Source organism: Zophobas morio, unplaced genomic scaffold (assembly GCF_036711695.1).
Source record: "Zophobas morio isolate AGI-343-1 ecotype UQ-CSIRO unplaced genomic scaffold, CSIRO_AGI_Zmor_V1 ptg000005l, whole genome shotgun sequence".
In the NCBI taxonomy this organism is placed as follows: domain Eukaryota; kingdom Metazoa; phylum Arthropoda; class Insecta; order Coleoptera; family Tenebrionidae; genus Zophobas; species Zophobas morio.
In genome coordinates this window covers 13,944,835-14,089,013 of record NW_026972110.1, presented here as the reverse complement: position 1 = coordinate 14,089,013, position 144,179 = coordinate 13,944,835, and the positions used below count along the sequence as shown (strand labels likewise).

At 32.0% G+C, this 144,179-nt stretch overlaps 1 protein-coding gene across 2 annotated transcripts; it reads left to right on the top strand.

Moving 5' to 3' along the window:
• Nucleotides 1-46,010: 46,010 nt before the first annotated feature.
• LOC135122831 (transcription factor Sox-19a) lies at nucleotides 46,011-130,060 on the top strand. 2 transcript variants are annotated; one of them, XM_064047278.1, is made up of 6 exons: nucleotides 46,011-46,234; nucleotides 58,211-58,452; nucleotides 75,781-75,975; nucleotides 84,205-84,228; nucleotides 107,702-107,856; nucleotides 128,201-130,060. In XM_064047278.1, exons 2-6 carry the CDS (start codon nucleotides 58,224-58,226, stop codon nucleotides 128,759-128,761), a joined length of 1,164 nt encoding a protein of 387 aa, XP_063903348.1. In that variant the 5' UTR covers nucleotides 46,011-46,234; nucleotides 58,211-58,223; the 3' UTR covers nucleotides 128,762-130,060. The 2 variants fall into 2 exon arrangements, with proteins under 2 accessions (XP_063903348.1, XP_063903349.1); XM_064047279.1 differs by lacking the exon at nucleotides 84,205-84,228.
• The last annotated feature ends 14,119 nt before the right edge of the window (nucleotides 130,061-144,179 follow it).

Here is a 144,179-nt window from a genome sequence, read left to right as displayed (position 1 = left end):
CTTTAAAACGTATTTGTGTACACACAAGTGTGCATTCCTAAAAATAAATGACGTTTAAATCACAAGTTATTAAAAAAGATTGATAGAATCTCAAGATCATAGGCTACAACAATCAAAATAAGGCTAATTTCAAACAAAAATCCTACATGATATGTTATATGAATAAGATCGTTTTTAGCAGTTCACTGTGCTTTTATGCTTGAAAGCTTCGTTAGATTAAATTTAACGTGGTTTTACGGTCGGTTTGGTTCAAGACTGCAGCTACCATTTTTTTTTTTTATAGATCCAAAATAATCAATGAAAATAACCTTTATATCTTCATATCCCAAGTGGGAAAAACTTAATTTAAGGATAATATCAATAATCTGCAACTTAAAATTTTTTAGAAGGGTTTTAAAAACAACGAGCCGAATAAGGACCGTCGCTAAGTTTTCTGCATGGAATTTTCAGAATGAAATATCTCCATTATGAACAAAACTTATGGTTGTGAAATTTTAAATATAAGCTGTCCATAACTTTCTTTATTCTATTTTAGAACCATAATCTTGTTTATAAGCGCCCAAATGCGGGCATAAATTGGCCTTTATGGCACAAATCAGTCAAACATTGCTAAGCAAAGATTAATCATTCATTTACATTAATTAGTTATTCAAACAAGCTTCTATATTCAACATTTTTATTAAAGTTGCGAAAATGATATTTCATCAAACCATTCCCTAGCCGACTTCAAATTCTTCTAAAATTTCTTTTGAATAAACGTTTTATAAGTTTGCATTTTAAAAATCGAATTATTTAAGAAATAAACACCGTGGTATCCATAACAACAGCAAAATACTAGCCAGCTTTATATTAAATTTAGAAACGAAAATAAAATAAAACTTTGTATGTACCACGGGCATAATTGTCGATTATGGCCCTCGGGAAGTTAAAATCCCTCCTTTTTAAACATTCCCTCGTGCCGTAATCTCCATAATTATGCCCTTAATACATAAATAACTATTATATAACGCAAGGGTAGTTTGTGATAATACTTTTTATTTAATTTTAATGAAATTTTTGCAGAGCGTATTTTTAAAAATCAATATCTCAATTATTTCAGGAAATTCCGGAACATAGTTTTCAACATGTTTTCAGCTGACAAAACTCCATAAATCGTGCCACTTTTTCGACTTTTTCTGTTAATAACTAGTACAGTAAAAAGAAGCTTGTGTCGTATAAGCTACTAAACGTTTAGTTTTACTAAGCATATCTCAGTTCCAACAAATAAAATCGAAAAGAGATCTGGTATATTTCTAAAGTTTTGCAAGCTGAAAACAGCTGTGAAAACCACGTTCCAAATTTTCCATAAATAACTGAAATATTTTTTTTTATATATTTTTTTAAATATATGATAAACTGTTTAAAAAACTACCCTCGGAATTTTATAGTGAAAGTTACATTTAAAATTCAATAACAATAAGTGTGTTTAATAATGGAGATATTACATTATGAAAATATATTGCCAATATCTGAGTATTTTTTCATTTTAAGGGTTCAGTTTCTATTCCACCAAGTTAAAAAAAAATCTCTAAAGACAAGTTTTTTCTTTTATAATTTTTTCTTAAATATTTCTTTTTTTATCTCAGATTAACCAAATCACCAAATTTTAAAAGCACCTATCTAAACTGTTGATGCTTCATAAACTGAACAGCCACTTAAAATATATTTCTGTACTTTGAATGGTTTCACAGAAAAAGCACTTAAACCCTGTTTGATTGTGAGAGCTTTATTAAGGCAAGACAATTTTTTCTAAATATTTTGCTTCGACGCAGGTTTAATTTAAAAAATATATATTTCTTCTTCGAAAAAATATGACATGATGACAACCCCAATAATTTAAAATAAAGATATGTAGTGATTGTTAAAGCACAGGTAAAGATGACAGACAGATGGTAACGAGCGATCTGTCTTTTTCATACTCTTGGGGTCATGAAACGTCGTAAAAACATGAAAGTAACCATTCTCCGGATAGACTCGTTTACAACATCTGCTTCCATAGCTTTTTATAGTCCATTTTATGTTAAAGTAAATATTTTAAACTCCGAAATTTTTTTATAAATAAAAGCAAGATTTAAAAATTCGGAATTAAAACAAATGATAACCCTAATAACTAAATAAGACGCCATTTCAATGGTTTATTATCTAGTGACCATTCGATAAATATGTACATTTTAAGGAAATTTGCATCCTGGGTGACTACCAGTCAATATATATTATCTTGTAAGTGATAAATTTTAAATTTCGAAAATGTTTAAAAAAAAGCCGTCCGCTTGAGAATGAAATGATGTTTATATCTTTTTAGGTATGGTAACAAGAAATATAATAAAAAATAAAATAAAAAAAGTAAAAATATATTGTCAAATAACTTAAAAAAAATATGTTCACATTATACTGTTAATTGTGTATTGCTTAGTTTTAAATGAAAAAAATTGGTTATTTCGACAGGACTTTTGTCGCCCCTGGAGGACAGTAAAACATATCCAGCTTTTTCGAAAAATTATAACCTTTGATTTTGCGAATTTTATTTTTTTATGGTAAGTTAAAATAAAGACATGTATATTGTTACGAAAGAAACCCATACGACGCCTATGGGTTCTAGTATGTACGGCGATGATGACCCATCGTCGGTGACGGCAGCCGGGCGGCATTCGCTAAAGAAAAGCCTGGAAGCAGAACTCACGAAGGGTAAGAAAGTATGGGTTTAAATAGAGGCCACCTTTGGGAACGAGAATTATTCAATCGAGTCGAGTCCAGCGAGTGTCGAGAAAATCCAGTCAAGTTGGGTGCGTATGTTTCAATTGAGCTTTTACATCACAAAATTTTATGATGACGGCATCAAAATTTTTGTGAGGACCCGTATATCAATTTAAATAGATGCAGATAATACCAATAATAACATTGTATTTCCAAAATTTCAGGAAACTGGAATAAATCGTTCTTGATTTAATCAATAAAATAAATTGCCTCATTCATTAATTTTTATTGTGATTAATTCTAAAAACTATCTACGAGTGCATTGATAAACCACAACGATAATAGAGTCATAATATTTTGCATATTTCAGATAGGATTTATTCGGCAAAATTTCGAGATGACGTCATTAATTTTTAATTCTGAGTAACGGCTTACCATGCTTACAATAACTAAAACCATTTGTTTAATTTCAGTTGGTCTGTTTAAATTGACGAAACTTATATCAATCAGGCGATTGGCTTGTCCTACGATGTTCTCTATCGGCGTCACCTGTAAACTTCATAGAAAAGTAGTTTGCCTAAATGGGTTCGTAATAAATCGAAACTTCATATTAACAAAAAAAGCGGCCCACAAGTCATTTAAAAGTTTCAATTTATAGTCGGAATATAATATTTTTGTGAATTTATGGGAAGATTGTAAGAGCTCAGTTTGCAAGGACGGAAAACTTTATTCTCGGAAAAATGTGGAAAATGATATTGTAACAGACAGTAAAAATTTTTGGAACTTTGTTAAAGAAGCTAAGAATGATAATTGATAACCATACCATTACTTGTTTCTCCTACCTTGAGGGTTCTCATGCTATTGATGGTCAAAGCATTGCGGATCTCTTTGCTAAATTTTTTCAGTCCAATTATTCTAATTTATTTGTAATCTCGGACCATATACAAGAAGCTAAAGAGAACATATAAGATGTTAACAACTTTGATATTTCAGTTAAAGACATTACAAGTAAAATACGCACTCTGAATGATAAAGCAACTGGTGGATCTAATAAGATTTTAGTAATTTTTTTAAAAGCATGTGTAGAATATTAAGCATATACCCTCTATATAATATTCAACAAATTTTTGCAACTAGCTAAACTTCCACAGCTCTGGAAACAGTTATATGTGGTTCGAATACAAAAGAATGGCTGTAAGTCTGATTTCAAAAATTATAAATCATCTATAAAAAATTCCAAAAAAGTAACAAAAAATTTTATAGTAGAGAAACAACATGGTTTCTGCAAGGGCAAATCGACTTGTTCCAATTTATTAAAATTTGTGAATTTCATTACAAATACTTTAGAAAATGGTCACGAGCTGGTAACAATCTACACAGACCTAACTAAAGCCTTTGACAGGGTTAATACCAACGTATTGTTACGTTGATCAATTAATAAAATCGGCGTAGGTAAAACTCTAATATTTCTCAGTAACTCAACTTTACACGTCGAATTACACAGCGATTATGTACAAAATAATTCCGGTGCAACTGGATTCTGAACATGCACTCGACTCGACTCGTTGATTGAATAATCGTTCCCGACGGTGGCCTCTATTTAAATCTATATGTTCCTCTTGATGGTTCTAGAACGCCGCTTCGAGGGTTTTCTGGGTTGCCCATCGCGATTGCCGCTTCCAGACTTTTCGTCAGTGAACGTCGCGCCTCCCGACCGATGAGTCATCACCGCCGTACATACCAGAATAAACACATACATACTAGAAGACCCATAGGCGTCGTACCGGGGCGGCGTATGGGTTTCTTTCCTAACAGTATTAATAATATTAATATCTAAACTGCATACAGCAGGAATCAGAGATCCTTTCTTATCTTGGTTGTGATAATGCCTGTCAGAACGAGAGTAAACAGTTTAACGAAAGGAATTTCTCTCTCAAAAAGTAACTTCAGGCGCACCACAAGTTTCACATCTTTAATATTTACCGAAACGTTCTTAAAGATTTTATGGATACGACTGTGTTCCTGTATACAGATAATTTAAAACTCTCTTAAATATTACAGAAAGACCTAGATGCATTTGTCGCTTGGTGTAAAATAAATGGGTTTGAAATTAATAAAAAAGGTGTAAAGCTTTGAAATGTTCCCGTAAAAAGCACTAGTACTATTTGATTACATCATCGCGGGTGGCAAATTAGAACATATCGAGGTTCTTTGTGTCTGCCTAATAAAAATCGTCGCAGACGACAGACAGACAGACAGACAGACAGACAGACAGACAGACAGACAGTGTGACTGGCATGTTTTCTCGACGTTTCATAACACCAAGAGTACGAAAAAAGAGGTCTTCCATTTCCTCCTCTCTGTCGTCTGTGCCTATTTTTATTAAACGTATAACCTCCGAAACTACCAAACCGATTGTTGTTAAATTTTATATGCAATTTGGGGGACCGTTTATTTGATGATGTCCCTTTATTATTTTGAGTGGTTATGGTTATATAAATGTTATGAAATAATAAACTCTTGTGCTCGAACGTTTTTTTTTCACTGGGACTTGTTTTATCTATATTTTTTTTACTGATAGGGGTTATCATGAAATAAATAAAATTTTATCATTTTTTAAAAAAACTGGATTTATTCGATTGCATTTAAGGGACGAAGGAAATTCTGTCTAAATAACAATCTTACATCCTTTTTTGTAAACTTTTTTCAACTGAAACGTTTCTGTGTTCTTTTGTGTAAAATAAGACACAAAAAGTCATAGGGATTACATACTTGAATTTTTCGTAAAGTACTAAAAAATAATATATATTTTTTATAAGATATAATATATGAATAAAAGTATTGAACTATTCAAAACCCGCCAGATACTTGGCTCCAAAATTCTTTTTATAAATGATACTACAACAATTTAGCTCAAATATTTTTAGAATAAAATTATTTTTGCCATATAATACTGTAATAATATTATTAAAATAAATTTTTTAAATATTGTATAAATGTACCAGGTTTTAGTAGCTCATTTTTATAAGTGAACTACTTAAAGAAAATTTTACACAAACTATACTAAATAATTATAATTTCTTGCAATTTTGAAAAATCTTGCAATTAAATTTATGACAACGAACAAGTAGTGACATTCCGTGCAATTAATTTTATTATAAAAATATATATTTTTTAAATTTTAGCCAAAAGCTTTAATTCTCGCACTTTGGAGAGTACAGCATTTCTGTTCTTGTCACATTCTTTATAAATACCTTTCGAGCGAAAAGTTAACCTCCAACGGTTATCACTGTCAGACTGTGGCTAGTTTTTAGTAACTTTATGTTTCTACAAAAACTAGTAGCGAACAGAATAAGTCGGTGGTGTTCTTCAGTGATTTTCGCACAAAATCCAACGGTCCTCTTGATTGTTTGGTACGTACTAGTGTAAAATAGTTCTACGGAAGCTGATGTAACAGTGAGATTACACGAACTAAACTGAATCGTACGTTAATTATTATATTACTATTTTATTAATTACGTTAATTATTATTATTATTATTATTACAATCCAAGAACTCTCATATCACAGACGTACGACCGCACAAGTGAAGGTTCAGTGCGAAAGGACCCAATGTTTCAAGATTATTTTAATCAAATTAAATATTTTCCAATATTTCAAATTAACCTGTCTTAACCTAAAAGAAACAATTTCTGCACCAAAAAATAAGTAGGGAATCAAAATAATATCAATTAATAAATGCATATTATGTTACTCGTGTAATCAAAACAGTATTTTTTTCTTCTTCTGGTAAAGGTTGTTTGACTTTTATTTTTTTGATAGTACTTGAATCGTTTTAAAATCGTTTAAAGTTAGTGCTTTCCTAATAGAAGAATTCTTAGGTTAAGTTATCTATGGCGTCGTTACTAATATACACTTTTAAAACGGAAATTTTTAAAATAAGTATACAAGTTTGAAGAACTCACGATTGATTAACTGAGCCTAATTATATTAAAGAGTAACTTTGTCTGTTGAATTGGTAGTGTACCTACTACAAGGTGGATAGCGTAAATCGAGTACCCCCTAATTTATTCCCATTTTCCACTTTCCCTTCAACGGGTTGTTTCGTTTCTGGACTCACGGAATAAAAAATTATTTAAGTAATCCGCGTATCTCTGGCAGGAATCAAAAGAGGGTCAAGCCGGGGGGAATTCGAGACAAGCAAACCGACAATGTGACCATTTTTTGCGCACCCCTCATCATCTTCAAATTGCTTATCAGATCGGGATAGAATGGTAACATAATCCGCAAAATCCTTGAGAGTCCTTTGACGTATAATCGAAAATAAATATCTCATTGATAATTGTGGGTATCGATATGCGGAAAGCTTTTTATTCTTTTTATATTGTGTTCGGCTAATAGGATTTTACACGCAATGGACAATTTCTTTCAGTGCCGGTTTGGAAAAATAACAGTTTGTCTGCAAACCTGGCGGCGGAAGTAACGAGCATATTGAAAGATTAGGAAATCTATTATGTGCGATTTTTAGAGGCTGTGCACGATTTAATGCAAAGAATTTGTTGCCGTGAAAAGAAATGTGGCTTATTATAAAGGCTGGTGTTAGTTATTAGCGTGAGGGACATTATTTTGTCTTTAACAAAAAAAAAACATCAATGAGTCAACTCAAAGTAGCTCATAACGTGTCTACTTAAAGAAAAAATTAAGCGTTACCTCTTGTTAGAGTGTTTCCCAAAATTGTTTTCAAGATGTAAAAATTAGTTTGTTGAACTGAAAACTGAATATTATGCAATAATGCAAAAACACGATGTATAGTGGCAGTCTTACAGTGGTGATTCTAAAAGAAAATGGAAGTCATTTTTGAAAGGCCAGTTGAACAAATTAAATTAAACACTGCCAAGTTATACAAAGCTCGTTATAACCCTTGTAAGAAATATATTACAAAAATGCATGCGACACTTCCGGTTTAACCACTACTACATTAAAAAAAAGTCGGTAAGGGACAGTTCCATTTAGAGACAAACGTATCTTTCTTCCAGTTAAACCGGAAGTGAATGATCAACTTTACAACGTTCCCGAATTACCTTTATAAAGAAATGTGTGACTCCAACGTTGTACTTCTTTAAAAATAAGAATTATGTATAGTCATTTAACCTACAAATAAAATGTGTTCACATATGTATAATGTAGCATAAATACACATTTAATATGCAATATGCTAAAAAATTGAATAGATTCATCGTCCGTTCGCTTTAAAGTTAACTTAAAAAATTCGAAAATATATGTTCTCAAACAAAAACAACGTTAAAATTTGCTGCAACCACAATTATTTGAATAGCATGGTGCCATTAGGAACAACATATTTCGTTAAAATGAAAAGGAGATTGTTTTCTTAAAAGTTGTTAATCTACAAGAAAGATAATTAAAAAAATTGGTCGAAAGTTATTCATTTATAAATATTACTCCTATTTTATATAAACTTTTGGCATTTTTATTTTCCGATGACCTATCGGTAAACTTAAAGCTATTGATGTAAATAATACTCCCCCAGCTTTCTTGACTTGAAATTTTCAATTCTTTAATTTTTCATTTTTTTTTTGTTTCTTCAGTTTCTCAACTTTCCAAATTTTGGATTTGGTTCAATTATTAGATTTTGCAATTTTTCGATTTAAATGTTTTCAGTTCTTCAAATTTTACACTTATTTGCAATTTGTCGTTTCGGTTTTCTATTTACCTTTTTTAATTTTTTTTAATTTTTCATTTCTTCAATTTTTCGATTTGCAATTTTCCAATTTTTCGTATTTTTGTCTCTTCAATTTTATGTTTTCATTTTAAAATTTTTCAATTTTTCGATTTTCTAAATTTTGGTTGTTTCAATTTTTAGATTTTGTAGTTTTTTTTAATTTCTCCATTCGTCAGTTTTTCATTTCTTCAATTCTTCGATTTGCAATTTTTCGTTTCGCATTCTAATTTTCTTTATTTTCTCAATTTTCAGTTTTTCAATGTTCCGATTTTATAATTTTTCTTTTTTCTCATGTGAAATTTTTGAATTTTTGAACTTTTCAAATTTTCTATATGAAATTTTTCGATTTTCAATTTTTCAGTTTTCCAATTTTCCAACTTCTGATTTTTTCAAATTTTAGATTTTGCGATTTTTCGACTTTTAATTGTTCAGTTTTTCAAATTTTATATTTGCAATTTCTTGTTTTGTTTTTTTTACCTTATTTTACAATTTTTTGGGTTTCCAATGTTCCGACTTTATAATTGTTTGTTTTTTCAATGTCTCATTTTTTTTTCTTTCTTCAATTTTACGATATGTAGATAACTTTTCGAGTTTTGATTTTAAAATTTTTCAGTTGTTCGATTTTCCAAAGTATGGATGTTTCAATTTTTAGATCTAGAATTTTTCAATTTGAAATTTCACGAATTTTCAATTTTTAATAAGTATTTTAATTTCTCGATTTTTCAGTTTTTCGTTTCTTCAATTTTTCGAATTGCAATTTTTCGTTTCGGTTTCTAGTTTTCTTTATTTTCTCAATTTTCGGTTTTTCAATGTTCAGATTTTATAATTTCTCTTTTTTTTCATCTGAAATTTTTCAATTTTTGAACTTTTCAAATTTTCAATTTGAAATTTTTCGGTTTTCAATTTTTCAGTTTTCCAATTTTCCATTTTATTCAAATTTTAGATTTTGCAATTTTTTGACTTTTAATTTTTCAGTTTTTCAAATTCTATATTTGCAATTTCTCGTTTTGTTCTTTTTGCCTTATTTTACAATTGTTTAGTTTTCGATGTTCGGACTTTATAATTGTTTGTTTTATCAATGTTTAATTTTTTTTTCTTCAGTTTTAAGATATGTACAGTTGCGATCCACCAAAAGTGCACGATAATTTTCTCTATTGTAAATGCATCTTCAAATCATGGGCGCTCGAATAACAAAATTTGTCAAATTTGACATTTTATTTATCCAGTTACAATTTTTCGTTCTGGTTTTTTATTTTCTTTATTTTACCAATTTTCGGTTTTTCAATATTCTGATATTACAATTTTTTTTCCACGTGAAATTTTTCAATTTTTCGATTTGAAATTTTTCGCTTTTTCAACTTTTAGATTTTCCAATTTTTCGTTTCTTCAATTTTTATTTTGCATTTTTTTTAGTTTTCATTTTAATAATTGTAATATAAAAAAGAATTCATTTTTGCAGTTTTACCATTTTAAAATTTATCCATTTTACAATTTTCGTATTTTAAAACTTTTTCATTTATTCAATTTTTCAATTTTTCGATTTTCAATTTTCGAATTTCTGGATATTTAGTTTTTCAATTATTTGATATTTCGATATTATTACAGTTTATCGACTTTTACAATTTTTAACGTTCTATAATTTTTCGATCTTACAGTTTTTGGGTTTTCCAATTTTTCGATGGATTAATATTTTTCGATTTTTAAGTTTCTCGAATTTTATTTTTTCAATATTTTAGTTTTTCGATTTGCAATTTCTTGTTTTTTCAGTTTTTCGAATTTTCAATATCTCCGAATTTTTAGTTTTTCGATTTTCCAACTTTCCGAATCAAGAAAACGAAAAAACGAAAAAGTACAAAAAGAAAAGTTTGAAAAATGTAAATGTTGTAAATAAAGAACTTGAAAAATTGAAGAAACGAAAAATTGAAAAATTGAATGATTATAACCGAGGTACTTAAAAATCGTAAAGGGTCAAAACTGAAAACACGAAATATTGTAAAATTGAAATATTAATAATTAAAGAAATTGGGAAATAGGAAAATCGGATAATTGCAAAATTTAAAAATTACAAAATTGAAAAATTCAAAACTGAAGGATTGAAGATTTGAAAAATTGAATAAAGAAAAATTATAAAATCGAAAGAAACATTGAAAACATAAAGGAAATGAAAAATGAAAAATTCTGATATAAAATCAAGAAAATGATACCTATTTAAAAAATCGTAAAAATGAAAAATAAAAATCGTGAACTTAAAAAATGGGGAAATGGAAAATTAAAATTTGAGAAACTGAAAAATCAAAAAATGAAAAACTGTAATATAAAAAATTGAGAAACTAAACATTGAAAAATGAAAAAATGTAATATTGAAAAATTGCAAAATTGAAAAATTCCAAGTCGAAAAATTTAAAATTTGGATGTGGAGAAAATGAAAAATTGACAACTTTAAAGTTGCAAAAAGGAAAAATTGTAAAATCTATACAATGAAACATGGAAAAATTGAAAAAATAAAGAAAACGAAAAAACGAAAAATTGTGATATCAAAAAATTTGTCAAAGGTAACTAAAACCAGATTTTTCGAATTTTATTTCTTTATGTTAATCCTTATAACTTAAAATAAATATATGTATTGTGGAAAATGGAGTGAGTCGTTTTTGATTTTATTCAGAACAATAAATTATCTCGTTTATTAATTTTTTTGAGTAAGTAATTCTAAAATCTATGAGTAACCACAATTATAATGTCGTAATATATATTTTGCATTGTTCGGCAAAATTTTAAGATGACGTCATTAATTTTTTAGAAGGGAGTAAACGAATAAATTCTGGTTAACAATATAGCATGATTGCGATATCCTTAAAACGTTTGCAAAATTTTGGAACATTTGGTTTTGCACTTTCAAAGTTAAATTGCAAATTCTTGTTATACAATGTTGACTTTTTTAAACCACATGTGAAGAATTGAATATATATTTTTTTAAAACTGAAATAATATTTACCAAAATAAATTTTGAAGATGATGTCATCCTATTGTTGCTGGGGATAAAATTTGACAACAATTGGTCCATTAGTTTCCGAGATTATCTGTCTAATAAAATTCGGGCAGACAGACAGACAGACAGACGGACGGACAGACAGACGGAAACGGGAAAGCTATTTTTTCATATTCTAGGGCTCATGAAATGTCGAGGAAACATAGTTTAGTCAGGAAGTAAAAAAAAAAAACAAGAATTGTGTATTATTCTAAATTTAGCTTCACTTTTATTTATTTAGATAAAATGCTCAAATTCGGGACTACTTTTTCATTTATTACCTTTTTTAAATTTCGAAGACAATTTTCACTCTAAAACACATTACTCATTATTTAACTCCAGAAACGGAACTAACCCTTTGAAAAGAAAATGGAAAACGGGAATAAATCGTAGGCCCTCCATCCAGCCCATGCTAATGTCGAGAATCGCTTTTCAAGGTAACTGAACTGTGTCGCCCATTCTCACTCAACAATGTGTCCCCACAAAGGGCCCATATTTTTTCTTATTGTCCTCATGTGCGGTCCTAACGCGATTTCGGCCTGCTCTAAGTTGACCACCTGGACAAAGCCGCCTTAATCACGGACGAATTTGCTCATCCACATTGAAATCAATCGAGCATCAAAATTTTGGAGCATTTTTAGCAAAGGAGGGCGGCGTTTTCGTTCAAAGCTCGCTATGCATGCAGATTTGACAAATCTGAGGATTTACCGTGCAATGGTCTGTTTCCTAGCAACGTGAGTCGATTGTTCTGGTGCAGGTGTCCAATCAATAGCACCTGGAGCACGGCTTGAAACGCCGTTTTGGGGAATACCGACGTTTCGGCCCAGACAACTTGTCGCCAATCGTTGAGCTGCTTGAATTTTTATTTGGCATGGTGGGAACTTTTGGTTTAGTGTCGCTAGATTCTCGGAAGGGCAAACAAACGCTTATTGACTTACAAAGAGAGAATAGTGTTAGTTTACTGCACGTTAAAATGGTTATTGGCTTTACTAGAAAATAATGAGACAGTAACGTATGGTTTAAAGAAAATTAGACAAGCTTTATTTTGCAAAGCTGTGATCTACCACGTATTTCGTTACGTCTTTTGCTTTGCATAATGTTTTCGTATTGTTTAATGGTGTTCTTGATTTCCAACACGCTGTCGTCACATTTTGGTTATAACTTTAAAAATTTTTATAATATAGTTAAGATTTTTGTGTGTCGTATCAAGCGACTATTTTTAAATGTAAAATCGTGCATCTGCATAACTTCCAAAGATTTAACGATAACATTCCAAGTGTAATATATTAATTTTATTAACTTAGCCAGTCAGTGTTACATCGCGAAGGATAGCGAAGGGAAGTACTATGCTAATTAAAATCTATTATTTACCGATTTCCTTCTTAAAATTAGTGACGTAACCTCACTATCTAACAGTGAATTTAAACAGTAAGTAAATATGCAACACAGTGTTCTTTTCCCATGGTTTAACACTTTACGTACATATTTAACGCTACGTACATCTACTATTTAAAGAAAAAATAGGCTTAAGCATCACTATTCGAGAGTTTTGAAAACGACTATTTTGTTGTTTTGAGCTTGGATCAATAAAAATTTCTGTAGTTCACACGTGAAAAACGTTAAAACAATAAAAACGGTAATGATAGATTGCAAATGACATTAATGACAAATGACAATTGTCAGAATGAAGAATAATTTCAGCGAAGCGGGATTTTTTGAAATCTATAGCCCCTAGAATCATTTATAAAAACCCTGTATAATAAAGCCGCGTTTCTCAATATCTCATTAATTATTATTATTACTACAAAAAAAATATAGAACAAATTTGTACGGATCTTTATAAATTGCAACAAAAAAAAAATCACCACAGCATTGCATACATTTGCTGTAATATTTTATGAGCACACAAGCAAAGATATTCATAACATTTTGTAATTTTTTGTACTGCTATTTGTCTTTTCCAGAACACTCTATGCATTTTATCACTACATCTTACTTTATTTTTTATTGACTCAAAATTTTGGTATCTTCTAAAAAAAATGGAATGAAGTATCAAGTAGTTGCCAAAAACACTAAACAAAAAAAAATACAGAGTGTATGGAAGAACTGAGACATGACAGTTTTTTTTAATACATTGTGTATTAAGGGTAAATTTTATTACCAGCTACAATAAGCGCATCATTTTGGTTATAAAATATTGCAACACATTTTTTTTGTACACCTCTGCGTCAAAAAATTTCAAACCGAAATTTCATAAAATAACATTGTTTACAAAAATTAAAAATAAAGGAAGAATTTAAGAAAGGAAGTTTTTTGTTTTGTTTCAAGAATAGAACACTCAAAATATTAAGAGCCATAAAACTTCCAACGTCCACGTTTTTTCCATTTCTAATAATTAATGAAATATTGAGAGGTGCGTTCATTGTCTCACTCTGTATAATATTAAGACACAATAAAAATAAAAAAATACGTTTATTTAAAGTTTCAATAAAAAACACATGCAATAGCAACTTATCATGCTACCTCAATTATTGGTTGGCTGTCTATCACGCAGTAACAGAACAATTCACGAAATTTCAAAACTAACTTGATGTTTTCTATAATCCCTTAAAATAATATAAAAACACACGTGGTAATACACTCAAATTTTGGAGTCACAACTCTCCAAATTCAAGTTGACGGTAAACACGACAACATGGAAAGGTTTTTGGTATGGATCTTTAATCTCGGTTATCCTCAGGTGGTGACTTTCAATATTTCTGTTTTCACACAAAGTTTATATAGGGAAAAAAATCGGAACTAAAATATTTTTTTTAAATTAATGTTAAATTTTCAAGATAGTTCATAGTTTGACGTATGTATTTAATGTTATTACATGTAAAAAATGTTTCGAAAGTTATTCCGACAGACCTTCCATCGCCCTTGAAGTGCAGTATAACAAATTCTGCTTTTTCGAAAATTTATAAGATTTGTACAATCTGTCTGTCTAGATTTTGCAACTTTTATTTTTTTTTTAAACCCTTATAATTTTAAATGAAGATATGCATGTAATGCTAAAGTAAAGGTAAAGGTAGCATGCTACGCTTTTGTTTCAAAAAGTTTTTTCATTACAAAATTTTGTTTCAACTTGGACAGATTCATACGAATAATAACAGTAGCGTATTTCTAAACTTTCGAGAAAATGGAGTGAGTCGTTTTTGATCTAATCAATAAAATAAATTCCTTCATTTATTAATTTTTTTGAGCCACCCTGTGTAAGTAATTAATTAATTATAAAAACTATAAGTGCACGGATAGACCATAAGCATAGAGATCACGTCATCCATTTTTGGGGGGATAAACGAATAAATTTTGATTAACGATTTACCATGATTTGCAGTTTTACTGGTTTTACAGTTCCAAAGTTAAATTGCAAAATGCTATTCAATTTTGTTTTTTTTTTCTTTAACACCTTGGATGTCAGGGACGAAAACTTAACACGAATTTATACACCCAAGTGCAGAGTACGGGTGGCTTCGAAAAAAATGTCAGAAACGCCTCTGTCAAATTTTATTAATTTTTCGTAGTTTGAAACGGTATTTTAGAATTTAGGTTAAAGAACTGCCACTTATGTGTCCGAAATGTCAGTTATGCCAGTGATGCAAATAACAGATACTGTTGTCAAATAGACAAGACAAATTAAATTTTCAATACACATTAGGTCAAATTTCATTTCCCGTTTTGAAGCCAACCATATCTTATTTTACAAAATTAAAAAAAAATACTGTTGTAAATTTTGGAGATGAGGTTATCCCATTGGTGGTGGGGATGATTAGCCAAGTTTTGGTTAGCGTTTTACCATCTAAATGATATTCGAAACATACGTACAAAATTTGACAACAATCGGTCCAGTAGTTTCGGAGATAATGTATCTGCTAAAAATCGACACAGACGACAAACAGAAAGACAGACAACAGACAGACGGAAACGCGGGACCTTTTTTTTCGTACTCTAATGCTCATCAAACATCCAGAAGACATAAAACTGGCCATTCATCCGATGAACCCTATTAGAATACTTAGGTCACGCTTGAGAAGTAAAAATGAGAATATACAAATATATTATTTCTATTTCGAAATAGTAAAAAACTTTCAATAAACAATATAGTAAATAAAATAGTAATTAGTTCTTTTCGAGTTTCAAACTGTTATTACACCAATAATCCTTATGGCTCTGTTTTCCCGATTTTATCGTAGCAATAGGCCTAAATTTAACTGGTAGCTAAACCATTAGAACATCTCCAAATTTATTGACCACAGGTCAATGTCTATAGCATTCTAAGTGCACTTTGTTCTATTTTAAACTGAGCCTTTATGACGATTAATTGAATTAACAATAAATTTTTAATTTTTAATTGATAAAATTTTTTAAAATTGGTTAGGGTTAACGCTGCACACACTATAATCAAAATATACATATACAGTCGAGGTCAGAAAATCTTGGACGTCGTTTTTCTGTAATTTTGAAAATGTTTATGTAGTCTATGCTTTGCCGACACTTTGACGTTTGAAGTTTAAAATATTTGTCACGTGGCATCTAGCATCACTATGTTTCGGTCGTCTCAAAAAAGTTGAATCTTGATGTCTTCAAAAAAAGATGTACGAATCCCTTATTTTAATGACGATCTTAAAAACCGTGCTTCTAAATTACTTTAAATTGTAGAAATATAGTTATTAGAATTATTGAATTGATAATAATAATATAACTAATAAGTATTTATACGTCACCACAAAAACTGCCGCAGTACGCAATTAAAAAAAAAGTGGTAAATAATCACTGGATTAATTTAAATCTTATGGATAAGAAAAATTGCTCAAAATTTTGGTGTAGCATTTCTACATTGTCCCACATCCGGCAAAACCACAATTCAAAAATTTTATACCAGATTTATATTTTATATATAATTTGATGAACGTAATACGACCTGTTATACCCGGGGCATAATGAGCGGGCATGAAGAATTATTATGTCGTCTCATTATGCCCTATTTTGCTAAACCGATTTTAAAAAACTAAATATTCTTTATTTACGAGTAATTCCATTCTAGAAATCGCAGGACTGGTTCGCTACACAAAACTGGAGATTTTATTGCCACATAACCTTTTGAGTTTTTTTAAAGATGTCAAATGACGATAATTAAAAATGTCTGAGTGGTCGTTTACTATTAAAGTTGCCTTGACCATCGAGTATTTTGACCATAAGGAACTGGATGAATACTTTTCTGACTGAAAATGAAGAACACAATTAAACAATTATTTTATAAATTAAATAACTTAGCAGTTCTTGGAAGTAAGCCATTATAACTGTGTCGCTGACTAGATTTACTGAATTTTCCATCTTCCAAATTTTTGTATTCTATTTTTATATGATCTTGTCCAGGTAACAATTTTTCATTGCTTTTTTGCGCTTTCTTAATAATGTGTCCTAGAATTTCACAATTTTCCTCCTTTATTTTCGCAGTCGAAAATATACGTGTTGAATCCACTTGAATAGACGCCATGTTTGCAATAAATAAATAGTCATAGAGTCTCCCTGATAACAGAATCAACGTCACATAAATTTTTATTTACGAATTAATTAATAATAAATTAATGTTCTTTTTAGATTTTCTAGTGAAAAATAAAAGTTTGTATGCACCACTGGCTTAATTTCGTTATGCCCTTGGTACATAAACAACGAATTAATGATTAAATTAAAATTATGCTGCCAAAAATGACAAGTCAATGTGATAAGTCAAAACCTTCTACGATGTAGAACATTTTAACCAACATAAAGTTTACTTTTTAAAGCACAAATTAACAATTTACTGCAAAAAGTGGTAGTGGAAATTAAAGTAGGACCAACCTTAAGGCTATTTCCACAAAAAGGCAAAAATGATCTCTGGATTTTCACCCTAATAAAAGTTAACATGGGGTTTAAAATTTAACACGGGAATCCCTATGGCCACAGATTCACTATATACTTTGAACACAATGGTAATAAAGAATGCGTCATTTTGTTTGAAGCTTTTGGTTTCAAAAGCTTTAAAACAGATACTGTTGAAGGCGATCACTTGAAACAATTCGTCAAATTAAAATTAACTTTAGACTGTCGAAAATTTATCACACATCAAAAATGCAATAAAGACGACATTGATGAAATACCAAAAGCAATGTCCTGCACGTTCCTTGTCGCAAAGGGTCGCAATAAAAATGAATAATAAAACAGCAGTAATCTGCAAGCACCCCTCACAACCACACACAGCACTCCAGTGGGGTGCATCGCTACCATTAGCATTAGCATGGCACCAATGCGGATTTAATAATTACCTTATAATGCGCATTGTGATGATAATTGTAACAATAACGTAATGATAATGTTAAATATGCGACACGCTTCGTCGATGGTGCCGAAGCAACAAAAGTCAGCCCGACCACGCACTAAAGCTAGAAAGAAACAGTTGCTGCCTTTGTCGGATGAAATATCGATAGTGTTAAATGATGCGATCTAATGGACGCGTGTAAGTAATATGTTTTGCTAATTTAATCGTTGTAGGAGAGGGATGCAGATATTATTTCGGAACAGAGGAGTAGAAATTTTTGTTGTTCTACTGGCAGCCGCTGACAATCCGTGTAATTTATTATAGGTTTTTAACGCAGAAGAACAGGGTCGGTCTGGCCCCCAAGGGGGCGATCGCCGGTTTGGTTCTACACGCAAAAATTGTTATTTTGATTACCAGTACTTCTTATGATGGACAACTTAAGGAAAATAGTCAAGAAGTTACATTTAATTTTTCTCCACCCTTTTTTTTTGTTGCTATATAAAGTCTCCAAATTATTAAACTTTTTATTGGTATGAAAGGTTGAAAATATTTGAGGTGAGTTTTTGTAAACCATCACAATGGATTTGTTGGTAACAGATTTTCGGTACGACGGTTGATTAAGCATATCAGAGTTTTACTTAAAAAATAAAAGACTACTTTTGTCTGTTCTTCTCTAAAAGCAGTAAAAAAACAAACGGTTTTCAACTGGAGACTCTACTACTCAGTCTCCATATTTTTAATATTGAGATCATGGTCAAAGTAAACTATAAATGATGTTTTAAGTAAAAACTAGACAAACAAAATATAAAGTTAATTTATAAAATTATTTAAAATGATAAGGCAGTAGAAATAGATAGAAAGCGTGTCCTTAAATTTAGTCAGAACTTATCTTTAAATTAACTATTTGTTTATTAACTTAAGCATAAACGTTTGATAGGTTTTCAACCCACACAGAATGATTATGGATTTACAGATTAATTAAAACATTATTATTTGCTATTCTTCAAGATTTTGTGGAGGTGTTGAGAGGTTTGAACTTTGCAATGCACATCTTAATTTTTTGCTATTTTTTATTGATGTAACACTAAGTTAATATTTTATAACATTTACTATCACCTTTAAATATACAGTTTGACTTTTAACTTTAAAAAATTCAAATCGGGTGTTACACTTTTAGTTGCATTTGTAGCAAATTCACTAGTATTTTTTTAAGATCTGGCAAAAGAATACAAGAAAAAGTTCGTATCTGTTAAATTCTAGAAGTTTCAGATAAATGTTACTGTTTAAAAAATCCAATCTGATTGATGAAATGCAATTGTTTTAACCATGCTATACATATTATTATCATACTCGTGGGGTACACTGGGTTCACGGCACGTTATGAGCTACTTAACTTCATATTCATGTGGTAATAATGCTTTTATACCAGTTATAAAGTAAATTACTACTATTCGTTAAGGTTTCAGTAAACTTTTGAGGGTAATTCTTAAAAATAAAATTTGATATCACACCGAAAATGTTTTCGTAAAGATTAGATAAATGAATTGAATGTTAAAGATTTCAAAATTGTTTCCAGGTCCAGAGGTTAGATCAGATTCTCGACCGACTTCCGTCATCTGCTGAAATTTTACAAACCATTGCCGAAGCCACAGCATAAAAACTTTGCAGTAAAGTATGCATCTGGAGAACAGTCCAACCATGCCACCACTCGAATGGGATATTTTAGGGTAACATTTCTGTACTCGTTGTCTTTCACTACTGAAAATTCAAAATTTATCTTATGTATCTTATGTATCTGCATCCTACTTGAATTTATTTAAATATTAAAATTTTTTGGAAGCTGTACTAACATACATAAATTATGTTAGGTATATACCGGGTGTCTGGAAAATGGCAGACTAACTCTCTGCTACGCTCTTAACAATCAACTGGTGAGTCTGGAAAAAATAGTAAAAAAATTCTTTTCACTTGCTGGTGGAGTTATGATGACAAAATAGGTTCTTTTGCTAAGTTTAACAACTAAGCAACACATTCATTATCACAATCAGCAAAAATCGAGTAAGCAGTTAAAAATGTTTGACGTATGAAAAATTGTTTTCACAACCCTGCATTAATTTTAGGTCCCCTGGTGTTTTATTTTGGATAAATTTAAACGAACCTGATGTTTTGTTGCTGGATAAAGTTGAAAAAATTTGTTGAGGTTTTAGTGTTTTATTTTTTATGAATTTGAAAAAGTTTTGAGGCCGCAGTGTTTTTTTTTAATTCGAGACACTCTTGTTTACCCATCGTGTATTATTTTGGAAGCTCATCGAGATTTTTTTTTGTAAAATATTTAAAACAATTTTGGGGGACTTTGGTGTTCTGTTTCTGGAAAATTCTAACCTGAAATGTTTTTGAGTTAATTTTGAGACCCCTTTTTTTGTTTGAAAAATTTAAAACAATCTTGAGGTCCTATATAGGTATTCCTATTTGGAAAGAATCTGAAAGTGCTTTGGAGCTTCTCTATTTTTAGACGCTATCTCATTCGCCAAAATCAATCTTATCGTAGCAGGTCCTAGCCCCGCCCACCCACCCTCTCTTTTCCTAGAGGCTATGTCAGTGCCAAAATCATTTTATCTTAGCAAGTAGTGATGACTTTTACAAAAAATGATCAAAATTTGGAAACATTACAAGCTTACTTATATGCACAAGGTAAGAATTTTGAACATCTTCTCTAGTGTTTAGTTGGTTATGCTTCAATGAATTTTTCTTTTGTTGGTTTTGTTTTTGTTTATAATTTATAAATATCTTATTAATTGTTTTTTTGGTTTAATTATTATTAATGGAAAATAACAGCTTGTTTTATTAATAACAATGCACAACGATTAATGACTTGTTGTGGTTATTGTCCTTAAAAAATAAAAGGGAAAAATATATTAAGCACACGGAAAAAATCATAGATTCGGCATGGCAAACGGAAAAGATTCTGGACGTTTGTGAAACAAATCAAGTCATTATTCCATTTCAGATAATGGTGATAGTGAAGATGATGATAATAGTGTTGATGATTAAGAGTTGTGTTAAAAATTAGCATCTAATTAAAGAACAAAAATTATAATTGTTCAATTAATTTTAAATTTCTGTAATTTGCGTTGATACCATAGCAAATTATCTGTAATATACAAGAAATCACATACTTTTGGTATTTAAAAAAACGTCACAGCGTTTTGAACAGAGATATTTCCACAAATTTACCTATATACTAGAAGGAATATCAGCAGTTTAACACAGTTATTAGTAGGTTTGACAGTATACTTCAGTTAAACACAGTATTATTTTGGTAGGTTTGGCGCCGTTGTTACCTTTTTGAAAAAGCAATCGTCAAATCACAAACCCAAAAAATCTAAAATATTATCTGGCAAGGAAGTTCTTATGTAAAGTTTCTGCAGGTATCAACTTACAATTATTAATGAGGAAAACGATTTTTTACCCATTTTTGATAGTTGGAAGATTAAAAAAAATTAAATTAATTTTAATAAAAAGATGTCGGTATTGGAAACAATTTTTATTTAGTCCATGTTAAAGTCTGAATGGGCTGGAAAACTTATAAGCCCGTCACTGTCGAAGGAAGCAATATAATATGGTGTCAATGTAAGGTCTCGTAAGTTATTGTATGTAAATACGTGATTATTACATAAATGAAAAAAGTCAAACGACTTTCCTTGCGAGCCCACGCGAATAATTTGTAAAACGTCTCGTTGCACGAGAGTGCATGAAATTTGATGGATGTCTACGTCTCCATTTTTTATTTGTGTTCAATTGAGTGGTTTTGAATGATAATGGCCCATTACCTGCACACACCTCCACATTGAGATTTCCCGAAAAACACGGTTTGGTTGCTTATTTCGTACTTCCTTCTCAACAAAAACACTGAATGGGTCCAACACTACTGAACAAAGGGACAAAACCTTTCGGCATTCGCAACGCGTGTATATTTTAGCAAGGCTTTTGTTGAAAATATTGAATAGAATAAAACTGTACAGCAGATTCAATACGTTGAATAGCTGATATAATACATTGTCATATGGTCTTTTCGTAGTGACAATACATTTGTGTGTGGCATTAGAGAATAGGGTATTACTCGGACAAAGCGCTGCCACCTTCCGATTTATGGGACCTTGTGACTACCTGGAATTAAGTCCAAATTCCGGTGCAGCGCCAGAGCTGGAATACTCGGAATTGGAATTCTTCACGTTGATTCGTCTTTTTTAATTTGCATTTCTCAAATTAAAATGTTTCCAACGACTAAGTCTGACGGCCAGATGTTTATGGGAGTAATGTGCGAAATGCACAGCTGATGGGCACTTTATTGCTAATATAAAATCTTATTGTCGCTGTAAATGGAAACTCGGGTTATAAAATTTTGAAATAAGCTGCAGATGAGAATAAAATATGCTGCACGTTTTCAATAACTTTCTTAGTATGGTGCTTTTACGTTTGCAATAGGTAGTGCTTCCTGTGTTTGCTGCTTGGGTTTAGCATACTGTGATGGGAACGAACGAACGAACAAAGATGTACTCACTTTAATTAGCATGCAAGAGAACGTAATTTCAACTATTTCCAAATGGTCAATCTGAATAACAAACTGGAGGAGTAAAATTATTAAAGAATAATTTACGATCATTATAATAAAGTAAACATAGTGCAATTCTAAATGTGTTTAAGTCGATTGATCTTTCGCTGAAAATTTAGAAAAATATACGAAAGACTAACTGACTGAAAAAGCTCTTATCATTGCTGAAATTTCATCAATTTTAAACCATAATTTTTGTTTTTACTAAGACATATTCCACATACGTTAGATGCTGTAAATACTTTACCACACCTTCAAATTTTTACTAGTTTACCGTTTGAAATGTGGACTAATTTTTTTTTTACACTTTACCGAACGAAATTTGTTTCAATACGCATCATATTACACGCACCGTATAAAGCAATTTAAATATGCTTTATAAATAAGACCTTATCAATCTACAAATCCGCAACTAACAAAATTTGTGACAATCTTATTGTTTGCTTTTCTTATTATGGAGTGTATCATTTCAATTATCATACCATTTACAATTGATCAAAGTTAGATATGACACTGTGTATTCCAACATAATAAGGAATAAATTTGAATAGAAGTCTTCCTTGATGTCACTGTGTATTACTAGTTGCCTATATTTTGTTCAAATAAAAAAAGTGCTCGCAGTTTACCTGTACGTTTTATATTTTCCGGTACACCTTTTTATTTTATGAAGTTTTTTGATACGTTAATAAATAATAATTATTTATACAAGCTGTTATATACAAAAAAGACAACAAAACTTTTAAGTATGATATAATTAAACGAGCCTCCAGTATAAAATCAACACCCTCTCCAAATTTCAAATTTCTATCATTAGTGGTTTGGGCTAGGCGTTGATAGGTCAGTCAATCGGGACTTTGACTATTTCGTTTTCTATTCAACAGAAAAATCTCTAAAAACTCGATGTTTAAAGAACTGGACGGAAGTTTTGGTGTCATCAAACGTCGCTTTTAAACTTGAAGATAACAGTATAAAATCAACTATATTCTTCTGATTGCCTTCTACATCCAAGCAATCTATTCCGCAACAACGCATTTATTGCATGCTTGAATTTTCTGAGGAAACGAGATACATCGACAGTACAAATCACTTCACCTGATTAGTGTTGACACTTAGTTATACCTATATTCGGGATTAACATCTTGATTACTTTATTATAATAGAAAAAATAGTTGTAATTTTTGTTTCCAATCCGGTATTTAAACAAAAATTGTTCAATTAATTTTTTTCAGCAACTCTGTCGGCAGGTATATTTTAATTTCCATGAACATGGGGAAGTTATTTAGGTAGGTGTGAAAACCTAATCATGAAAATGCAGTTTAGTATATTTTTTTAATCTTATTAAAAATACAAAGCCAATAATCTTGTGTTGTAATAAAAATATAGTAAAATCAGGTAAATACGTATCTTCATCTCGACTCTAGATCTTGTCTTTGGTTTACAAAATAAAATGACACCAAGTTATTTTGATTTATTTAGTAATGTCTTAATTGAATTAACATTCTCGAAATGAATATCTTTTTTGTAAATACATACTAGGATGTATCATGAGCATTGTTTGTTTATTTTATGAATCAGAGAAAAAATTGTAAACTTTAGCGGAACACAGAAAAAACAAATATTTGTCTTTTAAAGTTAGTACCTATAAGAAGTCAAGTCGGATAAATAAAACACTGAAATCGGATTTATGACCACAATCATGTTAGTAACCGATTTTTTTTTATTTTTCATTTGATAAATAAAACTTGAATAGTTATATTTCCGCACTTTTGGTTAACATTTTTATTTAGTAGGTTTAGATCCTATTATTTTCATTTTTCCTTTCTTCGATCTGCTTTTAACAAAATAATTATTCACTCTTAGTTTAAGGAAACTAGGTATAAATTTGAAAAAAATATATAGATACGTAATTTAACTACGCAATATTCTAATTTTAACAATAAGGAACTCCAAAACAACATGGAAAAGAAAGTGAAAACATTGAAGCGAAAACTGCAATAATTACAAATGGAAAGCCAAGTAATGGCTGTACAATAAGAAATACAATTGGAGCAGACGGTGAAAATTCAATGATTAAAAATGCAATGGTGGTGTAAAAATTAATTTGTTTTCTTATAAATAAAGCAAAAAAAGTAAAAACTAAGCAAAAACAAGATACCTAACATTTCTCACCACAACAGTCTGCGATCAGTAAAAATATAAATTTAAGAATCCAAAAAAAAACATCTAGTAGTGTCAGAACTATTGCAGTTTTCCAAGAAGACAAACACTGACTTGACAGTTGGTGTATAATCGTAGATAATTAGTAAGATTTTCAAAAATGCAATAAAAATGTTGTATAGAACTTTAAAACTGAAGGATCTTCTTATGTCAATACTAGAAAAAAAAGACGAATCAAATGACAAAAAATAAGAAAAATATTCTTTGTAGAAGAAACAAGAAAAATATTTTCAAAATGCAGTCATGTACAGTTGTTTGTACCCCATAAAATTTCATGGTTCATGATACTTTCACTACAATGAATGGAATATGAATAACATTTCGTATGCATTAGCCAACTGCAAAAAACCCTAGTGAGATATTTTTCAGCCTTAGCAATGAGAAAAAAAAAGAAGCTAAAAAACCTACTACATATTTAACATCTGATTAGGTAAAGTGTTTCCAAAGATATTTCGAAACCGAGCTAAATACTTTTGTTGCCCGTCTCAGCGAGGTATAAATGCCCCTACCATGAATGTTTCAAAGTCCGGAGTCACTGAAACTTGTAGGGCTTATTTTGTAAACGTATTACAATTAGCTTAAAAACAGTATTTAAAAAATTATATTTATATGTACATTTAAAAACTGACCAAAATTAAAACAAAATAAACTATTCATTTTCTTCTTCGTCGCTATTGTCATCTAAATATATGTATAACAATTTCACTAACTTGTCGTTTCCTGTATTCTTCTTCTAGTGAAACGATTTTTTTAACGCAATTGAACCACTAATTTTGGCCAACTGTTTGTACTTGATTCCTAATTACGTCAATGGTATTCGCACTAAATTTTGGATTGTTGTTATTTCGAATTACCGTGATTTAATAATTCAAGAAACATCGTTAAAGGCCCACATTAGAGATGTAATCAACAGATTTGTTCGAACTGGCAGTATCAACAAAGAGAAATCTCGTGGAAGACTTCATCTGAGGAAACTGTTCATGATTTGAGACGACTTGGGCAGAATTGAACAATTGAACAACGGACCCAAAGTATTGATGAAAGGATGTCAAGTTACCTTAGATCATATAATAAATAGATACCACCATGCCGTGTTCTTTCCCTAGGACAGCCTGTGACGACATCCTCCTGCCACACATCTCTCTCGTGCATGGAGGGATTACAATGAAGCTATCCTTGCCTGATCACTATTTGAATTTTGCGCGCCTAAATTTTAGGAAGTATGTCTGAACTAACTTCGGAAGAAAGATGTTGACAGCTTGATTTTATAAATAATTCACAGTAGATAACGAAAGGAATAGTAAATTATTGGGCAGCAATTGTGATCCTTTATGACTACATCACTTAAAATAGGATCTTTGTTCTAAATTCTAAAATTGTGTTTTGTACAACAACTCGAAAGAGAGGTTAGAAGAAACATCTGTCAAAAGCGATTTGTTGCGCTGGTGCGGTACAAGGATGGAAGTGAAATAGACATATACAGATGAAATGCATATAACAAAGATGAAGATGTGGTGATCACACAAGGATAGCATTATCCTACTCTCCTTGACGTAGAAAACGACAACAGATAGCTTCATGTCTAGTCACAGCTGTCAGTTTGAGTATTGGTATCTATTTATTATATGATCTAAGCAAGTTACAGAACATTTTTGAAATTAAAAAGAGAGTGAACATGTGCCTTGAACAAAATGATGAACATTTTCAACATTTACTGTGATGTTTAACCGCAATAAATTTGTTTTTTTTTATCGTAATGAATTCGTTTTATTTTTTTAAAACATGAAGCGTTTAGGCAACCAGTTATACACATGTGTATGGCCCATGTGTGATCTTTGTCATGCGTCCTTGGGCACTTAGTACGGATCTTCGTGCAGTTAAATCTGAGAGGCGGCACGCTTACATGACCTACTGCGACCCTATAATCATTTATAGAAACCCTGTATACATATGTATATGGCTCTGAAAACCAAACCCCCAAAAAGCAGATTACTGGGGTACTTTTATGGGTATTAAGTTTAATATCAGGCAGTTGAAGGTTGACCAGACACTAATGACTCTCATAAAGTGATTAACTCTGTTTCGAAATATCTTTAGAAATACTTTATTAGTGAAACAGACAAACTATACATACTTACACCTCATTCTTTGTAGAGTAACTGTTTATAACGACAGGCACTAAAGACTACTTTTAATGTCAATTAGCATAAAAAATTTAGTTGTGCATATTTATACCTACTTATTTTTGGTAAAGTCGTGGAATGATCCCAAGTCAAACTTTTTCTCTTTCTATCTTATGCACTTCGTGTGAGACAAAAAATCACCAAATTTTGAGTAGATAGTAGAGTCTTATGTCAAATTTTGAAATTTGCCATTTGTCCCAGTCAAAAATGAAGCGATTCAACGACCAAGCAAAACAAATAATTTTAAATGTGTTAGACTATCTTAATAGAAACCAAGATGTTTTGGAATTTAAGAAAAAAAGGAAGACACAACTGGCCGCCGAAATGTTGAATATTTCTGTCTACACGCTACAAAAAAATCCAGGTTTAAGTGACTTTGAATACAAGAAAAATATGTCTTCTGGAATTAGTCCTTTAAGGACAAAAGTGAATCCTGTAGATTTAGTGTCAATCCGGGAGATTAACCAAATGGTTAAAAAAAATTGGTTTCAAATTTAAGAAAAATAGAAGAGATTATTTTTGATGGAACGGCCCAGGGCCGCCGCTAGGACTTTTGGCGTTCGAGTGCAAGTTTGAATTTGGCGCCCATCTTCAATATAGATGATAAGATGATTTTTTTAAAAATTGTGTTAAAATAAGTGGAAAATTAAGGACCAGTGTTTAAAACGTTAAAATTAAATTAAAATTTATTTTGTATCCAATGAACAAACAAATATCTTTATCGAACCGAAATCTATTTTGCTAATAAAAAACATAAATACGTATGTATTCATATAATATAACTGAATACAAAAAAAAAGACTGTTCAATTGCAACAATAGACAAGTTACTTACCTTGCCTTGACTCATAGTTGATTAAAGATAATTTTTTATTACTTTCAATTTTGAAAAGGATCGCTGGCCAGATGCAACCGAAACTGGTGGTGTAAGCAAAATTCTAATAAAATGCTATTGATGTATTGGAAAAGTTGGGATTAAATTGTTTTCACACAAATACGTAAAATTTGGTGCCGATCTTCTAACGGTTTAGCTGAAGAGTGCAGTTTTAAAGCTTTAATCTTATTAAATATGTCAATGTCGGTCTCACCAAGGAAATCAACTGTAAGTTTTGAAATCCCAAATACATTATCATATGTTTTAGTTCCTCAAATCTATTATTTAAAGAAGACAAAGTTTGGTCTAGAATTCGGTAAAAAAAAATATTTTAAAATTAATTTTTGAATCTACAAGAACTTCGTCATTTTGCTCGTAATCAAAATGTTTCGGTTTTCTTCTTGGACGCACGGTTTGGATTGACGGAAAAAATGGTTCAACATTAATTTCATAGGCAAGTTTGTCTGCTTCAGTTATAATTTTAGCAAAACTTTCATCTGAACGATATTTGTTACAGTAACTTATTACATCTTTAAGTCAATTGATACATACTTTGATGTTGATGTTAGGATTCTGCATCATTTTAATTAAGATGTTGATTTGATTCAAAATATCAAATTAAATTATCGTTGAACAAATAAATTTATACTTTTGTATGTTTAAAGCCAATAAATACAGTTCATGTGTTATGATACAATACCATGAAGAAGTATCTTTGGATATTTCCAGCAAATCATCAAAGATTTTGCAAATGTGATACCGTATAAATAAAATAAAATTATCGTCTGTTCCTCCGCACAGTGCAAGCTCCAAACCACAAGTACAAATAATAACTATGTTGCATTTGCCAGCTCGGATATCAACTAATTTTTAGAGCAATGTTCTTTTAACACCTTTCTGTCAATCACTAAAATAATTTATTAATTTATTGCTAATATCCTCCTTCATGTTCCGACAAACAACACCCGCAATTCTCAAATCTTATTCCTTTATGCTTTACCGATCTACACTGTTCACCATGCACTATAAAAAAACAGATGTTTATTGATTTATTGATGACCGGATGATTCTTGCTTTGCTTTCTCCCAAAGTCCCAATAAACCATTTTTTCGAGTTGTTATTTTTTTAAAATTATTTTGAGAATTTGGAAAAGTGCTGCTTTGCTTGCCAATGTGCCGCCCCCCTTTGGCAGCGCCCGCGTGCGGTGCACGCCTTGCACCCCCGCTTACGGCGGCCCTGGAACGGCCTTCAGTTAAATTAAAAAGAACAACATTTTTATGTGAATACCACCAACACAAAGAAAAACATTTATATGAACCTCTTTTTCTGGATGAAACGTGGGTATTTAGTAAAAGTACCATATGCAAAAAGACTTGGCAAGACGGTTCAGTAAACACTGATATTGGAAAAACTGGAGACACATTGTGGTTCACGCTGGAAATAAAAACGGTTTTACTGGAGAAGCCTCTGCAATTTTTAAAGCTAACAGCAAATCTGGAGACTATCATGATAACATGAACCAGGAAATTTTTGAAAAATGGTTCAGAGAACAGTTGATACCAAGTTTGCGAGAACCTACTCTTATTGTGATAGATAACGCAAGTGATCATAGTAGACTTGAGGTGTCAATTTAGTCTTCATAGGTATTCATATATTGCAATAAAACTTTACTCTATTTGTAGGAAAAAATCCCTCGAAAAAGTTGGACAAAGACAAAAATGATAGCATATTTAATTAAAAATGGGACTGATTATCCACCCAAGGCCATGGAAGACCAAATCTGGGAAATATTGGCTAACAAACAACCCCAAAAACGTTATCATTTAGATTTATACCCCCAACATCATGGGCATTTGGTATTGAGCATGCCACCTTACCACTGTCATTTCAACGCTATTGAAATGTCGTTGTCGGAAGTTAAAAGAAATTATGATAAGATCATTCCAAGAACCAGCTCTTCCCTTAATGATGTTCGGGCAACTTGGCAAAATGTGATTGATCAAATTCCGGTTGTGCATTGGAACAATTACGTTAAACATACTGATAAAATAGTAAATTGTGCTTGGGAAAATCAAAACAATTTAAGATATTTCAGAACAGAATGAAATTATTATTAATGTTAATAATTCGGATGATAGGAGAGTGGAAGTGAGGATGATAACAGATGACGATATGTTATAACTTGAAACTTTTTCTTATTAAAGCGTCCGTTTTTTCGTTTTTTAATAAAGTCCAATGAATTAATTAATTAAATGGTTCAGTTTATAAAAAAGAAAAGTCAAAATTTACCATTTTTTTGTTGATGTGTACTGTATATATCCAAAATAAAGTTGTTGTATGAAATATAACCATAGAAAACAGAGGACGTACACTACTAATTAATGAGTCTCCCGACTTAGAAATTCAATTGACAAAAGAATTTTTTTATTGACTTTCCTTGTTTGGTACCTGTATCTTTCAAAAATTGCGATTTTGATTTATCCATAGTAATATATTCGTAACCTAATCACCTACGAAAATTTACTAAAAAATGTAACATTCTATAAGTGTTTTTGACTAGGGGTATTTCCAGGACTATAGTAATTTGTGATGATCTTCTGTCACCGTTTTGTCATATTTAGATGCTGCACCTACATATGTGCTACTTAGATCAAGTTATTAAAAATCATGATCATGCACTGAGTCAGTATCGCAGAAACCACAGCTGTTTTGTTGTTTTTGCAAGGCCGTCCATTGGAGTAGCCCCAAAATCGCCCCCGACAGGTGCATCATCCATAACGCGGGAGCGGTGCATTAGTGTTGAATGGCAGGCAATGAAGCTGTTATTGACCACTGGTCGAGAGAGTGGTTTTTTATTCCGACAAATCATTGTTTGCGACGGACTGGGTTTTGATTGAAATATTATCAAACTTGGAAAAATACACAGCCGCTCCATCGCTTGCTTATCACAATAAATCGCTAATGTGCTTTGAAACCCGTCTGATGAAACGTCCATAATGGATTTTTACCTTTTGTAATAGAATTTCTCGATCAAAAATGATTTATTTTTCGTTTTATCAGAAATCTGTTTTGAAGGTAATGTATTCAATGAAATTATTCACAATATGCGCTTTCAGGGCGCGATAAATTTATTAAAGGTAAGGCGGTAACAATCATCTAATATTCAGCCATTATACAACGTGGTATTGTTGGCGGTTATAATAAAAATACTGAATTTTATAAATCTTCAAAAAGACAATAAACACAGGTGAAATCGAAATACAGGATTCAGATTTAATGTTGGCTTTGGTTGATTTTCATTTAGCGGGACAGAATGGAACGGAAAAACACTGTTAGTAGAACAAGAGAAGTCACATTTGAGCGTTAATCAAATTTTTCTGTTGTAAATAAATAACTGTTTAATTTTTTAACGAATGCTGTTGGGGGTCTATTATTCGTTTACCGTTAGCCATTTTGAAATCGTTTAAGATGAAATTTATAATGTAGTTATCAAAAGTTACTGATAGATTTAAAAATTATTGTCAGTTGCTGAAACCTCCCCAAGAACAATTAAAAGAATCCCAAGTACTCTTATGGCTTTATTAAATTTTTTTTTTTTAAGACAAACTTAATTATATATATCATAGTTTTTCGTCGTTCTTTAACATTAGCTAATTATATGATTTAATATTCTGTTTCACATGTTGAATGCGCTCTAACCGTGCTAATCTTTATGGAGAAGCCAAAATGGATGTGCCAGACTCCAGAAAAGAGATTGGATTGTTGTTGAATCGTCTGTGCTCTCAAACTTTCGAACTTGTCATTGATTAGGCGGTGAATTCCCTCCATTTTCGTATGAAAACGAAGAGAGATGTCACTTACGCGCCAGGGTTTCGCGTGCTAATGACCGTCCTCAGGGCGTGCGCCATGTCACTTGCATCCATGCCACACTTTACTCTGTTATTTACATGAATAAAGACTCCGCAAAGCGATAATGGGGATTTTTACTATCGCATAAGTGTCTGCAAGTGGATTTATTTGAATAGAGAGAAGGGTACACATAGGGGAGATGTGTAATCACCATCACCGAGAAGACGCATGTTTGTTGTCTTCTTACTTACGAGGTGTTGGCAAAGAGATTAAGTCGAGTGAATGGTGCGCTGTTTTACAATTGTCCCATTCTCTGTTTGTGATTTTGATTATCTTGCGAGTGGTTATGAAATGTTTGCTTACATCTCCATACGTTTTAGGGGGGCGTTTTTGTTTGCCTGATAAATTAACAGCTTCCTAAAGACAAAATTATCGATCGATAATTGACCCTCGTTTCCGCTTTTTAACCAAATTTAATTAGGGACCTGTCGTGATTAAGATGTTATCAACAGTGAAATTTCACTCGCATGAAATGCGTTGTTAGGGCTGAGAATTTGGATTTTGGCAAATTGATACAAGCTAAAAATATTAACGAATCGCACTGCTTTATATAGTTTAGTTACACCCACTTTCTTTTACACTGACTTGCCCTAAATGAAGAAAATTTATTATCTTGTTACATAATATTAAAAATTTTATTCAAACCATCTGTAAATTTAGTCCTTGACAACTAACTCAAAAAATGATATTATTCTTAAGGAATGACATAAGAATTCTCTAGTATAAGAACAATTTTGTTATGTTACACTAGACCTTTTTCATATGGAACTGGAAAATTTTCCAAATTCATTTAAAAATATGAAATTCATATCCAGGGACAATTATGTGGCAGATTATGCAATTAAATTGAACCTACAGCTGATGGTTTAAAAAAAAAAACGGGACAAAGGACAGTGACATGAACGTCATATTCCCATTGCTTTTCATTGATCTATGAGAACCTGATTTGCGCATCTTGTCCCGTTTTTTGTGAAACCAGCTGTATATTTTTAGTCCATATATAAAACCCTCGTTTATTCTCTTGTTTCTTCTGGTGGACAATATGGTGATTTTCCATGAAAATTAAATGAGACGTTCATATTTTGGTTCTTATGCAACATCACATCAGTAAACCGATGATGAAATTGTAAATATATTTACTTACTTTAAAACACCATGAACAAGCTTGTGTGTTACCTATTAAAAAATATCAAACTCCTACTAATTCCTTCCTTAAACAAATTGACTTATAACCGTCAAATTTTAATTTTGGTTTTTGAGTACCTATGCTGTATGGGTTCAAAAAAAATTTCGTTCAAAATTGTGAAAATATTCAACTGATTCTAGAAACGGACTCGGCGCTGCAAAATTTGCTTGGAAACCGAATTTCAGTCAAATGAGAATTTTAGTATTCTGAAATTTTCAGGAATTAGGTCATGTCAACCTATCTCGCTTAAATGGACTCCAATAGGTAAATAGACTCCAGTTTATCTGAAAATTAGTCTCCTTCCCAATTTGACCTTTTGAATAAGAATTGGAGTTCAAAAGGTGTCTCCGGGACTCCCTGAAATTTTTTTGAATTTTTTAAATCGTCAACACTTGCCAAAAAGGACACTGTCCGACAAATGCGTGTGGCAATTCCAAACGAATGTAGAATCCGGCCTGAAAATCACTAATTACGACTGAAAAATTAAATGGATCAAAAATCAGAACCCGGAATTTTGACCTTCAAATTTTACACTTAGTTTTTGACTATGGGTTAAAGAAAGATTTCGTTTAAAACAGTGAAAATATTTAACAACTGATGCCGGAAACGCACTCAGCGGTGCAAACTTAGTTCAGAAACAAAATTTGAGTCAGATAGGAATTTTTTGTGACTTGGTTTTTGGAAGGAATCGTATTGTGAAATTTTAGTTAGTAATTTGACCTCCCTAAACAAAAATCAGAGCTGAAAAGATGTCTCCGGGACTTCCTGATTTTTTTAAATTTTTTTCATTCTTTGATTATTCCGAAAAATGGCACCGTCCGATAAATTCGTGTGTTGGTTCTAAACGGACATTGAATCCAGCTTGAAAATCAATCATTGTGACTAAAAAACTTCAAAAAATCGAATCGTCAAAATCTAAATGCGGAATCTTATGCCGGCCGGACTTCCAGATTTTTTGATTTTTTTTTAAATATCGATTTTTCCGAAAAATGACACCGTCCGACAAATCCCTTTGTCGATTCCAAAGAGTCGTATAACTAGGCCGGAATATCAACAAATACGACTAAAAGCTTCAAGAAATTAAATGGTGAACATCGGAACCCGGAACCTTGAGTTCTCCCGGACCCTCAAATTTTACATTTGGTTTTTGAGTATGGGTGAAAGAGAGATTTCGTTTAAAATAGTGGAAATACTTAACAACTCATGCCGGAAACGCACTTAGCGGTGCAAAATTAGTTCAAAAACTAAATTTCAGTCAGATGGGAATATTTTTATTTCGTTTTTTTCGAAGGAATTGTATTGTGCAAATTTTCATGAGCTATGTGACTCCGATTTTTCTGAAAAATTGCTCACTTTAGTAATTTGGCCTCCCTAAAAAAATCAGAACTCAAAAGATGTCTCTGGGACTTTCTGATTTTTAGATTTTTTGTAATTTTCGACTCCTCCGAAAAATGACATAGTCTGAAAATCAATCATTGTGACCAAAAGACTTCAAAAATCGAATCGTCAAATACCAGATATTATGCTGTTCGGACTTTCAGTTTTTTTTTTATTTTTTTTTAAATTATCGACTTAACCGAAAAATTGCAAATCCTTTTGCCAATTCCAAAGAGTCATTGAACCAGGCGGCAAAATAAACAAAACCGGAACCCGGAATCTTATGATGTTCCGGACTTAGGTATGGGCCATCCAACTTCAAACTTGTTTTTTGAGTGTTAATTAAAGAAAGATTTCGTTTAGAACAACAGGGTAGTTAAACATATTGTCAGTTTCTTGTTGGGAAAAGAAGACTTCGTATATTAAGAAAAAATGGACAAAATATAAACCCCGCCCACCCACCTCTTCTCAATTGTAACGAATGCTTTATTCATCGTGAGCTAAAGGGCGGAGTTTAGTTGCAAAATCCTCCTCTCTTTACAAGAAATTACCATATGAAATATATTTTTAAAAAGGTACAATTTTTTAGAGAAGTATTGATGTTAGGATTAAACTCCGCCTTTCGGTCTGATTACGAATGAAAATCTCATCACAATTGAGATCGGGCGGGTGGGTGGGGCTTAATTTTCGTGTTTTTTTTTAATATGTAGTTTACTTTTAAAAACGGGGTAGTTAAACATATTGTCAGTTTCTTGTTGGGAAAAGAAGACTTCGTATATTAAGAAAAAATGGACAAAATATAAGTACCGCCCACCCACCCCGTCTCAATTGTGACGAATGCTTTATTCATCGTGAGCTGAAGGGCGGAGTTTAGCTTCAAAATCCTCATTTCTTTACAAGAAATTACCCTATGAAATATGTTTTTAAAAGGGTAGAATTTTCTAGAGAAATAATATGTTACAGTTAAACTGCGCCCCTCGTCTGATTAGGAATGAAACACTAATCACAACTGATATCGGGGCGGGTGTGTGGGGCTTAATTTATTTAGCTTTTACTTTTAAGATTTTTACTAAAAGTCCCTCTATACCTTTAATAAAGTAATCATGTATTTTTAATTTATTTTTGAGAGTAGCTCTCATACTTAAAAAAATTGGTCTAAAGTTAATAGTCAGAAGTCCCTTTGTTCCTGAAGTACAATGAATTAAAAAAGTACAGTTTCATGAACATTGGTTTTGTAAATTTTATTCTGCTTCCTTTATTTTTCAACTTTAACAAATTATTTTTACTAGAAACGGACTCAGCGGTACTTCTTGTTAAAATAAAACACACCGTATATTTAACGCTTCAAAAATTCTTAAATTTATGGAGAACTGTTTAATTTATTGATTCCTGTTTTCAGGTGGCACGAATGTGAAGATTACCCAAAAATTATTTTGCTAATACCTACTCGTCAGTTAGTACCGAATTCTGGTAAAAGTTTCTATGTTAAAATACAAAAATTTTCGCTATTTATAATTAAATTAATTATGTATTTTGATTCAATACAAAAGTAATATTACCGGCATATGTTGGTACACAAATTCGAATCTTTTATAAATTTGTTTGGTGCTTTTATTACTTTTTGATAAGCTTTTTTTTATCATAAAAATAAAGCGAAAAAGTTATTTCGGTTAAATTAAATTTCAAATAATTATTTGTAGAAGAAACAATTTAATATCTATTCAAGTTCTTAATCAATTGAAGTTAGAAAAATAAGTGTAGTATTTTGTGTTATTTTTGGATTGTTATACAACAATGGTAAAAATGTGTTTATAAGATATAATTAGAAGCATGAAAAAAAATTTAAAACAATTATAACGTATTTGTAACGATTTTGATTAAAAATAAAACATCCTCAACAGATATCAACAACGTTATAAATATTGTTATTCGATTGGATACTTTAAATATTTGCGTCAATCCTGGTTGACGACAACAACCGTCAAATATTACAAAATATACTTACAGTGATTAAATGCACCGTTTTCACATCTTGCTAAAAAATCGTTTGTAGAAAATTTTCCTTTATTAAAATCCACACATATTCCATGAATTCGAACTCGACAACGAATAACAAATAAACTAAATACGTCATGAATTAGTTTAAACAGTTTGACCAGAAAATATCCGATAAGTTTGATAATTTAATTAATGAGTAAAAATTTCCGTCAGTGACGGTAATAATTTTGTCACCATAATAAGTAAAGCCACTTCTAATTTATTTTAAGAAAAACCTTTGCTTACCTTAGCAACATTCAGAATTATTGTTTAATGCACAAGCATCAACAATGACTATGAAAAATGGCGAAATTATAGATAATTATATAATGACTCACCGGAACTTCTTTGTTTTAAGAAACCTGATTTTTTAATGTTGGCTATAAATTTGGCCTAGATGTATAAATTTGCGGATTCCCAGAGTCCCCATTGTCTCTCATCAGAAACAATTGTTTTGTTCCCGTCTAGTCACTCATTTCTGTCAAAAATGCTAATATATTCTTACTTCAATACTCAGAAATTAGTGTTCGATGGACGGCGTTTTAAATTAGGCCTGTGGCTAAAATAATTTTGATAAATATTTTTCACTCATTCAAATTGAAATCTTGAACTGGTAAACCAATGAACTTTCGATAATCCTTTTTATTTCACGCTCACTAACTAAAGTTGACTTTTGCTTAAAATATAAAAACGAATACTTGTAGGAGGTCAAGAACTGTAACATTTAACATAATCTGTAGTTTTCACGTTTCACTTTAGTAACTCTAGTTCGACAATTGAAATTTTACTCAACATAACGTATTCATGATAAACAGAATTTATTAAAATATGTACATAATGATGAATGCAATCCGAGTGATTCAAATAAACCTGACCCTGACCTGTTTCGTAGTAAACCAATTTACTACATGAGTAAATTCGCGTAGAATGACAATTATTAATAGCCATTTGTGAGCTGAAACTTTATTGTAAGAAATAACGTCTAGTTCGAATTTTAAGTTATTTTTGAAGGTTGTGTTGACAATTTTTTAGAGTCTTAAGATCCCCTTTTGGGAAAGAGTTATGACCTGCATAAACCTTCCACGACAAACTTTCTCCAAGTGCCATTTATTGCTTTATAAGGATGCCCCGTTCCGGACCTTCGTAAATTATGTTGTGAACCGGTGTAATACGAGCTATGGGAGTTTATCGCAGCGAGGGTGGTTGTTTGATCGGTGTCGATTCCGCCTAATCAATTCCAGCCACTTTAATTACTGACGCGTGTAAACACAATTTTCGCTCGGTGTAGTTCCGGTCTATATTGGGGCGGTAAAATGACCACTTAGAATAACCTAAAAAATTGTAAAACCTTCTTGGAATACGTAACATCTGCACCCGACAATGGCACAATGGTGCTCTTTCAGTTAAAAAGAAAATGGAACGAAACTCTTCTAGTACTAGGGTTGAGTATTGCTTGCAATAATCGTTTCTTCTTGTGAGGGTGGTTTATAGGGAGGAAATCGGATTTTTCAAGCCCACTTCCATTCGCATAATGCCCTTTTGGTATAAATACCGTGTATACAATGTTATTTTTCAAAGAGCTTTCAGGATAAACCACGATTAAATAATAAAGTGCTGTTGTTGGTATTGGCATAATTTGTAGACTTGATGTCGGAAAAGTGGAAGGGTTGTTGGGTGGGGTGTCGACGGGTGCATTGGGGAATTAACAGTAAATTTGTCACAGTAATACGTGAAAGTAGAATTTCGAGGTAACACAATATTTACCATTGCTGGTCAATAAAAATGCCATTCACAAGATTATTTTTGTAAACAGTATTTTTCGTTTGTGCTTTGTTTACATTTTTTGGATATACAATCGCTCAGAGAAAATGAAAAATACGATAATCGTTTATTCAGCGTTTTCATTAATCAAAACACATTAAAAAAAAAATTAACATTACAATTTTGCTGTCCTGGTTTCTGTTTCTCTCTTTCCCTTCTTCTTCATTCTATTTCGAATTTAATTGGTGAAATAAAGGCTTTAACTTATTTTTTTAATGGTATAAGTTAGCATCACATTTAACGTCATTAAAAAAGAGTTCTTTCCTGACTCCTCTATAGCTATACATATTTTACACAAACAACTCATTAAAAAATTTTAAATACCATAAGTTACAAACTTGGCAAAAATATTTTTACCAGGAAAATACTCCACTGTTTCACTAACGTCTGTAAGTACAAATTATTATTGATATACTACAGAACTAAAATAAAAGTTTTTTTTGGCAAAATCTTGAGTTATAAATTCCAATAAAGTGGAAAATACCTACACATAAATAGTAACAAAATTCGAATCATATGTTAAAATCCTTCTATTTAAAGATTACTATAAATATATAGTATATAGAAACTGTTATCTGCAGTGGTAGGATAAAATCCATTTAATCAAGTTACTCGTATTGAAATTAACTACTGAAATCTACGGCTAATACTAGAGCAATAAATTTATCAAATTTTGCAGTCATAAATGAAGTTTTGTAAGCGTGAATGTCGGCTGAATCACTATTATCTATCCATCATAGTAGCGGACTTCACCTTCGTATGGTAATAATGCTTTTATCTCACTGGTAACGTAAATAACTATTACTTAGTTAATTAAAATTACTTAATAGACACACGTAGTGTATAACACGAAAGCAAGCAAAGTGTCAAAAGTGACACCATGTAAATTGCTAGTTCATAGTTATGCAGAATAAATTAATTATTAATTATTTAATTATGATTCATCAACGTTATTTCATTAATGCTCGAACTATCTAAGCACCGGATATCATGAATTAGGTAGGTACTAGGCAATTTTTAAATAATTATTAAAAATGTAACAATGTTAAAGTCGTGGAAAACTGTAGACTAGAACTCTGGTCTCACTAGTACTGGTATTATTATAGACGTATCAATTACACATACCATACATATCATATTTGCGTTTAATAATAATAATAATAATGATATTTTGTCAGTATTTTCGGTCTCCCCAAGTAGCTCTAAGAATCATTTGATGCTCACAAATTTGTAGTTTTTTCAGAATTTAAAAAATTTTTGATCTATACTAAACTCACTTGAATAAAAATTCGAAAGTATACGAATATGTATAAATATGAGAGTAGAGTCCTAGAGTCCAATTTATATTTCAGACAAAGTGAAAGTGATAGTAAGTAAAGTAAACTCACTTGGCATACACCTTGTAAAACTTTTATGACTTAAGCGGTTTCAGCTAAACTGGCTATTGTATAACTTAACTCAATTGACATGTACCTAGTAAAACTTTACAGCTCCATTATGGCAAAGTCATAATCCTTGCGGTTCGGGTCCATAAAGCTTACAATAACCAGTTTGGCTTAAGCCGTTTAAGTTTACTATGTGTATGTCAAATGAGTTTCGTATACAATTCGATGATTCTATGCCTAGTAAAGTGCCTACGCCAAATATTTATATATTTCCTGAAAGCTAAAATTTCGTCAACAGGTTGGTTAATAAGTATTCTTTGTTTAAATAAAAAGAAAACTGAACAAAAAAAACAGTAATGATTTTTGGGTAATTTTATAAATTTATGTAGACGACAATATTTAGAATATAGTGCTCCAAATATTACCCTATGCTAATTTGCTATACCTATAAAATAAAATTAATAGTCTTTTTATTTATAAAATTATAAAGAATTTTTATCTTTTATTGAATATAATAATAATAATAAAGAAATTTTCATTTGAACGCTGTCTTAAGTAATTTAATTTTTTTTTTCATTAATTTTATGTTTTCACTTAAAATAGTTCAAATCATTACTTTTTCATTATTCATACTATTATCAAGATTCTTCCTAATATTACCACTGGCAATGATAGAAACATAACGGATGGCAATACCTATAAGGAACACTGTAGACACTGTAGTTATTAAACTTTATAAAATATGCAGCCCTAGTTTGTTACGTTTGTTCAAAAAGACGAATGTGTCGTACTAGAACATGAAAAAGGCTAGGTTATGGTACAGCAGCACAATTCTATTGCCTTTAGATGCTATAAAATAATGACTTCAAGTTCCTGAGAATTTTTACTATTAATTATTTGTTGTCCGTTATAAAGACAACTTATATATTAAACTCACTTGACATACACCTTGTTAAACTTTTATGACTTAAGCGGCTTAAGGTTCATGGACTCGAACCGCAAGGATTATTATTGTCCAATCATGCCATCCATGATGGAGTTGTAAAGTTTTACTAGGTAGGGTAAATGTGTACAAGAGTACGCACTTAGTGTAAAACTGTCAACAACTTTTTAATTTTTTTGGATAGACAAATTTTATGATATGGGTTCGTTATATACATGTTTAGAGATCAGATATATTTAATTGTACGCCCCAACACCACTATATTTTAAGAGTAATTTCAATTTTTGTCAAGATGTGTAAATGCGCACTGTTAGACAGTTCATTGCACAAGAGTGCGCATTTGAACGCTTATGAGTACGCATTACATTTTATGAAAAAATATTTGTTTCTAAGGTGAAAATAAATGGGAATAAGTGACTACAGACTACACATAAAACGGGAGACCTATTTCTTCGTACTCTAGGGGTCTTGAAAAGACGAGAAAACGTAAAAATAGAAAGTCGGTCGACGGACTCGATTACAACACGCTCAGGAAGTAAAAATAAAAAAAAAATCACCATAACCACCACCCCACAACTCGAGAAGCAGTACAAAGTAGTAGAGTTAAATAATTCATTACCGTATGATATGTATCTCCAAGACTATTAGACTACATATTGCAAGCAATGCGCACGCTTATACAATACCTCGCTGCGCACTCTTGTACATTTGTACATAACCTAATGTTTTCAAAGTTAAAAGCTTTTGATGGACAGAAAGTGTAAAACTGTTAGTGTATAACGACACCTTAAAAGTTACAACTAATGAAAATTATTACTGTAAAATAAAAGAACTGGTACGTACCTTACAAAAAACTAAAACTATGAGCGGTAAAAATTACATCCACACAACGTGTGAACATAAAATCGTCAGTACGACCAAACTATAAACTATATTCAGGTCACTTTTGCACCTTTATCTCAGGTTTAACATTAAATTCTGAATGGTATAACTTCATCTTACCCAGATGGCACTAATAAGCAGAAATCATCAGTGCGTACTCTTATACATATGCGCACTCTTGTACACATTTACCCTATATGTGAACTGAGTTAAGTTACACAATCGCCAGTTTGAGAGTTGTTAGGCTTAAACCACTTAAGTCATAAAAGTTTTCCATGGTGTATGTCAAGTGAGTTTAGTATGCAGCGATATATGTTCCAATTACTTACAATGTCACGTGGTACATAGTTATTTTGCAAAGTACCTATATATCTACTTTGAATGTTTTTCTTTTGTCTCTACTAAAATTTTATTAGATGATTTTGAAGGGTTGGACAGCACAGAACCAGAGTTAGCGTCGGTTGCAACATAACCTGCACCTACTGGTTAGTCGTCGGTAAAAATATAGGAGTTCTAACTGAAAAAAATTACAAAGTAAGAAAATATAAAATTTAAACTTACCAAAAAATACAAACGATACTTATACTTATGTACCATACCTGTTTTTTTTACTGAAATAAGATTTTTAAAATAGGTTTTATTTTTTAAATATAATTAAATTTACGTCAGTGCGCGGGCACAACAAGAATTATGCCTTCGTTCGTACGCCTCATATAATAATAATAACAATAATAATAAAACTTTGGCAGTAACTTGAAATTTAAAAAATACATCCCTGACACAGATTTGTACCTGCTCCTGGCACAGTGTCAAAAAAATTTTAATCGATAAACTCCATAGTACACCTATACTTAGTACAAAAACATTTTGAAGGTGCAATTTCAAATCTTATCATTAAGTAAAGTTTTATCTTATACCGATCTTATATCTACTTATTTTACCTTAATTAACAAGGTCTGTCTAATACAATTTGGAACACCCATTATACTTACCATATAAGTGTATGTATTTGATAATAAAAACAGATACTATAATATTAATCCATCTCAAGTTAAACTACTTAACAACAAAATGAACAAAAATTGTAACACGATTTTAAAAAGTTTATATAGCGGTGTCCGAAAATCACATTAAAATTATTTTTCTGAGACATTATAAACTAGAAATAATAATAATAAACCATTTCTATACTTTTTGAAATTTGTTTTAATATCTAATATTATTAGTCCTATTTTTTAATATACGGGATTTTGTAAATGTAAGTAAACATTTATAAGTCGACTTGGAGAATGCTGTAGGGGTGAGCGGGGCTAGTAGTCACAGGGGCAAAGTGTCTCAGAGCTGATAATTTTTTTGCTAATATTCACTCTAAGTGGCGACCTCTACCAATGAATTGTTTTACCAGCTAAGAATTAAACTACAAACTTTCAATACAGTAATCTGTACCATGTGGTGTTAATGGCTGAAAAAGTGTTATTCAAACGTTTTAGTAAAGTTTCGTATGCCGAAAATTATGTGGTAATACAGTTGTTTCTAAATTAAAGGTAAGTGTAAGTAATGTATTTAAGTTAGTAGATATTAAGTTGTGTTTTTGTGCTAGAATAATGCATTTACATTGACTATCAATAATTTGGTGGATTTTCATCGATAAAAATGTCGGTTGGGGCTAGTTGTCACACAATCTGTGGGGCAGATTGTCACTGTGACAACATGCCCCCAACGATAATACTAAGTTAAGACAATGACCACCATTCGTTGCAGATGGTTAGAACTTACAAGAAGAAGACGGACCGATATATTCCCCCCGCAGATATTTTCCTCAGAGCGGCAAGGGATATTCGAAATGGAATTTCTTCCATAAGGAAAGCTGCTGCAGATTACAACATCAATTACAAAACTTTGTCAAGATTCTGCAAGAAAGTTACTCCAGAAGAGTTAGCGAATAATATTACAAAAGTACAGATGGGGTATCAAAAACCCAGACAAGTTTTTAGTGAAGAGGAAGAAATGCAGCTCGAAAATTATTTAAAAAAAGCCGCAGATATTTATTTTGGTCTAACACCCAAGGAGGTGAAGCGACTTGCGTATGATTATGCCAAAGCTCTAGGGAAAGTCATGCCACAAAAATGGATCGACACGCTTATGGCAGGTCCAGATTGGTTTTCCGGCTTCTTAAAAAGGCACCCCAGGTTATCAATCCGTACACCACAATCCACAAGCTTGTCAAGAGCTACTAGTTTTAACAGAACGAACGTGGCAGCCTTCTTCGACAATTTGGCGAATTTATTTGATCGTTATTCTTTTCGTCCTACAGATATATACAACATGGATGAAACCGGGGTAACGACTGTCCAGCGTCCTGACCGTATTGTAGCCAGAAAGGGATTTCGGCAAATTGGTGCAATAACTTCTACAGAAAGAGGGACGCTGGTGACTGTTGCAATTGCAGTCTCTGCTTCAGGAAATAGTATTCCTCCTCTATTTATTTTCCCGAGAGTCCATTTCAAAGACCATTTCTTAAGAGGAGCACCTGCAGGAAGTATTGGAGCAGCAAATCGCTCAGGTTGGATGAATAATGATATTTTTCTAACTTTTATGAAGCATTTGGTTGCTACAGTGAAATGTACGAAAAAGAGTCCTATTTTATTACTGCTAGATAATTTGGATTCACATCTATCAATAGCATCTTTAAATTTCGCCAAAGATAACGGAGTGGTCATGCTTTCATTCCCTCCTCACTGCAGCCACAAGATGCAACCACTAGATAGATCTGTTTTCTATTCCTTGAAAAAATTCATTAATTCAAACTGTGAGTCATGGTTAAGAACTAATCCTGGTAAGACCATTACCATCTACGATATTCCAGGCATTGTAGGAAATGCTATACCATTGGCACTTGTTCCTAATAATGTAACATCTGGATTTAAAGTGAGTGGCATCTATCCATTCAATAGAGATATTTTCTCAGACCAGGACTTTCTTCCAAGTTATGTAACAGATCGGCCAAATCCAAATCAAGAATCTGCCAATTTGTTACAACCCGTTGAAATGACAACGAACACTTTATCACCTTCAACTTCTGCTCAAGCAGAATCTTGGAGTTCGACAAGTGCATCTTCGGCATCTACCATATCTGCGATTGAGTCGGCTTTTTCTCCAGAAGCTATTCGTCCCTTACCAAAGGCTCAAGAGAGAAAAAACACAAAACAGCAAAGAAAAAAGCGTAAATCTGCTATTTTAACGGATACCCCAGTTAAGGATGAACTTGAGGCCGAGCAGGTTGCAAGAGCGAATAAAGCTGAGAAACCCAAACGAAACTTGTTTTCTGAAAATTTTTCTGTTTCAAGCAACAAGAAAAAGAAATACCAGAGGAAGCAGCATAAGCAAGAATCTTCATCTGAAGAAGAAGAAACTTTTTGCTTAGTGTGTGACGGCAACTACAGTAATTCAAAAGATTCTTGGCTACAATGCACCCGGTGTAAGAGATGGGCACATGAAAAATGCGCCAACAGAAATCTATTTTATGTGTGTCACAATTGTGATTCCGATGATGATGATGATAGTTCATAAAAATTGTTATACATTTTTGTAGCACAAAGGAGTTTTCGTTATTTTTTTATATGCTTATTGAGTGTGACTCAAAATTCAAAATATTTAGTTACCTCAACTTTTCCTCTGATTTTTGTACTGACTTAATAAAAACATTGTATTTGCGATTTTGTCCACTTTTTTAGCACGTGACAAGTTACCCCCTCCCGAGGGACAACAAACCCCGTCATGGGGCAGGTTGTCACACTTTGCACTCTGGTACAAACTATTTTTTTTTTACTTGAACTACTAAAGATTTGTTAGTGATCTACTTTTTCTACGAATCTCAACACTTGTGTCTTTTGTATCAAAATTCCTTTACTCATGAAAAATAATACATCCGGTAAAAAAAAAATCAAATACAAATTTTGTGACAACTATCCCCGCTCTCCCCTATTGTCATAAAAAGAAATAATTTCTCGTATAGCTACATACAAAATTTTTGATAATAACAAATTAAATTTATTTATGTATTTTTATTAAGATGATAATTTTAAAATACCTGAAATTGTAAAAAAAAAGGTTCAACCCTTATTAAAGGGTAATACAAACAACGCACCTGGATATCAACTGGAATTTTATTTAATTCATTTTTTTATGTTGTAGGTCGTTTTGTATTTATATTACATGATTTCAATAAATAATTCACACTTGGCCGTTATCACAATGCATCTATACCTAACTGATAGCATTATCCACACTGCAGATTTCCCTTCTTTTAATACTCCGCCACTTTATGAACTTCCATATCTGAATGGACTTATGAGAGTGCGTTTCCCATGACGATCTGCGTAAAATAAGTTAATTAAAAAGTGGCACAATACCATCAAGGCACTCGAGATCATCCCAACATTCAAGTTTTGAAACTGACACCCATTGATGGCGCGACCGTAGAAAGAGGAGGCTATTCGCTTCCATCCATGCCTTTTGTCAACAACAACAACATACACACAAAAAAATAGTATACTCAGCACAATTCAAAAACACCTGTATAAAAGAATAAGAGACAAAAAATTAACATAACAATCAAGAGGCGTTTCCATTCAGCATTGGAACCACAAGTTGTGTAGATAATGCTCCAGACCCCGCCCACGGGCCCCATTGGACGTCTTCTCCTGCGAGCTGGTGCGCATGCCTACTTCCTTCACACCTTCCGATCATGCCACAACTGCATAGAGTTCGGTGCGTCTCGTTCGGATACACGTATTTACACCTATGCCGTCAATGTTGCCATTATTTTTGACAATAGGACATTGTAATTAACAGTGCGATTGTGCGGTGCGTCCATTTCTGTTGATACGGTTTTGTGAGCCCTTTGTTCGAGAACTGCTTCAAAATTGATCTCGACCTACAGAGGCAGGCCTCCAACGGCCACTTCATCAGGTATGTTTTGTAAACAAATCACTGTCTTTGCGTAAAAGTGATGGCTTTTGTTTACTTTTGGTCATGCGGATGTGGGTGACGGATTCTTATATGATAAGTGCTAATTTTTTTCTATAATCTCACATGTGCTAAAGGATTAAACAAACAGTAAAGAGGATGGGCCAAGTGTTCCTTGTCAAGGATGTGACACCTGTGCCCGAACGTACCTTATGCAACAAGGATGTTCCATCAAAAATAATTTATCGATCATTGATCTCTTTTTAATTTAAAGTCCATTAAACCTTTATCGCTCTACGTGCTCTAGTGATAAAAATCACTTTTGTTTTAAGTCTCGATGTCTATAATATACTCATTGTGCGACGAAATTATCTAGCATATTAATATTAGATGTATATGTGTATAGACCGATTGACGTCTTTCATATTGATAAAAATCACTACACACATCATGATCAGGAATATCACGTCCAAAGAAGTGCTATTTTTATCTTACTTAATCATAATTATCTTTTTAAATTTCTAAAGCATCTATCAATTTAACGTAAATAAATACTGTAAATGCCACTCGATGCTGTGCAGTCTGCTGCAAAACCACAACCAAATCATCTAACAGGAAATGCATTTTTATATCATAGAGTATGTCAACACTCAATTAAGTACACTTCTACGAACCGTTATCCAATTTTAAACACTCTGTAAGAGGCTACTTGCCATACAACAGTCAACAAATTATGAATGCATTATAAAAAATTAATATCCGCTTTGGAAGAACAAGCCTGCGGAAAATACCTTCTAAGCGATTATGACCTAATCGGGCAAAAGCTTTATTTCTTTTCATGTATAGGACAGTTTCTTAGGCGAAGGTCGTATTAAGAGATTTACACGCTTCATGTGTCAAGCAAAGAATGTTATTATGCTATAAAATGCATGTTCAACTTACTGTGTGAAATTGTGTTATGCTTCTTTAATGCTTTGTGTAATATGTTCATTGTTTTCTTTGATATTTGGTCATGTGAGCATAATTATGGGTTGATTTTCTGCAATTTTTTTAAGTCTGTATCTAATAAACCAGTACTTTTTGTGTGGGACTAAAAATATGATTGGAATAGGGAAATTTCAGAAAATGACAAATACCTACTCAAAAACTAGTCATAACTGGGTATATGATAAGAAATACAGTAGACAAAATAATGATGTGTTTTAGTGTCATGAAAAATGATTGTTTTATTAAAGTTTCTCGACGACGCGAGGCGGAGTCCAGCGATCTTACGAGGTCCGAAAACGCAGTTTTGTACAAATTAAAAATGATTTCTATATTCATGCTTGTAGTTTGTTTATAACAAAAAAAAAAAAAATTAACGGTACAGTTGAATGCTGTTTTTGTCGTTTGTTAACCTATTTGTGTATAAAGCTTTCAGTTACTGCAGACGATTTCCACCCTTCGTGCCTCTTTAACGCTATCCCATCGACATCTGCTCTAACCAGTATTGTGGCTGATGTTCGTCGCAAACAATGGTCAGTGTAGTCTTTATATTTGACAAATCAAAAAAAGAAACTACTTTTTGAACACTAGATGATAATTTATGGATGCCTGCAACTTGTCTGTGATATTTTCTCTTATGGTGCTTCATAAAAAATCTTGATTTATCCATATTAGGCGGACGAAAGGCGACGTATTTGTATAGTTTTAAGTAATGGTCAAGTGTAACTGTAACAGTTTTGAGTTTTTTCGTCTTTCTGTCTTACCAATGTGGTTCCTGGATTGCTAGTATCGTCAAGCTTTATTTTTTGCTCTTTTCAGACTTGACAGCAATATGAAAAGATTATATGGATGAAACCATAGTATAGCTAATTTAATATCGGTTTCCTTACCGTTGTCACTTAATATTTCTCGTGGTTCAGAAAGAACCGATTAATTTCTTCTTAGTTAATTCTTTCGACTTCATGGCCCGATATTCGTGACATTTAGTTTTCAAATATGGTATCAGCCTAGAGTAACTCTCATTTAAATTTGAGTACTGAATAGACCCCACACAACGTTGGCGGTTTAACCTTCGTTCAAGATTTTTGCTCAACTCTTTTGGCTTGGAGGTTAAGCGTTTTCAGGATACATAGAGGGTAGAGGTATTTCAATGTAATCGATATAGATACTAACTTTTTACTTATATAAATAATTTTCAAGCTACACTAATTCTGTTATAGTAACCCAAAAAAAATAATATTTACGTTTTTTGCTTTTCATATGGCACCATAACCGTTCAGCTGATAATGCAGCGTTCTTTAATTGAATGCGGATGCAGAACTTCCGATCACTAGACCTTGCTATACACATAGCGGTAATCTAATTCTATGTACGCAGACACACTTTTTGTAAAAAAATATGAAGCTGTTGTTTGCAAAAGAGCTGGAGTTATTTATAACATTGTAGTTGAATTATAAACAAAAATAAATTTTGTTGGTTATCAAATATAGACCTTGCAACGTACTATACAACAAATTATCATTACCTACTTTACAATAATAAACATGGCGAATGGTAACATTAAGTGCCAACGGTGTTCCTAATTTTATAGAACCACTAGCTTAACATCGATATTGTCAAAAATATCACAGTCCATGGAATGACATCTAAATAATGTTCATATAATACACGATATTCAAACTACCAACGACCATTATCTATATTATAAAAAAGTGTTTAAAACTATTTTTGAATTTCTTCGAAAACCAATATTACTTAAATTGGTTCTAAGATTGAAAATTACAAAACTCAAAACCCCCAAAGCATTTTTTCCTTCCCTTTAACTACTAAACCCATGAATTATTTCAGTTCACGTTTCACGCGTTAGTGTTGTGTACAAACAGCATTTTTTGTCACCCCGAAAATAATTTGTTTTCAAGTTATTGATTCTGAAGACAAAAATGAGACTCAAGATGTGTAGGTACACAAAGTTGAATAAAATATCAAAGAAAAATTAATTATGGCCTCAGAAAAAAATGGTGTACTAGCCACTGAAATTTTGACATTCGTACCATATGCAGCTTTTTCCTACTTGCTTTGAAATATACTAATTTGTTACATTTTACATAATTTAATTCGATTTTGATTAATTTGAAACTAAGAATTTAAACCTTTAACGAATTTTTGAAACTCTTAGGTATGTGATAATTAAGTGAAAATTCGTTGTGTTCATTGGAAAATATTCAAAATCTAATATTTCGTTTATATACGACACATGTCATAAATCAGTCGTGAATTAGTAAAATTAGTGACCGATCATTAATTCAATGTCAACATTATATTGACCGTACAAATTACAAATTGATCCATGACATCATATATAAAAAAAAAGTGAATGCGTATTGAAAATCAAGACAAAGCTGTGCTCCCGAAATGTGTCCAAACTATTTAATAAATTTAATAAACATTCATAAGTACCATTTTAAAATATACCTATTTTATAAATTTTTAAATATTTGGTATGGTTAATCAGTCTTTGAGTTACAACAATGTTATTTGAATTTAATTTTAATATGACATTTTTATTATAAATGTAAGTATGACATAATGAAAGTACATCTACAATAATTCTATCATACAAAAAAAAAACACATTTATTTAGTAAGCTTTATATGATTTATAACAAAGAAAACATTAAAATAAATGGTATTTTTTCTCATTTAACAATGTGATGTAGCATGGTGTTAGCGAAGTAAATATATTCAGTTATGGATAATGAATGTCATTTACAATTTATGTCACAACCAGTAAGCGGTTATCTAAAAAATAAGACATGTAAACTGAACCGTATTAAAAAAATTGGGGTGGTTTATGAGAGACAACTGCCAATATATAATTGTTCCAATTATTAATTATATTAATCTACACTGAAAATAAAAAAGATCATATCATACGAGATCGTCTAAATTGCAAAATTGTGTATTATGATGACTATAAATCATTTTGGGTATAAAAGTAATTTTAATATACAAGCAGGAAAACTTATCTTTTTTTTGACACCATGTCTGTCTATATCCACACAGACAGCTTGGAACAACTGTTTAGTTTATTAAATATGCTAATTTTCATTAATGTTTAAAGGATGCGTGTCTAATTCGCTGTATTCGTACTCTTTTATAACGATTGAAGTTTCCGGCTAGAATCCAGAAATAATGTTTTCATTGTTCACATGCAGTAAAGGTCACAAAAAAAATACCAACACTTCATCAACAAAATAAATAGTTATTACCACACATGCATGAATTTATAATATTATTAGAGAGACAGAAACAACACTAAGCAAATAATTCGTGGTAAAGTAATTACGTCAATTAAAAAGTCCGTTGGTTGATTGATTCCGTTACACAAAAATGTGAACACGTATTAAACTAAAATAACCTGTTATTTGGTGGAAGTGGGGGAGGGAGCTACAAGTATAAAAAATATATTATTCTTCTCTAAAACTGGATAATTGATAGTGGATTAAGAACATTAATCTTTCTTATAATGCTTACCTACATAAATTTCGTGATTTATACCTCACCTCGTAATCGAATTTAAACTTACCCTTCAGTTTTTTGAAGAAGTAAATCAACAGCTAATCCCTGTACACCGCAAAGGAAACTAGTAAATTCAGAAACGAGGTGTGGGTTCGAAAATTCAAATATTAGAAAACAACAGAGACGAAGTTCGTGAAAATAAAAGCTTGCATTCTAATCTTTTTAATCTTTTATTGGAGAGTCTTGAGGTCGTCGCGTCGGCCAAACTAACTCGATAACCCTGATAGACCAGTCCAGTAGCCTCATAATAATCCCACCGCGGGAAGTAATCTCCCACTTGGCTGGACAAGCGTCCAGCAGGGGTGGCTTGACCCTTGTTATTCGCCGCCGCTATTTGTGACCAATAGATCTTCAGCCGGGACAATTTTCGGACCCGCTCACTCCATTTAATGGATCTGAGACAAATGAGCAATTAGGCGGAGAATCGAAATGAAGTTAGCACGTACACGGCAGTCTGTTTTTTAAGTTAATTTTTAAAATAACGAACATTATTGTATTACACAGTGCTCACTTAAGGCACAAATACAGGTCCGTTCTTTATGCAAGTCGAGCTTGGCTAATAATCAAACAAAGTGATGCTTTTACATAATGTTAAAAAAATGGTAAAAATTTGAATTCGAAAAATTATAATTCAAATAAAGATTACATGTTTTCATTTTTTTTATTAGGTGAAATAATTTAAATTTTTAGCACCACTCGGTTAATGTAGAATATTTGTACTTCTAAAAAATTAGCAACATTCTTTGATATCAATTTAAAAATAACGAACTACACTTTATGAGAGTAAATGAGGAATATTGAAAATTAAAATCTATAATCTAGCCCTTTTCAACTCATTGATTGTAGTGAAACGTGTTCATGGAAAGTATGCAGCTATAAAAACGATAAAGAAATATATAAAAAATATATATATAGAATTTTTTTTAGGAAACTTAACTTTTTGAAAAATGCCCTAAAATATTCGTAAAACTAAAATTGAAAATTCGGGCTAGTAATTTTAGTTTATCCACTGTAATTTGGATTGCACTTTTCGATTAATCATAGTAATCCTGTGATTGGCCTGTGTTTAAATGTCAAAATGGCAGTAATTAAGCTCATTTGGACTCAGTGAATGATTTATTTCTCATTTAGGACACTACTTGCCTTACCGAAGTGATCTTGTATAACACTGGAAAGTGCAATTAGCTGCTATGAATCAGGTGAACCTGTGGAGTAGCTTTAAACTTCGTTATGAAACCCATGGCAACTAAATTAAAAATTAAATTTTGACCTGTCATTTTTAATAATCAAAATATTTCTTTTATTTAAACCAATGACTGTTAGTACAAGAGGCTGGCAGTATGCGTTTAATGAAACGTTTAGGCGATTACCTAAGTATTCAGGAAAGCACGAAAAAAATATATTCAAAGTCCTAAATTTTGGAAATTCAAAATTATTTTAAATTCAAACCTAAAACGCTTGATTTATAATGTTCATAACTATAATCTTCTTGAGAAATATGAATATATAGTTTAATATAAGTTGTAAACTTACAGAACAGTTTGTCAAATCATCTTTAGAACTGAGTTAGTTTAGATCGGTATAGTACCCAAAATTAGAAATATAGTCAATGAAAACTGCCATGTACCTAACTATAATACAAATAAGGCAATGTATCACTTCTCCAAACCCTTGAGCAAAATCTTCTAAAAGATTGACTGCGACATGCAGTTTCCGTTTCTTTTGAAAAATAAACAAATATGGATCATTTTATTATCTACGAAAAGTAAAAAATCTAGCTTCCCAAAAATTTGTATTTTAGGAAATGTATTTTTTTGAATTTAGTTCTTTCAATTTTGTGAGCTCATTTCTCTACCTAATTTCGATGAGTAATGACAGTATTTTTTCATATACTATCAGTTGTCCTTTCTATCATAAATGAAACAAGTTTCCTCTAGGTATTTTATCTCCCGTCATAAGACAAAACAAAATTGTTTTTTAATTATAAACCATTTAATCAAATGGAAAGCTCTTGCTGTTCAAACATTTTACCGACACTACCTGCGATTTGCCGTCGGCAACCAACACGGAGGTGTTTGATAAATTCTATACCCTGACAGCTCTATTAGTTATTTAAATTATTTGACGTTTAATGTCCTCCCGCATCTAATATTAATTTCAAAGAATCGATTGTGAAGACTGCCAATGCGTCAAAATCAAATTTTTATGGTTCTTGATCTCGTCGTAAAATAAATCAGATTATAATTCGAGAAATTGTTCAAAGCACCATAACCCATAGATTTTCACCAGGTTTTACAGATTATTAGCGTCGGTCCTAATTCGAAAACAATATCTTTAAAACCGATTTAAATGCCGCTTTAGTGTTCACGTAAGTTTGTCGGTATTGAGAAGTGGTAATTTTTCGGCAACAATATTTAAATTGGTTTTAAATAGTCGCCGTGTTAAATTAAACGTTTATCTTTTGAATAATGCAGCATCAGACCGAGATCATTCCATATTCATAAAGATATCCACAAAAGGCACACCAAGTCTTGAATATTATTATTACGATTGCTTTTATGTTTGACTTTTTCAAATATTTTATTTACTTTGTAAGGCTTGTTTATCCCTTTTTTGTTTGCACGGGACTTATTTAGATACGTGTGGGAGAACTTGAAGAGAAATTATTAGAAAATATCGTCGACTCAATTTGAGAATGAATCAGATAAGAAAAATCAATATCTAAACATTTATACCCACTCTATTATATCTGAATTAGGGGCAACTTAATACTTTTTCGTATTAAAACTTTCAAATGTTTGCTTACAATTCATTGGTTAGTAAATGCTCGTGTATATCTATACCGCCTATTCAAATATAAATCAGAACTGCCAGCATGTTTAAAATATAATCACTTGAGGAGTGTAGAGCGGCACCCGTGATAAAGAATTAATGAGAAAAATATTCATTGGTTGTTGTTGCATATCTACATGTTTTTTACTGTAGTTTACATAAAACTAAATTGTGTTCTTTTAAAGTAAATTAATAAACAAATGGAACGACATTAACATATGTTACGCACTAAAATAGCTTAAAATGGAAAGAATAACAAAGAAAATAAGTATAAAAAGCGTGTTCAAATATTCCCAAAGAAATAACTAAATGACGAAAATTGACTCAAAATTTTTAGAAGAGATAATCAGATACTTGTTTAATAGGAAAACTATATTAGGAAAGAAGTAATAACTGATGAAGCACCGAAATAGTTGAAAACTAGGTATAACAAATATTTAAATTTTTCCTTCAGTATTTTGAAAAATGTATTACTTTAGTTTTTAAAATTGGTCGTGTTCAAATCAGGTATGATTTGACAACAATCGGTACAGTAGTTTCAGACAGACAAATGACAGACAGACTGGAAAGGGCGACCATTTCTTTTTCGTACACTAGGTGTCATGAAACGTCGAGAAAACATTAAACTGGCAAGTCGCCCGATGGACTTGATTGCTGCACTTGCTTAGCTTATGCTCGGGAAGTAAAAATATGAAAAAGGAGTCGCATTTTTTTGGCTATTGTTTAAGATCGGTACCTAGCAAATGTTGGAGGCCATTGTCACACGATTTTCGATTTAGCGAAAAATTTCCCTCAATCCTTTCTTGTAACCAAAGCCGAAACGCTTTCTTTAAAAGTTTTTTTTATATGCTCTGCTTAATTATGCACCTTAATTACTGAGCTTTACTAATCGAACGCTCCTTAATATTTTAATTTATGCAAATTTCAAATGTGCAAATCGATATAAGTTCGACGAAAATAGTTGCTGGTGCAACTAATGAGCGAAATGGTACTTCGTCGCATAAGAATGAAGTTTTTTTGGCAACATGTTAGCCGAGTTAAATAAACATTCAAGAGTGCCAAAGACGTTTTAATACTATTTGAAGTATTAACAAATTATAATTTCTTTGTTTTATTGTAACTTAATCCTGCATTTTGGCTAGTACATCTGAAAAAAAAAACTGAGAGCGTTTTTGTAGTTAATACAATTATCTGTAATCTTTATTAATAATGTTGGGCGTAACATTAATAATAAAAAGTTATGAACAGACTTTGAAGCTAGAGAATTTTTGTATTTTCAGCGCTACCAAAAAAGGAGTGCTTGACTTTTTATAGAGTACTTTCTACTAAAGATTTAACGTACCTACTTATTTATTGTTTTATGTGGTTAATTTTCATTGGTTTTTACTTGCCAAGTAGGAAAAACCCTGTGCTTTTCGAATACTAAGTTAAGAATTACATTTTTACGTTAAATTTAAAAATTGAAAGAACGCGTTTTCTCGAAGTATAAAAACCTATATTGAATATACCTACAAGTTGCCCCGAATATCCAAAAATTCAGAAAAATATTGCACACTTAACATACATAAAAAATATGAAATTTGGAAGTGGAATAGTCTTAACATTAAACATTTTTGAATACAGATTATATACGAATGTATTTTAAAAATTTCAAATTCCAAACTAGGGGATTACAGGTGTTCTAAAATATACTGTCCGCTTTATTTGTGCTTCATGCATAGTTTGAGTCGAAATTTTCTTATTTATTAGTAACTACCGAGACTTTCAGGTTCAAAACTGACGAACGAAAAAAGGAACTACAATATAAATTAAAATATAAAATTATAAATCTTCATCACTGGAATCTTGACCTAATTCAGTTGCAATATTTAATAGTGGAGTGGCGTATTAGTGAAAGTCCAACCCTGTACTGTCATAAATTGTCAGTATTGTTGAAAACAATTGAATGTTGGAGGTACAACTTAAACGAAGAAGTAAATCTATCTAAATCTGTATTTTTCAAAGGAAAATGACCACATTTTCAAGTAAAATCGAGAAAAAAAAACACATACTCTATTTTCCAGAATAGAAAAATCTCAAATTAGAAACAAATTATTCTGAGGGGAAAGTTGCATACAAACTTGGCGTTTTCCTTATATAACTGTTTTGTACGATCTAGTATAAAATTAACATTATTCCAGCAGTCAGAAAGGCAACCGAAAGAAAAACCTCTTGTATCGTGTGTGTATTCTGTTTGCTCAAATGCAATTTACCATAATTTGCCCATTAGTCGTCTTACCACTTGTCCCCTTTCCATTTCCCATAAATCTTACGTATTCCCCTTACCTAATTTTTATTAATTTATTACTTTACTGTTTCCTTAATTATTGTTTCACCTTACCAACCGGTTTAAAACACAACTATATTCATCGCCAAGTGTTTAATATTTTTGTACTCAAAACTGCTTATTATGAATGTAGCCTCAAAAAGTTATTCATCCTGTAAAAAAGACTTTTTTTCACTAGCAGCCTGGACGCATGCAAATGTCGACTCATTTAGTGGTAGCAAATTCAACTTTTGCTACCACGGGTTCAAAAAGAAAAATTGAGGTTATGTACGCAATGTTTGATGTGATTATTTCTTAAAAAATGAACAAATGTGTGCTACAAACATTACTTGAGTATACGCATGGTAGTTGGTTGGTAGACGGTAGAAGATAAAATGATTAACTCAGCGACAAGTATAAACGGTTTTCTTTGTGTTGAAGATTTAGATCAAGTTTGATTAGAAATCAAAACAAAATCACGTTGCGTCAAAAAATTGAACGTTTATTTTTCAGTTTATTGTCTTATGGTTTCTGCTAGTGAAAAAAATAGTATATTAACCACGGTTGCAAAGCCACTTCTAGACCTCGCACTTAGAGCCCTCGACGCTGCGCGTCTCGGGTTCTAATTTGCGCTCGGTCTAGAATGCTTGGCTCTGCAACCTTGGCTAATAATATGCTATATTTTGACAAACAGATACTGACACGATTTTTTTTTTATAACTGCGATACAAAAATAAATTTTTCTAAATAATGTCAGGTTATAAATTAAGGAAGGCAAAATTTGCAACGGGTGGTATTATTGGTAAAACGCGTGTGTACCTAAGTAAAAATTTACCGGTCAAATCGTGTACTGTGTTTATGTGTTTTATGAACACCTAGCATTTTCTCAGAAGGAACATAACATAATTAGTTGCAGCTTAAACAACATAAAAGCAGCTACTATTTCAATAAGTACCCATTAGTTAAGTGACGCAAATTCGTAAATTTGGATAATTTGCAGTGTTAATATTGTGCTTAGTGTTTAACATGCTTCTAAACTGGGAGTAAATTGTCCGCAAAAGAAGATGATTTGAATCAATCTTTCATTCTACGGAAGTAGGCCATAAATATTTTTCCGAAAATGAACTTACCAGCTCGAAATTTATTATAAAACGTTTGATATCATGTTTTATCAGTTGTACAATTTTATGTCACACTGCTGCGTGTAATGAAGAATTTACGCAGCATACTGATTGCATAGCAACGAGTACTTGAGGGCAGAAAAATTGGTTAATGAGTCTCTTCTTTGCATTTTGTTAACCATATTCCGCAGAAATTCGAGCTAAAAATTAGTTTTTTTGTCAACTATTGATCTTGAGTTTTGGTGTTGTTGAATTACCAATGGCCAAATTTTAGAAAATTGTTAGTATGTAGAGAAAACGCTCCAAATAAGATATAATAGAAATCAGTCTTCTCAATCAATTTCGGTAATTCAAGTAGTCGCTCATTCTGAGCATTCTAGGTTTCCCGGACACATTCAAGTTAGTTTAAACCGTGTCAAATTCCGAAAACGATTTCCATGTTTTCACGCCTGCAGGCCTGATATGGATGGTTGAAATCTCCCATCTGAAACTCCGAAAAAAATGCTGAAATCCTAACTACAACGATACGTTTCTATAATATAATTTAATGCGAACTAATTTTTGCAAAATTGTGAAATGGAAAAAACCAGGTTAGAAACTTATCGGCATTACAAACTATCTAATAATAATCAGGTGTGATAATTTAACCCATTCCTCAATTAAATATCCATTCAAACTAAGATATGACGCAAAAAGTAAGAAAATTCATCTCAATAACTTTAATATGCCTCTTTTGTTGCATAATATCACTAATAAATGAATACTTTCAAAATATTAAATATCGTTAACCATTTAGGAAGTCTGCCAACAATGTCTAGCACAATTTATTTAACACTAGAATAACAATCTAGGCTATCGTCAATTATGGAATATAAATTTTATATTTCACTCGTATTATAGACCAGATGCTAGTAATAACTTCCTAAATCATCTCAGTATTTATTCTTCTAAAAACATAGTACAGGAAATTAAAAAACTAACTAGAACTATTAGATAAATCGATCCTAGAAATTGAGTTATTCAGCGGCACAGGCGTGGCACATTCCACTACTGCAGCGGCTTTTATAGTCATAGATGTCTATTATACCACAATAGAAAAATATCCATTACGTACCACATCCATTCAGCTCGTATATAAAACAAAATTTTTATTTTCCAGATCTGTGGGCCAAATGTGCGAAGGCGGCTTCAGTGCCGCGGAGGGACTCTCGAGGATGGCCTCCCTAGGGGGCGCCACCTTGGGCGTCCCTCAAGGTCTGCAGAATCCACAAGCAACGAAAAAACAAGAGGATCACATCAAACGCCCAATGAACGCCTTCATGGTTTGGTCGCGGTTACAAAGGCGAAAAATTGCTCAAGAGAATCCCAAAATGCACAACTCGGAAATCTCTAAAAGATTAGGTAAGGGATTATCATTCGATGGGGAAACCATCATCCTTTTATTAATATGTGGAAATGCGGTTATTTATACTAAATACTTATTATTAATTTGTGTGTGGCTCTGTTATGAATATACATGCATATATTTGTTAATAATTTGTTTAAATTTTGTGGTTTGAGTTCATGTACATTAAAATTGAAACAAATCGAAACTGCATTAAAATGTCCGCAATTTATTATTTATTGTTCGATTGTATTAACATATTTTATTAAATCTGGAATACAGACGCAAAAAACGTGCAACAGGTTCAACTTAAAAATGGTTGAAATATATTACCATTGTAGTTATTATGTTTTAATGTTTGTAACTATATTAACAATATTTTTTTAAATCTGTAAAAATCGAGAACACAGAGTTGCAAAAATATTTTTTCGTCATAATTTTAAAGCACACCCAAGGTTTCACAGTGATCAGTACAGTAATTTCGAAAATTACGTATCAGTTAAAATGAACACAGACGGACAGACGGAAATGGAAGACGGATATGCATTGCAATATTTCTCTAGTATATTCTGGGAAATAGAAAGTCCAACGTAACGGGAACACAATAAAAAAATTTTTTGAAACAGACTGTGAAAATTTAAATATTTACTGCCTTTTTAAAGTGTAGAAAGAGTCACGTCAAAAACTGACGGTTATTGAAAATGACATTTAATAACAAAATAATTTTAGGTTAGAAAACATTTTTTTCATTTTAGTGTAAATCTGCTTAACCTAAATTACTGAAATAAAATGAATAAATAATTACAATATTATTAGGTACATTTACAAATTAATAAGCTGCTTTAAGCCTTTGGAAAATTTGGTTAGGTAGCACTGCTTCAAAATTAATTTATTTTTAAAAAAGCAAGTGGCAAGTGTTTTGAGTTGACAAATTACTTTTGAAATAAAAAAAAATAAATGGAACTAATCAAAAATATAATGGTTATTAAAAGAATCTCTTCATTGCAGCAGTTTCCACGACAAATTTTTGTTTCTTCTGAATGTAAAAGAAAACACAAGAATACGTCACTTTATCAAAATTTTCTGTAGGAACAGTAATTTAGTTTTTATTCTTACTGCATTGGACACATTTTCTAAACATCTACATTGTTATTAATTGCATTAACTTTGTATGTTACCTTATTCCACAATAATTATTCCGAATCATTTGAGCCAATCAATTCAGCCAAAAAACTTATTATAGCTCTAGTTGTATGAGCAGTAGCCCCATCCTGCTGAGAGTATTCATAAACTTAACTCATCTTCTTAGAGCTGATTTCAAAATGTAGTTAAAATTTCATCTCGATGTCTTGTACCACCAAAATTAGTCGGACTAATAATTCTGCTAACTTTAGTTTAGTTTAAATATATTTAATTTAATTGCTAAGTCAAGAACTCATAAAAACTCTAGTAACACAAATGTATCAACATTTCCATCATGATCTTGTAATACTTCTCTCTACTCAAATTTGCATTTTCGTGGTCTACTAGCCACCCAACATCAGAAAAACGTTCAATTAAATACATATTCATCAGAATAACTTCATTACACTGCTGCTTTTAGCTGCTGCTCATAAAAGTAATGAATTGAAATCCATTTTTGGCAGTTGTCAAAAAGTTGTAACTGAGTGTTGTGGATTCTCCCCTTAATTTTAAAAATATTTCTGTTATAGCCATTATTGTCAACTGTTGATCGATTTTTCACTTGACGATTCTTTTCAGGTTAACTTTGCATGACTATTTCGCATGGTACCACAAAAATAGATTTGCTAGAATAGTAGATGCGTGTACCAAAATAGAAACAAAATATTTTGTATTTTGCTACTTTATAAACATTTTTCCTTACACTTTACCGCAGTTCTTTCAATTACGACCCCTATATTTCGCCAAAGATTAACCGGCATGGGTCATTTTATAATCAGCACCGACCCTGTTATTCTGCCGTCCAACCCCTCATAATAACTGCGACCTTGCGCCAAGGAGTGTATGAGTTTATTAAAGAGACACACTATTCTGAAGAATATTACAAGTTATCGTAACAGTTTCAAAATATTATTACATATTATTAGCTTTATTGTTCTTAAAATTTGATAATAAAAAACATAATAGAATTAAGGAAGAAATATCAGACATGTCGTATTGTTCGGCTGCCAACTACAGCAAAAATGATAATTGGTACAAACCAAAAAAGAAAATTAAAATATTCTTATAAAATTGTGGATGACGCTTTCTACCTTACAAGTGTAGATATTAATACATTCGTATAACTGTCGGATGATTAGACTCCAATGTTTCGTTTTAAAAATAATTTCAAAATTTAAAAAAAAGCTTAGAAAATTAAAATGGAATTAACTTAATTGTTAAAATTCATTAAAAAATTTTCCGAAGACTACAATACACTCACTTATTTTCTTAAATCAGATTGTGCATACAAATACCGTACATCCTCAAATTTATTAACGAACAGCCGCTTATAATAAATTATACTTAATAATATTAATTACGAATGATTAATTTGAATGGACTTATCGCCCAGAAACCTTGATCTGTCAGTTATACGGACATACGGGACATGTACTCGTAATTGTGCATATAACTGTGGATGTTGGTGGAAATATAATTGTGTCCTCTAAATAATTAGAACTCTTACTTATATCCCGTTCTACAGATATTTATTTATAATAATATTTATAAACCACATCCACATTTGGCTGTGTCGTTCAACGTACCTACACCAAAAATTGCATGGGTTTCCCTCGTTATTATATTTTGTCGCCCATCTAGAAATGCGCCTGATTAAATATTGACGATGTTTTCTTTGTAATCATAACGAAATATTAATTGTGTTATTGTTGGTTCGCTTTATGTTGAAATCAAAATGTTTAGTTAAGAAGGAATAATAATAAAGCTGTCCGGTCGTGTTCGTATAAAAGGGGTTATTGAATCGGACGCTCGCTATGAACCTAATAAATACGATATGAATTTTAAAACTTTATAAAAACGTCGCTTAGCATATGAAAGGGCTCCTCCACATATGTATCCTGTAAACGTCACACTTTAAATACATTTTCCACCCTAAATGGCAATATAAGAGCATATCATAACACATTGTATCGGTGTAGTGGGGAGGCCTTTGCATTATTCATTTTTATTATTCATATCATCTAGGAAGGCCCTGATCGACAAGTGACAGTCAACAGCTGCTGTTTCACGGCACTCTGGATGTTCAAGTGTTTTCATATTCATTGCGTGTCTTCATGCCTAGCCTGCTGATTCGATTAAATTCATCAAAAAAAAGGCAAAAATACCACCTGGGTGAATGAAATGCCCACTCCTCCACAATAGCACGATTCGGAAAACATCAATATAGAAGAGAAACGGTTGGCAAAGCGCTTATATTTTGCTATAGATTTCGAGTTCAAACTGTTCTTTTATTCGTAACAAACACTTTGAATGAGACAAAAGCGACAGCGATGTCTCTTTAGTTGGCATTGTTAGGAGACATTGTTCCCAGAATGGATATACTTCAAGTTACATCATTGCAAAGAGATTGTCTCTGATGATTGCTTTATCTTATATCCTAGTACGGACCAAAATTTCGCAAGAGCGGTTTGCGGTGTCCACTTTGTCACGACGAAAGTTTTGTGATTTTATCAGTTTCATCGGTAGAGATAAACTTGTTTCAGTTCTGATTTTGATAATAATGTATTTTTTACACTGGTAATACTCGTTTTTCCGCACGCTGTCGCTTTTTTTTGTATTTATGGCATCTTGAAATTTGAAAAATTTAAAAATATAAAATCTGAAATACTCGAAATATGAAAGTATCATATGATTATACACCAATTTTTTTTTTACAAGTAATAGTGGTACCTGAAGTATGAACAGATGAGCGTTTACCTGTTAAAAACGTTTTATAAAAATTCACAAAATAGATGCAACTGTGCAACAAACAACGAGTCAAAATTTTTTGTTTTAGCCCTTATGTTACGTTTTATGCAAGATGTTACTTCTGACAACGAGCAAACATTAGTTTAAAACAAAATGCACATTCGCTAATAGGGTTGGCACGATCGCGGCAATTAAAATTTTAACAAATTTATTATTATGTACTTAGTTGTTTTTCTCATTAAAAAATTCTTGTCTTTTCACGCAGCAGTAACCATCGCAGTTTTATTAGAAATCCAACAAAGGAAATAAATTACCAATACTAAAGTATGACATCAGGATTAAACTAACAGAAACTGTATGATTGTATAATCTTTCAATCCAAAGTCAATTTTCTGTGAAATTAAATAAAAATTTTAATGTCAATAACTTGAGAATTGTTTATACCAAAGACATGCAAGAAACGTTTTTTATTGATGTGAGTGCGAAGAATGTAATGTGTTCTGACATCGAATTTGACAATGTAGAGAATATTATTGCCTACCTGGGAGTAAATTTTATTTATTTGTTAAACTATCCATTTTTTGGTGATTGTTGATGAAAGCAAAACTTATATAGCACATTCTTTGTAAATTTAGGCAACCCAACATCCTCTTTCGTCAATATGCTTTTGATTTATTAGGGGAAAGTGCATTACTTAGGGATTAGACGCATTTTAAAGCAGCAAGAAGGTATGTTGATGAGGTGACCCTTGTTATCGACATACAGCGTGCACCTGAAGGTTGTAGGATAATAAAATTATGATTATAGTAATCCAGTTTCAAAATAACGAGTAAATACTAGAGTTTGGATTTTTTACCTAACTTTGTTTCAACAGCTATAGTTACCGCTGATCCCCAAAGGAGATAAGTTAAAAATTGAAAATAGAAAGGAAATTGTCTAAATTTCCCTAGGATTATACAGTACGTAGTAAAGTAAATTCTTATTTTTGAAGCTTGAATAATAAAAATGTAAATGATACGGTAATTCTAATTGATAAATCTCTTAATATAACACACACTGCCCATTTTGACTTACTGGGAAATAATAATTTCTAGGAGCATAGTCTTTAAATGAACTTTTGCTATACATTTCGACTTTACTATAGGTATATGATAAAATAACACCGTTTCCTTTGTGTTATGTGTTGCCTGTGTAATTATATTATTTTGCAAATTTTCACAAATTTGCTGGCTGTCAAACGAATTGCTTTTTCTCTTTTCTATTCATTATTAAGTTATTTAAGTTCTTCATCGTTTTTTCTTTTTAATAATTCAAATACAAAACTACTTTTTTTACTGTAACTTATATTACTATACCATCAAAAAGGGAACTTTATGATAAATTAGCCACTCTGTACAGTGCCTTATTAAAACTAAAACTAAAGCAAAGAACTATTTTCAAATAAAGAAATTAGAATATGAGTCCACTGATCATTTTTGGGACATAAATAAATTGGTCAATTTTCGTGATTGCCAAATATGTGCTGGGGTCCATTATATTTATATTTTTTTAAGATATTCTATTCTTTCGTACAATGAACAGTTGTGATTATTGGAAGTTTTATGGCACTTGAGCTATCAATAGGTAAAAGGTATCAGAGAAAACCACGCACGCAAAATGGACTTTCGAAGCTCTTGAAGAGGCGATATTGAAGATCAGAAGTAAAGAACTAGGGATAATCAGAGCCAGCAGAGATTATGGTACCCCTAGTAGAATGCTTCGCAGACATTTGACATCGGGTAAAGGAAAAAGGCCTCTAGGAAGAACTCCGGTATTGGGAATGGAACACGAAAAGAGATTAGTCAACCACATTAAAACGTTACAAAAGTTGAATTTTCACCTGATGAAGATGACGTTGAGTCTATGACTTAGGCACTCATTTACAGAGAAATTGAATATCAGACATCTTTTTCCAAATAAAAAACAAAGCACAGGCAACGATTGATGATTTAATCCATTTGTGCTACAAAAGAGTTAACGTTGCGAAAGTAACAAAGTTTATATTTAGCTCCTGTTCAAGCAGTGAATCATAAAGACGTTGATGATTATTATTTGCAAAAAATGTTGGTGAACGATGATTTAATAGAGAAACCAAGTAAAATCTCGAATGTTGACGAACCTGGCGTACAGATAAATAATAAACCCTGGAAAATTCTAACCACAAAAGATGCTAAGGAAATTTACACTTTAACGAGCGCTGAGAAAGGTTAAAATGTCACGGTCATTGGTTGCTGCAACAGAGAACAATCTTTAATCCCACCAGATTCTGATATTTAAGGGTAAAAACAGAAAATCAGAATTCTCCTAAGGCTTAACATCCGGTTCCGACGTTTACATGAGTCCAAAATCATTTTACATTAGCAGAGAATTATTTTATAAGTGGTTCACACAATATTTTATATCGAAAAAAGGTATTGGAAAAGTCTTACTACTTTTAGATGGTCATTCATCTCATAGCAATACTATTGAATTGCTCGAGGCAGCTGCTGCATACGATGTTAGATTACTTTCCATGCCCAGTCATCAGTGGCTATTAACTAACAGGGAAAGGAAACTTACTTGCGTTACATTGCCCAATTAATTCGGAATGCGTGATGCAAAGCCTCCAGAATACTTAATGGAGATTCTACAACGAGATGCACTGGAGTGTATCCATTTAACCCTTCAGCAGTTCCTGATCTTTTTGTTGCGTTGATGCCACCGAGAAAGAGGATATTATTCTACCCAATATAACAGCATCTGATGATCCGTTTGCAGAGATCATCTTCTCTGGTTGATCCTGAAACATCTTCTAACAGCTCCTAAAACATCTTCTAACAATTCTATCTCAAGTCTAGATAACAAGAACTGCCTTATATGCCACGATATAAATCTAATAGAAAGCAAACGACCACAGTATTCATTTAGCCCTCAGAATTTACGGCTAACAACAGAACATGAACCAAAGAAAAATGAAAAAGTAGGAACCAAGAAGAACAGAATGGAAAAAGAAAGACAAGAGTGATAAAACTACAGCATCAGCTTCAAAAAAGAATAAAGAAAAAGGCGACAGCTTTCATCTTCATCTGAATCGTATGGTGACGGACTATACCTACATAAAATTGTAACTTTTGAGCAGAAATTTCCATTATTTGTTTCTTACTTTTTATAATTAATTATTTAAAGAAATAATAGCTCTTACCTAAAACATACCTAAAAATCTTCTAAAATTTAATTCGTTACACTAACTTATTCACGAAACTACCTACACCAGAAAAAAGAAGTCAGTTATGTCTGTTACCAAACTACCACATGTAACATGCTACGTCGCTAAAGGATACTCAAAATTTTCTTTCTCACCCCCTCTCCCCCTAAGTTGGATACTTAATATTTGTGACTTACCCAGTCTAAAGCAAGTTCATGGAATACTAATACAGGTTTGCTAGAATGTCTGGAAATTGTTAAATATCTTGAGAACCAATTGCACAAATCAACTGAAATTAGGTACAGGGGTACAATAAGTTGTGCTCCAATTATTCGTCAAACAAAACATTTTTTTTTTTAAATGGCACCACCACAAAAAAAGTCAAGAGATGTCAAGTCCGGTGACCTGGCAGGCCACTCAGTAGTACTCTTTCGGCCTATCCATCTGCCAGGAAAAGTTTCATTTAAATACTGTCGCACTTGACGTCTAAATTGTTGAAACCAAATAGTTTCTGCTGGTAACTCCGAATTTTGGTAACTGGGGAACAATTCTCTAAGCCTAGGCACTATACGTTCCCCCAAAAGCCTTAATTATCCCTCGGAATTTAAATTCCCATTAATAAAAAACGGTCCAATTACATGGTAACCAATAATACCGCACTAAATATTCAGTTTTTCTGGACGCTGTGTGTGGATTTGCTCCATCCAGTGTTGATTTTTGACAGACCAGTACCTGCAGTTGTGTCTGGATCACATGACCATTTAAACAAATCGTAGATTCGTCAGAAAACAAAATTCTGTTGATAACATTTTCGTCTTATTTTATTCTGTTCATAATAATTTCGGTGATTTCAACTCTACGATCAAAATCATCTTCGTTTAGCTCTTGTACCAAATGGATTTTGTGTGGGTGAATCTTTTCCTTTTTCATTATTCTTTGAATTGATTTTCTAATGACATTGTGATTCAGTGTAAATTGTTGCACTGACATTTTGGGATTTTCTGTTGCGTCTAAGAAGACATTAAGGGCATTTTTTCCATTTGTAGCATTTTTGGCCTGCCAGGTTTTGGACGCTTTTTAACATTTCCAGTTTTATTAAATCTTCGTAGGTTTTTTGAAACCGTCGACCTCGAAATGGGTTCTCGCTCAGGATGAATTTCATAGAACTGATAATAATCATTAATTTCACTTAGATACACCATTTTTGCAAGAAACACCTTACACATAAAATAAAAATTATTTTCAAAGGTAACTAACTAAAGATGTCATCTTTCTTCATTTTTTTTTCTTATTTAAATTAATTTATTTTGCCAATTTAGTCAAAAAGAAAGTATGATTGTGCTACATTAATGAATTTAGAAAAAAACTCTATTCAAAAATGTATTAATTAGGTATATGGTAGTGCCATTTAAAAAAATTAAATTACTAATTAATTTTTTTTAATAGACAGTTCTATTAAAATTTAAAATCACTTCAGGAATATTCTGTAGCATATGTATAATATTTGCCTACATCTCATTCCAAATGAATAATTCTTTTCAGCTTTTAATAATTTAAATGTTATTTCATTGTTTTATCTAATTTTTGCATCCTATAAACAGCAGAAGTGCTTGTAAGCGAAATAACAAACAAAAACAAAAAATACACAGTTTTGTCATTTTTGATAAAAGACACATTTATTTGTCTCCAGTAGATCATCGTTCATCGTCTATTTTTAAAACAGTCTCATTATTTTATGTTGATTCCATAAGTTTCAGGTAGACACTTTTTGTCGATAACAAGGACCACCTCATAATTAGGTAACTAAAGAGGATGTTGGGTTACCTACATTTACAAAAGTGCGCTATTTAACTTTTACTTTAATCAACAATCACAAGAAAGAATAGTTTAACCAAAAAATAAAGATTTCTTCCGGGTAGAGAAAAATATTCTCTACATTGTCAACTTTACAGACGGCAAAACGCGTTATGGTTTTATCTTCTCTATTTTTTTGGTCTAATCATCAAAGGTTTTTCTTTTAGAGCCCGACTGCATGAGCTCAGATTTTTTCTTTAATTACAGTGACCCGTTTTTTGAAATTGTCTCGAGCTTCTGACAGTTTTGAAGATATCGATAAAGACATAAAACTATACACAAAAGAAGTAATCTTTCACATTTTTTACTTCACTTGTTACCTATATTTTAATTAATGTGCTTTTTCTAATTCGGTATTGGATCGTTTGAACTGATGCTGGGAAAAAAAAGTGCGTTTCAAGAATGGAAAGCAAGGTTATTATGCTGTTATAAGATAGACAACGAAATTTTCCAGTTCAGAGGGAAATTACTGAATTTGATAAGTTCCTGAATTTACCGTCGAAATATTTTAAATCAAAATTTATTTAAAAAAAGCTTCTAGTTCAGTATGTACCATTCTATACTATAAACGAACAGCGATCCTCAAAAAAAAAGTGTGGTTGAGTTTACAAAATATAGTTTTTACCGTGTGGCGCCCTTGGTCAAACAAACATTTTAGACCGTAGTCAACTTCATACGAAGGGTAAATATTAGAGATACAGGGGCCAATTAGAACAGCAACGATAATTTTGTCATTACAACACCGGAGAGAGAAGCACAAAATCGACACATGTGTACAAAAGAGTGAACAGGTTGTACAAGAGCAGGTGCATTCTCCGATCTTATCATCTCGGCTGGTAGCAGTCCAAGAACTCTTAATTGCTTCATTTAAGCGATTTTCTTTATTGATAAATCAAGGCACAGGCATAAGGAGCCGGTGGCATCTCGGGGGTGGATTCTGGGAGGGAGCTAGCATTAAATTATCTTTGAGCGAAAATGAGAATCAGCAAGTGAACAAAGCCCCATCATGGCTTGTAATTAATTCTTATCTCGCTTCAGGAGGCAGACACAAAAGGGTCTACAGTAGCGCCGTACAAAGTTCTAGACACAAAATGACAAAACACTGAACAAAAACCAGTGTAATGTAATACAGCGTCTCTATTGGACGATCCAATCGAGTGTTTCATTGTTCCATCCAATAGCAGAACAGGTGCAAGCATCCGCAACGTTGTGACGTTACGTGTTTTATATAGAGGAAGTGAATCGAATGCATCGAACACGTCCTGCATTTGTCTGAAGTTTCCCTTTAATTTACGTTCAATGGAACGGACAGAATTAGCAACAAAAAATAGTTTTCGTGATTCACATTAATTCTTTTTCATGATATGTTTAGAAAAAATAGTTCCAAAGATGAAATAAATAAATTACGAAATATAAAGACTGTATTTCTGTAATCCGGGTAAATATACTACCTGTTATTATAAATAACGACGACAAGTAACTGTATTCTCAGATTTAATTTGACTTTGTCGTTAAAGTTATCAAAGTGAAAAATTTTAAATTACATAATTCACAAATTACGGTATAACAATCAGTTTTATAAAGTTGTTGCTCTCCACTAAGGATCCGTAACATCGGTTGTTTTATGAACCGCTTTCTTAATATTTTTTTATTATTTTTATTTTATTTTTTGCTTTTGTATAGCTGTGTGTACAAATTTGAAATAAGCTTCTAATGGTAATACGCATTTTACTGTGAGAAAAATTTTGAAATTAACTAGGTTAATTGCACGAATTGAAAAATCGGCGTCAATTTATGCTATATCAATTGAATAATGATAATGTACTTACCTACATAGTTAATATAACAGTTAAGTGAAATACTGTGTGTAGGTATATGTTAAATAGGTACGCTAAAATTCATTTGGAATGGAAAACAATTTGTTTAAAAAATATATATTTTTTTTTACTTCTTCAAATTATAACGGATGTCGGGAAAATGGAGGATGTGTACGGGGGTTTCCGGAGTCCCAAAAAAATTTATGAAAAGTTCTGTATGATGTAGACTACGAAAAAAGCATAATTTTATAAAAGTAAAATTGGCAACAATGCACGCACCTAATGCGTGAATATCTCCGGCTTACATTCTGATTTCTTAGTAACAATGGTGACCGAAATCCACCTATAATTTTTTTAGGACAATAACTATATCAATAAAACAAGCTTTTATTTTTCATTAATAAATAAACCAAAAAAAAAAACATTTAATAAGACATTTATAAATTATAAAGAAACACAAAACCAACAAAAGAAAAATCCATTAAACACTATTACTAAACACTAGAGAAGATGTTCAAAATTCCTGTCTTGTACATATAAGTAAGCTCGTAATGTTTCCAAATTTTGATAATTTTTTTTTAAAGTTAGTCATCAATACTTGCTAAGATAAAATTGATTTTGGCAAATGACATACCCTGTAAGAAAAGAGAGGGTGAGTGGGCGGGGATAGTGCCTGCTAAGATGAGACTGATTTTGGCAAATGAGATACCCTCTAACAAAAGGGAGGGTGGGTGGTTGGGGCTAGTAGCTGCTAAGATATAACTGATTTTGGCAAATGACATACCCTCTAAGAAAAGAAAAGGAGCCCTGTAATGATATAGAGGACGAGTGAGTGGGGTTAGTACTTGCTAAAATAAGATCGATTTTGACAAATGACATACCAGCTAAGAAAATAGAAGGCGGGCGGGCGGGGCTAGTACATGCTGAAAGAAAATCGATTTTGGCAAATGAGATACTCTCTAAGAAAAGAGAGGACGAGCGGCTGGGGCTAGTACCTGTTAAAATAAGACTAATTTTGGCAAGTGAGTTATCCTTTAAGAAATTTAAATAAGAAAAAACACTAGAGGCTCTAAAGTACTTTCAAATTCCTTCCAAACAGGAATACCTTGAACTTAAAGATAGTTTTAAATAAATAAAAAAAAAACAGGGTCCCAAAATTAACTCAAAAAGAGGTCAGGTCAGAATTTTCCAAACATAAAAGCAAAGTCCCCCAAAATTGTTTTAAATAATTTACAAAAAAAAAATCCATGGGCTCCAAAAATAATACACCATGTGTACCCGAGAGTTTCCCGAATTAAAAAAGCACTGCGGCACTCAAAACTTTTTCAAATACATAAAAAATAAAACACTAAAAGCTCGAAAAAATCTTTCAAGTTCATCCAGCAACAAAACACTAGATTCCGTTCAATTTATCCGAAAATAAAACACCAGTCTAGGAATTTTGAGCAATAAAGAATATTTATTTTTATTTAGATTAGGAATAGTGTTATTTATGTTGCTGTTAATGTTTACACGGATATCCGTAATTAATGTTTTGTTGTAAAAATTAAAAGAATATAGCATTTGTTATTACCTTGTTAGATATATGTTATTCCAGTCAGTATTCAACTGCATTTGAAAAAATCACTTGATTTAAATTTAAATCAGATGATTGAAATAGGGGCCAACATTTAAAATATATATATTCTTAATGAAAAAGGTCCATCATATCATTATCGCAAAAATTTCAGCCCTTAACTGGCATGGTTGTATTTTTGAGGTTTCCGGGCTTTTAACAAAATATTTTTATAATTCCGGATGTTTTAAAGTAGGTAGCAGATCTTTGACCCGGGAACTTTCCTCAAATATAAGTAAAACTAGAAGAGCTGTTGCCCGCAGCTCGGCTTATGCGGATTTGTCAATTTTTCACTCCGTTCATCCCCTCTCCTTAGTGAATCCCTTTGACTTAAAAACTCACCACTCCCCCGCAAACTTGTATCCCCTATTTTACCCTCTTACGTTACCCACAAGAATTCAAATTTTAAAAGTAGTAAGAAAAAAACAAAAGTTATGTGACCCAAGTTTGAACTTTTAATTATTTTTATTCAGTTTTTAAAAGCTTTATATTTTATTTAGTTGTGGTAATTTTCATTTTCTGCGTATTTTCAAACATTCACAAATCACAAAGACGCGTGCTTCTGTGGGCAAATGTAAACTGCAGTCTGATGCTTTTAATTTTGGGAAAGTGTCGTAAAACCATGGTCAGTTTCTTTTCTCAAAAGCTTGCAACGGTCTGCACCCATTGTTGCGAAATACGCACATCCTTTGTAGTAACAGCTTAGAGCCGCAGTGAATTGGAAGACATAAAGGTAAACATCCCACAGATGCCTTTTTTGCTATTACTTTACGACACTGCCAAAGTTAAAAGAATCGGACCGTAAGTACTTGTAAATTGTAACGGATCTTGGGCCTTTGCGGTGTCCCAGAAAGGTCTACGTAAATTGCGGCGGTACGCAGGTAGTACCCTTATTGAATTAAATTGCATTTAAAAGATTGTAACATGCATTAGGTACATGTTCGTAATTCAGAAAGAAAATTTAAAGAAAATCAAGAATGTTTTAAATCAATGATTTAAAAAAAATATCACGAATTAAATCAGGCCAACCCTGGGACAAACAGTTTTATATGTTAAGATTAAAATCTTAGCATGTCAATATTTGGCTCAATAGTTTTCATTTTCTGTTGTATTAAATTTGTAAACTATCTCTTTATTACAGCAATTTTTTTTTTAAATAATGAATTTTTCATGAGCTGAAGCTGGTACCGATTGCTACCTCAATAAGTGATGCATCACCATTTAAAAATCAATAACACGTAGAAAACGCATCTAATTATGATTTATTCAAATATTTATATAAAAAATTAAATTATCGATAACGTTAAAAATTTTTTTGATAAATTTAAAAAATATGAATAAAAATCCTGTTTTATTTGACAATCTAACCAACCAGTAGTTCGATAAATCAAGCTCCAACCCATGCACTTCCATTACAAAAAACGCGATATCCCATAATTCATCAAAGACGTATATCTACAGTCTTCGAATTATAATTAAATAAAATCAACCAAAAGTAGATATAGGTAAATAAAAGGGGAGACCAACGTTATTTTGCCTGTTAACAATCAGTAATGTAATAATGTGAATGATTATGGGGAGAGTTATGTTCATAATAATAATACTGTTATTTACTTTTTGAAAATCGTTACAACAATCGCAAAAGATTTAAACATTTTTTAAAAACTGTGTGTTCTTAGAGTCCCTATAGGGCTACAGTCGCGGCGAGAAAATCTTGAACGTCAATGTCATTCCATCACTGTCATAAAGAGTGTAAAACACCCTTTGAGTATTCTAACTTTATTTTTTTGTTTGGTCATGTTTAACATTGTGGACATTTTGACCACTAGACGCAACATGATAATTCATTTCAACTTCAAACGTCAAAGTGACAACAAGGGATAGACTACAACGACATTTTAAGAATGACAGAAAAATGACGTCCAAGATTTTCTGGGACAAAAATGAGTCAATAATTTAATAATACTTAATTGGAATTATGAATTATGATATTATCTAGTAAATTGTAGAAAGCCATTTCTCCGTAAATGAGGTTCATTAAAAGTTGTACATTTCCCTAATATATCGCGACTTCACAATTATTACCTTTTTTGGAAATGGATTTAGTAAAAAACATGGCTACGAATAGACACGGTTTTACGAGAAATGAAGATAATTCCTATTCTTTAAATGGAACAGATAGGTACATCCTTTAATTCTTTTGAACACATTACTTCTTTCTTCATGTCCCAAAATGAAATTTACAGGATGGTATATATTTTCCAAAAAAATTCAAATTTAGAACTGTTGAAATGATAATTTTTCCGTAAAACAATAACTAAATTATTTGGTAACAGTTTTCCACATCATTGACAAAGAAAAAAATTGGTCCAAGGTTATTCCGACAGAGGTAGAGTCCAACAAATCGCACTTTTTTGAAAAATAGTTAAATTTGATTTTTTACGAGATTTAACAGCCTTATACACAGAAAATACAGATAATAGCTCTAATAGTAAAGAAAAAAGAAAATAGTCGTGAGACCGTTTTCGTATTGCAATTACCTTGAATTATTTGGGAAAATTTTGTTGCTTTGGGTAAAAAATCAGGGTTGATTCACCACAAGTGTAGGAGTATGTTATATCATAAAATTTAAATGGCGTTTACAAAGCAATTTGAAGGGACGTCATTAAATTGTTCGTGGCCATGATTATTCAAATTTTGGTTCGATATTCTTAAAGTACTGTGCAAAATTCGCAGTTTTACCGTTACTTTTATGATATCCTAAAATCTACCTGTACATTTTACTTCACTTCTATAATACTTAAAGAATAATTTTTACAACACGAAGTGTAACATACACTAAACTTTCAAAACAGTAACATAAAATGGTCAAAGAATATTGAGAGCAAAAAATAAAAAAACAGTGAAAATACACACAAATATGTATCTAACAAAACTAGCTATTTCATAATACGTATTAGACTTACATAATGTATATAAAATACATTGGTTTACTGCAACTTATAACGAAAAAAATCTTAGGATAAATATTCATATATAGGTATATCATACACATATATCTGATAAAACAAAAAATAGACAAAAAAGAAACTCTGAATAAAACTACAACTAAATGCTACACGAGTAAGCAAATAGTTCAGATGGGAATCAGATTATACCTATATACAGGATGCTTTGTATTTGCTTTAAGTTCATTTCCATAGATGACGCTCTATATGTGGTTAAGGTTAATGCAGTTGTCGTTCTTGTTTAAAAACTATATTTAGAAAAAATAAACAATTTACATGACAATTGAATTTAGTTTTGACAGTTCTACATCAAAATTCCACAAAATACTAAGGCAACGCGTTAAAAAAAAATATTTACAGCTTATTTTACATAGAACTTTCTATATGATGCATAACATTATGTAGAAATAATATACCGATTTTAAATTGTCCGGCAAGTATATAATTATCTTTCAATTTTTGTAATTAATTTTTTCCTGCTCATACACCCGTTAGTCAGTGTCACCAAAAATTAATGGTATACAACAACTAAAGCATGTAGCCTATTTTTTTGGAAGTAATTTTCTAAAAGCATTTCATGAATTAATTTGAGTGACGAATTTTACAGAAAAAATTAGACCTCGTTTATGTTCAACTTGGCAATTCAAAGAGAAAATTTTTATTTGGTTTTTAATTGATAATTGGCATACATACGTAATCATGGTTCTGCTATAAATAGGTAACTGTGGACAACCTTACATCTGGAAATAGTCTAAATTCGTTTAGAAAAATTAAAAAACGCATTTAATCAAAATCAAGAAACAAAATATATACTTACTTCAAATGATCATCATATGTTCAACATACTCATATAAAAGCTTTTTACTTTCAGATGAAAATTTGATCGCTGAAAATCTACTACTCTTTAACAGTAAGCTGTTTTGTTTCACTGAAAATAAAATGCTACATAAAATATTGCAAAACTAAAATTTAATTAAAATCCCATATTCCAAAATTTTCTAGTTATTGGGGAAGTTCAAAAAAATAAATTATTTGTCTCAGTTAAATTTTTAGGTATCCGATCATCAACAAAAAAATGACTTAAGGAGTTTATCCCACTATTTTTTTTCTCATTCTTAACGTCAAAATTTCACGTCTATAAAAGCAGATGTGCATATGCTAGAAATGTTATTTTCTCTTTAAGCTTGTTTAAATATGCATCAGATCTAAAGATAGGAAACCATTAAACATACATCTTTAGATATGTGTGAATTAAAGTTGCATTTATTATGTTTACAATACATTAATTTTCTTATCTTGTTTGTTTAATATTACATCAGGAAAAAGTCTCCGTGGTAATTTCAAGTTAGACTAGGATTAAATGACTTGTAAACTTTTAATTTTTAATGGTATGGTAGTGTTAATTTATCTCCATTAAATATTTCACTATGAAAAGGTAAATTAGCCTTTGTATAGTGCAGTTCACAAGCTAAATAAGTTTCTGTCTTTTCTTTTAAAGTGTTTTTTAATATGAAAGAATCAACGCCTCTCATGTTAGAAATGTGGTGATATTTGACATGTATAAAACGAGTTCACTTTTCTGTTCCAAAAAGGTATTTTTAATTTTTCACTCGACTGTATTTTCAGATTTTTTTAAATATGTTCCTAGCCGCGGATTTTTATTATTTGATGGATATTTAGCAACTGTAAATACAGATAAATTAACTGAACATTATTTTTTTTACGATGTTCGTTCAACAATGTTTTTAAGTCGATGGTAAGTTTGAAGTATCCTTAATTTTTCACCGGAAAATATCAGTTGCTGAGAGCATAATGAATAATGTGTAGCTAATTACATTATCCACCTAACCTAGGAACTGTTACTAATGAATATTAAAGAGACGATTATTTGCTTTCAGGTGCCGAATGGAAACTCCTGACGGAGGACGAAAAGAGGCCTTTCATTGACGAAGCAAAACGGTTACGTGCAATGCATATGAAAGAACACCCCGACTACAAATATAGGCCGAGGCGCAAGCCAAAAACCTTGCGTAAAGAAGGCTATCCATATTCCATCCCCTACCCTTCAGTGCCAATGGACGCGCTAAGAGCTGGTTAGTGTTTTCATTCAAATTAAAATCGAATAATACAATAACAAAATTTCGGCAAAAATCGACAATGCAGTGGATTGAATATCCGTTTTTCAATGTGAATGCAAAACAAAGCCTAATTCAAACCTAATTTTATTTTCTGTTTAAAAAGCTGGGGTTGTATTTTACGGAACGAAATTTAAAAATTGGATTTTCCGTCACGAATTGAATATAAATCAGAGCGCCCTTGCAACAATACGTTTTTGTAAAATAACAAAATCCGAAATGAAATTAAATTCGATCCCAGTGCCATGGTGGAGTTAAATATTTACACAATTTCTGTTCACTCCACTTTCCCATTAAACACAATGCGCATGAATAAATCCGGTCGCTACCTGGATATTATAAGAAAACAGACAAAATCAAATTTCAATACTATTGATTGAAAAGCACAATGCCAGGATTGTATTCCTCGCTTTGTGCTGCCATTCTCATTCAAAATGAAGATTAAGGAACTGTTCTGTTGGATTTTAACGTTACAAATACCACCTGGTCGATATGTTATAATTAATACAATTGTGTCCCTGATAGTTTTAATCAAAGGTAACGGAACGTTACTGTTAGCCGAAGACTGTAATTGCTTTATTGGAACGTACAGGCTGATGACGATACTATTTTACGATTTTATCTACGCTACTTCAGTGAAAGGATATTTTATCTAGTAAAAGAGGATCGTGATTAAAGCAAATGAAAATACACATCAGTATCTAAAAAAAGAGAAATTCCTGAATCAAAATTTTTAATTAATTTTTTTTTTGTAAATTTTAAATTTATCATAATTTCGTTCGACAATACACGATATACCAACATACAAAAAATACATAAACAACTTGATAATTCCCTGGATTTTTAGATTTAGTTTTAATATATGAATTTTCATAAGCTGTGAAATGACATATGAAAAACAACTTCTCTATACAAATATGAAAAAAATGATACCAAATATAGAAAAAAATAGGGTTAACAATAACTTCTACTTTGAATTCTAGTATCTATACTATGATGTTATTTATACTTACATAGAGCTTAAAGAAAAAACGTTATCTATTAAAATAACTTACCTATATAACTTATTATCAATTATTATTGTTTGATTTACTCCTTCTAAACTTCTCAAAAATAACATAACAGAATTCAGTTTTTGAAGGGTAGCACTAATTTGATGAAAATATTTAAAAAATCATAGGAGTAATTCGTTTTAATTTAATTCATATTTCTTACGGCTTAGAATGCAAATAATGGGAAAAAACATTCACCAACTTATATAAATCTATGTACACGGTTATCAACGAGAAGCTCCACATTTCAAAAATTCAAGACGCAACCAGAAATACAATTTTAAATGTATCATTGATATTTCGTATCATTTTTGAAAAAAAGTAAAACCGTTACCTGTTGTAACAACACTGAAATAATGTCAGATACTACTTACCATGTTAAAATTGAGATTTCGGCCGAATTGATGTAAAATATATTCAAACGACGAAAAAACTGATATGATTTTAATGTATGGTGAGTGCAGAAATAATATGACAACTGCGTCATGTTTGCATAGAGCACATTATATGGAGAAGACATCCTGACGAGTTCTTGTTTTGCGTTTGTATGCTTTTGCTTTTACCCAAAAATTAATTATTTCCAAATTATCAAAACCAAATAGCTAACTACGTACTTTATTTAGAAAAAATGAGGCTGGTAAATATCAAAGGTAGCTATACAACTGTATTGTTGGTTGCGTTGCATTCTTTAGACGAAGAACTTGTCGTTAATACAAGCTGTGCGATAATTCACTAAGCACGTTGTTAAGAAAATTATATCAACTATATGTTTATAACATGTTGGTTTTTGTATTCAAATGTAACATAACATATTTTACATGTTAAAAAAATGAGAATATTAAAACTGCTAAAGATAAAAGTTTTTAAATAAATGTAACAAAACCTACAGCAACTTTCAAAGTCAACATCAATAAAAACTTATATCATATTATCAAAAAATGTCCACAACATATACAGGATGTCCCAGTTAAAACTCCGTGGCCTTATATCTTAAAAAAACGCAATTATTTTTAGCTCGAAGAGGGAAGCTTAAATTAGTATACCAGAAATATGACGCACATACCTATGTTTTTTAAATTAAAAAGTTTTTTTTACGAATTTTGGTAGATTGTGATTATAATGATATACCACACTTAAATACAACTGAAATAAATATTTCAGTTTCAATTGATAAAAAAAAAAATTAAACATAAATATACTAAATAAAACTTTCCCCTTCAATCTAAAAATAATGGCGTTTTCAGAATTTCAATACCTTTATCCATTCTCATGTTATAAGGCCGCGGAGTTTTAACTGAAACACCTGCATATTATACAGGATGTCCGTAAAGTAACAAAGCTGCTTTTAAAGTAGGATGATTGGTCAGAATTGATCTGGTAACAACTACCCACTTTTATTAAAACTGGCTGAATTGTCCCACATATGTAGATATAGATAGGTATGTACCTATTATTTTTCGAAAATTAAAAGTAAATTAAAAATAAATACAAAATCACAGTTCTTTGTTAAAGATTTTTTTTTAATGTTAAAACATTGCTTTGGATTTTTTATTTCCTTTCTCCCTTATGTTTGTCATGCTTTTCTTTTTAGGTTCATATTTCTGGAATATTCTTTTCAGGTATCTGTACAACTTACGTGGGTTTTTGGAAAATACAATTTCGTAAAAAAATCTGATTTTTATAATTGTGCTATTTATTGTGCCAAAACTTAAATTCAAAGTTTCACATTTGTATACTATTTCTCAAAAGTTATGCTTCTCCTCCGTTTTGGTAGAATTTAACTACACTGAAAAGATAATGGTTCTGAGGAACACAAGATACAAAATATTTTAATTTCTTAAATTGCAATGACATTTAAAAAATATATATTTTCCTCTCTAGCTCCAACCGTTACTTCCATGTAATTTGGGTCATAATAGTCGTTTTTTTTTATTTCTATGAAATACATAGATCTGCACTATATTAGTGAAGTGTCATCCATTTAGGCATATTAAAATAATTTTTATAAATTTGTTTTTTTGATTTAAAATTGATTTTTTTAGGCATGGAGCTTCTTGTGAACAATTCTGTATATAACCTTATTCGGAAGTATATATAAAGCATCTGAGATATTTATTTATACCTTACGATGTGGTAGTTCAAACTTGGCACAGGCTCATTGTAAAAAAATAACCTTGTATTTATTGAAAAAAAGTTTAAATTATTTAGTTTATTTTTATTAACCGGAAACCCCATTACAAAATAAAAAAAATGTTATGTAAATGGTGACATTATAGGTGGTTTGCCTCTGAACAAGTTTCATTTGTTTGTTTTTTAAACAACATCACTATTTTAAAAATAAAAAGCACGACCTACTAGAGAAGTTTTTTTTCGATCATACGTTATTGTATTAATGTTGTTTACAATCCCAGTGTTTTAAAAATAACTAAAAGCTTAGGACGCTTCTTAAAATAGCAACAATTATATGTTAGGAATTACGAGTATAAATTTCTAAAAAATTAAAGAGATTAGCATCGAACGTGATGTACAAAGTTACATTTATATAAAATAACTTACCAGTTATATTTAACCATAAAACTCGGTAATTTTTTAATAAAACATTTGTACGAATTTTTTGTTTCTAAATTAAAATTAAAAAAAACTCGCGTGGTAACACTCTGACAGCTTAATTATAACAGTTCGTGAAGATTGATACCTAACCGTCATCATCACATTCCTACGCTTTTCCAAAAATATGAATCAAGTTCTTATTTGGTGAAATCACGTCTTGATGCGCATACATCACGGAAAGAATCGCATAAACAATGACCCGAAGACAACAAAAACGAACTGCAACAATAAACAGGACACGTCAAATTCAAGAAAGGAACTGTTTTCGCCTGTGCTTCTGTAGGGACGCAACAATACAGCCATTGTGTCAAACTTGCGATAAATACTACACTGGAAGATTCTCAAAAATTAGGGGATCTATGTGTCAAAACTTGAAATGGGTCAAACCCCAAAGGAACCGGTATTAGCCCACGGTGCTGCGAGAGGCTTAAGATCCAATTAGAATGAAAGAAAAATTTTGTGACTGGTATGTAATACCATTAAACATTTTTGACTGATCGGATGAAATAGTACACAAAACGAACAGCTGTAGAGGACTGTTAACAGTTCTGGAAGCCTTTGCTACTACATAAAATATGAAACTAATCTAGTCAAGGCATAAAAAACACGAACAAAGTATAAATCTGTTTATAGAAAAAAAAAGAACCTAAGCAAATGTTCCAAATTCAAATTTATGAATTAGATTTTCACTTATTAAACTGTTGCGTTATCTCCACCAATAGCATCCTGTTCACTCCTCAAATCTGAATTTAAAAAACATAAATCGGAAGGACACTTTGAAATACGTCGTGAATGTCCTGCTGGCTCCTGCTGTGCCCGAATGTCTCAACTTTGCCGCTCCCGACCAATATGGGTCTGCTTGGTTCGGAATTTTAAGTATGTATGTAAAAAGCGGGGGTCCGTGTGATGTCTTGGCAGGACCCGATATTCTGACCGCGGGATCTCACACCTTTTTGGTCCAGGTGTTATAACACACACTCGACTGGACATCCCCACGTATGTGAATGTGTTGAGGAGAGGTCTTATTTTCACCATGAATCATCCGTTCAGATCTGTTTCTTTTTGTATCGATTTAACATCGTTACCGATCGTGTTACGGATGATTTAAAGACGGCGATTTGTAAGGATTTAAATTTTAATGTTTTCCGACGTGTTTGCCTGATTATGTAGTGGACAGAATAGCATGTGTGGACGTTATTTTAAGTGAAGAGTATTACTGCTCTTATAAATCGAGTCGTTATGTCAGGATAAGCGTCCGGGCAAGATTAATGAAAAGGAGGGTGAGTTGTTTTTCTAAATATTTTCTAAATTGTGAAAATTTTTCTTATTTGAAAAACATGTTTGCGACTTTCGATTCTGAGTTATTCTGTCTGTAATATAACATAATCGAAGGAATAACATTAAACCTGATTAGAGTTTGCGGTTTAAGTAAGTATGTCGACGAATGTTTTAAAAAATGATGAATCAAAATTTGGATTCAACTGATAAATTAATAAATACAGAAAATATGACTGTCTTATTTTTGTGTGTTAAATTAATATTAGTGAAGCTTTCGACTGCGTAGATCATAAGACACTGCTTGAGAAATTATTACACTACCTATAAGTCATGCCAACATTAAACCCATAAAGTCATATCTAACGGATCGATGTCAGTACGTAAATGCAAATAATAAAAACTTGTCGAAACTACCGCTTCATTTAAGAATTCCCCAATGACCCACGTTATGACCTATCTTGTTTCTAATATATATCATTGAGTCAATGACATGAAATTCTTTAAAAAATGGTAGATTTGCGGATAGTATATCATTACACTAAAACACAACTCTATAATTATCATCTTGGTGCAATTACAAGAGATGCTCAAGTTTCTATTAACAACTGGTTCAATTCAAGTTATCTGTCTTTGTGTACAATTAAACTGCAACACATAAATCGCTCATTAGGAAAAGCATCTTCGACATTATTTGTATTTTGCAAACTTCGAGACAATATTTGAAACAAGATCATGGTTACAGCACACTATGCATCAATGCAGACTGTGTTTATCTTATACAATATTGTTGTGGGATCATTCGAAAGAAAATGTATAAGAATTATTGCTAGTCTCAATTACTGCGATTATTGTGGTGAATATTTTGTATCACTACAAATTCTAAGTTTTTCCAGCACTTATATTTGGCAAAGTTTTCTTTACATACATCAGTATATTTGGGCAGAGTCATTCATGCGTACATTACTAGGCATATGATAAATTTATAACCGAAGTCTCAAAGATTAAGTAATCTCGGAATAGTACAAATTTTATAACTAAAAATTAACATATGGAAAAAGAAACAGAAAAATTTTGTCTCTTGTGAGAACTAGTTAATTTTATTTAAATTAAAATTATTTATTTCTTTATTTATTACTTTTTACAAAGCGGTACATATTTTGGACACGTGTGGATGTTAGTGTCTACACTGCGTTAGGTTCATTCAGAATAATCGTGTCATGAATTTATTTTAAATCTACCAGTGGCCATTGTCAAGTGAACTATTAATAGGCACAGAAACCGAAAGATATTTTTTCTATAAACTATACCACATCTGAAACGTCCTACTGTTACGATTTATTGGCGAATAAAATCGGCGTGGGTAAACTCAACAATTTATTTCTTAGTAACTCGGATTTACACGACTAATTACTGAGCGATTATGTACAAAATAATTCCGGCGCTGGGTGTTCTCGACACTCGTTGGACTCGACTTGTTAACTGAATTTAGCTCCCGTTGTTTGGACTACACTCGAGTGACTCGTTCCCGAAGGTAGCTTCTACATATTGAAACCTATACGTTTCTCTTAATGGATCCAGAACGCCGCTTCGAGGGTTTTCTGGGCCCGTCGCGACATCCGCTTCCAGGGCTTTCCTTCAGCGAACATACTAGAAGAAACACATACATACTGGAAGACCTATAAGCGTCGTACCGGGGCGGCGTATGGGTTTATTTCGTAACAATAATGTTTCCTTGAAACTAAATCATTTTCTCTGGAGACTTAATATTGTAGCTCCATGAACGTTTACTACGATTCTACATTTTAAATGAGAGAGTACTACTGCACAATTTTAATGGCCAATTATATAGAAAAAAACTAAGAAAAAAATTCTAGTAAAATCATGATCATTTCTCAAGAATACAAAAGATGCAAAATTTTTAAATTTACCATGTTATCAAACTAGTTTCCAGCATGATTAATTTTATTACCAAAAAATTGCTGTAAACCTTAAAAAAACATGGTTTTCTTGATTCTTGCAATTGAGTTGCTTTGGGTAGGCCATAATTACATATTTCTTTGATAACGTCTAAAAATTGAAGGAACTGTTATCGAGGTGTTACAAAAATAATTGTTTTCTAATAATAATGAATCACGCTGGAAAGTAATTTTGATCATTCATGGAATTTTAAAATTTTCTGGTAGCCGTTATTAGCATTTTTACTTATTTTTTGCCACACAATCGCCATTAAAATTTTGCAATTGTGCTCTGAATCACCCTGTATAATACCGAAAGAATAATAAAAAACACGACCGTAGACAGCCATGGATTTTTGAAGATTTGTTTTTGATACAATTTTTAGCTTGGCATATTATCGTCAATTTGAACGTGTGACTTCAAGATGCAACAATCAAGGACAAACTTTCAAAAGTTCATAGCTGTCTTTGATTGTGTTTTTATTGTTCTCTCGGTACTTTCATTATGCTACATTCTAATAAATACGCAGAGAGAATCACCATGTGAGATATTTCATATTTCTAGTACCGTCGATTTCAAATTATTATTATTATATTCCTGTCTTCGAAGAACATAAAAAAATAATATTATAAAATAGAATAGTCTTTCCAATTAAGAATTCTAACAATAGGCCCAAACACTGAGGCCTAAGACGGTTTAGGAAGCATTAAGATTAAGTTTTTCAAAAAATGCTCGAACAGGTCCATTTTATTTTCAAGGGAGACGTTGACTATGTTATTTTTAGACATTGTAACTTCAATCCTGTGGGAGGTGTAAATTTTACCCTCAAAATGTTGAATCAAAAAGAAGACAGATTTCAGCCTCGTTGATATTTTTATGAAATCGATTTGCAAAAATGCTTTATTTTTTAAATCGCTTTTCTAGTGTCCAAATAATTTGAAAAGACTTCTGTTATTGCATGGTGTCTAGCGGGGTCATTAGGATATTCTTTAGGGAACATTTTTAGTGTTAAGTGGATTTCAAAAATTAGAACCCTATTGGAAAACAAATTCAGTTTTCAAATGCTATCTTTTTTCATTTAAAATTTTACACAGTTACAGTTATATGTCCCTCTTGAAAACAAAATTGACCTATCAGAGAATTTTTTGAAATACTTACATATATTATCGCAAAACGGTATGTTACTTTGGCAGGGGACCACCTATATAATATAATAATAAATAATCCTGTTATTTAAATGGGGTTAAAATAAATATTTCCATGATTACAGTTGTTTTCAACTTTGTTTCAGATTTATACTGTTCCAGTGACGCTGGTAAGATAACATTATCAATATTCCTAGCTGTCATAAGTTTTTGTTGAAACAACTGTGAAATTGCCCCTATCAACTTACAGGATAGCATGCTTGGTCTGTTGTTCCTAATTTTTATTAATAAGTTAGTACACAAAAACAATAGTAACAATTTAGGTACTATAAACTATGTTAATGACAAGGTTTGCTAATCCATGGTAAAAAAATTAACTTTGTTGATCTATTAATTCAAAATTGGTTCCAAAACAATGATTTGACAATTTTATTAATGAAAGCTGCATGCATTTTTATAAAATTAACACCAATAAAAATTCGCTAATAATAATAATAATAATGAATTAAATGTCTCCTAACTTTAGCTAAATATATATTAACATTTCAGGCATCGAAAGTGACGAAAGTTTTACGAAGCAATCATGTTGAACGGATAACAAAAAGCGTAATACGCTGTATACGTAAAGAATTAAAAAAGCTGTTAACAAGGATATCTTAATTTGTACCTTTTATAACCATTTAGTTTTTCTCTATGAACCAAGTAATAACACGTTGAAAAGAATTACGAATACTTTTTCAAGCAATTTTCAAGCGAACTTTGAAAATGTCCAATCAATTTTTAAAGCTCTTAAAGCTCATCCATGTAATAAAAACAACTCCCTTGGAAAACAATCATTATTAACAGTTACGAAGGTTTTATAATTTCTTACCTTCTCGCGTCGCAGAACAATATTTGTTTATCACTTCAATAAATTAACGAAAAACTGACGACAGCGGAACTATATTTAGTTCCACAATTCTAACTAATAGTGTTCACGTTACATAATTCCAACGTGTTTTCTTCATAGGCGTGTTTTACGTTCTAAACGTACTTTCTTTTTCTTTGGCTGAATGTCGTAACTGTCAAAGTGTCAACTACGTTCATCTAGTAGTACTCCACATAAGTACCTACCCCCTTTTTTGTACTCTTCTGCTTCAAACTGACAAATCTCAAACACTAACCTTATTTCTGTTTACAGATATGTCTGTGTATCATGATTATTACTGTTATTATTGGCATCATATCACTCCTAAACTTTTGGCATGTTCACAATTTTCATAACAAAAATATGTACTAAAAATACAGGATGATCAAGTTATTATTCTATGAAAATATTTTTAGCATGTGAAACTTCTATTGCTGAAAGCACCTGTACAATTTCTGTACATTCAAATGTTTATTTAAGGTGCCAATACTGTTGACTTAACCTGTATAATGTCGTTTATATTTTGCAAATATACAGTTTAATTAACTGCAAGGTAGGCTTTCTCATTCTCTGTGTTCTTATCTTGAAAAAAATAAACAAATAATGTTGACAGTAAAAATGTAAAATACTGTGAAAACTGATAACTCGAGAACAAAAAAATTAGGTATTTTAATCAAGTCAGATCGATATTGTGACGGCAATAACCGACACATTGCCCTGAAAACAATGTAAAATTTGTGAACTTTTCCTATATTGTAATAATTATTAGGGTAAATGTGTACAAGAGTACGCACTTAGTGTAAAACTGTCAATAACTTTTTAATTTTTTTGGATAGACAAATTTTATGATATGGGTTCGTTATATACATGTTTAGGGATCAGATATATTTAATTGTACGCCCCAACACCACTATATTTTAAGAGTAATTTCAATTTTTGTCAAGATGTGTAAATGCGCACTGTTAGACAGTTCATTGCACAAGAGTGCGCATTTGAACGCTTATGAGTACGCATTACATTTTATGAAAAAATATTTGTTTCTAAGGTGAAAATAAATGGGAATAAGTGACTACAGACTACACATAAAACGGGAGACCTATTTCTTCGTACTCTAGGGGTCTTGAAAAGACGAGAAAACGTAAAAATAGAGAGTCGGTCGACGGACTCGATTACAACACGCTCAGGAAGTAAAAATAAAAAAAAAATCACCATAACCACCACCCCACAACTCGAGAAGCAGTACAAAGTAGTAGAGTTAAATAATTCATTACCGTATGATATGTATCTCCAAGACTATTAGACTACGTATTGCAAGCAATGCGCACGCTTATACAATACCTCGCTACGCACTCTTGTACATTTGTACACAACCTAATGTTTTCAAAGTTAAAAGCTTTTGATGGACAGAAAGTGTAAAACTGTTAGTGTATAACGACACCTTAAAAGTTACAACTAATGAAAATTATTACTGTAAAATAAAAGAACTGGTACGTACCTTACAAAAAACTAAAACTATGAGCGGTAAAAATTACATCCACACAACGTGTGAACATAAAATCGTCAGTACGACCAAACTATAAACTATATTCAGGTCACTTTTGCACCTTTATCTCAGGTTTAACATTAAATTCTGAATGGTATAACTTCATCTTACCCAGATGGCACTAATAAGCAGAAATCATCAGTGCGTACTCTTATACATATGCGCACTCTTGTACACATTTACCCTACCCGAAAAACATACTTGACTCTAAATTATTAATTTATAGTAACAAGGGTACCCGTAAACAATACACGCTATTATAGAATTTTTTAATTTGAGCCAAGTTCATAACTAACTTTTGAAATGATAAGTACACTTCCGCATTCATTTTTAATGTCTGGTTCACATTTTGTTTTTCGTTTGAAAAAAAAACTTGAACTAATAAAAATATTTTATAGTGAATATTGAACCAGTTTAAGCAATACTACAAATAAATTTTATCGAATCTGGGTTAGCACTACACGAGAGTCAATTAAACCTTGTTTGTTGTATCTTTTTACCAAAACAAATTTTCACCGATTATCACGACCATTATTATGTAATATTTAAAAGTAACATCATGATTTAGAGAAAACTAGATATAATTTGTTTAAAACCTGTTATTGTTGTCGTCTGCAGTAAGTAACAAGTTAAATATTTACAGTTTACTTTAAATCAAAATAAATAAATAAAACATTTCTTTTAATAAGCGAGTTTGTATATTTCCACTCATAAATTTTTCAAAATTTTCTCTCCGTTTTAAAATCAAGACGAAGTGAAATAATTTTAAAGCGAATCGAACACTTCACAGTTGAAAAGATCTCCTCTGCACTATTTTTAACAAAATTTTAAATAGCAGGAGGCTCTAATTTCTGGTGTTAGGCACAAACAAAACTTGATACCTTGTTAATAACAAAATCAATAATTTGTTTTCCTCTTAAATCATATGATTGTCTTACCAGCTGTCAACAAGTCAGTAAACAAGCATTTAATGCCAGCATTGTTGCAAGAAAAATAAGTAATTAATGTGCGACCGTGAACCATTGTTTAGTGGTTAAGTATAGTTCCACCGTTGCGTCACCTTGACAGTAATTATCAACGCGGTTAATTTAACGCCGTTGCTGTCGCGCGAGTGCCGCTTTAGTGCGATCCTAAACCGAATACTACGTATGGAATTTGGTGTCTTGATAGCGCCCCTTGACGCCTCCTGGGGGGCAATCCCATCACTTCTCGTTGCCGAATTAAACACGTGCTTTGACAACGCGCTTTTTGCAACAAGTGTTTTATGACGGCGATAAATTACCGATATTTAATAAATAGCCCCGCGAAGCTTTTCAAATAAACTGTAAAAAAGTTAAAACAAATCGAAGATCGAGATAAACCGGTAGCGAACCTGTTGGGTTTTATGAACAGCATAAAAAGTAAATTGCAGGGCAGCTAATATGTGAAGCGCTAAGGCGGATTTACGGGTCGTATTTTCCCGAGAATGAGACAAAGTAAATTCGTTTAGTGCGGGTCCTTAAGAAAATGAAAATTAATAGGCACACTGTAAACAAGTCTGGGAGGAAATTAAAAAAAAGTTTTTAAAAGAACTTTCTCTCACTGCAAATGAAATTGTATTGAATGATTTTCGTTTTGGTGAAGTAATTGATGTATAGAACAAAATGCCTACTATTTACAGGGGGAGTTGCTCCTGATGGGTTATCCGTAGCAAACTGTAATACAGATCTACCAATAAGAGTTCGAAACATATGCCCAATTTGTCATTTATTTGATACAGGGTACACATTTTTCTGGTAGATACTGTAAATATACATAGAAAGAATTAAATTGACATTGAGACTGTTCAATAATTTTTTGTAAATTTCAAAGTTTTAAGCTGAGACGAAATTTTGCCACTTCGTTGTAATTGTGCATACGTTAATTCTGTGTCGACTCTATGCTGTCAACTAAGATCACCTGACCTAGAAATTAGTTCGAATTCTACTTCTCCTAGCTTTTAACTTCCAGGCCGTAATTTGGGGAAATACTGCAATAGGTCCATCTGGCAAGCGGCTAAATTCATGTTTTCTTGATGTTTCATGATTCCTAGAGTATGAAAAAATGGGTCTCCCTTTTCCGTTTGTGTGTTGTTGTGCCGATATGTATTATGATGATGATGCTGATGATCTCCGAAACTGCCGGACTGATTGTCACCAAATCTGTAAATGTATATGGTAAAACCTAACCAAAATTTGTCTCATCTTCCCCATCATCTCAAAATTTTGTGTAGTACCTAAATGTTATTTAAATTTCATAAAATAACATACTTCATTGCTTGTGGTTTATGAATTCGCTTTTATTTTTAGCCCTATCTCTCTAGTTTTTTAAATTTTATGTTAGCGTTGTGTTTTTGTGAAATTTTAATTTTATTAGATATTGAAAGTTTGTAAATTCAGAAGACCGTAAGTACCTACGTTTAAAATAAAATTATTTATATAGGGTGACTCGAACAAACCAATGAATTAAAAAATTTGTTTTATCGTTCAAATCAAGAAAGTTACACCCCATTTTCAGGAAAAACTGAGTAGGTATACTGTAATTTTTCGAAGAAGTGAATTTGTTGGAAGCTCTTAAACCATTTTCTTCTTCACATAATAAAAATTTTAGTGAACAGGAATTATAAATAAATACGGTTGACGTATTATCGCAGTAGAGTCTTTGAAGATAGAACATGGCCATATTATTTTTGCCTAATAAGAATTGATTTCTAGATAAAATTCGACTTCTTTACATAAACATAAAATGTTTTAAATATTCTTGAAAATAAAAACAGAAAAATTAGAATACGTTTGTTGAAAAATTGGGTTTTTTTTCAAATGCAAAAATCATTGCAGAAGATGCTAAAGTGAAAAACACTGATGTTTTAGTTAAATTTTGAAAAGTAATACAGGTCAAAAATGTCTTAACATAGAGGATTAAAAATTATTATTTTTTATTGCAAAATTAAGGGTTGCAAACACCGAGTGACTATTAATATTTGTGATCTTTTTTGCCAGGTTGACAATGTATTTAAAATTTCATTTCAGTGAATTGAATTTTAAAATGATTTGAATATTATACAAAAATATACTCCTATAATCGTGGTGTACGAATCCGCTTTCAGTTTTTCGCTAAACGTTCAAATTTTCGCAAAAAGAATTGCACGGTATAATTCGTGGCGCAGTGGCTATATCGGAGACAACAGCAATCTGTAGTCGTGGCTGCGTAGGTTCAAACCTGGCCCTTGACTGTTTTTTCTTGCATTGATAATACGCTATAATTATTTTTTCTTTTATGCCGTGATTACTATTATCTATATTGACGACACACATTTTTTTGGCCAAATTAACAACAAGTCACCCCATTTTCTCGAAAATGTGAAAAATACGCACGTATGATAAAATAAGAATTCAGAACATTTTGTTCGATTGTGGTTTAATTAATATTTTTAGTCCTCTGTTTCGGGAGGACAAACTCATTCAAATCAAACTATTTTTTACGTGACATTGTTTCGCTGAATAAATAAACACTTGAGCTTCAGATTGCTATTACCTAGTGCTGAAGGACATTTTATTCCGTTAGTTATGTGCTTTAAATATATTTTACATTATCCGTACGGCGCAGGAGCTGTGGGAGTGTTATTTTCACTTTACAATGATTATCACAAAATGAAAATCGTAAAATCAAATTTTAAATTTTTTTTAAACAACTGGATTTGTCGGATTATACTTATAGCCTTCGACCAATTTTTTATTGATCAAATTAAGAACCGCATTTTCTAGAAAATGTGACAATACCCATGTCTTTATTTAAGTATGATCAAATAAGAATAATAATAATCATATTCAAAACATGTTGTTCCATTGCAGTTTAATTAATAATTCTAGTATTTACTCTGTTTTGAGGAGACAACTCATTCAAAGTAAAGAAATTTCTACGTGACATTCTTTTGATGTATAAACATAAACAATCGAAGTTAAGCATGTACACTGATAATAATACACTCTTTTCCGTTGGTTATTTGCTTTAACGTTGTCCATGTGTCTACGGACGGCACCAAATTTTTTTTAAAGGAGAGTGGAGTTCTGTCGAAGGAACCTTAGACCATTTTTTTTTTATTTATTGTGCGACTTTCGTTGTAATTATAAAATATAAAGTTGTAATGCTTCCTAATCATAGCTATTATTATTATTATTATCTTTTTGTGGATAAGATTTTTTCTCTAGGTGAATTTATAATTTAATGGGACATTTTTTTAACTATGAACATACACCATAGTTCCTATGTTCAATTTGAAAAAAAAAACAGACGCATCATTCGAAGTATAAAACCGTTGTTGCGTAAAAAATAGATCTGATTTTGTAGAACAAGATATTTCAGAGAAGTGGGAATAAAGTTAATGGGTTTTCTTCTGGATCGCATACGATAAATTTAACTTATATTCTTCATAATAATTAATAAAACATAATTTGTCTTATTCCTTTAATGGTGTTTGCACTCGACGCATTGAATACTATTATATTTTTGCAAAATATTTTACGAGTATAATTCAAACAATATAAATAAAATAATTCCAAAATTAGCAAGTATATCACTGACTAGCACCCACAAAAATATAAACTGTACAGGAGCGAAAAATGGATGGGGCTCCGATTTTTTTTTTAATTGTTGCTTAAATATTCCACCTTATCCTGTTGTTCCTTGCACATTTTAAAAATTCAACACCTGCTAATTTACGAGTATTTTAAAAACTTCCTTCTTAACTAGCGACTGTGCATACTAAAACCTGTCGCATAAAGTACGGATTTTGATATGGTATACAAACAAAAGTTTAGATATGAAATTTTTTTAATTTAGTTTAATTTCATCATTAAATGAACTTCTTTAACTACAAAATCGTCACCTTGAGATATGTAGACAAAATTTGCAAAAATGAATCTTAGGATAGACATGTTTTCTTGCGTTATCTGGGTCTAATATCTAGGGTATTGTAATTAAAAAATAAAATGGACGAATATTTAAAGAACAGTTAAGTTATATGAGGTCTTGGTGTATCTAGAATTTATGAACAGACATAGAGTAACACAAACATAATGTTTGTTACTTAATTTGAATTTTCTTATCTTATAGTAAAACCAAGTAAATTTGAAGTTATGAACATTTTATACTGTGCGTCATTCATTTTACCCAACAAACATCGTAAATGACCAAAAAAGAAATAAATGATAGTATTTACACTTGCATGAACATTTGTAAATTTACAAAACTATTATACAGAACAACTGTCTATAAAAAACACAAAAATATTTACCTACAAGAGGGAGTAAACAAAGTAATTCATGTCATAATAAACAATTCGTCTGTGGCATTTTAATTATATTAGTAATTTAGCTGAACAACGATTTTGTAAACATGCACCTACTTCATTCTCATTCAAAAGTACTGCTGAAATATTCACACCAGTTTTTCAACTGAAAAGTGAAATTAATTTTACCGCAGGTTCTCTATTTGTAAACAAATTATTAAAATTCTCGTATTTTTGTTTATTTTTTTTACATAGGAATGGCAATAAATAGATGTTAGTTAAATAATTTAAATCATGTAACAGTTAACAATCATCGTGAAGCTACAGATAATCACGTTTTTGAAAAAATGGGTAATCATCTATTCACCGTTATCTCATTTCAGTTTCATTGTTTTTCAAAAACTGCAATAAAATCGAATTTAAGAAAATACATTTTACATAAGACACTAAAGAAGAAAACTAGGTTTTATAATGATTGTTAACTTGTTACTTTTTGGAGGAACTGAATACATAAATTTTGGTTACTTCTTTTACCAAAAGATTAAGAAAGCTGCTGTGGTCTTTGAACTAAATTATTGTACGAAATTTGATATTCCCCACTGATATTTTTAAGAGTTTTTGGACAAAGTTAAAAATAGAGATGGTGCACAATCAGTTGTGGTGATATCATAACTTTTTATGCAATTAATTTCTACAATTAGAATACCAGTCCACAATTTACTTGACTTTTCACCGGTACATAATAAAAAACTTCAGATATATTACTATACACCACGCGAAAACCCGTTTGAAGGATTCGAGTCCTATTCAGAGTTAATATTATTCTTTTTATATTTGTACTTAGTTTGCAAGAATTTATTTCATTTTCAAACATGAAGAACTTAAGAACTAAATGCAGTACTCTAGTTGGTTTTAAAATACATGATAAAAATGAGGTTATGTTTAAAGAATCAGTAAATTCAAGGCGTGATAGCCTTAAGTAAAATTTTTATTCTCAACATGTAATAAGATCGTAAAAAAATCGAAACACCTGTTCGAGCGATTTTGCAAATTGCAGTCTTGAACTTCTTGTCCGTTTATTGCACATTCCATGGAAACGCATAAAAGTATCTAAAATTTACATTCTGTAATAAAATTATGTCGATTTTTTATAATATAATGTTGGCGTGGTGGTACCGTATGGTCAAATTTCTTTGAGCTTTTAGTAGCGCGTGGAAAGCAACAACTGTGGCACTTTTTGTTCTCTATTCTTTTAGTTTAATTGAAGGAAACATTTCACTGCAAAAAAGGTTATAACATTGTTTCTACAGTTAAAAAAAAATACGTTTGTCTCGAAAAAACAGAAATGTATAACATTTCTAAATCGATAGCGAAGCTACTCGATTTTATGAACAACAACAAAGTAAACTGCATGGCAGTTAATATGTAAAATACACTAAGTCTCTGTGTTTATGCGCTATATCTTGACTCGAGGAACATTATCCGCTAAAATACGGACGACATAGCGTGTTCTGTCCATACTTGTCATACCTGCTTATTAAAGTTATTATTTACCGAACGTTTCGCCCGAATTTTGTGTTAAATTGAGCTTCATAAGCGTTCTCGCTAAACTTCGAGCCCATAAATTCACTCAATTAAGTAATTAATAACAGATAACGTTAGCAACGCTTTTAACGCTTATGTATGTTTATCTGCTGATACATTGCCGTAATTAATTTGTTAAGTTGTTCTTTACGCGTGCAAGTTATGAGCACAGTGGCTGTTTAATTAAAAAAAAGAACACGATATTTTTTTCTTGACATATATTTATTTCTTGTATACTCATAAATTTGGCTTTATTTTGCTGAAATTGCTAAAAGCAATTAAATTAAATTTAAATTAAGTAACATTACATATTTATTATTATTAATGATAACTATATAATTAATAAAGTGACTTGTTAATTTTGAAGCATGATAATTAATTATAAGTATGCACGCATTACAGTTGATCTAGCTAGCATCTTTAATCTAATTAAGAAAAAAAAACTACTTTGGAAAGTCTACATTTTTATCTCACAATATTCTAAAAATCGCAAACCCCACTTTGCTGGTGGTTTTTGAGATTCTTTTAACAAAATTTTGCTCTAAATTAATTCCTGCCGATATAAATGTAGAAAAGTATAGAACGACGGACATTGTCGTTCCTTGGTTAATCAGACTCGGCCTTAACCAACCCGCAGCAAAACCAGCGACCGCTGTGGACTTTTTCTCACACCTCTTTGTCAATACACTTTCAATTTAATATCTCATTTTGTTCCGACATAATTAATTTTTAAAGCCGTCAATTTGTGGTCATTGAAGACTCGTTCACATTTTTTTCTACACGACCGCTTATTTATGTAAATCGATTGATTTAATTTCACAACAATTCCAACTACTGATGCGGAACAAAAGTGTAACATTTATGCAAGACAATCTCCACGGCAATATACATTTATAAAATATTAATGCAGGTCACGAAAGAATTGCAGTATGTTTCTAATTTACCTCGGTTTGACTAGAGCAATCATACATAATTTCAATACCAGTCAAAAATCGACTGTCTCGATTATTTCCGGTTATAACTGACCACCATTTAAACGAAAACTATAATAAGAGATAGTGCGAATCATAACTCAGGATTTGTCGTTTTTTCCTTCAGCCAGCAACATCTAGTCAAATATTTTAGTGTTGAAAATGACCTCGCGTGCTTTCGCTGTTATAAATTATGGCGCGCACGCACCGACACAAACGTATAATGGATCGTTTTGCCATGGATGCCAACTGAACATTTGTTCTTCACAATGGTGACTACATTACGGCCAGAGCCGAAATATTAATGATACTCGAACTAAATTACACACCTCAGTGTTTACGGTTCTCCACGCATTAATAAATATATTCCCTAAACGAAAACGCATGATTGATTTGGAAAAGTGACTCTTAATTTTTAGATTAACTTCATAACAACGTAGGGGAAATCGGACAAATTGGGTTGGCCGAGTAGACTCCAAAATAGTGCTACTTCTTTACTGTACTTATACAATTCCTCAAACATTGCAATCAAGTGGGCTACATGCAGGAAAATGATTTTTGTGCTGTCTGTTAAAAAAATTATCTATAAAGTATAGATACTCCATTTTGTCCGCCTCTCCCCTGGTTGGTTTAATCCGGCAACACTCCGAGCTCCTGTTTTGTATGGATTTATTCCGGAGGAACAATGGCCGAATTAAATAAATTATACATTTGAAAAATACTATTTTTAACTTTAACCGCCGAAATCGCACGCCTGATTTCGGTTTCCGGTTCCCATTTCAATTTTCTTGACAGTCCGTCAGCTTATGTCAAGATTACGTTCCCCCAAGTTCATAAATTGCGCCGGTACGGACCCATTCAAGGTGTTATTAGTCTCTTCACGCTGTACATACCGAAGTCCGGATCGGGTGAGTTTGATGCCCCATATAGATGGGTAAACATCTGGCATTTTATATCTTTATATCTAATTTTACACGCCCATGTAAATTGTAAAACAGAGACTAATAGGCGTGAAAGTAAATTAAATTAAGTGAGCTGTCTGTCTGACAATGCTGATTCGGGTTTTTTTATCTCATCAGCGTAATGTGAGCGAAACAGGGCGAAGGACAATAACTTTTGCTGAATTCATTATCTTGTAACTGGGAGATAATGAAATTGTACTGTAAAGAACTAATGGAATGGAGGTGACGTTCTGTCCAAATTAATCACTAAAAAGTTTAACTGTATTAAAATGTTGAGGTGATCGAAAAAGTATGTAGGTGCCATTACACATTGCGGTTACTTAAAGGTGCAGTTACACAGTCAGTTGTTCGACGGACTGTAAGAGACCGACTGCATTCAACATGTTGACAGGTGGTTGCCAAAAATGTAGTGTCTCTAGAAACCTTTCCGTCAGATAACACTCGATTAAATAACAGCGCCTTTGATTTTGAAGGTCTGTGAGACCAGCAATAACTAACTTAATTGATCATTGTTAAATTGTAGCTTTATGGGAGCTCATCTCGAGTGTTATCTGTTAAAAAAAAATTGGCCGAAAGTTATTTCGACAAAATTTCCCTCGGCCTTAAATATGTATAATCTTTACAAAGCAAAAACTACCAACTCCTGTGCCAAGAATTTGTGCTCCCAAATATGGAGAATGCAAAATATATATAAAGCAGATATCCAACGGGTAAAAATGTCCTCTCAGCACTAAATGCCAAGCTTATGTTCAGGTGTTTATGTTTGTACATGGAAAGAATGTCACCTAGAAATTAGCTTGATTTGAATAAATTTGTCTCTTCAAAACAGAGGACTAAAATTATTAATTAAGCCACAATCAAACAAAATGTGCTGAATATTATTATAAATCTTATTTAATCATTATTAAATAAAAATGTGCGTATTTTCATATTTTCGAGGAAATGGGATGACTTTGTGTTAATTTGATCAATAAAAAATTTGTGATGACGTCATCAACATAGATAATGCTAGTCATAGCAGAAAAGAAAAAAAGAAACCGCCAAGTTTGGGATCCAACGTGTGACCACTGGTTTGCACGCTGATACCTTAGCAGCAACCACAGGAACGATTATACCTCAATTAGTGGTAAAATACTATTGTTACGCAATAAATCCATACGTCGCCCCGGAACGACGCGACGCCTGTGGTTCTCGAACTTTTTAGTATGCACGGCGATGATGGGTGAATCATCGTCGGTGACCGCGGACGGACGGTGTTCGCTAAAGAAAAGCCTGGAAGCGGAAGTGGCGACGGGTACTCTAGAAAAACCTCGATCACAAAGCATATAGAAAAGAAGTATGAGTTTAAATAGAGGCTACCTTCGGGAACGATTATTATTCAGTTAACGAGTCGAGTTGAGTCGGAATTATTTTGTACGTAATCGCTGTATAATCAGTCGTGTAAATTTGAGTTATTGAGAAATAGACTGTTGAGTTTTACCCACACCGATATTAAATGACCGATTATCATTTATTTACTATTATACTGTGCTAAATTTTTTGCGAAAATTTGGACGCTTAGGGAAAAAAATACTAATTATTTAAGTCATTTTAAAATACAATTCTTTGAAATGTCGTCATCAAGTTGGGATTGAATAGCCAAATTTTGGTTAGCGTTTAACCATTTACATGATATTCTTAACATACATATATCTATACAAGATTTGACAACAATTGGTGCAGTAGTTTTGGACATTGTTTTTTCAAATTTTTAGTTGTTATTTTAGAGACTTTTTTCGTATGTAAAAAATATCAAATTATCTAATACAGACGGGGCTATTAATAATGACCGCTTTCCGTGACCATGGTTCTAGCTAAGGACTGCCGAAAATACCCGAGCCCTTGGAGAAAGCTGAATTTCGATACATGCAGTTGTAAACCAACCTTACCTTTTTCGAACGGTTCGGGTACTTTCGGGAGTCCATTGCTAGGACCATGGCCGCAGGAGGCGGTCATTATTAATGGCCCCATCTGTACCACTGCCGCAGCTCATAGAAAATTCAAGCTCTATAATACTTAATACATATTTCGAATGTAGGTTTAGTTTCTTTTTTTTAGCCCCACATAAGATAACTTTCATGCAACTTTTCTTTTCTTGTGGATAGTAAAAAAAGTATTTTTTATAATTATTATATAATGACTACTCATCAAAGGTTTAGAATACACGAATTATGTCGGAGAAAACCTCATTTTTAAATTAAAATAATACATACAATTAATTATAATATTGTTACGTTGATGGAGTGTGTAAAATCGGCATAGATTAAACTCAACAATTTATTTCTTAGTAACTGAAAATTCACACGACCAATTACACAACGATTATGTACAAAGTACATAGACTCGATTCTTTGCATAAATATCGGGTCTCCGAAGGTGGTCTCTATTTAAAGCCATACTTCTTTTCTGGAAGTTCCCTAGTCGAGGTCTTTCTGGATTGCCCATCGCAACTTCCGTTTCCAAACTTTTCTTTAGCGAACGCCGCCCGGCCGCCGTCACGACGTCACCGACGATGAGTCATCCATCATTGCCGTACATACTAGAACTCGTAGGCGGCCGGGGCGGCGTAGGGTTTTTTTCGTAACAATATTTACATGTAACTGATGCTCATGCTGATATCATACTCGTAGTTGTGTGGTATAATTTAATAAATAAATAGTAAATCATAACCAAAAAGTTATTACCATCCCTAGTTATCAAAATGTTCGGAAATCTGTTTATTAACATTAAAACGAAAAATATTTTGAGTTATCTTAATATTGAACTACTGTACTTACGATCTGTTCTTTTTTAATTTTATGAGCTTTTTTATAGAAAAAATATAAATTCTTCTGTTTTATTGTGATGGATACCTACTTAATTTAAACTGTGAAAATAAACAGGTTGTTCCAAAAATGACGCTTAAGGTAGATCGTCCGTTATTAAGTAGGCTCTGAAGAAGTCGAAAAAAAATTCCTTAACCAAATTTTTCAAAAAATATTTAGCTTAAAAATTGAACAATTAGCTTCCTAATTCTGACATGTTTTAATGTGATTTAATTGACAGCCTAAAATACCGATCAAAATTGTCAAAAATGGCATCTGTTTAGAGTAAAAAATGACGTCTGAATCCTGGATCGTATTCTAACAAATTATTACTCCTATTAAATTTATTAATAAGTTAATAACTAATTATTTAACCGTCTTATGAGATTGTAGTTCATCAAAATAAATCAGAATTACAAAGTTAATTCTTCTAATTTAATTATTTAATAAAGTTTAATACTTTAAAAAATTTGGTTTAAGGACCTTTTTAACTATGTTTTTCGAGTTCTTCAGAGGCCTCTTAAAAACGTACCGTCGAGCTTATGCCTAATTTTTAGTAGATCCTGTATTTATTATTGATTGAAATGTGTTTTTCAGTGATGTTAGGGTAACATTTTCAATATTGCGGTTATTTTCTTGTATTTTTTTTGAGAGCTTTTGACATAAATAAAATCTACTATAGAAAAAAAAATTGCTTTTTCACAAAATTTTCCCAAACAATTATCTTTTTAAGTGTGTGTTTCACATGTCCTGTTTTTGAAGCTTCTTATATTTCGGAAATTGTTGATTCTTTCTTCATTTCATCTTACAGAGTTTAGAAATTATGGGTGTCTTTGAGCTGATTTAAAACGTTAATATTTCAACTGTTATTTAACAGACAGAAGATAGAAAAGCCCATTTCAATGATATTTTGCTAAGACTGCCACAGAAACTGCTGTAAAAAAGACTAAAAATGAGTTACATTTGTATTTTGAAACAGAACCTTACCATTTTTTTATGAGTGGTATTTTTTTTAGAAATATTGAAATTCTGTGAACGCCATTGGTTTTAGCTTGAAGGAGGAAGCAAACCCATATTTCTTTAAATTGCAATATGTAGGGTAAATGTGTACAAGAGTGCGAATATGTATAAGAGTACGCATTGATGATTTCTGCTTATTAGTGCCATCTGGGTAAGATGAAGTTATACCATTCAGAATTTAATGCTAAACCTGAGATAAAGGTGCAAAAGTGACCTGAATATAGTTTATAGTTTGGTCGTACTGACGATTTTATGTTCACACGTTGTGTGGATGTAATTTTTACCGCTCATACTTTTAGTTTTTTGTAAGGTACGTACCAGTTCTTATATTTTACAGTAATAATTTTCATTAGTTGTAACTTTTAAGGTCTCGTTATACACTAACAGTTTTATACTTTCTATCCATCAAAAGGTTTTAACTTTGAAAATATTAGGTTATGTACAAATGTACAAGAGTGCGCAGCGAGGTATTGTATCTATAAGAGTGCGCATTGCTTGCAATACGTAGTCTAATAGTCTTGGAGATACATAACATACGATAATGAATTATTTAACTCTACTACTTTGTACTGCTTCTCAAGTTGTGTGGTGGTGGTTATGGTGATTTTTTTTTTATTTTTACTTCCTGAGCGTGTTGTAATCGAGTCCGTCGACCGACTCTCTATTTTTACGTTTTCTCGAGTTTTTAAGACCCCTAGAGTACGAAGAAATAGGTCTCCCGTTTTATGTGTAGTCTGTAGTCACTTATTCCCATTTATTTTCACCTTAGAAACAAATATTTTTTCATAAAATGTAATGCGCACTCATAAGCGTTCAAATGCGCACTCTTGTGCAATGAACTGTCTAAGAGTACGCATTTACACATCTTGACAAAAACTGAAATTACTCTTAAAATATAGTGGTCTTCGGCCGTACAATTAAATATATCTGATCTCTAAACATGTATATAACGAACCCATATCATAAAATTTGTCCATCCAAAAAAATTAAAAAGTTGTTGACAGTTTTACACTAAGTGCGTACTCTTGTACACATTTACCCTACTTTTTACGAATTGTGATAGACCTTTTAATTAGGCTTAAAATAATACGTTATCTGAATAAATAAACATATTTAGTTGCCATATGGTATCATAGAAATAGATGTGCAAACAAAATTACACTACTACTCGTACCTTGTAAACATTCGCGGATTACAACAATTTTCTTTGCTACCTGTTAGTCCTGAAACACATTAAAGATGAACATTGTACTGATAATAGAGACTCTTCTCCATGGCCAGCTCGCGGTCCAGACCTAACGCCCTTTGATTTCTAGTTGTGAATGTAGGAACGATGAACAAACCAACGAACGCCACTGGGGTAATTGCAGTCTGAAAATGGATTCGAATGGTCGTGTTTTTCTCTTTTGCGCAGGTGACGTTGCCGATGACAACATGTTATTCTCAGGCTATTCCGACTTTTCCATTTTTTATGTCTATAAATTTTATTTTTTTTTGTCAACTGAAAATGGAGTAAGCTCCTAACGATTTTATATCATAGTAATCGCATATGATTATCTATTAAAATCCGTTTAAACAAATATACCTACATTGGAATTTAAAATATAGACCTAATTTTACTTCGCGACGCTGTCGCCATATATGCGTTGTATTTGCAGTGTACATCAATGTACTAAATTAAACTTCTCCCCTTCCAACTAAAAGTAATGGCGTTTGCAGAATTTTAATACTTCTAATATTTCTCAAGATATAGGGCCGCGGAATTTTATCCGGGATTTCCTGTATAGTTTTTAAATAAGGACTTTTAACTGATGGTTAAATTTCTGAAAAACAACACAATTTTAAAGATATTAATGTTTATCTTGTTGAAAATTTTACATACAAATAATGAAATGTGTGTGGTCTATTTTTTAAAATTAATCGTTGTAAGGAAGTTATTGGCATTGGAAGCGTAAAAATGTGACGATCTTTTAACTCAACTTTTTTTTTGGTCGACTTTAGAGAGAATCTAGTTTTATTGTTTTTATATACTTCTTCAACATAAAAATCACAAATTCACACTATACAGGATGAACCAACACATATAATCGATGGAGAATCTGTAATAAAAATTAATTAATTACTTATTAAAGTAGAGTCTGGTATACAGTGAACATTGACTTTCTGTTTCCAATAGTGCTTATCGGAAGCCCCAATCAACTGCTCAGGATTCTGATGGTGATGATTTACAACGCTTGACTGCTTTTGGGTTAATTATCTGAAGAGATCAAAGCTTTAACGAATTGCGCGTTGTTGGCCGTTACAACATTTGATTCATAGAACCTTTGTTCCTTTCAGGCAAGCAATTGGAGTGAAGACCAGAGGTGTAAATTACCATTATATAATCCCTAGCTATTTTTTTGGTGGTTTCCGATAAACAGACTCTAGTTTAATATGAAAACACAAATTCCAATTGCCACGTTTTTTGAATGTTAACTTCCTATCATCAGTGAAAATCATAGCCAGTTCTGCCGCGAACTACGAACACAGTCATCCGTCTCTAAAATGAGGTTTTGAAACCGGTAAATGTATTGTCCGTAAACTTACGACTGTTCATTCACTGCAAATTTAAAATTACCTTTTATTCAAAAATATCCTTTTGTATGGAAAAAACATGTTTTATGTACGACTTACGGTACCATAATCAGTTTGTAGGTAATTGTTTGTAATTTAACTTATATTTCAGCTTCAGACAAAGTAATCCTTGCCTTGATGGTCTTCAAGTGTACCGTTGTATTTCCTCCCGTTTGGAAACTGATAAAAGAACGCGGTTTTCACTTTAACTGTTTTGGAGTAATCGATTCGGTACTGTGAAAAATCATTCAGAGTCGCCAACTAAAAAACAAACCAGCGACAAATAGATGGAAAACTTTTATTTCACAAAAAAAAAAAACAACATGGAAGATTTTCACAGCGGAAATGATCGAGAATGAATACTATAAAAGTAATATTTTTTCAGTGACTAAGTAGTTTTATAAACATGTTTTGTTTGAATTTAATTTTCTAGAAAATCAATTTCTGCTAATGCACGTAGGTGTCTGCACCTATTCAAAATTTTGCAGCTCATAAATCCGAACACAACAATATTGTAAAATTATAATCAACACGTGCATAATATGGTTGTTTATTTCAGTGCATTTGTTACAAATTATACCACAACGTAACATGTAATAAACAAATATATAGCAGCAAATCAAGCGAAAATTACTTCGACACTTTGCACAAAATATTCCCAACACTAAAATTTTCATTATTGTTTGCATTATTCGTAGTGCAAAATACAACTTATAAGAAGAATCATTCCTAATGGCGAACATTCCCGTCCAATCGATCAATAATAATCAAACCCGATAATCCAAACACCTAAAAAGGTATTAATCACATCAATTACGTCGGAAGGAATGAATGGTAGGAGTCAAACTGGCATTCTCCAAGAATAAAGTCATCATTTTTAACCCGTGCGTAATCACACATTTCAGATACGAAATTATACACACACATCTGTCACTTACAAGCATTTCTGTCTTCACTATTGCTGTAATATTATAAATCACTACGTACACCAATCTCACCTGTCAAATCTCTCGTTCAAATGAGTTGTGATTGACGCGTAAATACGCCGTCTCATACCTGCAGCTTGGCCGCACCGGCTTTTATTCCTCTTCTCCTTCGTCTTCACACCAGAATTTTACGACTCCGCACCATCGTTAATGATTTTTATAAAGTCTTTCCTAATTGGATAATATAATCGTTTAGCACAGTAGCGTCAAATTTTTGTCGAGTAATGCCTTTTCGCATCAATTAAAACACACGAAAGAAGTTATTTCTCATTGTGCCACATTCTTAAACAGTTACAATACACAATGCGGTCTTATAAAATAGCCGCTCACTTTGTTGATAGCTGGTAGAAATCTATAGGTAAATTGATCGTCTGTGTAATTATTTGAAAAACTGGTGGCTTTATTATTGTAATTAAGCTTGTTATAGTGAGTGTCATATTCCACGGGTATGATGAAACATTGATTTCTATGCTAATTATTCTATTAGTTTCTATTTTGTTTTATTAAAAATGTCATTACGGGGAGATCAAAAGCATGTTGTACAATTATTGCTTTTAAATTTATTACGAAGGTTTTTACTTTGTGTAAACACTTCACTGGAGTTTTTGTGTCATTAATAACACATGATTGGATGACTTACAGTTGACATATTATGCCTTTCACTTTTTCATTTAAAAATATTTATAAGTCATATTAAACACAATATGTAGTTGCTTTCAAAGCATTACTTCTTGAAAATTCAACGATTTCTAATAAGTTTCAGCCGAAAAATGTATTTGTCATACTTTTTTTTTGAAGTGAAATATAAGTTTTAATTGTTTGTCGCCCAACTTTGTATGTCTCTGGTTCGGGATTCTACTACCTACTACTGATACAATGTCATTTAGTGGCTAGTGACACAATTCTTAACAATTTTAATAGTAACATTTAAGTGGGTACAAAAATAACGTTCTGAGGATAGTACCTACTGACATTGCGCAAATCACTGAATATAATTCCAAATTTTTAAAAAATCGATGTCATTTATTATTCATTAGGTGTCAAAATTTGATTTTTCATTGCTAAAATATGATTACAAATAATTTTAAGTTTTAAATTACAGTTTTCTTTTGCTTTCTTTTAGAGTTTAAATATTTTGAGAACAACACACCAATAAAACTGCGCAGTGGACGTAAAAGCGTCCGGACGAGTTCACTTGTGAATTTAGGGCAAAAAAATTATATTGGTCGTTCTTTTAGCGACATTCTCATTCTGTTTTTGTAATTTTTCGTTGTTTAACCTAATAGTGATTAGTTTCATATTTTGGTGGTTTATAACTGTTTTCAATAGCAATGCAATAACATTCATGTCTTTAACTATATCAAATCTAGTAAAAAAATATGTATGAACATATATATGTATATTTTTTAAACAAAAAAACTGATTAATTGTGATGACTCCACATGTTTTTCGCGTAGCATTTCCACTCTACATAATATTTCCAATTTTTAAACTATCTAACATACGTAAATGTTAATATGATTTAAATTTTTTTTTATTATTTTGTTTTTTAATTAAATTACTTTTTTGTATATTCACTAACGAAAACAATGCAACATTTGTATAAATCGTACTCACTACTGCCTATCAATTGCTTTTGATCATTACTAAGCAGTAATATAACATTTTTATTTTATCATTTTTGTCACAATCGATCGCTTAGGTATATGTGTTTTTCGTCAAAATATATGTATTTTACATATAGAATCTTTCGGATTAATTTACATTAAGAGTTAATACTGAGGTTGATAATGTGTGTTGTTTTATACTCTTTTCGCTTCTTTGGCTACGATGATTTCTTTTTTTTTGTTATGAATGTTTTGAAACTTTACATTATTATTTTTAACAGTAATGTTGACAGATTGTTTATTTGTTAATTAATTTTGTTTTTTATTGATGTATGTCGCTCTTGCACCCTCATTTTTACTTCCTGAACATAAACTAAGGAAGTATTGTAATCGAGTCCATTTGACGACTAATTACTTTTATGTTTTCTCGACCTTTCATGCTCTTTCACAATGCGTCTTCAATTTTTACCTTAGCCATCCATATTTTCGAAAAAAAAAAACAAAATTTTATAAGAACATTTTGCAAGTTAACTTTGAAATTGCAAAACCGAATGCTGTGAAAACTTGCAAGCATTTTAAAGTTATCGTAAGAATGGTAAATCATTATTTTTCGTGTAAACCTCCTCTAAAAAATGATGACGTCATTTTACAAAGTCGAATTATACTGCATATGTTATTTTTTAAGAATGCATGTTGAGTTTTTACTTTAGGCATCCCAGATTTTTGGGAAAAAGTTGATAATTTTATTTTGCAATTTAACTTTGAAATTGTAAAAACCGAATGTTGTAAAATCATGCTAAATCCATAATCAAAATTTGTCCGTCATCTTACAATTTTGTCGAATAAATATTCTTCAAATTTATAAGTCTGGTTAATTAATTAATCAGTCCTCTCCTCTGCGTTGAGGAGACAGAAATAATCTAATTTCAATTCCTTTTGATTGGTGATGTTTGTAAATCTGAACGTGCTAAAACTCGAATTCTTTCGAAGTATAAACATAAACAGTCAAAGTTAAGCATGTACTGAGAAGTTGAGAATTTTTTATATTTTTTCCCGTTGGTTATCTGCTTTAAATATATTTCATATTGTCCACACTTGTGCGGCCACCGGTTTTTAGTTTATAGAGATTATAACAATCACAAAACGAAATCAAATTTTATACTGCTACAACGGGATTTGTCGGACTATAGGGCTAATTCTGAATCAAACCTGTTAAAATTTAAAGGTTGTTAAAAAATAAACAGCCAATCAGATTTACGAATTTAACTCGTTACTATGGAAATTTGCAATTTAACACCCTTTAAATTTAACAAGTTTGATTCAGAATTGCCCATTATACTCCAAGAACGAGGGAAGTTCCTTTGAAATAAACTTCGACTGATTTTTTTTACATATTTTACATGGTTACTATGTATCTTTGTCATTCTGTGTATCAATTAATAGAACTAATTAATAATGAGTTCCAATTTTGAACTTTTTTTCTAATTGCGATCCCACATTTTTTAATTGAACCGCAGCCAATATTACCACCAACCACGCACATAATGCATGGAAATGGTAATTTTAACAAATACAGGAGTTATTTTTACAAGAACAATAATGAAAAAATTATTAATTTTAGAACTGATTATAAGTGTTGAAATATCTCATATTTTTCACCATTCTCAATTTTGTGATAGACGGACAAATAAACTCTTTTATCAAACAAATTTTAAAACCTGTCCAAGTGAATCAAAACCGCTAGTTATTCCTCGACACAATCCAACTGAAAATTTTCAAAAAGTATTTATAATATGTTTAATGGTTACTTTTAAGACTACAGTATTTTTTTATATTAAGTTGACTGTAACATCTAGAGATGTTCTTTCTCTTTTTCCTTTTTTTTTTATCAAAATATTTTATGCATATTTTTATACATTTTTCTTTTCAATTACTTCACATTTGAACCTGATATTTCTTTTACTTCGAATTCTTCTTTTTCTGTGTATTCTTTGTTCATTTCTGACCACGGTTTTGATTTTGCGAAGAGATAGGTTTTTCTTAATATCTATCTGTAGTGAATGTCGTCGTCCAAATTCCCTGTCTTGTTTCACCTTACTTTTAAAAATTTGGAAAATGAAAATTTAACTTACAACTGACAAACTTCAGAACAATTTTTTGTTGTTGTATTAATAATATTTATTTAACTTTTATTGTTACATGTTCGTCACATAAATACAGCAAGATAATTATTATGTCTTGACAAATAGTGAAATCTGTTTAATGTCAGTAGACTGTTTTTTTTTGTTTCTCAAAAATCAATATTTCTTATGTCAGTCTGGTGCTACAAGCAATAAAAATGTCAATTCTTTTTTCTTTTAAGTAATTTGTTAGGGCTGACTTCAACTCAAGTAAATAAATTGAACGCGAGCATGCACGTAAATTACAACGTCTATTTCAATACTACGGATATAAAACAAATCGCTATAAATTCTATTTAATATTGAACATAACCTTACCTACATGACGATGACAATCGAAACGGGCACAATAAAACTTCAATAATATGATACCTTCAATCAAGCACTTGAAAACAGAATCACCTTGGCAAGAATAACTACGAAAAACATTACTCGGCCATTTGGTGTCACATTTATCAAACATGCCTATATCTTAAGTGTCAAGAAAACATTCCATCCTATTGTTAGAGACAATTAATTTATACAGAGTGACTCGGCAAAATTCTCCTACACCGATGTGTCGAAAAAAGAATTTACATGATTTTAATGATCGTATTAACGGCAAACACCAGCAACGAAATTACTGTAATTTAGAATTTGGCTTAGTTGAAGTAGCAGTTGGCGATTGGGCGAAATTAAATTTTTAATTAGAGAATGTCTTTGCGGATTCGGATTTCCATTTGTGTTTGGAATTGTTACTGTAACACTTCCACCTTGGTGTCTAGTATTGACAAGTCAATGTAGGTATACATCACAGATCTCTTGTAATACGTGCAAATATACAAATGAGGTTCATTAACATCCTTGTGTAGGCAGGAAAGGGGTCAATAAATCAAAATATAAGTACAATTGAAATGTAGAACGAGTTTCATTCAAATTATAATATTCAAACTTGACTTATTTAAATAGATAAACACAGTTCCTAGCTAGGAGAAAAGGCAGGCAAGTGTTAAGATGTGCTTTTGTAGCGTCAAATCAACTTGTTGTTAAACATAGATTTTACACCCCTTGGACATTGCCGCCCCTACGCAATAGCGTGTCCATTTGGTAACGGTTGACTTTAAAATTTTTATCCTTTTCCAGGAATGGCGGCAAGCAGTATGGGTCAATCCATGGCCTCGTACTACAACCCGTCCGCTGCATACGGTTCATTAAGCGCAGCATCAATGGCGGCGGCGGCGGCGGCAGCTCAACAGTCGGCAGCGGCAATGTCGGCTGGTCTTACAGCACCAGCGCAGGTAAACACAATTTATCAGAATGAATATATTTTTCTTTAGAAAGATGACCACTAACTAACACCTGGTCCATCCCATACCGTGTCCATCTAAATGGTCGGTTTCACCATCATCATGACTTCGCGTTTCAACCCATAAAAACTGGTGTCTTATTTCTCACACTTCGTTAGTTACAGTAAACATAAATTGTCCATGTAACTTGGGGGATTACGGACTAAGTAATCATCGATTTATTATCTTTTGTGTACAGGACATCGATTTTGAAGCCACTCAACCTGAAAGATGGGGTTAAAAACTGCACTATCACAACTAAAAGTAAAAAACGACAATCGATAATGGTTTAAACGGGTTTGCTTCGAGTCATAATGAATGATTGGAAAAACATACTAATGAATCAAAGGTTATCTTTTGTTGCGCTTAACTGGCTGAAAAGTGGCAATAATGAATTCACCTATTTTGGGACAGATTTATAAAAAAATAATGGTGAGAAAAATGTTGACCTTTTTAAATAATCACTAACAATAATGATAAGTGTAACAAAGAAAAGCACTACACTTTCTTTATGAAAATCGCAGAGATGATTTCAGGCCAAAAAAAAAGCCAAAATAAGTCCTAAAATAGGCGATAAAACCGGGGGATTTAGGCCCAAAAAATGACAAAATAGGGCGCTTTGGGCAAGTTTTAGGAAATTTTATTGAACGTCTGGTTTTCTTTAAGATCATTTATTTTATTATTTTACATAATCAGCGATCCTAAATCTTCGTTAAAATTTGAATAGCAAATTAGATATTTTTCAAAATTTTCGGCAGAAAATTTTTTCCTTTTGTCTGTTAGGACATTTTGATACCTAGAGAAATTTCACTAGATTTCATCTTTAAATCTTTTTCTACATTTTCGCCTTGTGATTTCATCTACTTTCCCCGGGGTATCTTCCAATCGTTTATACAATTGCTCTACCATATCTAAACTATAGAGTATACAAATATCAAATGGTCTCCATGTGCTCAAATTCATTTGAAGCTTTAGAGAAAATTCAGAGTAGATTCTTGAAGTATTTGGCTTTTAGAGTGGATGGTATTTACCCTCAACGAGGTTCATACCATATAGCTCTTTTAAGCAGATTTAAGTTTTTCGATTTAAATCGTAGACGAAACGTTGCCTCCACGAATTTTTTGAAAAAGATAGTTCATTTTGAAATTGACTGTCCCGATCTATTGAGACGTCAATATTTTCTTTTTCCCAAGTTATTGTCAGGTTGTCCTAATATTTATCCACTCCACGTTTAAATATTGAAAAACATTCACCACTTTATGAGATGTCTGCCCTGTATAATATACAGAAGGATATCTACAGTTGATATTTTCAAGTAAAATGAGTACGTCCCTCTATATTTACTCTTTATATCTAAGTACCAATTGATTAACATTTCCCTGATGGGCGCAACAGTAATAATAGCTGTTGCTAGTTACTCAATTTGTTTACTTGGTCTATAATTGGGTTTCATGCCTGTTGACTAGTGTCTAATAATAATAATATCCATAGACTGACTTAAGGTCAGCCAATGGTCTCTAATATAGTTACATTTGTTTTTAAGATGGTAAAATGGGTTTTTATATAAGCAAAATTATGTTTGAGATGCTTTCTTGGAAACAGTATTGAGCATCGGCAATGCATTTCAACACTGTGGAGTCAAATTCCAAAATAATCTAAAATGTTTCATTTAATTTAGAATTACACAACAAAATTATCAATAGCAATAAAGAAACATTTTTTATATCGTCAAAATGATCGCAATAATATATTGCCGCTTCAATCCACGAACTCCATTTTGTCAGAACAGGTTCTGGAGTCAATGGACAATCCAGTAAGGCTCTCAGAAGGCTTGGATCCTTAAAAAAGCTTTAAGAAATACTTTTTTTACGTTGGAAATTAAACTATTAATATTTTCATGTTGATTCTGGATAACTTCAGCTACTAAACTTAAGGCGTGAACCAAACATGTTACATGAATTAAGTTCGGATAAAATATTTCCAGAACTTAGGTCTAGATTATTATAATTTAAATTCGATTTATATCATGTTATTTACCTTACCACATATCAAAGTTGCAAATTAGACCTAATTGTGCAACAATGTTATGCAACTTTGCAACCGTGCTTGGTCAATATAACCAATCTGATTGACGTTAATAAGAATTTTTGAATTTGAACACAAGTAGAAATTAATGTAAATCGAACAGACTTTTTTTTAATAAGTAATTAATAAAATTACCTACGACTTATTGATAAGACTTACCACTGTTACATTATTGTTTTTTATTCCATATTTTCGATGGCAGTAAATGTGGTGTGCCAGCGGCCTCTACAGATAATTTTCCCACAATAAAGTTTGCAACATATTGCCCATTAGAATTTGTAGTTTGATCTACTGCTATCCAAATATCGTGAACCCCAATATGTGCTCTAACTCTATTAATCACCGATAAAAGCCCAATGTAAAACAGGCAGTCTTTTCATATTGAAGAACATGGCACTTCGTTTGGTATGAAATCTATTACAACACTGTTTATAAAAAATGCTGTTTAAGAAATCATCAAATTTATTTTACATGCAATTTTGGCATTGCACCACAGCGTTTTGCATTAGATATTGGCGTTTGACAATACGAAAAGGCAGGTTTCCCGTTTCCATCTGTCTGTCTATGGCATGTGGTCTGGTGAGCACTTTTTCTCTTTATCTTTCTGATATGTAAATGCAAATTTAAAGCTTTAGCATGGATGCTTCGGTAAAAATACAAAAAAAAGCTTTATCTCAATTTATGAGATATTTTCTTAATCATATCTGAGTAACGATTCCATCGTACGGTTTGCGATTACTTAAGGCCACTGCAAACTGTTTATTTAACTACCATTTTTCTTTTTCAATAAGTAATGATCACACTAACAACAAATTTAATAAAAATTACGATACTCGTCACAACTTGTTTGCATTATTATTATAATACTTATCCACGTTCTCAGAGCTTTTCGAATCTAGTTAAACTCTGGTCCGTGTATATTTTAAAGTGCATATTATATAAACGTACCTATTAGCATATGATGCGTTCGTATTTTTCCGAAGAAGGTTGATTAAGACCATTTACATTTCGAGCAGTGGGCTACTTCAGGAGTCGTCCGAAAGTGATAAACCATACTCTTCATTGGTTTTACGGTCCACAAACAAGACTTGTGGATATAAACCCAGCATTTTACAATCGAACACCCTACATCTGGTGGCTGTTAATTCGTATTCATGATCTCGACATTCCTGCCACGACCAACAAATCAATGCTTGTTTTTCTTATAAAAGGTTCCAGACCAGTCACAAACAGACCGCTAATCCTGATTTAATAATCTTTGTCCGGAGCCCCGGTGACAGCGAGCGGTTCCAATCAGGGCCGGAGTGAGGCGGCTACCCTAGGGCGCAGCTTCAGGGGGCGTATAAATGTTTTTTTCCGAACTCTTCAGACTGTTCATTATTATCGTATCGTCGCGATGCCACTATTTTTAGTAATCAGCTAATAAGAGATGGTTAATGTTTAAGTGGAGGCGATTTGTGTCACGTCAAGGTTCTTAGTAAGCGGTGGTATGAAACTTTATTAGGTACCTTAAAATACAAAATATTCATCACCCTCTGTACAGAGTGATCAAAAAATGGTGCACTAACTCCATGACACGTTGTTAAGGACTGTTTAATTTAAAAAGTCCTTGTACCTAAATGTAGAAAACATTTGCCTTTAAAGTTTAATTTTTCTTTTCATTAATTTCTCATAATTTAATTCACTATACTTAGACCCGATTTATAGAAAGCGAAGTTAAAGTTAATTCGCGATTAACTTTTAACTGAGGTCCGTTGCGAGGCAACGCGCATATTTTAACCAATCACGGGCTCATATCCCACGTTTTAATTCTCTGTTAAACTAATCGAGGATTAAATATTTAACTCGCTGTTCTATAAACCGGCCCTTAGTGTTGGATACATGAACTAGATCAGCCTTTCATTACTCAAAATAATTTTATAAGTATCGTGTTTTATCCATCGTTTTCTTCATTTTATAATATCACAAAACACTTAAAATTGACTTTTCAAAAGCAATACAGTTATTTTTTTTTGTAACATTGGGTGCTATTTGATAACCATAACTCCCTCTAACCTTAAAATATGACATTAAAATTTTTATGAACATTTTTTTTACTACAACGCAGTAAGCTGTTTTTTCATAAAACAGAAGGTGAGTAGATAAAATTAAAGAAATTTTCTCATTTCAGGATATATATTTCCAGCCAGATTTGATGTGGGCAAGAAACGAACACAATTTTTATGAGAATTTCGGTTACATTTAATTACTTAATGACTTTTGATTTTATAAATTTTATGTTAAAAAAACTGTTGTATTGATCAAGAATTCAATATGTAAAAAATGGGAGAAAAATATTACATGGTATGTTTGCTGTGAACATGTTATATGTATTTTCTATTTAAAAGAAAACTACGAAACACAATACGATAAAGTGGAAGTTTTGAAAAAAAATTGTAAATAGACATAACTTGTTACTTTAACCATGTACATAATTTTTCTCTGAATAAAATAGGTATCAAATTTTTATTCCACCATTCATTTGGTCTCACTAAGAAATTGATCGATGGCTTTTTCCACAGAAATTTCCTCGTCCTTCAATACAAAAAATCCAAATTTTTGGAAAAACTATAAGATTTTATTTTTATATGATAACCCTCATATCTTGAAATTATTGATTTAATCAATAATTTTTTTGAGTAACCCTGTATAAGTAATTCTAAAAACTACGAGTGCATTGATAAACCACAGGTATAGAGTGTATATTTTTAATAGTTTGCATATTTCAGAAAGAGATTGATTCGGCAAAATTTTGAGATGACTCAACACGGAATCATACACCACAAGTACAGGAGTATCTTATTTTACAAAATTAAAACAAGTTACTGTCGTAAATTTTGCAGACGATGTGGTGGGACTTGGGTCCAATTTTGGTTAGTATTTTCTATGGTAGTTTTAATACATACACATACAAAATTTGATAACAATCGGTTCAGTAGTTTCGGAGATCTGTCTATAAAATCGACAGGGACAGATAGGCAGATGTACTCTAGGGATCATGAATCGTGGAGAAAATATGAAAGTGGCAATAATATTTTTTTTGAACTGCTTATACAGGGTCTCAAAAATGAATAAATGAAGCAGAACAAGAAAAAATTTGATTTGCGATTTTAATACTATTTGAACTTATCTAAGTCTAGGATCTGGACTTATTTTTCACTGTAGAAGAATTACACGTTTACAGAAAAAGAAAATATTTTGAGTATTTTATTACAAATACCATTAACATATTTGCATAGTTTTTGAAAAAGTTGTTAATAGTTATTTTGTTTTTATAAAATTATAATTTGTTCACAATTTTTTCTTATGATTATTTTATGTTACATAAATTCAGTACAGTTGTTTCCTCTGCATGCATGCACTACTGTGTTCTTTCAATTTCAAATAAGTTTTATTGGTTTATCTAAAAGAAATCGCGTCATTTATTAATTATTTTGTGAAAACACGTATAAGTTTCGGTAAAAATAAAGATGGAATGTTCAATTAATATTTTGAGCAATTGCAATTCCAATTTGAATTTAACGGACAATTGAACAATTCGTCAAAATAACCCTGTTGCAATAATTCTCTTAACTAGTGTTAAAATATTGTGAGAATAAAAGCGCAGTAGGTATCAATGAAAATTTTAATTCAGATTCGAAATTAATATTAAAACACATGATGTGTCATGCGGGAAAGATGTGAAAATAACCTTTTGCTTCTAAACTTCGCTTGGGTAAGTATTATAAGGGGGATAATCCTTTATAGAAGGTTTCTCTAAACGATTATTGGGTCGAAGTAGTTCATGGAAATGTACCGCCTCTCACTTTATAACACTTTACTAAATGCCCAAGGACTCGCGACAAATACCACATGCCTATGTATAACTGGTTGCCTAAATGCTTCATATCTTATTAAAAAATAAAACTAATTCATTGCAATAAAAAGAAACTAGAGTAATTTATAGCGGTCAAACACCACAGTAAATATTTAAAATGTTCACCACTTTGTTCACATTCTTTTCAATTTCAAAAATGTTCTGTAACATCCTTTCGTCAATACTGTGCAAATCTTGTCAAAGATGTTTGCGGATTCTACTGACGTCACCTCAAATCATCAAATGCTACAGGTCTTCCAGGAGATTTCCCTTTGTCGGCGATGCCAATTCGAACAAATCTGTTGATTACATCTCTAATATGAGCCTCTAAGGATGTTTATTGAATTATCAAATCACGCTATTTGGCCAGATATTCCTGCTTAGAATCATTTATAAAAACCCTGTGTATACCATCTATTTTTGGGTAGAAGTCGACAATAATTTCGTTTAAAAATGTTTCAATATGGGTAACGTCATAACCTCACTTTTATTAAACCAAGTAGTGTTCAAATAGGTGGCGTTTTACTTGTAAAAATAAATTTGTATGCATCTCTAAAGAAACCCATAAAGACGACCATTAATTTCTTAGTCACAAAATCTAGAATTTCGCTTGGGTTATACAATTAATTAATATGAAAAATAAACATAGCTACTACATGAAATGTTTCATACATTTCATGGAAATTTTTTTGCTTTCTTTTTTTTGTCTTTTTTTTACTCTCTCAGCTGTTTTTATCGTTTTTATTTTTTAAGAACCCTCTAGAACCATTGATAAAAAAGTTCTCCTGAAAGGCATTTTTCATGGACAATCAATATTTTATCAATCACCAATTAGACATTTGTGCTAACAACAAAGATGTTGCCACATTTACGTCTCATTTACTTTGTTGTGCCGACATTTCTAAATTTGAACTAGCTTACATTTGATATTTTAAAAAATACTATTGTAGAAGCTCTTATATTATGTGCCTAAGTTAATTATCATGTTTTAAATTAGTAAAAAGTAAGATTATGAAAATAAACAAAACAGAATTTCATATTAGCGTATTAGGAATAGAATCAACGGTATAAAATTTTTATGAAACAAATACCGATAAAAACGAATTCATTTTTTTGTTTACAACACCTAGATAAACAAAAATATTTTTTCGTAAGTAGTTATGACGAATTAATTTTATTTTTGCTTCTGCTCTGAACACACGTCAGTTTGAAGCCGGCCCTGATTCCAATCATACCTTACTGGTACATACGAACTCCCTCGCGCTAACCATCTCTTGCCTCCTCATTTGCATTATAACGACCGGATAAATTGTTCTATGCTATATTTACATATTGTGATTTGACGCGGATTGCGCGTTTTTAAGTTGTTGCTTTTACTTATCTTATCTTTACACGGCCTCTTCTCTGTTTTGTTTCAATTCGACAGCGGCATTTAACATTTTAAGCTCACCCAGACTTAAATTGCCCCCGTTCAGTTTGCCCTGCCGAATTTTGACAATCAAATGGCCAACAACTCATCCTCAATATGGTACCCGAGAGAATTTGCATCACAATCAGCCTTTCAGTTTTAATAACACGAATCGAGTGTGTATGTTTTTCAAGAAAGATCCTGTAAAATATCGACCATAGCTTGTCTCGGACGCTTTGTGAACTGAAACATGATGACTATCAAACTGAAGAAGTAATTCTCAGGTGACAACAACGTCCCGAAATGAGATTAGTCAAGTTAAGCTCAAATCTGACAACTACAATGTCTTAAAAAGATTACTGTTTATTGAAATTCAGGTTAAACTTATGCAACCAACTATTCGCTGCCACGTCATAAATTAATAAATTGACTTTCCTGAAAAAAACATCGAAACATTGCTGAAAAACAAGCAGACAAAAAATAAACAAGCCAGCTATCACCATACGTACTTAACTAAATCGATCTCATTTGTTATTGTTATGCGATCTCGGATAATTTATGCTGAAATTTTGACAGCGCTTTTCTTTCTTTCTTTTCGCTCGTACATTTGATCTCTAAAATCTACCGAACTCCTGCTGTGTAAATCGCATAGAGGCGAACGTTTTAAATAAACCATCTCGTTTCTTTTGGAGATTTATACGTAGGAAGGCGATATTAACGTTGACTTCCATAAAAGTCTGAATTAAAATTCCTTCAACAAAAGAGCAGAGTGTTTCTTTTTGCACTAGTTCCTGTGTCCGCTTTATCGAGTCAATTTGATCGTGCGGAAATAATCTTTGCATACTCGAAGCGACAGTATAAAGCCATGATCACGAAATTCTTGACGAGAAACTTGTTAAAAGATATTTATTTCATTTTCGAACTGGTAAATGTACAGCCGTACAGCTGTAGATTTTTAAGTCTTTATTATTACATGTTCAACATAAGTTCAAATATCCCTTTCGACAGTAGTTTTAATATAAAAATGTTACTAGTATATAATAAAATAAAATTAATTATAGATTATAAATTACTTATCTCAATAAAAGTGAAAATCTTCTATATGATCACAATAATGGCACTGAAAATAATAATGAAGATGGATTTAAACAGTATTTGGTCTACTAAACTAACCTAAGTATCAGTAATTAGCCCCAATATTTTGAGTTCTGTAAAATTTTTGTTGAAAATTATTATTCATTGCCCATAATAAAGAGGGGTACTTTTTTGGTTTATTACAAGTCAATTAACAGACAGACAGATATACAGACGGAAAGGGGATATGAATTTTTTAGTACTCTAGGGGTCATAAAACGTCGAAAAGACATACAACTGACAAGTCGCCCGATGGACTTGAATACTATCCCTCCTTAGCTTACACTTGAGATGTAAAAAATTGTTTATTAAATGGATATGGCCAAAATTTATGATAGTAAAGAATTTTATTTTTGAGGAAGTAGTGTCAGGTTCTCATTCAGCTAATTACGACGTATACTTATATTGTAATGGAACTTTAACTGAATATGAAGATAATTTATGTTTTTCAATTTTCATACAGAAAGTTTCTTGTCTTCGAATTTTTTGGTTGCTCCAAATCTGATGTTCGTAGACAAATTATATTATTCTTCTCGATTTTGACAATTTCATATTATATAATAATCTAATAATTAATTACTAGAAATAGAAAAAAAAATTGCACACTAAAGTTTCATGGTTCTTTGAGGACCATTTACCAAAATAGTTTGCGGCAACATTGTTCTATTTTTAAACCGAAACATACAACTTAGTTTTTTCAAAGGGAATACCTATATACTGACTTCTTCATGGGCTTTAAACTATAGTTTATTTTTGAAATTCCAATACGACGTTGCCAAGTTATTCCAATTTTTTTGAAATTTTTTAACAATGGAAGGACAATGGAAGGGTTCACAAAAAACCGTAAAATTTTATTGGCGTTTTATTGAGGTGTACCTACATAAAATTGCATTCTAATAGGTGTGTTTATGAAAAAAATTAAATTATAACGATTTTCAAAAATCGATGTTCCGTTTTTTTCAAATAAAACACTCTGCATTTCATTCCTGCATCTTGTTTTGTTTTTTGTTCTCTTTTTCTTGTTAAGTGTGTTTCTATATTTAAAATTGATAGTTATTTAAATTTTTTACTTTTTTAAGGGACACACCGACATACTGAAAGACGAAAGAAAACAAAAAATAATATAATAAAATAGAGGCCTATACGAAAAGCTGAAATATAGATACACATTTGAAAACTGTAAAGTTTCATTTTTTTATAAGCACTCTGTATACTAACATATTATTTGATTGATACCGTAATAAAACGCGTACCTTTGTTTAGCTGTCCATAAAATATTGCAACAAGGATCTTAAAAAAACGTTATTGCGATTTTTTTGTGAACCCATGTAAAAAAAATTGGTCGAAGGTTATTTCCACAGAACTTCCCTTGCCTTTGAAGTATAGTCCGACAAATTCGACTTCTTAAAAAAATTATAAAATTTGATTTTGCGATTTTCGTTTTGTGATAACCTCTATAAAGTAAAAAACGCGGGGCTGTAAATTCCAAGAGCGCAAAAGTATGGACAACATGAAATGCAAATAACTAACGGGGAAAAGGTAGAGATTCTCAATTTCTCAGTACACGCTTAATTTCGACTGTTTATGTTTACAAATAAATACTAATAAATTATAAAATATAAATTTTGTGATGATGTCATCAACATTTTTGCAAAGACACGTATATCACTTTGGTTAGGTGCATAATACTTATGATCACAGTATTGTATTCTCAAATTTTCGAGAAAACTGAGTAAGCCGTTCCTGATTTAATCGAAAAAATAAATTGACCCATTAAGTAATTTTTGAGTCACCTATATAAGGATTAAAAACTTTTAATGCAATCATAAATCACAAGTTTAGACTTATCATATTTTGCACATTTTGGATAGGATTTATTCGGCAAAAATTTGAGATGACGTCATCAATTTTTTGCAGTTTCAAATTTATAGTGCAAAATATTGTTTTTCAGTTTTGAATTTTTTCAAAAAATTCTGAATGTCTAGGGTAAAAATTCGACACGGATTCATACACCACAAATGCAAGAGTATTTTATTTTGTAAAGTAAAAAAAACTTTTTATTATAAATTTTCGAGATGACGTCATCCCATTGGTGGGGGTCGAAATTTTAGTTAGTGTTTAACCATCCACATGGTATTTCTAATACACATACAAAATATGACAACAATCGATCCAGTCGTTTCGGAGATTTGTCTAATAAAAATGGATACAAACAGATAAACACACAGACGGAAACGGGAGACTAATTTTTTCGTACTTTAGAGGTCATGACACGTCGAGAAAATATGAAAGTGGCAATTCGGTCGATGGACTCGATTACTATACTTCCTTAGCTTAAGCTCGGGAAGTAAAAACAATGTTGTGTGCTTTGCCTCGAAAACAAAACACTCTATATATAGTCTAAAATAGTTTTAATGAGTGCTATTCAAACAGTACAATTTTGGTCTCTGATTTCTCTTTCCATCTTTATAACTAATGACATCGAGGAGCGCGCGCTTAGTGACTCACCCTGTACATTTAGGTACTGTAGATATTAGGTACATAAGCTGCGTTACGTACCAAAGCTGCTTTTTTTAATGGAAAAAACGACATTAGATAGAAAGATTTTTGTAATACACACGTTTCCAAATATTTTATGATTTTTTTTTTAAATTAATACCAGTCTACATAGTTACTTTGCCTTATTGCTACTGAATAAGCTTTTTTTATATCAAATTTGTTGACGTTTATCCTGACAATGTAGAATTCAGAAGAGTCCATATTATTTTAACATTAATTGTAAAATATTACAAATTACATTGTGTGCCATTTAAAATGTGAGGAAATTGATAATCTGAGAAGTTTATTATTATTTTGTATAAATAATTTAAAATACTAAATTTTTTTATACGTTTCCCAGGCAAAGTAAACAAAAAGTTATATTTTAAACTTACTTCCATGTTTGAATATGGTGGAGTTTTTAATGTGATGATAATTAATTACTTTGAAGTATATAAATATTTACATATGTAAAAAGTCGAAAACCGTTGAGAAAAAAAAACTTACTTCTGAAAAATATATAGGGTGTTACGTAAAAAATACAACTATAGCGTGGAACCTTCAAACAAGATATTCTGGATAATTTTCATTAATTCGAGGGAAACGCCAAATCTTCCGTTGAGATATGATGATGATGCTGATATATTTATCAACTAAGGAAGTATTGTAAGAAGGTTCATCCGGCTAATCGCTACGTTCATGTTTTCTCTACGTTTCGTGACGCCTAAAACATGAAAAAATACACCGTTTGTGTTGATTTTTATAAGATACATTAACTACTGGACCGATTGTTGTTGAATTTTAGATGTATATTGTAGATGGTAAAACGTTAAACAAAATTTGTCTAATCATCCCTAGCTACATTTAATGACGTCACCTCAAACTTTTGTATATTAAACATTACTTAAATTTTATGAAATAATATACTCAAACACTTGTAATTTAAAAATCCGCCTTGACCTTTAATTACAATTATTACTTTACAAAAATGCGTGTGCATTATTTGCCGCGAGTTTCATCTAACCGATATCTCGATAAGTCGGTCGTGGCAAGATGATCTGCTAGCATAAAATAAGTTTGTATTTAATTTCTTTCGATGCTTTCGTTAAAAAAGTCAACATTTATTTTGTAACAATTAATTTAAAGCTGTCTCTTTAACTCTTGAATAATTAAAAAAAGAACAGTTCCTTGCATAATAAAATTTCAAAAGTTTTAAAGTAGGTCTACAATACAGTGAATTTTACAAAATAGAAAATAGATGAGAATAAGCTAAATTTCAAAAACAAGTCGCGCTGATAAATTACTGTCACTGCAAAATTTTTTTTGCAAATTTTACTTCAAGAGGACGGATTTTTCCAAACAAATGTTTATCATTTGAGACATACTAATTTGAATTATTGTAGGCGCTACAAATTCGTTAATTTTTGAAATACATTCGTTGGAAACTCGTTAAATGATTTATACTATTTTAGTGTATAATAGTTTCTGAGTTCGGTCCCCAAACTTCCCTGCCCCAACCTTATCAGAGGTGTTAACTTGTGTCATTTAACGAGGACTACTGGTCGTTTTGGTAAACAGTCCCAAATAAATAGCCGTAAATTTTAAACGTTTTTTGTGGTACACATAAATTCGTTGTGTTAATCTGTATTTCCGTGTGTAACTCAATATTGGAAACTCAAACAGTTTGAAAACCGGGAACAAAAATGACATTTGTTCCAGCGTGTTTGAGGTGAATCTTCGTCGAGGAGGTGAAAATTAAATTACTGTCCAGACGCCTTGTTTTCGTTAATTGTGATAATTTCGTCGAGTCGACAGTCTAGCCTGTCCCACTAATGAACAATAATGACATGTTTTATTTAAACAACATCTCTGTTTACCACCTAAAATTGTTAGTGTAACCCTATATCTCGTTCGGTGATGTGAAATATGCATTGAAGAAATAAAATGATTACGCGTAACGCAGGCGTTTGTTTAAATCGTTAAAGCACATTGTGTGGGATGATATATTGTCAGTTTTGTCCTGCAAGGTGCTGCTTTACGCGGACACAAAGGAATAACGTATTACACCGGTTCTTTGTACCAGACGTACGGAATTTTCAACCCGCTTGACACCGCTCTCCTAGCGTTTTTAACGCGAATAAATCACCGACACCGGGACGCTTGCCGAAATTATTAGTGGATAATTTCACTAAAGAACACTCGCAACAATGCCAAGTTCAGTTCTCAGCGGCCAGCCTTCAACTCTGCCTAAATTAAAAACAAGACTCGATTTTAATTATGAGCAGCAAGTTTTATGGATTTGTTAATAAATCTTTGTGGACGGAGTGTAATAAAATAACATTTTGATACCGATAACCTCGTGTACTTACGTACTTTTTACCTGCCGTGAGAGATTTTACAAGTGATATGCAACTATATTTCACGTAATAAAATGTATTTGGAATTAAGAGACCAACGAAAATTTTTTTAAAGAGTTAGGTGTGTATAAACCGCTGAAAATAATTGCGCACGGTTGAAACAGTGAGTGACAAGTGGTAAGTAAACAAGTTCAGGGATTTACAATACCGGTATTTGCAGGTTTTAAATCGAATCAAATGACTCAAGTCAGCAACGCCAGTACTCCATGTATTACTTTCTGCAGTATTTTTTTTTATACTGGACCCAAAATACACATGTCACAGTTAACCCGACAATTTTCGTAATAATTTTGAATCAGTCTATATTTTGCAAAAAGAATACACGTCAATATTGACATTTTGTCCAAAATGTTAACCTAAAAATGTTTGTTTCATATGTTTCAACATGTATTACAAATTATACAACATAATATACACAAACTACAGCTTATTTTGTCAATTCGAATAAAATGTGTAATCCAAAATTACATGTTAAAAAAATAAAACGCAAAATTTTAGGTTAGATTTTTTCATTGTTGAAAGTGATTTATGATAGAGTGCCAAAGTTGACGTTTATTTTGTTTTGCAAAACATACATTGATTCAGAATTGTTTAATATAAATGAAAATTGTAAGGTTAACTATGAAGTGTGTATTTTGGGTTTTTAAAAAATTAACTATAATATGTAATCAATGTCACCTTTAGTTCATACATATTATGTTGCATAATTCTGTCCACACCCTTAAAAATGAACTACAAGTAAAGTCAAATGAAATTTATAATGACCCCTAGAATATCAAAAATAGATTTCCCGTTTCCGTCTGTCTGTCGGTCGTCTGTCATATGTATGTATGTCTGTCTGTTATCTGTATCGATTTTTATTAGACAGATAATCCTAAGAAACTATTTATATGTTTATTGTTGTATTTTAAGAATATCGTGTAGATGGTAAAACGCTAACCAAAATTTGTCTAAACATCTCTAACGTCAAAATTTTGCATAGTAAATGTTACATAAATTTTATAAAAGACACTCTTACACTTGTGGTTGATAAATTCGTCTTGATTTTTTACTCTAAATATCCAAAATAATACAGGATAATCCCGAACACTACTGTACAATTTTAATGGCGAATTATATGATAAAAAATAAGTAAATAATGCTAATGAGTGCATGCTGAATTGTTTAGAATATGGCTATCAGAAAATTTCGTGAATAATCAAATTTACTCAGCTGCAGCAATCAAGAAAACTATGTTTTTTAAGGTATCAAGCAATTTTTTGCTAATAAAATTAAAAGTGGCGGAAGTAGTTTTGACAACGTAGCAAATTTAAAAATTCTATACCTTGTCTATTTTTAAAAAAATTGGTCTAAAGAGTTTAGACAGTACTTCCCTCGCTGTCGGAAACTTGACGACTGCATGCCTATTGTGTTTTTTTTCTCATTACATTTTTGTAGTGGGAATTTAAAAAAAAAATGCGATGACGTCATCAACATTTTTGCAAGGACACGTATATCAGTTGGGATAGATGTAGTGTAATACTAAGAATAAAATTATTATATTCTCAAATTTTCGGGAAAATGAATTGGGTCGTTTGAATATTGATTTGTAATAATCAATAAAATAACGAAACAATTTACTCACGTATACGTACGTATCAGAGGCAACTGAAAATCGTGTATGTATAAACATTGTTAATTTAAGATGACAGGCGTAACAGCATACGTGAGAGCCAAACACAGAAACTGTAAACAAAACGACCGTCGGTTTTATTGCTTCGACTTCCGCTTATTATATAAAACATTGGGTTTTATTTTAATTCTTGACGGTGAAATTCACAATTGGTTGATTATAAACATGTCTATTTCACATTCGCGGAATCAAGTGAACGCATAAAACAAATGCAGGTCTGTAATGTTAAAGTCGATGTAAATAAGCGTGCTACCCTTATGTTTCAACCGAGTTTTTCCTTTAACAAATTTTGTGTCTACCAAATTGGGTTGGTTGGGGTGTAATACTAATAATAAGTGTTGCCTTTAATTTAATCAATAAAATAAATTGACTTCATTAATTTTTTTGAACCACCTCTTAAGAAAATCTAAAAAATATGAATGGAATGATAAATCACAAGTACAAACTCATCATATTTTTTGCATTTTAGATAGGATTTATTCAGCAAAATTTAAGGGTGACGTCATCAATTTTTTTAGGAGGGATGAACAAATACATTTTGAACAAAAGTTTACCATGCTTATAATAACTTTAAAATATTCCCAAGATTTCAAAGCATTCGGTTTTGTAATTCCTGATTAAATCGATAAAATAAATTCACGCCTTCATTAATTTTTTTGAGTCACCCTGCATATGCAAATCCAAAAATATGAATGGAATGATAAATCACAAGTACAGACTCATCATATTTTGTACATTTTAGATACGATTTATTCGGAAAACTTTTGAGCTGACGTCATCAGTTTTTTGTAGAAGATAACCAAATATATTTTGACTAAAAATTTATTATGCTCTTTATAACCTTAAAACATCTGCAAGATTTCAAAGCATTCGGTTTTGTAGTTCCTGATTAAATCAAGAAAATAAATTTACGCATTCATTAATTTTTTTGAGTCACTCTGTATATGCAAATCCAAAAAATATGAATGGAGTGATAAATGACAAGTACAGGCTCATCATATTTTGTACATTTTAGATATGATTTATTCGGCAAACTTTCGAGCTGACGTCATCAAGTTTTTGGAGGGGATAAGCAAATATATTTTGACTAAACATTTATTATGCTCTTTATGACCTTAAAACATCTGCAAGATTTCAGAGCATTCGGTTTTGTAGTTCCTGATTAAATCAATAAAATATATTTACGCATTCATTAATTTTTTTAAGTCACCCTGTATATGCAAATCCAAAAAATATGAATGGAGTGATAGTTCACAAGTACAGACTCATCATATTTTGTACATTTTAGATATGATTTATTCCACAAACTTTTGAGCTGACGTCATCAAGTTTTTGGAGGGGATAAGCAAATATTTTTTGACTAAAGATTTATGATGCTCTTTATAGCCTTAAAACATCTGCAACATTTCAAAGCATTCTGGTTAGCAGATTAAAAATTAAATTTCAAAATGTTGTTTTATAATTTTGATTTTTTTTCCAAAAATCTGGACGTTTCGGGTGAAAAGTCGATTCAGAGTTGTAAACTACATGTGTAGGACTATGTTATTTTATACAATTGAAAACCCATTTGCTATGTACAATTTTGAAGTGACGTCATCGCTTTAGTGGTGGGGATGATTCGACAAATTTTGGTTAGCGTTTTACCATCTACATGATATTCTTAATATAAGTACAAAATTTCACAACAATCGGTCGAGTACTTTCGGAGATTATCTGTCTAATAAAAATCCGTGACAACAGACGGACAGACGGACAGACGGACAGACAGACGGAAATGGGAGACCTATTTCTTCGTCTTCTAGGGGTCATGAAAGATCGAGAAAACGTAAAAGTAGAGAGTCGGCCGACGGACTCGATTACAATACTTCCTTTGCTTACGCTCGGGAAGTAAAAAGATCAATATTTTAGCACAACTTTTTACTTATTTTTTGCCATATAATTCGCAGTGGTTCCATGAATCACCCTGTATAACAACATTTTACGCTTTAACTTTGAAACTCTGAAACCGAATGCTAGGAAATATTGAAAACGTTTTAAGGTTATTGTAAGTTTGGTAAATCGTTAGCTGAAATTTATTCTTTATCCCTCCCAAATTGTTGATGACGTCATCACAAAATTTGTTATATGAACTCACTTGAGACATTCGAATATTATGATTTACTTCTACTTTAAGAGTCCACGGAGATCTTTATTTTAACTTATAGGGGTTCTCGTAAAAAAATAAAATTCGTAAAATCAAATTTTATAAGTTTTCGAAAAATTTATATCTATATAGTATTGCACTGCATTTCAGGGGCGAGAGAATTTCGGTCTGAAATAATCTTAGACGAATTTTTTGTATGGTCCATTAGATAATAGGAATCTGTAATCATTAAAGATCATTTTAGCTCAAACCTCAGCTTGTCACTTTTGTGGTATTCTCTGGTCACACTATATGAATTCGGAGCGTACAATTATTGTGCTAGTATTTCTTATGAACCGTACATTCACTCTTCCCGTAGACACGATATAATCTATCTCACTGCTTCTGACATGCCAAAATCAGGCTAATAATGGTTATGAAAATAAGAATCGAATTAATGTTTAATTTCATTATATTATATTCGTTTTTAGGATTCGCAATAACCAGGTATTTTTTTTTTATTTCCTGAGCGTAATCTAAGGAAGTACTATAATCGAGTCTACTGGACGACTGGCTATTTTTATGTTTTCTCGACAATTACGACCCCTAGAGTACGAAAAAATAGGTCCCTCGTTTCCATCTGTCTGTCTGCCGTTTGTCCGGATTTTTATTAGACAAATAATCTCCGAAACTACTGCACCAATTGTTATCAAATTTTACAGGAGTATTAGGAATATGGTGTAGATGCTAAAACGCTAACCAAAATTTGTCTAATCATCCCCACCAACAACAGGAACATGTAATCTCCAAAATTTACATTACATTTAAACTATATATATTTACATTATTATGTAAAATTTATTAATTAAGATACTCCTTCACATGTGGTTTATGATTCCGGGTTCAGTTTTTAACCTAGACATCCAGATTTTTCGAAAAAAAAAGTCAAAATTATATCACATTTTGCATTTTTTAACTTTGAAACTACAAAACCGAACGTTCTGACATCTTGCAAAAAGTAATGACGTCATTTTCTTGAAATTTTATAGAATTTACATACTCCTACTTGTGTGGTTTATGAATCCGTGTCGAATTTTAACCTAGACATCCAAATTTTTGGGAAAGAAAACAAAGTTGCATAATACCTTATACAATTTATCTTTAAAGTACTCTGAAAGCTGCCGGCATTTTAAGATTATCCTAAGCACAGTAAATCATTAATCTAAATTTTTTCATGTATGCCTCGTTAAAAAATGATTACGTCGTTTTACAATTTTGGCGAAATCACAAGTGTGTGATTTAAAAGTTCGTTTTTACCCCAGACATCCAGATTTTTGGGAAAATGTCCAAAATTGTATTTTACAATTTAACTTTGAAACTACAAAACCCGAATGTTGGCAAATATTGTAAGGTTTTTGGAAGATTGCTAAACCCTGAATCAAAATTCGTCCGTCATCTTACAATTTTGTCTGATAAATATTCTTTCTTCAAATTTATGAGTGTTTTTGGAAAAAAAAAACTAGATGTGGTCGATTAATTCATCAATCCGTTCCTCTGCGTTGAGGAGACAAAATCAATCAAATTGCATTTTCTTTATACCACTGATGTTTGTAATCTGAGCATGCTAGAAGTCGAATTGTTTCGAAGTATAAACATAAACAGTCGAAGTTAAGAATGTCCCGAGAAATTAAGAATGTTTACGTTTTATCCCGTTGGCTATCTGATTTAAATATATTTCATATTAATAACGCCCATGGTGTTTACTTTATAGAGGTTATTACAAAACGAAAATCGCAAAATCAAATTTTATCATTTTTGGATGGAAACTGAGAAATTAAACACGTAGAAAATAATTATGAAAAAAAATCCTAACGACGATAACTGATGCCACTGTAACCCTGCAGATATAAATCGAAAAGAATATTGAGACAAACAAATGTCTATATTTTTAAGGGAAAACACGAAACTGAAAAGTCAATTTTTGTCACCTCTAGACCAGGAGTATTATTTAGACACCCAGGAAGCATTCACAGCATATTAAATATATTACCATTTAAAAAACTTTTTCAACTTTCGAACTGCAGAGCATTTTCCTTTCCATCAATTACTCTTATCTTTTGATAAAGTTCGAAATCAACCCAATAAGCTTTTCGTAAACTAAACGCCAACGCATTAAACCTGTCTTACCGAACAGTCTATATTTCAAGTGTTGCGTGGGACGCAGACTGCATTTTATTTCTAGTTTTTCATTAAGATTTTATTGAGCAAAAAATGTATAGTTAATTAGAGGATCCACTAGGTATTAATTATTATGTCATTAATATTAAAATCTTAATTATAATACATAAAAATATCGAGAACTAATAAAATTTAACACTTTCATGTTCATTAGGCCGATGGCAATATTGCTGCGGACCAAAGAGTATTTATGGAAAACTCTTGATTGGTTCATTCAGAGTCAGTTTTAACGTGTCCAACTTAGCTGGAATAAAACGAAATGTGGAATATTGTCGTTATTTTTTCAAAGTAACAAACAGTTTTATCTTCAGAAAAAAACCAAAAATGACATTTTGGACAGAAATTAACGGTGAAAATTTTCAAGGCAAAGAAAGTAAAGAGCCAGGATATGACTCAGTTTCAATTTCTTTTAAACATCCCTCATACGAGTTCAATAGATGTTGTCTTAAATTAATATAATATAATTATGTTCTGTATACCTACTGATGCAGTAAGTACTTACTACTACATCTATTGATAGTATTGACAAAGTTGGTTACAATTTATTGGAAGTAAATTTTCTCTACACTAACCGTTGTCATCTAGGGTAACTAATGTTCCTACCCAGAGGAATTTTGCAGAACCTTCTAGAAATTAAAATTAAATAACTATACCTATATTACATCACTGTTACGAACGTAGTACCATACTGCATAGTTCCCCTACGTAAACTTTTAATATTATATCAAAATCGTCACCAAATTTTCACTTAACACTGACACTAACAATCAACTCTTATTAATTTCAGGTGGTAAGCTCGATGGATGCTATGAAGTACTCCATGGAAGCCGACAAGTACCGCTCCCCTTACATCCCCCCGTCGACCCTCGCCATGTCCATGTACTCCGACCCCAAATACATGGACACCTCCTCCAAAAGCTATCTCGAACGAGGCTACCTGGATTCCACTTCAGCACTCACCAAGGCCTACTTCGAGTCCTCCAAGATGTACATGGACAGTAAATACAACCCCGACCCATCGCGGTCCTACCCCATCGACATAGGCAAAATGTACACGGACACCAATTCCACGCAACAAGTGCCCGGAAATCTCGGCTCCCCCCGATCTCCAGAATCTCCAGACGTCAAAAACAGCCAAGAACGGCAGGACGGTGCTTCTTCTTCGAGTTCGACAACGACTTCTTCGGCGGGAGCATCACCGGGTGCTCTTCCTGGGTACTATCCCAGCAGCGGGATGCAGCAAGGGCCTTCGGTACCAGGGCTGTTGCCCATGGCGCAATATGCGAGTCAATATCCAACGCAGACGCCAGGAGGAGAGTTTCGGAGACCTCTCACTGTAATATTTTGACCAGATCGGTTGTGAATGTGATTGGTGAACGTGTGTATACTATGTTTCATCTAAATATTATAAATAAAAAGCAAAATAGACGTAATTGTATGTATTATGTAGTTAAGCGTGCATGTACAGTGAGCACAGAAAGTTTCGCAACGGTAGGATTTTGATGCCGGTTGAAGGACCAATTGAAAAAAGTACATCACATAGAAATTAACTTTTCTAGTTTTTTACGTTTGATTTCTGTTCCTATTATAATTTTGGAATTTGAGAATGAAACACGAAAAGTATGAAATTATATATATAATTATAAATAAATAAGTTGATTTGTCATGATAAATGAATAAATCAATTTGCGTATCACCTCATTTACGTATAGTTTACATTTTCAGATTCCAAAGAACTCTAAAATTACAAATAATATCATTCTATTCTGTCTATTTGCAGTCTATTAAGATCTAAAATGTGTGTAAATTATATTTCATCATTTAGGCTACACATTAAAATAATTTTAAATGTGCTTAAAGTTGCATTTTTGACATTTCATGAAAAAATGAATGTCAAAAACGTTGTTTTAATTTGTATTATGTTGTGTGACATTCATCTACTTTTTCTGATAGTGTGAATTAATCCCCGACATATAGTCGAGGCCAGAAAATCATCATAATTTTGGCATTTTGAAAATTTGGATGTAGTCTATTCTTTATTGTTATTTCGTCGTTTGAAGTTTAAAAGATTTGTCATGTCTCATCCAGTGTCAGCTACGCACTGTCAAAAGTGATGAAACTAAAATAAAAATATGGTTACAATACGTAAAGAAGTTTCACACTCTGACAGTGGAATAACATTGACGCGCTTGATTTTTTTACCACGACTGTATTTCTGCATTTTCATTGCTGCTTGCGTGCCCAAATTTAATTGATCATACTGTACTTAGGGTGCTACTGTTTGTAGTCATTATTCTCTGTAGCGAAACTTGTGTGCCTGTATAGTTAGAAAAATTTTGTTTAAATTCAGATTAATTTATTTATATGTTTTGTCCAGTGAAGTACTTAACACTTGTATAAATGTAAATAATTCTCTAGCGTGTACAAATAGTTGTGTTTAGTTATGTATGATACATGCAACATGTTATTATTTAAAGTATTGTACAAAGCGCTTGTTTACTCCACACAAATTTTTGTTCCTATTTTTCGGTAGCTCGAACTACTTAAAGTATCCACACATATGCGTTGTTATAATGACTTATCTAAATATAGAATTACTGTAATGGTATGTTATCAAAAATCAAAAAATCTCGAACAATAAACTAGTATGTGATTGTTTCAAAAACTGGCGTTTTATTTTTGTGATTTAATGGGGACTTCCTGCGGAGCTTATTAATAAAAGCCGATACTTATGGGAAAGCGTTGGAGTAACGCATACAGTTTTCGCGTCGATTCGACATGCTGTCTTGTGTAATGATTTATGGACTATTTAATAGTTTATTATCCTTTGTGATATAGTGAAGTGTCAGTTTTGTGTAATTCGAAAATAAACATTTCGTATTGTTGGGAATGGTTCGTGAGTGCTATCGGGACCATTCACTGCTTGTAATTACCTAGCAGGTTTTTAAATGATTGTGTAGTGCCACGTTTTGTTAGAAACTACTGTAAGAACACGTTATTCAACGGTTTAAGGGAGCCGTTCACTAGAATCGTGATTAGCGGGAATACGCTTACACCATTTGCAAGCTTTAAAAGAGAGCTTAGAACTGAAATTACATACCTAATCAATTTTAACGAGATATCTCTATTTCCACACAAGAAAAGAAACAAATTCGCAGAATCTGCACGTACAGCACCTTTCATTGAGCGCAACTTAAATCGTATGCATGCTATTGTGTGGTGCGTAACCACTAATGGACGGGTTTACGCAATCAGAAAACTAATACTAATGGAAAACAGTAATTATTTTCAGAGAGTAAATAAAGACATTTTTTTTTTTTACTAATGATGCAATTAATAGACATGCAAATGCGAACTGTCGCTTCAGATTTGTGTAGTTGTACATGTTCATTTGTTAACAATTCGTTATTAATGAACTATGTAAACGCAAATCACTGAATACGGTAATTATTAATAATGGCTTCAATTGCGTGTTTGGTAAATTAACAAAAATCCAAAGTTCTATGTGTGATTCACACATCTATCAATATAGGATTTTGATTAATTGTGTTAACAAAAACAACACTGTAGACATATTATACTAGTCTATCGACGTATAATTTTATGTATGTACATCTGAGCACCTGAATGATTACCACATGACGCGTGGACTTTTATTGCCCACTTCGGATCGTCGACAAACTGAAGACAAGGTAAAGAATGTAGACTATATGTAAACAGATAAGTATACAATGAATCCGAGGTTATGTTTAGGTTGACGATTAGTGATTTTGTGTTATTATTATATCGTTAAAGTGCTGTGTTTAAGTTGTTTAATATGTTATTAAATGATTTAGCAGTCAAAAATTTAATTCGTACAATAATTAAAATTAAAAATTGTATATATTTTCAATATGCGTTTAACATTTACACACAATACACGTATAATTTTAGTGTGTTGGTCAGTTGCGCGCGGCGGTCAGTTTACGCCCTATGGTTGGTCTAATTCCCAAAAAAGTCATAGGACACTTGCGCTCCACTAGGTAATTGTAAGGATTATTGTTGCTAAAATAGAATTGTTTTAATTTTGATAAGGTGTTGTAAAACTGTACCAATTACAACATCTCTATGTTCCTGTTTCTGTCTTGCCCGTCTTTTTTACTATTTTAGAGAGGAAAACGTTACCTACGTAAATGCAGTGACGAAGACAGAAACTGAAATATACCATATTATAGTCGGGGAAATTTACAGTGGCATATCTAACGTTTAGATTATCACAGGAGTGTGTCATTTTCAGTTTCCCGACTATACCCGAACACTAACTATTTCACCAGCATCAACTACAAGTCTGTTATTTTTTACCTGCTTTTACAATTCTTTCTTCACAAATTTCCTCACTCATTTTTAAAATCCTGCCTTCCGTTTTACTGTATGTGTTCTGGGACATTTGAAGTATATCTAAAGCCGAACAAAATTGTGTAAATTGAGAGAAACAAGCAACCGCATCATTAATTTTATTTATTTTTAAATCTCCGCTTTCTGTACCTACTAAAATTACCTAATATTCCATACTTACTACATTTGTACGAAAATACAGTTTTATTTCCATGTTCTCGAAAGTGCAACTACACGTATTGTGATTTATAGATTTCAAAACTGACAGTAAATGACCTACGTCAACAATTTTGCGTCCAGAAGGAACAAAACTGTTGATAGTTTGTGTATATATATTTTCATTTTTCACAAGGGAAACATTATTATTTGAGTCATTGTTATAGCTGTATTCAGGGCGAAGTCATCTGTAACACTCACTGACTGAACATTAGATTTCGAACCTTCCCTTATTTTTTTCCATTTTACACTAATGCTGGCATGTTTCTTTGATGGACGGCCCATAATGATATTCAACATAAAAATATAAAACCTACCTAAAATATACCTAATACTTACTACCTAATTCTTCTAAAATCTAATTTCTCAAACTAACTTATCCACTAAACATACAACTAAACCAGAAAAAATAAGACAGTTAGTCGTCTTATTGAACCACACGTCGATAAAAGGTAGTCAGGTGCACTGCTCAAATGAAAATAACAAGTCATCGCATCATGTTTTTCTGTACAAAATTTTCCTTCTTGTTCTGTCTCCCCCTAATTTGGAGATTTAATAGTTCTGATTTGATTTATCTGATAGGCAATGGGGATACTGGAACTGGAATTAGTGAATATTATTTTCCTTTATATTTCTAAAGCCAGTTCATGGAACACTTAATGACCACACTGGTTCTTAGACAGAGGAGAATCAGTTGCAGGTAGTTGACTTATTGGTGAGACACTAAAACAGTTTTATAAAAATTTACGACCACTTTAGAAATATTCGATAATATAATACGTTCCTACATCTCATTCCAAATGAAGAACGGTTCCTTTCAATTTTTAATCATTTAAATGTTATTTCACTGTTTTGTCTAACTTTTGCATATTATAAACAGTAGAATAACAAACAAAAATGAAAAGCACACAGTATATCATTTTTGATTTAAGACATTTAAGATTTAAGGTATTTAAGTCTTAAGTGAGATTTATAAACTTGCTTTTGACTTTGAAGTTCCCGTTGCAGTTGCTGTTCCCATTGACGTAGCTTAGCGGATTTAAGTTGATTGCTACAAAAATTTACTATTTTAGACATGTTTTAAGTTTCTTGCTGTCGAAATAAGTCTACACATATCAAGAAGAAAAGGGCAAAATGTTGCCCTGCCCACCCGCCCTATCTTAATTGTGATGATTTTTTTTATTCGTTGTGAGCCAAGGGGACGGAGCCTAATTGCAAAATCCTTATTTCTCTACGAGAAATTAAAAACATGTTGTTGAGTATCACGTTGTTAAAAAAATACTGTGTATATTAAGAAAAAATTTAAGCCAAAGATTAAGCCCTACCCATACCTGATCTGACCTAAATATGTTGTAATGAAGTTTTCATTCGTTGCCAGACCGGGGGGCGGAGCCTAATTGCAAAATCCATATTTTCTTTAAAAAATTACCATTTTAAACGTGTGTAACGTTTCTAAGAATAAAAAAAAAATAATTACAATTAAGAAGGAGTGGGAGGGAGAGGTTTATATTTCGCCTTTTTTCCTTAATATACATGGTATTCTTGGAACAACATGTTTTTAATTTCTTGTAAAGAACAATTCACGGTGAATAAAAAAAGTCACCACAATTAAGATAGGGCGGCTGGGCGGGCTTACATTTTGTCTTGTTCTTTTCACAACATGAAACTCAAAACATACTTAAAATGGAAAATTTGTATAAGAGAATATTGATTTTGCAATTAGGCCCCGTTTCATAATTGCAAAATCCATATTTCCTTGGAAAAATGTACAATTTGAAGCATGTTTTAAGTTTCTTGTTGTAAAAAGATGGCTATGTATATTAAAAAAAAAAAAGGAAAAATATAAGCTTAATTGTGATGATTTTTTTATTCGCCGTGAACCAAGGGGGCGGAGCTTCACTGCAAAATATTTATTTTTTTATAAGAAATTAAAAACATGATTTTCAGTAGCGTCTTGTTCAAAAAATTCTATGTATATTAAGAAAAAAAGGCAAAATATTAACACCGCCCGCTCACCCCATCTCAATTGTAATGATTTTTTTTATTATTAGAAACTTAGAACACGTTCAAAATGGTAAATTTTTGTAAGAAAATATGGATCTTGCAATTAAGCCCCGCCCGTCGATCTGACAACGAATGAAAAATTCATCACAATTGAGATAGGGTGGGTGGGCGGGGCTTACATTTTGCTTTTTTCTTAATATACGTACTCGTCTTTTCAGAACAAGAAATTTAAAACATGTTTAAAATGGTAAATTCTTGTAGACAAATATAGATCTTGCAGTGAAGCCCCGCCCCTCGATCTGACAAGGAATAAAACATTCGTCACAATTGAGAATTGAGGTCGGGGCACGTATGGGTGGGGCTTAATCTTTGGCTTTATTTTTTTGTTAATATATACATATATGTAGTATTTTTTTTTAAACAACACGATACTCAAAAACATGTTTTTAATTTCTCGTAGAGAAATAAGGATTTTGCAGTTAAGCTCCGCCCCCTTGGCTAACGACGAATAAAAAAATCATCACAATGGAGGCAGGGCGGGTGGGCACGGCTACATTTTGCCTTATTTTCTTAATATGTCTAGTCATCTTTTCACAACAAGAAACTTACAACATATTTAAAATGGTAAATTTGTATAGGGAAATGTCAATTTTGCAATTAGGCTCCGCTCCTCTGACAACGAATGAAAAATTCATCACGATTGAGATCGAGACGGATGGGTGTAGCTTCTCTTTTGGTTTTCTTTTTTAATTAATACATCTAGTTCTCTTTGTATAACATGATGACTTAAGAACAAATTTCACATGCTAATTTCTCGTGGAAAAATAAAGATTTTACAATTAAGCTCCGCCCCTCGGCTCACGGCGAATAAAAAAAATCATCAGAATTGAGATAGGGCGGGTGGGCGGGGCTTATATTTTGCCTTTGTTTTCTTAACATGCATGGCAGTATTTTCATAGCATATTTTAAGTTTCTTGCTGTGAAAAGAAGTGTACACGTATTAAAACAAATAGACAAAATGTAATATATAATCTTCAAAAATGCGTAAGTACTGACAGAAAGCTACAGTGTACAAAATGATGGCAACTACTTAAAATATGAGAGTTTCGGTGAACAGATGATTAAATGGCTTAATATTAGTGTACCTCATTATCTCTATCAAAATTTGATTTTTCTGGAATTAGTGCTGTCAACCAGAAAAATGTCTCCCCTACTTTCGGGGATTTTCCACCAAGTTGGCAGCATTGCACACTACCACCATTTGATTGGTTGAAAACCCGTCGTTAACGGCAACATAACGTTACCCCAACGGCGTGCCAACTTTCAACGGTAACATCAACGGATAATATAAACGACGCATACCTTCGCTGCGTATTTATCGTATGTACAACGACGAACAGCAACGTCAGTGGTAAGTTTAGTTCGGTTCATTGCTAGTTTATTGGACGAATCACGATTTAATGCCTGTCTAGCATCGATTTTGGCAGTTAATTTTTTTTTCAAAAACTACTTGAGATCTTTCGTGAAGATAAGATCTCAAAAGACCATGTACATTAATTACCTTTTACATCGAATGCTCTACTCAAATCTAACACACTGGCACAGTTTAAAACACATCTGACTAATTTCTCAACAGTGGAGCTCTCCTTAAAAAATAAAAGGAATAACGGACGAAAGAGAATGATGCGTTGCCTAAATTTACAAAAAAATGCGCTATTTAAGTTTTGCTTTAATTAAGAACAACAATAACTAAAAAAATACATAAAGATTACTCTCGTGTATCCAATAATATTCTCTAAATTGTCAGTTTTTTAGACGGCAAAATACGTTATAGTTTTGTCCTAAAAAGAAAATTTGGTTTTAGGGTTTTCGGTTTTTTTAAGAAGATGGAAACCTTGAAATAGATAAAAAAATTCTTCCAGTGGAGGTTTGTGTATGCAAACAAGTACATAATTATGTCGCATAGGTCTTCATTTCTATAATTCAAAAACTGTATTTAATAACAGAAATAAGTACATTTTTTCGTCTATTGTTGTATGTCCATTATTATAGTTATGTAAACAGAACTGACCAATCTCACCTCTGGCTGACAGCAATAAAAGCGAAACTGACAAAGACTTATTTTAGTTTAATTATAATTTCTAAATTTATAAAGAACTCCCTTTTGACATTTACTTTCTCAAACATCCTCGTCACCCGGATAACAACACTATCGAAAATAACAATGTGTTTGTAGTGTACAATAATTACACACTTATTCCGACTAATTACACTTTGTTACATCAATACATTGCATAATTCCGACTTACGTAAATCTATCTACAAGCACAATCAACAAAAAAAAAACCGACATGATTCTCTTGAAACCCAGCACTTCAATTAAATGATTAACCAGTTATATGATTGTGTTTATCATTCATCATTTCTTCACTTCATTAGGGTCTCAACAAAAATGCCACAATAAATCCGTGAAGGTAAAAAAAAGAGAGACGTCGGATTGATGGTCAAGACTTAAAATAAATCTAATTTAATAATTTAGTCGGTTTTTTCGAGAAATAATCATCGTATTTCAACAACTTAATGCTACGTTATTTGTATAATCAAATGTCAAGTGTTAAAACAGACAACTGAATAGTCCGAACACCACAATACAATACTCTATTTTTGTTTCAATACTTCAGATAAAAAATAGTCGACTTGTTACTGAAAAATGTTAACAGGCGATGGAACGCCCCTTATCCAACACCTAACCACCACTCATTCCTTTTAATTGAATACAGTGGCCTGTAACGAGTATAGAGATAAGCCCAAACATAGACGACTCGTCGGCGTGCCACTCACGCCTTATTAGTGCCTTCCGAATCAATTATTGTTTCACAACACAATCGTTTTTGTATCCTCTTATTATATAATTTTTTTGGTCTGCAAAAATTGCACCTTTCAAAGCGATACTGTCGAAATGTTACAGATCAAATTATACGAGCCGCCCCTGCATTCGTAGGGCAACGTACAGAACTCCGTTCCACGTGAATTCTTTTCATTGTCAGCTTATCGAGTTATCGCCCCTCGTATTATTACTGGTGTCTAAACAACACTGATTTGTATGGGGAAATTTGATTCAACAAAGATCTTAATTTATACCCTCGCTATAATCGTTCTGAATGACCTAAAATTACGTCAGTTATTGACCGTGCTGCATGATGGGGCACCTTTCATAGATCTGATCAAAAACCACACAAATCTACTTAGTTATTAAGGCCATTAATAAAAAACGGAAATTAATAATGAATGAGAGCGCGATTAAGATCATTTGTAATCGAGTTATTCTATGAAGATAAATCGTATGTTTTGTCGGTACTAAAGTGAATTCATATTCATAACCGAAATTTAAATTCACAACTGTGTACTGATTTTAGAAGTTTTTGTTGATTTTGTGTGATCAAAAAATATTGTAATCGAGTCATCCTTGATTTGCGTGTCTTTAACAGAATATGAAGATCACAAGACATAGTGTTTGAGCTATTCCGCCGGCTAAAAGGGAGAAGAATTTCTAAAAAAATTAACTCACAGCGTCCTTTTGTTAAAAAACACCTTCTGCATCTGAATTTTCCGTAGCACCTTTTACACAAATTTACCGTGAATTATTGTCCTCGAAAAAAATGGGTGTTGTATTGTTGCTGCTATAATACGCATTTTGTTATTGTATGGTATCGCCCCAGCGGCGAGTAATTATTTTCTCGGCCCATATAAAGAAGGGAGAGCGTTCGGCTCGTGCAAAGTGGCCTTTTACCACCTGGAGCTCTTGGCAACTACTCCAGAGGCTACAATTACGACAGACAATGGCCAAGTGTAGAGTCATCGAGCGGCAGTGATTCGGGATTCAATTGATTCGGGATTGGTCTCAGTGTGTGGTGTATTGTAGTGTGTGTTGCTACCGAAGACTAGAGGCCTACTAGTAAAATGGGCCCCACAATAAAGTTGATGCCTAAATTTTAACAATACCTAAACGTATACTGTTTCATCGGGCGATCTTTTGTGGCGAAAATTAATCAGAAAGGTGGAATTTTAGCTGATTTCTAATTGAGGCGCGAATTGGTTTCTGGTGTTAAATGCTTTAATTAATTCACGTAAGAAGGTATTGTATATGCATCTGTTTTATGCTTGATTTAAATGGATAACTGAACAGTTTCATTTTGCAACGTGATCAGTATTTCACATGGCACGACCTTTGAAAAAATAAATCAAATGTATGTTCAGTACACTTTCAACACAAAAACTAGTACATCGGTGGCAAACAAACTGAAATGTAATGGACCAAGATTAAAACCTTGAACTGATTTTTTTAATTTGCAAGATTACTTTATTTAAATTTCCAGTAAGCTTTACTAGTTTAGCAAATAATATCTCTAGTTTGTTCGAAAATACCTATTCAAAACTGAAACTAAATTTTCCTATGCAATATGCATACACACATTGTGACCGTAAATTTGTAAAAAGCATGCATCAGAAATTTGTTTGAATGCGTTCGTTACTGAAGACCGTTGAGTTTCATTTTGGTGAATTGAAATTCGTCTTTTATTTTCGAGCCATGAACCGTTTTTGGTAAATCTCGGCGCCGAGTTGTTATCCACCCTTAAATGAGTACAACAATGGGGAAACTTTCTGATGGTTATAAGAGAGGAGTTCTTGGCGAATGTAATTCAATTATTGCCATTTTTAATTATGACTTCTTGAGCCAAACCGAAACATAATTATAATTGTGTCGCACACAACTCGGCACAATACATTGTTTGGGGCTAACAAAGCAGGCCTTAACAAAGCAGGCAGGTATAGTATGGCTGGCAGCACAATCAACGCAAGTCTGAAAAGTTTTAACGATGTATTCTGCATTAATAACTTGTTGGAGCACCTCGCGATCAATATGTAACAATGTGCCAACATGCAGTATCAATGCAACATTGCTGGATTCGTTGTCGTGTAATTGGACCTGGAGTTTAGCCGTATGACGCCGTAGTTGTTCAGAGTCGAAAAGACCGAGTCAAATCGGTCTAAGTTATGCTGTGGATTAGGTGCAACTGCACAGAACCATGGAAGTCTGTTACGAAAGGAAAGTGCAAAGACACATATATCTACTCTTTATTTTATTACATCTGTGCTATTGAAGCTAATAAAAACACAAGGAAAAGTCACAAAGAAGTTTATATGAATGTGACTTAAGTAAATAAATGTAAGAAAATGGACATTTCTAATTATTGTCACATAGTCGTCTTGAGAATTAAGAGAAGACTCGCATATTTCAACTTTATGTAAATTTGGCCCAAAAATCAAAGGAGAAATACGAACTAATTTATAATTTACTTAAAAATCAGTGCGAAAAAACTGTGTTAATGTATTGGCTATGTTAGTGAATTTCATGGAAAGATGAGACGCTTCCAGCTTTCTTATGGTGTGAATAATCATAACCTATAAGCAGTGGCGGCTCGTCAGGGGAGGCCAGTTAAGCCAGGCCGAGTCTGTCACCGAACCTGTCAATTTTCGATATTTTCAAGCTATTTTGATATCATCTGATTGTTTTTAACTGTTATTAATCTTTTTTAATTACAAAAAGCATTATCTTATTTATTCATTACTGTTTCGTTGGGTAGCAAATCGTACCGGGAAGTTTGAATATTTTTTTTACTGTGCGAGGCAGCACCTAGGCCAACCGACTGCAGGAATAACCGCCAAATAATTGTCATGTCTGATATCGCTCGCTGTTAGCAGAATTAAAAAGAAATAGCTAGTTGAGCGACCCAACTAAAATAGTCACGAGTCGCCATTGCCTATAAGAAAGATGACTGAACGTTTCGATGGTAATATACACTGTCCTGCCACAAATCTACCAAATGCAATCGCCCAGGTATTGTGTGGCACTCTCCGCGCGCAGTAGTGTCGACCACTCGATGCGGTCAGCTACATCAACTGCAGTGGCGGACCTGAGAGTCGCGTGTTTGCTAACTGATGTAACAAATAAATATAAAAATAAATAAATAATAAAAAATAATTAAATAATTATACACAATATAAGGTTATGCGCCAACTTCTGAAGAATTCTTGATACTTTGAAAGTTTCTAGCTGTGTTAAAATGTTGTATCACCACATACTGTTCTAAATGATCTTCTCTAAAATAATTTCTTTTTGCGGTTAAAACATCTTTAAACATGGAAAACGATATTTCCACATCACAACTTGTTACCGCTGCATTCGAGCAAATGTTAATCAAATCCGAATATTTTTCACACAATGCATCACAAGTAAATGCATTAAGAGCTATGTCCCTCAAATTGTTGTAATCTGGGTTACGCGCCACAATAGAATTAATTTTTTGGTTAGTTTTGTACTTATTGGTGCATCAATTCCTTTCAGCTGTTCAAATAAGTCCTCAATTTTGTTAAAACTAGACTGAATTGCAATATTTTGTTTTTTGAAAAATTTTATTGTAGGTATAATGTCATTAAAATTGGTGCTTATGAATTCAACTTGTTCTTGCAAATCGTGTACTAGTAAGGTTTGTTTACATTCTTTTATACTGACCGCTTCATCAGGCAACTGTAAAACAAAAGATTTTATTAAAAGAAAATTTTGAGCATAACACAACGCTGCTTGCAACCACGTACCCCACCTTGTTATAATTGGTTGAGGAGGCAAGGGTAAACCAGTTGTTTATATAACGTTACCCTAGATGGAGCTTTCAACAAAAGTTTTTTGCAGCTGCTTATTAATTTATTTACGTCTGGAAACTCTTGTCGAATGAATTCACAAATTATTTCAGAACAACAGAAACTAAAAACTTTTCAGTTGGTGTGGATTGTCAGAGCAAAAAGTTCCTGGTTTTATAAAAAAATATTATGAAATTTCTCACCGAAAAACTGATATCATTTAAATATCTTGAGTATATATATTTAGGATATGTAATCTCAAAAGAAGGATTAAAGCCAAATAAGAATAAGATCAGCTGAGCCTTGCTTGCAGCATCCAGCCCAAGGAATGTAGGTACGGCAGGAAAAAAGCTTTGTTGGTCTGGTAAGCTACTACAGCACATTTGTACCAAAATTCGCAGGAATAATGAGACCTTTTTATGAGCTGCTAAAAAGCGACAGGAATTTTGCTTGGGATCATGGTTGTGAACGAGCGTTCAACCTCATTAAGCAAGAAATCGCGTCAGATTGGGTACTAGAGCACTTCGACCCTTCACGCCCGCTAATTCTATCGACGGATGCCTCGCAATATGGGATTGCAATCACCTTAGCTCACAAGATGACGAATGGAGACTTAAAACCAATAGCCTTCATTTCCAGGACCTTAAGCAAGGTAGAAGGTAATTATTCAGTACCGGATAAAGAAGCTTTGCCGATTTACCTGGCGACATCAAAATTCAAGACATATCTTCTAGGGCAAAACTTTGAAAAACACACAGATTACAAGCCACTGATCTACCTCTTCGGAGATCAAAAGGGAATACCACAAATGGCATCAGCCAGATTCCAACGGTGGACACTGTGTCTATCCGGATTCCAATATAAATCAAGTTCGTCAAACGCCAGGAGAACAGTGTAGCTGACATGTTGTCAAGATATCCGTTGTGCTCAGAAACACCAGGTGAATCTGAAAAAGTTACGGAAACAACCTATCTTAATCTATTAATTGCAGAGGGAATGCCATTCACACACACCGCGGTATCGCAAGACACACGACGTGATCCCATGCTGAGTAAGATCGTGAAATTTGTAACTGATTTGAGGTGACCAGAGCAAAAAACAGATGATATTCTAAAACTGTTCGTCCAGAGGAAAGACCAGATAACCTGCGAACAAGGATGTTTGAAGTGGGGCTATCTAGTAATTGTACCCAAGAACCTGCAGCGCCACTTGTTAGAGGAACTACACAGCAGTCACCTGGGTATTGTCAAAATGAAATCCATAGCCAGAGCTTATTTTTGGCGGCCAAATCTTGACAAGGACATTGAGAACATGTGCAAGATGGGGAATCCCAGAGACGCTAGTATCCGAGAACAGTGCACAGTTCACATCAGAGGAGTTTTCCTAAAAAGAAACGGAATAAGGCACGTTGCCGCCGTACAAACCAGAGACACTACAGACACTCTTGTCAGTAGGTACTTATTCTGGTACAGAAATTCTACACACTGTCAAACGAATGAAACGCCAGCGAAGTTGATGCTAGGTAGACATCTCCACACAACGCTCAATTTAATTAGACCGGATACAAACCGAGACGCAGAAAGGCAATTTAACCACAAAAGTCGAGATTCTCCAACATTTGAGAAGGGAAGTATAGTTTGGATTCGGGACTATCGGAAACCCAACACCAAAATTTGGCAGGAAGCAACGGTAATCGAAATATTGGGACCACGAAACTACACGTGTGAGTTACCAGACGGACAAAAATGGAGAAGACAGTCGATCAAATTAAATTAGAAAAAGACTCGAAGCATCAAGTACTGAGCACAGCAAGTCAGAAACAGTAGAGCCAGCGAATATACTTAAACCAAACAATACCACAAAAAACGATGCCTGGGAAATCAGCACCAGCCCAACAAACACCATATCTTGAAGATCAACCCAACCCGATTCCAGTTATCCCTGTTCGTGATAGACCAAAGCGTTCTTGTAGCAGCCCAGCAAGGTACAGATATTAAGAATTAATAGGTATTAGGCACATTCTTGTTTTGCAAATGTATTTATCTTAAATGGGGGGATATGTAATGTATTAATTAGGCTTAATTTAAATATGTAGTAGGTTTAATAGTAATATGTCGTAGATTAAGGAATGCCACTGCTCATGTCGCATATCGTAGAAACTATATTTTTTGTAAGAACTCGCTCTCTTCGAGATAGATGATAGACTGTTGACTCGTAAGACGTACATTGCTGCTGGCCTAACAAACACTATTAACACGTGCTCGTTTTTATCAATACTTATCACTTAGTGTCTAAACCTAACTGTAATTTTAATTTTTCTGTCAAATAAAAATTAAAGGTTTAACATGATGTTTACTTCCCGAGCATAAGATAAGGCAGTGTTGTAATAGGATCCATCCGCTGAATGGCTATTTGTATGTTTTTGCAACGTTTCATGACCCCTAGAGCCGTTATTGTTGCCTTTTTTTGCTAGACAGATAGTTGCCAAAACTACAGGAGGGATTGTTGTCCAATTTTAAAGATATGTTAAATATCGTGCAGATGTAAACCGCTAACTAAAATTTGTCCAATCATTTCCAGCAACAATGCGATATCATTACGTCAACATTTTGCTTAGTATGTACAACTTAAATTTTGTAAAATAACACACTCCTGTAGTTGTAGTTTACTAACCCGCCTTGATTTTTAAAAACAATTAGTTTATAGAAATGTTTACGGAATATGTATTTGCCACGTGTTTCACGTAACCGAGTTGTTAAAGCGTTTAAATTGAGTAACTTGAGTTCTCTGTGGGTGGGTGGAATCCCATCCTCGTCGACACTTTTTTTTTTTGTAAGACATTGAATTTGTTTGAATGTTTGACTTCAGGTGCGAGTGCGAGAGAAGTTTCGTCTATAAAACTTTAGAGCAATTTTTTTCAGTTCACACAATATTAGAGCACGTAAATGGTTAAGACTAACTTTTCGATTATTATTTTACAATACAAGAAGCGTTTGAAAAAATTAATTATAGTATAAATGTTATAGTAAGTACAATTATTTTTTATCAAGAATATTTAAATACATATAATATTTTTCCTGATGAAGAAGATAAGGGATACAACGTATTTTAGAAATCTGTAGGTTAAATATAAAATTTTAAAGTTTCTAATATATGACGCAATCGGATTTAGAAAATATAAAAGCATGTGATTTTCCGTTTCTCACCTGCTGTCAAAAATTAATGCTTTTAAGGATAATGCATATATTTTGCGAAACAGTTGATTGCTTATGTATTAAATTTTTAGAACACACACTTGCACTAGATAACATTGCTAATTTTGATTTGAAATTGCTAACTTCTTATCTGTTAAATAATATATAGTCACTCTAATGAGGAGTTCCTCAGTGATCGATTCTTAGATATATCCTTTTTCTCATTTGTGTTAATGAGAAGCTCTTTCAGGCTATGAAATATTTACACGTGCGTTATTA

Coding starts and splice junctions, on each gene's coding strand:
- LOC135122831 (XM_064047278.1), top strand. CDS start 58,224: ATGTGCGAAGGCGGCTTCAGTGCCGCGGAGGGACTCTCGAGGATGGCC. Junction 75,976..84,204: donor AATGGACGCGCTAAGAGCTG/GTTAGTGTTTTC, acceptor ACTTTGTTTCAG/ATTTATACTGTTCCAGTGAC. Junction 84,229..107,701: donor ATACTGTTCCAGTGACGCTG/GTAAGATAACAT, acceptor ATCCTTTTCCAG/GAATGGCGGCAAGCAGTATG.